Raw genomic sequence first — 144179 nt, forward strand, 5'->3', positions numbered from 1 at the left:
AGGGCGGGATATAAATAAAATAATAAAATAAAATCTTCTCCCAGAATCCTTGAACCTCTTTGCAGTTCCACCACATGTGTTTGTATATTCTTACCTCTTTACACCCCCTCTTAAGGAGGGTACAGAGCACAGCCAGGCAGGGGTGCAGCCCAGGGAGAGTCCTAAGGGAAGGGTTGAATAAAGAGGCCTTGAGGGCCACATATGGCCCCTGGGCCTAACAGTCTCTACTCTTGGGCCACATTCTTACCAGACATTTAATCCACTATTATTCCACTTTAAAGAGTGATGGCTTCCCCCAAAGAATACTGGGAAATGTCACTTGTGAAGAGTCATGTGAGTTGTTAGGAGACTCCTATTCCCCTCACAGAGCTATAATTCCCAGAGTTCCCTGGGAAGAAGTACTGTTAAACTAATCTAGCAACTGTAGCTCTGTGAGGGAAATAGGGGTCTCCTAACAACTCTTAGCACCCTTCACAAACAACACTTCCCAGGATTCTTTGGGGGAAGCCATGACAGTTTAAAGTGGAATAATAGTGGAATAAATGTATGGTGTGAATGTGGCCTTGGTGAAGTCTGGCCTATGAATGTAACAGAATGAGGTAGAAATGAAGCGGTAGTGTTTTGAGGTAGCAGAATGAGATATGCAATTTATAGTTGTAAGTACCCTAGTTTAACATGCATTTCTGTAAAAAGAGAGAAAGAACACGCCCCTCTAGGTAGAAAGTTGGTGAAGTCGGTACTGGGCTTGACTAGAAGCTTCCTCCTGATATGCTAGTGTTTTTGTTTTAGCTGCAGTGAGCTTTTCTAGGACCATTCAAAACAGCCATTCCTTGCTACTGGCTGAAGTGGTATAATCCACTCTACTGCAGTGGGAATCCCATGACCTCATTCTGCTACAATGTATAAGCCAGGGAGACAGGCTTTGAAACAAAACTAGTGTCTTGTTAGAGACAATGTGGCAATGAAAATAGTGGCTAGTCAGTGTCTACAGCAGAAGCTGGCACCAGGCTGGAGATAGCAAGTGATGGGAGGAAGTTCTGACAAAAACCAGGAGGGAGACATGGAAGCCTGAAGGAATCAAAAAAAAGAGAGAATAGTTCTCAAAAATGCCAGCAGTTAACATTTATTCCAACTCAGCACAATTTGGAACAAAGGTTCCTACTTCAGAAGCAATCTGAAATGTTCAGATTCTGCAGATCAGGGTCCCCCATCCTGGAGTCCTCCAGATGTTTTGGACTATAGCCTCCACCAGCCCCAGCCAGCACAGGGATGGGAGTTGTACTCCAACACATCTGGAGGACTCCAGAACTGAGTAGGCTGCTACAGAAGCAGCTTGGACAAATGTTTTCCTGTCTGGCATCATGAGGAAAACTGATCATGCCAGATATGCAGACATTATTTTCCAAACTGCTCCAGAGATTTTATAGAATGCAGAAGTTTCAGATCACTCCCAAAGAAGGAACCTTTACTCCAAAATGCATTGAGCTGTTAATAGGTGTTAACTGTTGGCACTTTTAAAAGCTAGTGCCTCCTTTTTGCATCCTTTTAGGGAGGGAGCTCTGAGGTCTATTTTGTAGTTGATTTAGGGCCTTCTGCAGCCCTTTCAGAGGACATCTGACAGTAATAATGGAAAGGAGAAAGAAACCTAACATTGTCTTTTTGATGTCTGTTGGTTCTGTCTAACTGTAGAGTGATTTTATCATGACCATGCCCTAGGCCTGTTTCTGGCACTGAACACAATCTGGCACATTGGGCATCCAATATTAATTAAGCCTTTGGGGTAGATTATCATTTGAAGCCATTAACCTTTGCACAAGCTTTAAAATGCAAAGCTGAGCAAAATCAAAACCATGCAAAAGTAACCCAGTGCTCAGGAAATGTTTATGAGAGTCCTATTCCTCATGGGTGGCTCTGAATTGTTTAGTCTGACCATCCAAAAGGCAGTCTCTGCAAACGTACTGTGTTTATATGTCACAAACCTTGTATATTCCAGGAACTATATAACTGAAAGCTGTTAGCACAAAAGTGATGCAGCACATGGTGATCCCAGTCTCCAACATGAAAATGTGCCTGTCTCTGCCAGCTCTTAATTACTAGCTCATTAACACTCAGGTGTCAATTGCTGGTGGCAAAGGCAATACCCAAATGGTATGGTTACTGTCATGCACAATGTAATTAAATTGACCTCAGCAAAAGGAGCCCAGCGGTTTCCTGGTAGCATTTGGACACTGGTTTCAGGCACTATTCACAATAGTGTAATTTAGTGAATCACAAAGTGTAATGAGGGAATGCCTCTGGAGAGCAGAACATCACACTTGCATATGTAATAATGGCTTGAAGGACAATTAAAGGAATATAATCACTGCTGTGTTTTGTTCCAAACTAGTAAGTGCAGTAAGTAGTTGATTTTGTATTGTTGATTTAAAACTCTAGATACTGTTGGGGAGTGACTTTTTAAAAGTATTTTTAAGCCTTTAGGATTAACATTAAATGTTTTAATGCTAATTGAAAAATTCTTAGTTCCTATGGACCCTCACTTTGAGTGGATTTTCATGAAATAATTTTACTTGCCTATCACCTCCTAATTGATAGTTGATGTGTGTGTTTTTCCTGATCAGACTATGTTCACTGCACTTATTAATGATGATTTAAAAACAAATAGCATTATTACACAAACACACCCAGCCCTGAGAAACTTGTTTATGTTAAAACTCAGGGTCAGTTTATATCATTCTTCCTGGGCAGGCTGAGAATCGACTCTAATTACTTTCCAGGTTTCCCACATACACTGCTACAAATTCCCACCAGCCTTAACAAACCTTACTTGGGCGGGTGCACTGCACAGCAAAATGCTGCTGCACTCTAGGAAAAGGTAGGTGTTGAGCAGGGCTGGAGCCTCAGCAGCAGGCACTTTGCGACACAGTGTATCCACCTGACTAAATGTTTAAAAAAGAAGGGAATAGGGACAAAAAAGGACCCGCTCCCTTCCCGCACTCCACTACCAATGGTAAGCAGGGGGAGGAAAGTGGAGCAACAAGTGGTTGGGGTTGGGGGCAAACGTGGGGTAGCAGAAGCAGAGCAGCCTGGGTGGTTCATAGGGTTGCCAGGTTCCTGGCCTGAGACTGATCCTGTATCTTTAGGAGAAGAAGAAGTCAGCCAAGTGCAGGTGGTCTTACAACTCTGTAATGGGAAAAACCACAAGGTGGAATTCTCCCTTCCCCCTGAACAACTTTTAAAGATACAGAAGACCTCTTGGTTGCAAGGCCCATCCAAGGCCATGGACCTGGCAACCCTAGTGGTTCACAATGGGAAGGGGGAATATAGCCAGGATGCTGGGACTCTTTAAGGGCACCTTGCCCAGTTTTCCTCCAACCCAGCAGAGCCATTGACACTGAGGTAATTTCTTTGCCTGTATGGTGCAGGTTTGGGCAACAGACCACTGCTTGACTATGTCACATTCAGAACTGCATTTTCACTGGTAGTTATATTATAGGGTTAATGGGGCAAGTGCCACATCCAAAAAATGGGGTGGGGGAAGTGAAGTGCCCAAAGATGAAGGTAATACTTTGTTGTTGTTGTTACATGACTGTTCACAGCCACTTGGTCCTTTCTGTTAGCTGCTTTTTCAGGGGGACCTTTTCCTCTCACTGTGTGGCACTAGGGTTGCCAGGTTCCTGGCCTGAGACTGATCCTGTATCTTTAGGAGAAGAGAAGGTCAGCCAAGTACAGGTGTTCTTGCAACTCTGTAATGGGAAAAACCGCAAGGTGAAATTCTCCCTTCTCCCTGCACAACTTTTAAAGATACAGAAGACCTTTTGGTTGCCAGGCCCAGCCTCCAAGAGGTCTTCTGTATCTTTAAAAGTTGTGCAGGAGGAAGGCTGACTTGGCTGACTTTCTCTTCCCCTAAAGATACAGGATCAGTCTCAGGCCATGGACCTGGCAACCCTATGTGGCACTAAGTATTCAGGAATCACATACTAAATTTCTAGCCCTCTTGAGGTGTTATTAAAATGTAATCATGTTGCAGGCAGTGGTGATGCACACTGATCCCGCCCCTCCACCTCCAACCTTACTGTGTTTAGCAGCAAGGTCAGGAGTACACTTGTACATGTGTTCACTTGAACATGCTTACAAGGCTCTCCACAATCAGGAACTTCCTCCTCCACTGATGTCAGTGGAAAGTTTTTTTCCTACAGAAGCTTGCTTTGAAACCCCCCAAAGAGTATGGAGTATGAACTAGAAGAGATATTAGGGGTGCAAACACATTACATCAGACTAATGTACAATCTGTGTACCTCTGTACACAATAGCTGAGCTGTACAAATCATCAAGTGTACACTCTTTCAAAAACTTGTGCATGTGTAGAGACAGCTTGTACCTGTGTTCAGTGCCATGTGTGAACATGCCTAGTGTTAAGTATGAATAGATCCCATTGATTTCAGTTAGATGTATGTGTTATTATTATTTAAGAAATAAATATATAAATTTATATCCCACCCTACGTCCCAAAGGATCCCCGGTTGGCAAACACACAAATGAGAAAACAATTAAGTCAACTAAAAACAATTTTGACACAAATGCTGACTGAAAAGATATTTACTTGTTGGAAGAGGAAGTGTGTTCATAACTGTGGACATAATTGTAACTTTGAACTGTTCTAACCCCATATAGTAGGGGTGAGAAACCTTTGGCCCATGGGCCAAATGTGGCCCACCATGCATTTGAAATCAATCCGCAAGGCCTTTTTCTTCAAAGCATACCCACCTACATCATAGGTGGTGTCGGGTTTGGAGCAGGTAGGGACACAGTTGTCAATGCACAATCAGAAGCCTTAAAGTGAGCACCTGATTGTCCATTGGCAAGGGAGAACAGACTTTGGGTCTACCACCCATCAGCTGATGGACAGTAGAGACAATGTCTGCTAGAGTTCCTGGGGAGTTCCGGGAGTTCCTGGGGAGAACTCACTTGTGTAGCTGATGCCTGCAGAAAGCAAGCTTCCAGCTGGTGGTTAGTACTGCTGAAGCCTCCGGTGTTTTGAAGCACTCCATAGGCCCTGCATTTGCAGGTCCTGCAAGGTGCTTTAAAGTCCTAACTTTGGGACTTCAAAGTGCCCTATCACCTGACATCAATATGACATCAGATGTCAAATTTGGTCTTCAAGGCAATGATCTGATAAGGTTCTGACCTGCAGAGCCAAAAAGGTTCCTCACCCTTGCCATATTGTAATTCAAAATCTGGTTCTACATGTCAGACCGTATCTCTCTGTATGAGCCTGCCCGGGCCCTGAGATCTTCAGGAGAGGCCCTTCTCTCAGTCCCAACACCCTCGCAAGTGTGATTGGTGGGGACGCGAGATAGGACCTTCTCAGTGGCTGCTCCTAGGTTCTGGAACTCCCTTCCTAGGGAGGCACGAATGGCCCCCTCCTTGCCATCCTTCCGTCGGCAAGTAAAGACTTTTTTATTCCGACAGGCTTTTGGGATAGAAGGTGTTTAGGATTGGGCTTTACAAGGCTTGTTTTATTGTTTTATATTATTATTTGTATTATTTTAAATTGTTTTTAGATTTTTAAGTGCCTTTTAAGGTTTTAAGGTTGTGCATTGTTTAATTGTATTTTAAGTTGTATGTTTTTCTATGTTTTTAACTACATGTAGTTTTATTTGTAAGCCACCCTGAGTTCCAGTTTGGAAAAAGGGCGGGGTAAAAATAAAGTTTCATTCATTCATTCATTCTTACTTCTCTTAATTTATAATAGAATTTGTCACTGTCAGTTGCAGGATTGCCTCTAGTGCCATAGTGAATGGGAGACCAAATATCACATGACAAAAAGTGCAAGCCATCTCTCATTGTGTTCCCGAGATGGGAAAGGAACCAAAGAGGTTTTGTTTTCCTTGTGAATGATGTAAACAGTTTTGCTGACAAGTTTATGCAAGGGGAGAAATCATTTCTAGATGCATTACAAACATCTAATAACAGATGAAAGCATTTTGTTGATTATGTATTTATTAAAGATTGAGAATTCTGGGGGAAAGAATCTAAAAGAGGAAAAGCAGTTGACAAAAGGAAAAGCGCTCGCTTGAAGAATGACAAGCAATCTCACAGATATGGTTTCCACTGAAGTATTAACAGCTCCTGCAGGTGGGAATGAGCAAGCTGAAAGGTACCCAGCCTGAAAACAGGAGAAAATCAACACCTTTTCTGCTTCTCTCTGGAAAAATTGCTGTGGTTGACGTGAATAAACAGTGCTAAGTGAGAGGAGCAGAGATGAGAAGACGGGACGAAATGAGCAAAAATACCAAGCTATGATATTATGAAGATGAGAGGCTTGTGTGTGTGTTGTATTTCTACAAGAATCTTCAAGGGAGCACTTTCTCTACAGATCTTTTGATTTTCCCCCTCCATCTCTGTCACATGTGCACATGTACACACACACAGAAATACTGAAGGGTAGAACAGTGAAAAAGTAGAGAACTGAGGGTAGAGGGACTGCCTTTTTTGTAGTATGTGTGGGGTTTGCCCCAGCAGGGTATTTGATGGGGAGATGTGTTTTTCTTCTCTCCCCCCCTTTCTGTTTTACAACCAGTTTCCCTCCCAGAGAATACAGTAGGGGGGCATAAACTATGCCAGCTCCAGGGCTGGCATAGTTTGCCCCCCATTCCAAGAGCACCTGGATCCTATGGGCGCACAGTATCTTCCGGCATACCTGCAGAACATCTCCTTTTTGCCCTTTCTGATGTCACAGCTTTACAGAGGAGGCATACAAATTTGGGTCTCAGTCTCAGAGGGTGGATCTCTCTCTCCACCCTCAGAGAGGGAGATCTGAAGAATCCTGTGGCTCCTGGGATACCATATCAGAGACCACAGGACTGCAGCCTAACACACGTTTTTGCAACAGATGCATGTTGAGAGGACGGAGAAAAATTACATAGCAACTGTTTGTGTGTTGTGCATGTATGCGTGCATGTGCATGTGATTTTGCTGTCATCTTTTCAGGTATATTATTTGTTTATTTACTTACCTGCTTGCTTGGTTATTTAATTATAGTTTTGTGTCCTGATTTTTGGGTAGATTCCCGGAAACGGCTTGCAACAGTCATGAAACACAATTCTACTGAAATGTTACAATTTAAAAACTAAAATAAATTGACCCATTTTGGAAGTGTTCTGTTTCTGAAGGACACAATAAAGAAAACCACTGCATAAGAATTTCCTTCCAGATTGTGCTGGTTTTATTGGATATATTTAAAAAAATGCAAGGAGTATAGATAACTTGTGATTGATTCATAACGGCAAGGACCGAGATGGCTCCTAAATGAAAAATGGAAGGAATTCAGTATTAACAATTGATTGGGAACATCGTGGGATTCAGTGTTGATGGTTAACCATGAATTAAGGCTTCTATGCACAGTTGGACTGATTTCTAAACACATGTGCACATTAGAGGGAAGAAAAGTTAGGATTTGATTGGCAGATAATAGTTTAGTTTTGAATTTTTGGAATAAAAGATTTGGTCAAAATGGGCTCTGTGATATAATATTTTATTATTTTAATAATATATTATTGCATTGAGGTTGTGGCTGCATACACACCATGCATGAAAAGCATATTTAAAGCACATGACTTCCCTTAACAAATTTTGGTAACTGTAGTTTACCCCTCAGAGAGCTACAATTCCCAGCACCCTTATCAAACTACAGGTTCCTGTACAAACTACAATTCCCAGCACCCTTAACAAACTTCCAGGATTTTGGGGGTATAAGTCATGTGCTTTAAATGTATGGTGTGTATGCAGCTTATATATTCTACACAGGAAATGTGGAACTAATGTAACCACTTTTTTTAAAAAAAATGAAACGTTTTTTAAAATGGACTGATCAATAGAAACTTGGAGGGGGGACAACAGGTAGAAAAACAGAATTCAAATACTGAAACAAAAGCAAACAACAACAACAAAATGTCTTCTAGGCCCACTCTTTTAAAACTATATACCACAGTCTAAAGTTCCAAGAATCCTCTTTATGGTCATTGCTATTTTGTCCTACAGTGGAATATTTTATTGCTTTGCTTTCATTGACTCGGTATGTGTTTATACTGTACTCCAAGGTGAAAGTAACTGGAGGCTCATCTGCAGTATGGTCTGTAATTATTATTATTCTCCATGGAAGAACAATTTCCAATAAGTGGGTCATAAAACAATAACATTTAAATATTTTAAAATAAATTATCTCTGTTCCTCAGGTTGTATTGGAATTTTGGTCAATGTTGGATTCAGATCAAGGCTTGTTGCTCCGATGTCAGTAGAGCAGTGAATCTGTTTCAGGGTTTAGTATGAACGTTCAAGGTGCTGTCGAAGATGCTTGAAAGTGCATACTAAAACCCAGAGCAGATTCACTGTCCCACTGACATCGGAGCCACCAGCCCTATTCCAACCCTCCCCTGTACACCCCATACACACTTATTTTATTTTATTTATTATTTGATTTATATCCCGCCCTTCCTCCCAGCAGGACTCCACTTACCTGTGAGCATACTCCACTATAGGGCTTACTCAGTGCTTTTTTTTTGCAGGGGGGAGAATAAAAATGAGGTGCCATTACTCTGCCCTTGATAAAAGTACTGTGGATGCCAGTACAAAATGGGTGCCATGGGCAGCAAAAAAAAGAAGTGACGGTACTCCATACTGGTGAGTACAGTAACACAAAACAAAATTAAAAAGCACTGGGCTTACTTCTGAGAAAGGCATGCATTGGATTGAACTGTTACTAGTATTTTCTAACTAGTTCCATTTGCAATTGTCTTTAGAATGACCAGTCTTAATTGATAGGGGAATTTTGGCTTATATTCTCTGTTTTCCACAACTGCTTCAGTTTTAACAAACGTATTATTTGTGTTGCTAGCTTTCTTTGCCATGTTTGTTTGTTTTTCTGACAAGTAAATGCTTATTTGTGTGAGAACTAACAGTAAACTAATAGTACCCAGGGAAGCCAAGAAAATCAAAACAAATGGTTAACTTCATTCGTTGCCATACAGTTTGGCACTACATGGCACCATATGGTTTTTGTGACACAAACACACACACACATACATACACAGTATAATTTCAAAAGATATTGAGAGCCAATGTATCATTAAGCCAATAGAATTCATAGTTTTAAGATTATATTCGAATACATTTCAGTCACAAATCATTGGCATTAATAGAACAGCAGTAGTGAACCTGTGGCCTTCCAGATGTTGTTGGACTACAGCTCCCATCATCCCTAACCATTGGCCTTGCTGAATAAGGTAATGGGTATTGAACTCCAAGAACAACTGGAAGGCACTCCAGCCCAGAGCTAGAGTATTTTTCTTTGGGAGAATACTGGCACTTTGCTTCCCTGATTCCACAAGCTTTAGTTAGCAGGAGAAAAAAAATATGGGCATCATCAAAGCTGGTTATATGTGAAACCCAAATCTGAGCTGTTTGAATTCCTGGGCTAAGACACTGATCTTTACACAACAAACAGGAGAGATGGATTTGTCATAGTGTATGTACTACCTGAACCAGCTTTACTCAACTGGTTGTCTAAACACTGTTTGTGGCAAGAAAACTTTACGAAATTACCCAACTCAGATGAATCTTCAATTTCTAACTTATTGGTAGAATCATAGAATTGTAGAGTTAAAAAGGGCCTATAAGGTCATCGAGTCCAACCCTACTCAATGCAGGAATCCAAATCGAGGTCTTTGCCTCATTCCCACACCTTGTCAAACGTGTATATTTCAGACTTGCCAGTTTTCCTGTCTGGATTGGCTTTGGGCAGATGTCTGGCCCAGAACTTCATTGAGGCAATCCAAACACATTTCTTGTTGATGCCTCGAATCTGCCAAGGCACTGGATTGACAACATGGATGTGATCTGCAACCTGAATCCATACTTTGGTTTGGCCTTCATGGCTGGAATTCTGACAATATCATCATATTAATTTCTATTAGCCATTAGCAATTGACAGAACAAAACTGGCCACAAGGCTTTTCTCAAACTTGTTCTTGTCTCTTGCACTTTCCATGTGGAAAAGCATAGATGATGTATGTCTGAGGAAGAATGATATTCTTCCATTTGCAAAAACTGGACATATCTATACACACACACACACACTATTTTAGTCATTTCAGGGAAGGAAAATGAATCTGAATAAAATGTGATCATGGGAATTCCACACTGAACTTGTGTGGTTTCGAGTTTACATATTTTAATAGCACACAGTGCACACACAGTATGTTAAATATGCTCTAAGCACAGTGAAGAATTAGTTAGCAAGTCCTTTCCCCCTTAAAATAACTTCAACATTGCTAGGAAGAAGCTTGGGAGCTCCATAAGGTGAACACCTGCAGAGAAAAAGACACTCAATTCTTCCCTTATGCATATCAGCAGACACTTGCCCATTAACATTCGCAGTAAGAACAATCCAATCTTAATAAAAAGTTAAAATGTGCAGTCAATCATGCCAAGAAATAAAGCTAAAGATGAGATGGCCACAATACTTTCAGTTACATGCTCATTTAAGAACATAAGAAGAGCCTGCTGGATCAGGCCAGTGGCCCATCTAGTCCAGCATCCTGTTCTCACAGTGGCCAACCAGGTGCCTGGGGGAAGCCCGCAAGCAGGACCCGAGTGCAAGAACACTCTCCCCTCCTGAGGCTTCCGGCAACTGGTTTTCAGAAGCATGCTGCCTCTGACTAGGGTGGCACAGCACAGCCATCATGGCTAGTAGCCATTGATAGCCCTGTCCTCCATGAATTTGTCTAATCTTCTTTTAAAGCCATCCAAACTGGTGGCCATTACTGCATCTTGTGGGAGCAAATTCCATAGTTTAACTATGCGCTGAGTAAAGAAGTATTTCCTTTTGTCTGCCCTGAATCTTCCAACATTCAGCTTCTTTGAATGTCCACGAGTTCTAGTATTATGAGAGAGGGAGAAGAACTTTTCTCTATCCACTTTCTCAATGCCATGCATAATTTTATACACTTCTGTCATGTCTCCTCTGACCCGCCTTTTCTCTAAACTAAAAAGCCCCAAATGCTGCAACCTTTCCTCATAAGGGAGTCGCTCCATCCCCTTGATCATTCTGGTTGCCCTCTTCTGAACCTTTTCCAACTCTATAATATCCTTTTTGAGATGAGGCGACCAGAACTGTACACAGTATTCCAAATGCGGCTGCACCATAGATTTGTACAACGGCATTATGATATCGGCTGTTTTATTTTCAATACCTTTCCTAATTATCGCTAGCATGGAATTTGCCTTTTTCACAGCTGCCACACACTGGGTCGACATTTTCATTGTGCTGTCCACTACAACCCCGAGGTCTCTCTCCTGGTCGGTCACCGCCAGTTCAGACCCCATGAGCGTATATGTGAAATTCAGATTTTTTGCTCCAATATGCATAATTTTACACTTGTTTATATTGAATTGCATTTGCCATTTTTCCACCCATTCACTCAGTTTGGAGAGGTCTTTTTGGAGCTCTTCGCAATCCCTTTTTGTTTTAACAACCCTGAACAATTTAGTATCGTCAGCAAACTTGGCCACTTCACTACTCACTCCTAATTCTAGGTCATTAACGAAGAAGTTGAAAAGTACAGGTCCCAATACCGATCCTTGAGAGACTCCACTTTCTACAGCCCTCCATTGGGAGAACTGTCCATTTATTCCTACTCTCTGCTTTCTGCTTCTTAACCAATTCCTTATCCACAAGAGGACCTCTCCATGACTGCTAAGCTTCCTCAGAAGCCTTTGGTGAGGTACCTTGTCAAACGCTTTTTGAAAGTCTAAGTACACTATGTCCACTGGATCAACTCTATCTATATGCTTGTTAACACTCTCAAAGAATTCTAATGGGTTACTGAGACAGGACTTTCCCTTGCAGAAGCCATGCTGGCTCTGCTTCAGCAAGGCTTGTTCTTCTATGTGCTTAGTTAATCTAGCTTTAATAATACTTTCTACCAGTTTTCCAGGGACAGAAGTTAAGCTAACTGGCCTGTAATTTCCGGGATCTCCCCTGGATCCCTTTTTGAAGATTGGCGTTACATTTGCCACTTTCCAGTCCTCAGGCACGGAGGAGGACCCGAGGGACAAGTTACATATTTTAGTTAGCAGATCAGCAATTTCACATTTGAGTTCTTTGAGAACTCTCGGGTGGATACCATCCGGGCCCAGTGATTTGTCAGTTTTTATATTAAGCCTAGAACTTCCTCTCTCGTTGCCACTATTTGCCTCAGTTCCTCAGAATCCCTTCCTGCAAATGTTAGTTCAGGTTCAGGGATCTGCCCTATACCTTCCACTGTGAAGATAGATGCAAAAAATTCATTTAGCTTCTCTGCAATCTCCTTATCGTTGTTTAGTACACCTTTGACTCCCTTATCATCCAAGGGTCCAATCGCCTCCCTAGATGGTCTCCTGCTTTGAATGTATTTATAGAATTTTTTGTTGTTGGTTTTTATGTTCTTAGCAATGTGCTCCTCAAATTCTTTTTTAGCATCCCTTATTGCCTTGTTGCATTTCTTTTGCCAGAGTTTGTGTTCCTTTTTATTTTCTTCATTCAGACAAGACTTCCATTTTCTGAAGGAAGACTTTTTGCCTCTAAGAGCTTCCTTGACTTTGCTCGTTTACCATGCTGGCATCTTCTTGACCCTGGTGGTACCTTTTCTGATCTGTGGTATGCATTCCAGTTGAGCTTCTAATATAGTGTTTTTAAACAACTTCCAAGCATTTTCAAGTGATGTGACCCTCTGGACTTTGTTTTTCAGCTTTCTTTTTACCAATCCCCTCATTTTTGTGAAGTTTCCTCTTTTGAAGTCAAATGTGACCATGTTGGATTTTCTTGGCAATTGGCCATTTACATGTATGTTTAATTTAATAGCACTATGGTCACTGCTTCCAATCGGTTCGACAACACTTACATCTCGCACCAGGTCCCGGTCCCCACTGAGGATTAAGTCCAGGGTTGCTGTCCCTCTGGTCAGTTTCATGACCAACTGGTCTAGGGCATAGTCATTTAGAATATCTAGAAATTTTGCTTCTTTGTCGTGACTGGAACACATACGCAGCCAGTCTATGTCCGGGTAGTTGAAGTCACCCATTACTACCACATTTCCTAGTTTGGATGCTTCCTCAATTTCATATCTCATCTCAGGGTCTCCCTGAGCATTTTGAACAGGGGGACGATAGATTGTTCCCCGTATTAAATCCCTCCTGGGGCATGGTATCTCCACCCACAACGATTTTGTGGAGGAGTCCGCCTCTTTTGGGGTTTCGAGATTGCTGGATTCAATGACTTCTTTCACATATAGAGCGCCACCGCCACCAATATGTCCTTCCCTGTCCTTCTGATATAGTTTATATCCAGGGATAACCGTATCCCACTAGTTTTCTACATTCCACCAGGTCTCCGTTATGCTCACTATATCAATGCTCTCCTCCAAGACCAAGCACTCCAGTTCTCCCATCTTGGTTCGGAGGCTCCTAGCATTAGCATACAGGCACTTGTAAGCAGTGTCTCTCTTCAAGTGTCTTTGGCACTTGTGGTTTGGCCTGTGGTAATTTTGCCCTTCTGAATTGATATCCTGTGCCCCTGCTCTCACAATGCCTACTTCTAGGCCTAGCCCTTTTAAATTTTCATCATTTCTTTGGTCTTTATCCCAGGGGGTGTTGGCGTGTGTGCGTTGTTGCGTGAAAGAGCATACATTACGTTGGAGTTAAGTTGAGCAAGAAACTTCTTCAGAGCATTAGAGCATGTTAAGAATCTTTTATTAAGACATTATGGCTTAAGGCTTAAGAGTAAATACATGTAGAGTTTCTTCAGTCACCACTCCCCCCTCTGGGGGTAAACACAGAAGAGAACCTCTCAGTTCAGAGGCAATACACAGAAGAACAGCCTCACAGATCAGAGGCATAAATCAGAAGACACAACTTACAGACTCTGTTAGAACTTTCCCAGTCTATCAGATGGTTACCATAGCAACGGCCTTGGCAGTCTGTTCCCAGACTGGGCTAAGACAAAACTCCCCCTAGTTACAGTTTTGCAGACTTGATGGAAAACTACTAGGCCTCATGCCAACAGGGGGGAGGTTTATTCCGAACCAGACCTTCCTCAACTCCTGTCGGGTTTTCCCCCTCAGTCAGTTCAAAAGCTGCTCTGTCACCTTTTTAATTTTAATTTAGAAGGCTATGACCTACTTTAGGCTGCAATCCTATACCATTTACCCCGGAGCAAGTCCCTTTGAACCCAGTGGGACTTACTTCTGAATAGAAATGCATAGAACTGTGCTCTAAGGAAACCAACTAATAGTACCGTCAATAGTACCCTCCCACTTCAGAAACGAACACCCCACACTCCAATGAAATGCCACCCCCTCTCATCCTCAAACCACCCCTCCCCTGTGTCCCAGGGTAGTCCCAGGGCCTCGACCAGGGCCCGTCCCCACTGCTGCTTCCGGGTGGCCTCCTGTTTCCTTGATGTTAGGCCGCGCCGCTCCTTCTGTGCAATAGCTTTCCAGTCCACCCGGACCCGAGCACAGAGTGCTGCTGCCTTCGCTTCCCTCTTCCTTCTCCTCTCTTCCTGGCCTGTCCCTTGCTGCTTTTGCAGCCGCTGCTCTCGCTGCTCCGTTGTCCTCCTCGGTGATGCCTTTGCTTACCCACAGATGCCACAGCAGCATCAGGTTCAATAGCCTGGTGATGCCTTTGCTTACCCACAGATGCCACAGCAGCATCAGGTTCAATAGCCTCATGGTGCTCCCTGAGGGCCCCCCTCCTGTCATGACATCTCCATTACCATCGTCCTCGAGGCTGAACCTCCACACCATCGCTGATTGCTGGACCAAACAAGGCACCTGCAATTCCCAGGCCACCCATGCCTGGACCTCCTAGTTGAAACTGCAGGTGTGCAGGAAATGCAGCAGGGTCTCCGCTCTGCCTTGGCAGTCATCCACATACTAGACCCTTGGGCACTGCATGTCCGTATAACCCACTTTCCTCAAGTTGACGTGCTGTACCTCGTGGCACAGCTACCACTGGAAATCCAGCAGCCGCCTGGACACTCTCGGGTCCTTGAAAGTGGCTCTTACCCTCTCCCGTTGTTCTGCCTCCTCCTCGGCCTGCTCCCTGCTCTGTTCCTCCTGGACCCTCCTCCAGAGTTCCTGCCTGTGTTCCCGAGTGAGGTGATTGCTCACGATGCCCGCGTAGAGCCACTGCCGCACCTGCTTCGGCCTGAGGATCGAAACGCTGCGGAAGACCCTGGCTGAGATGTCCCATGCCATCATCCACCTCCACGCTTGTTTCAGATGCCAGGGAAAGGGCCCCGCATGACTCCTGCTTGCTTCTTTAATGTCTTCCTCCCCTTCCACCACTTCGCCCCCAAGAACGAGTGCTTCTTCCAGGAGGCAGCCATCAAGGCAGGCCATACCCTCTCTCCCCTGCTACTTGAGCCCCTCTGTTCCTGCGGCTTTGGCTGCTCTTCCTCCTCTGCTGCCCTGCCAAGATTGTAGGCCAGAAAGGCTGCGGCCATGTGGGCCTCCAAGGCCACCATGCCCAGGCCCCCCTCCTTCCTGTCCGGATATGTGGATGCCCTCTTAATGGGGCAGCATTGGGCCCTGAACACAAAGCCGAAAGTGGCTTGAGCCGGCCCATGACTCCCTTGAGTGGGGGGTAGACTGTGGCCAGGAATGTGAGTGTGCCCAGCCAGTAGGTCGTTAGCAGCTGCACCTTCTAAGCGTAGGACAGGGCCCACTCCCGCCACTGCTCTGTCTTCTGCTCCAACTCTGCCAGCTTTGCTTCCCAGTTCCTCATGACAGCCGCCTCTATGTCCTGGCTAAACCAGACCCCCAAGATCTTGACCATAGATTCCGCTTCCTGCTGCCCCTCTGGCTGTGCATTCATCTCTTCCCTTGGAGGTGAGAGCATGTGGATGCCTGGCCAAATGCCACCCACCTGCTGCTGCTGCTGGTGGTGGTCCTCTTCCTCCATCCTGACGACCATGGCTCTGCTCTTTGAGATGTTAATGCTGGCCTCTGAGGCAGCCTCATACTGCTGGAACACCTCCCTGATGGCCTTCCCCTCCTCCCTGCTCTGAATGATGATGGTGAGGTCATCTGCATGAGTGGTGGCTTTGATGTGCCTCCCCTCTTGCGCCCTCTCCTCGCCAGTCCTTTGCCTTCTCCAGCACCTCCCTGATGGCGCACAGGGAATCCATCATGGTCCTCCCCCAGAGCCTACTGGTCTGGTCCCAGTATAATATATCGCCCACCTCTTTCATCAACCTCTTCATCAGAATCTTGGCCAAGATCTTATAATCTGTGTTGCAAAGGCAAATTGGCCTCCAGTTCCTGACATCCTTGAGGTCCCTTTTCTTGGCCAACAGGGTGAGAATGGCCTTCCGCATGGAGCTTGGCAACTCACCCCTCTGCAGGGCCTCGTTGTATACATCGGTCAGGATGGGGATGACAGCATCCTGGAAATGGTGGTAGAACTCCCAGGGAATCCCATCTGGCCCAGGGGCCTTCCCCTGCCTTCCCTCCTGGATGGATTCCCACACCTCCTCTTTGGTGACTGCTCTCCATGCCTCTTCTCCCTGGGATTGCCCTGTCCCACTGTCATAGGCTCTCTGGACCCAAACGCTGACCTCCTTATCATCCCACTGGGCATGCTGGCCTCAGCCCCCAAAGAGTTCCTGACTCTCAACATACCTTGGGGGTCCTGCTCAATGACCTGGCTCGGCACATCCCCCTCCTCGGTACAAACCCTGGATAGTGGCCTCCTTCTTCCTCTCTCTCCAAGCCCTGAAGTGCTCAAGAGAGATGCTTGGCCTCATAGCTCCTGCCATGACAGCTTGCACCCTAAGCACCTCTACTCACTCCTTCCTTGATTGGTGCAGCCACTGCTGGATGGCGTTCAGCTTCTGCCTCTCCACCCTTTCCATTGCTGGAGCCTCATATGGAGCACCTGCAGCTGTGATTCCAGCACCACTTGCTGTCCCTTCCGCACCATCCTCTTGGCTCATTCTACCTGTTGGAAGAGCTGCCACAGGCTGGCCTTGAGGTGCTCCCACCAGCCCCCCACCGTGCTGTAGAATGGCCTCATGTTCTTGGCCTCCTTCCACCTGTTCACCACTACTTCCATGATCTCCTCATCTTGGAAGAGCTTGGTGTCCAGCCGCCAAAATCCTCTCCCCCTTTGCAACTTGGCATTTTCCCTTGGAGCCACTCCAACATACACCATCTTATGATCCGAGATGGCTGTCATCCGGACCTTCAGCCTGCCAGAGGTGTTCAAGCCTTCTGACACATAAATCGGGTCTATGCAGCTTCCATAGCTGTCCCTGAAAAATGTGCACTGAGCTCTTCCCTGCGGATGCAAGTCCTCTCCTCCAACGCTGCATCTCTCAGACCAGCCACATCGCACAGCCTGCCAAAATAGATGACATTGGCAGCCCTGATATGCAGCCGGCTCTCCCCACTGCCTTCTTGGATCTTCCCAGAGCCCACCCTGTCTTCCCACCGGCTGACAGTATTGAAATTGCCCCCCCCAGATGACATGCCTACTGCTTACCAGGTAGCGTGCCAGCAGCTCCTTGGGAAGCATAGGTGTTGATGATTCTGTACCAGCTTGCCTGCTGCTGCCCCCCTTCCTTCACCATCAGGTCTATAACCATGGCCCTCCCAGGCTGGACCACCTGCACACTCTGCACCTGGAGTTCCTTAGGCCTCCCTGCCACCACAAAACCCACCCCCTGTACCAATCTGGCCCTACAGTCCAGTAAGAGGGCCCCCAGAACCATTGCCTCCAAAAGGCTCTCACCTCCTTCTGGGTCTGGAAATGGGTTTCCTGCACTGCCAGGATGTCCCACTACAGCCTGGTTTCCTCCATGACTGCCTGCACCAACCGTTGCCATTTCTATCCAGCCATGCCCGCCACGTTCCAGGTGGTCACCTTGAGCTGTTCTTCCATAAGGCCAAGTGACACTGTTTCTGAGACCTGTACGCTTACCTGGTGCAGCTGCTTTTGCTGCTGCCTGACCCCTGCCTGCCCTGATGCCCTGGGCTGCAGCTCTACTGGTGACTAGAGAGGGAGCTGGTGGATCTTCTGGGGGTCCTCCCTCTGGGGGCTGTTCTCCATCCATCTCCCCCTCTGCCCTCTTCCTCTGTGGGTGCCGCTGTTGCTGGTCTGGTCTCTGAGGTAATGCCCCCCCTGGCTCCTGCACAGGTTCCCCCACTTCCATCTCAACCACCCCCAGCACTGCAAAAAAAAAAATCCCCACCGTAAGGGCCTGGGCCCTTGGCCATTTCTCCAGCTCCTCTTCTTCCCCTGATGTCCCCGTGCTCAAGTCCCCGGCCCTCTCCTGGTCCTCCCTGCCCCACCCTTTCTTGGTCAGCACTGCCTTCCCTTTCCCCTTTTTCTTCCTTTTACCTTGGACAACCTGGAAGCCATCCTCCCTGTTCTTCTCCTCTCAGACTGCCATTCCTCTCCACTCCATACCTGTTTCTACCTCTTCCTCCAAAGAGACAGAGCTCCCCCAACTTGTGCCAGCCCTCTGCCTCAGTGATCCCACTCCAGCTCGCTGCTCCCGGGCATCCTTTGTGCTATTCTTACCTCCTGCTCCTCCTTTGGCACTGCTGCCACTTCCTTCCCCTCCATCCCCCTTCTCCTTTCCCTTCTTCTGCAGCCCTTCAAAATACCTTTGGAGTTCCTGAGCTTCATTGACCAACTGAGACTTGGGGCAGGTACGATAGGTATGGGCCTGGCCCCCACACAGATTGCATGCAGTGCCGCCCCAGCACTGGTTAATGACGTGGTCCTGCCCTCCATATCAGACACACCTCCTGGCTTTGCATCCCACGCTCATGTGATCGTGGGAGCCACACTGAAAGCACATGCGTGGCTGCCCTGCATACTTGATATGGCCCCTTTCATTTCCTAGGTAAAAAACCTGAGGCAAGTGTTTTATCTTACCCCACTCGTCCTGTGCCAGCACCACCTGGATCCAGAACACTCCATTCCAACTCCCAAAATGGTCTTTGACCTCATAGGGTGCCATGAGGATGTCCCTCATATGACGCCACAGCCAGACTGCCACATCCTCTGCCGGGATTGAGTCAACATGGAACCATACAGTGACGATCTTTATCTGGGTCGTGAAGAGCGGCACTGCCTCGAAATCGGCCCACTCCTTTTAATTCTCCTGCTTCACTGCTTCATATCTCTCCCAGAACTTCCTCATGATCCCCTTGGTCTGGAAGTTGACGTCATACTCCCTGCTATCCACAAAGCGGATCACAGACTTCAGCTCTGAGGGCTGCAGCTGCAAGGAGCCCAGCAGGAGATGGCCCACCACCTATTCCTTTGGAGGACATGCTGTCAAGGGCTTCCTGCACTGCAGCTGGACAATGTAACGAGATCGCTGGACCATGTCTAGAAATACCCCCAACTCGCCCTGGTTCTCATGGCTTCCTACCTGGAAGAATGGCCTACCCTCTGTGAACCTGCCCTCCCCGTATTTTCTGCTCCTTTTGTTGCTGCTGCTGCCTCCCCGGCTCCTCTCCAGACTCCTGCTGCTCTTCTGTACTGAAAGGGCGCTCTCCTCCTCCCCCCAGAGTGCCCACCATTTGGGCACAGGAGCGTCCCTTTAACCAAGGATATTCAAAGCCGACAACTTTTGCTGTGGCTTTTTTTTTGGAGCATCTGGCTGCTCTTTCTGCAGCTCCACCTCCAGCTGCTTCCTCTCTCCTGACTTCCCTGGGCGGGTCCACAGCTGCCACCATCGCTCCATCCTCCTCCCTTTGTCCTGGCACCAGGTCTTCTCCTCCTCCTGCTTCATCTGGCCTCTCCTACAGAGAGGCAAAAAGCTCTACCCCAGTATCAGGCAGATCACCCATGCGATTGTTTCCAGTTCTCCCTTCCAGAGGCCTATCCCCCCACTCCTCTCTTCCTTCTGAGCCTGTGCCTTCTCCTCCTCTTCTGCTCGTCCCATTGCTCTGTTCTCTGCCCCTGGTGCTACCACAGCCATGCCTCCTTAACTGTGCTGGCCTGGCAGAACTTCCACCTGCCTTCCTGCTCTTCACGCCTACTGTCTGCCTGCCCCTGCTGTGGCCGTGGCTGTGCTCATGCTGTGGGACTGACCCAATCAAGGACTGAGCCTTTGCCTTCCTGGGCTGCCTCCAAATCTTCTCCCCATCTTCCTTCCCTGCTGTCTTGAGAGAGACCCACACTACCCCCGGGTGTTTGCCCTCCCCCTGGGTCCTCAGCACCCCGCCTTGCTGGCCTCTTTTCTTCTCCTTCTCCTCCTGAGATGTGTGGCCTGCCACCTTGCAAAGTAGGCTGTCCTGCTTCTTCCCTTCCCTTATCCTCCTGCGTCCCCTCCCTCCTACCTGTACCCTGGGGGAGACCTGCACCCCCGACTCCTCTAGTGCTCCTCTCTGGCCTGGCAACCAAATGGTCTTCTGTATCTTTAAAAGTTGTGCAAGGGGAAGGGAGAATTCCGCCTTGTGGTTTTTCCCATTCCAGGGTTGCAAGAACACCTGCACTTCGCTGACTTTCTCTTCTCCTAAAGATACAGGATCAGGATCAGGCCCTGAGTCTGGCAACGCTACTCCCTGTGCACTTCTAGTGGAGACCTTCTAGAGCAGCATCTGGCATAGCATCAGGAGCTGCAGTTAGAAGCAAAAACCAGCATTGTCTTGAAAGCATTCAGGAGAACATTAGCCACATGCACAGGGGTCTTCAGATTCCACACCTGGCTCGTACAAAACAAGCTTATATAGTCCTTATATACTGGCTCATACTTCTCTAAGAAATAACACACTACAGTGGATCTGGATATAGAAGATTATGATTAAAATGTCTACTCAGCCATGCAGCTCATTTCGGCGCCAGGTCAAGACTTTCCTCTTCTCCCAGGCATTTTAGCATGTGTTTTAAATTGTTTTTATATTGTTTTAAATTTTAAAATTGTGTTTTAAATTGTTTTGAAAATATGTGTTTTAAATTGTATATTTGTTTTAATGTTTTTGGTTGCTGTAAACCACCCAGAGAGCTTCTGCTATGGGGCGGTATACAAGTGCAATAAAATAAATAAATTACCTCAAGCAAACTCTTCTCTCACACACAGCCTGGAAGAAGTCTACACATGGGAATGTGTTATACAATTAAACACAAATAATCTGAATGAAGGATGTGATACAGTTTCTTACAATGCAATCCTATGCATGATCACTCAGGGTTCAGTGGGTCTGTACTTAGTAAGTATATGTAGGGTTGCATCCTTAGTTGTTTTTATCAAGGTACAGAATAAGAGATACAAAACTGCAGGTGACCATGTGCCCTCCATGTTGTCCTCCATATGGCTTCAGAATGATGCAGATCTACAGTATATGCAGCTTGATATTCTCCTGGCCCATGCTTTTATGTATCTTGAGCCTGATTCTTCCCCCTTGAAGGATGCAAAAAATTCTAATTTCAGATAATAAAGTAAATCTAAATATCCCACCTCCACCTCCCCCAAGTACAGCCACTTCATCTGTTGTGACATACTGACAGTGAGCCTATGGCAGGGATCTGATTGTTCTGCATCTTCCATAAGCAGAACACACCTGGTAACACCATTAGCCATTTCTAATATATATAAGAATGCTGAGACAACTTCACTGACATTATCTGAAATTCCTTGGCATTTATTCATTGGTATTCAGAATGCTTAGGACAGAGATGGGGAACCTATAGCCCTCCAGTTGTTGTTGGACTACACCTCCCATCACCCTGACCAAAGCTTGGAAAAGTTACTTTTTTGAACTACAACTCCCATCAGCCCCAGCCAGCATGGCCACTAGATTGGGCTGATGTGAGTTGTAGTTCAAAAAAAGTAAACTTTTCCAAGCTCTATCCCTGACTGTCGGCCATGCTGTCTGTGAGTGATGGGATCCCAAAAGCATTTCAACAATCACAGGCTCCCCACTCTTGGTTTAGGATAAAAATCTGGCTAAACTGAAATTATGGGGTCTCTGTCAGATGGAATAGGATTTCTTATGATCAATATTTAGTTTAGAGAAAAGGCGGGTCAGAGGAGACATGATAGAAGTGTATAAAATGATGCATGGCATTGAGAAAGTGGATAGAGAAAAGTTCTTCTCCCTCTCTCATAATACAAGAACTCGGGGACATTCAAAGAAGCTGAATGTTGGAAGATTCAGGACAGACAAAAGGAAGTACTTCTTTACTCAGCGCATAGTTAAACTATGGAATTTGCTCCCACAAGATGCAGTAATGGCCACCAGCTTGGATGGCTTTAAAAGAAGATTAGACAAATTCATGGAGGACAGGGCTATCAATGGCTACTAGCCGTGATGGCTGTGCTGTGCCACCCTAGTCAGAGGCAGCATGCTTCTGAAAACCAGTTGCCGGAAGCCTCAGGAGGGGAGAGTGTTCTTGCACTCGGGTCCTGCTTGCGGGCTTCCTCCAGGCACCTGGTTGGCCACTGTGAGAACAGGATGCTGGACTAGATGGGCCACTGGCCTGATCCAGCAGGCTCTTCTTATGTTCTTATGTTCTTCATATTTTACCAAGACCTTGGTTTTATTTCATCTCAGTAATCTGCAAACTGAAAAACAAACATCTTCTAAATAAAGAATACCAGTGTGGATGGTATTACACAAGATTAACCACTAGTTTTCTGTAAACCATTGTGATCTGGTAAACTAGAAATGGCTATACATCTTGTCTACAGTCAAATGCCTTGTTCTCCTCCACCACAGCTCACACTTACTACTTTCAGAAATGTATATCCTTTGTGGCTAATGTATGGTCTTTGAAGAGAACTGTACCCACAGAGCTTTGATGTATATTCTACCCTTGCCTCTGCCCAGTGAACACACAGTCTTATGAACCTTATTATCAAATTCAAATTCTAAAACAATTTCAAACTTAGAAACCTGTCAAAATTTGCTCTTGTATGTGACACAGAACAGTATCTACAAAGACATAGATACTCAGCAATGAATTTGTATGTGTAAGGAAGACAAGTATATATGTGCATGCTTTCATTTTGTACCAAGGCTTATTAGCAGATTAGTGAGAAAAAAAATAAGATGGAAGAGTGCGATGTTCCTATATATTAGTGTATATATGGTAAGTGCTGGTTGTTTAGAGTATACATGGTAAGTAGTGAAAGAGGAGGGGGAGTGAATGGGCAATAGAATGCTTGATGATTGGCTGAATGTTTAAAATGGCTGACAGTATAAATGAAAGGATGACAGGTAAATCTGGGTGAATGTGAGGTGGTGAATTGTGGAATCTGGGGGGGGAGAAGAGAACTGAGTGGATTGCTTGGTGGGGTTTGAGAGAGTTGTTTGCCAGGAGAGAGTGAAGAAGGAGGGAGGTGGAGTTCGGATTAGTATTGAGTAAAACCATATGCTTATGTGCCTTAAGAAGAAATCTTGTTAATCTTGTTAGCTTTGTTATCTTTAATAAATACTTAATTTGGTTTACCAAAGGCCTGATCCTTGGCTGGGGTTTCACAGACCAGAAGGGAGGGTAAGGTAATGACCAAGGCTGAAGGGGAACTGTAACAAATGGTGGCAGCGGTGAAGAGAATAACAATACCAGTATTCAGAGTCTCTGGGAATACTAATATTAGGACGTGACTGGTGGTTGCCTAGCAGGGGGATCTGTTGAGATCTGTGCTAGAGCGGATAGGTAAACCATAAGAGAGTGCGGTCCGGACTGGTGGAGTCCCTGGTGGTGCCTAGTGACAGGCAGTAGCCACGCGCAGGTAGGAACCTGACAGGGAGAGCCAGGGAAGGACGCATCACAAAGAGCTCTTGAAGAAGCTTTCTAGCCCTGGTTGTATGAAGTCTTCATTGTGGTGATATCATAATCACGTCTTACTGGAATACTAATATTGGGCAAACAGATTAACAACTTTTCTTTTTCATTTAATCAGCAGCTACTAGTTCTTTTGGTCCGACTGCAGTGACTAAACGTTTCCCCCCTCCAAAGTTCATTATTAATTCCAGGCTTGTGAGAACAATAAACTAGAAGCTGAGCAAGGAACATTGAAATTAATGACAATCATGGTAGAAGATAGCTGTGCTGGGATGTGACTCTCATTCATTTCAGTGAAGCTCACACATAAAACCTGCAACCCAAACCAGACTGATGTGGTTGTTTTGATGTACCCAGGGTGACATATGGCCATCTTAAAGTGGAATAATAGTGGAATAAATGTATGGTGTGAATGTGGCCATAGTATACAAATATCATCCCCCAAAGAATCCTGGGAAGTGTAGTTTGTGAAGGGTGCTGAGAGTTGTTAGGAGAAGCCTATTCCCCTCATAGAGCTACCATTCTCAGAATTCTCTGGGAAGAAGGACTGACTGTTAAACCACTCTCACAATTGTAGCTCTATGAGGGGAATAGCCATCTCCTAACAACTCTCAGAATCCTTCACAAACGACACTTTCCAGGACTCTTCTGGGGAAGCCATGACTGTTTAAAGTGTAATAACAGTGGGATAAATGTATGAGGTGAATGTGACCTGTGTCAAGACAGGTTTAATTGTTTACTTTAATGATGCCAGCTGTGTGTCCATATCCCTTTGCGTCCAGGAAAGGATTGCAGATAGAGAAATCTGTGCGTGCAACTAGTCACTTGGAGACAAACTGCTGGATCGAGGCACTGAGCAAATACTGATCTACAGAAAAAAATGACACATTTCTATTAAGTGTATAGGAGACAACATGCCATGATGGCGGTATTCTGCCTTCACTGTCGAGAGGCAATATGCCTCTAAATACTAGCATGCTGCGGACCACCACATACAGGGAGAGCGCAGTTGCACTCAGGTCCTGCTTTCAGTTTTTCTATAGGCATCTGGTTGGCCATTGTGAGAACAGAATGCTGAACTAGATGGGCTTTTGACCTGATTCATCTGGGCTCCTCTTGTGTTCATGGAATAATGGCAAGGGTACGCTAATGTGCTCTGTGGAACATAGGAATATGCCAGGTCAGATCATTGGTCCTCCTAGTCCAGTATTGTCTACAGTGATTGAGCAGAAGCTTTCTAGGGTTTCAGTCAGGTGTATTTCCTATTGTTACCTGGAGATGGCAGAGTATGAAGCTGGAACCTTTTGCATGCAAAACCTGTGCTCTGCCACTGGGCTGAGGTTCCTCCCTATATAGGGAGCATATATAAAAATATTTTTAAAAGGAGGTAGCCCCAAAAAGCTTTCAGGTTTAAAGAAGAAAAGGAATGTGGTTTATCACATCTACTAGCAGATGGGCAGCAGCAGGCCACAATATGTGTATGTAAACTTTGTAGCACAATCCTCACAGCGTTACTGAGAAGCATGGCCAAATGCATTCAATGGGATTTAGGCCGCAATCCTAATTCCCCCCACCCCCTGACCGTGTGTCTTTGCAGAGTGGCAGAGCCATGGCCAACTTTGCAGCCTGGCCACTCACAGCAGCCACAGCAGAAGGTGGGGGGTGCGGGAGATCAATTGGGTCCAGATCCAGCAGATCTTAGACTGGCTCATCTCCACCCCCACCCCTCCCCTCCCTCGGTATGCCCCATTTTGGGGCTTTTCACTGGGCTCCACTGGTGGGGATACTGCCAGAGGGCTGCCCATCCACCAGCACATTCAGCAGCCAGTGGGAGGCTGGCTCAGCCTGGAGCGCCCAGCAGAGGGAGGTCTCTGCTCAGTCCAAATCCTGCACAGCATGCTGTAAAGGGGGTTTGGATCACTCTGCTCTCTATTAACCAAATTTACAACTGCATCTTAAGAGACATGATAGAAAAGGACTAAATATTGCTTTGCAACAGCTTTCATTAAAGAGCTATTAGCTGGACCTTCAAACCATGTTCCTAAGTGAATTTGTATGTTAATTTCAGAAAGTCTATTTTGGGGAATACTGTATTGTTATGAAAACTGAAAAAAAATATTTTAACACATTAAAATATGAATGGCCATATCTCAGTGTTAAAGTGCACATGCTTTGGATGCAGAAGGTCCCAAGCTCAACCCCTGGCATCTCAAGTAGGGCTGGGAAAGATTCCTGTATGAAAACCTAGAGAACTGCTGCCATTCAGAGTAGACAACACTGAGCTAGACGGACTAATGAGCTGACTCAGTATAAGGTGTCTTCCTGTATTCCTGTCAGGTACTTTAGATTTACAATCTCTATTTGTGATATAACAAAAAGCAATTATAATTTAATTATGTAGGCCAAGAGACCTTACTTAAGCTTTGTGCTTGAGCCATCTGTTTTTCATAGCTGAAATCTCTGCCAAGATGCAGAAGAAACTTGGGATAGAGACAAACTTACTGTTGTTGGTTCCAGTACGTCTCCACTTCTTTTCTGAAAATGGGAGCACATGACGGTAGTCAAAGCCCACCCCTTTTTATTGTAAAATCTGGTGGGATCAGCTCAAGCGCATTTAAAAAAATTTTTTAGCTTCAAACTGATTTTGCAACAGATTGGCAGATCAACCTGTTGCACCTCCAGGTGTGGCCAATGGAAAACGCTTTGTTGTAGACGACGAGTGTGCTCACAGCCCTGATAGACAAAGCAGAGCAGAGCAGGAGGCTGCTGTTGAAAGGAGAAAGCAGAAAAGCGGTGCCATGTGCAGGACTCCCGAGGCAGCCTTGTGAATTGGGGCTGTAATATATACTTCTGCAATATTGGGAAACTTAAACATGGTTCAGGAAAACAAGAAATTATTTGAATTATTTTTCATTCAGGGAAAGTTCTTCAGAGTAAAGACTATGCTGGCTTTTAAAACAACCCTTCTATTATGGGATTTTTGGCATATATATATGATTATGACGGAAGATCAAAGACACACACACCTTGATATGCTATCTAGTAAGTGGATGCAAATTATTCTGAAAGTAACTGCAGGTTATCATTTCCAATGTTACCTGAGGCTGCAGTGCTACAAATCTTCCATGCCTGGGGAATTTATACCGTTGTTCCTTTAAAGAGTCCACAATAGACTTTCATATTGTACTCAGATTGCCTCCTATCCAGCCAGCTTACAAGTCTTAAACATACTTAGCTTCAGCAGTAGAATTGCATTCATGAATCTTCAGATGTTCTATATCAGTGTAGACAGACACGTGGCATTCAGAAAGTGAGAAAGATACATTATCTTTAAGTAGATTATGTTGGTCTTAGTTATGTTGGACAGCTTCTTTAGGATTGTACCATGGAACTTCTACATCTTGCACAGCAACTTCTCACACTGAATTGAAAACTGCTGTGGAAATTCCCCCAAGAGCCATGAGCTGAGTGGCAATACAGAGAAACAAAATCATATTCCTCCTTAGATGGTTCACACAGGAAATCAGAAAAGAGTTCCAACTGCCTTTATACCTACCTCAATAGCCCATCAATCCTACAAACTTAACATTCAAGCTACGTGAATATGATAAACATTTGGGCTCATTTTTGCCTGTGAAATAGCTAAAGCAGGGGTAACCAATACGGTGCCCTCCAGATGTTATTGGACTATCAATTCCCTTCAAACACAGCATGCATGGTCAATGGTCAGGGATGATGGGAACTGTAATCCTCTCTGGAGGGCACCAAAATTGCTACCCCTGAACCAGATGAATATGCTGGATTTCTCCAACAGTTGAAAGGTGGCCCAATTTACATGTTATATTTTCAACACAGTTACTGTATCATGAAGTGATTTTTACATCAGTTTTGTGTGATGAATTATTTCATCTGAATCATGTGCTTCTAGTTTGTATTTTTGAACTTATTTAAAGGCTTTAGTTTTTGGCAGGCTTCAGCTATCAGAAATCACCATGCAAGGCACACATTCAAATGAAATATTTATCATTTGATACTGGCATCTGAAGACATCTGTGGTGAATTTACTGCAGCAAAAGATAATGGTTAACTTTTTTTTCTACTGGAAGCAGAGGAGCAGGCTACACCAACCTGGATTCTCCAAATGTTGTTGGACTACAACTCCCCTCTTCCCTGACCATTGGTCACGCTGACTTGGGCTGATGGGAGTCACAGGCCAAAATATCTGCAGGGCACCAGGTTGGGGAAGGCTGTAGTACAGCATTAAAGGAAGTTGCCTATGAACTGTTTTCCCTTCTAATAATTAAGATGCCACCTCATGCTCCATCACCTAAAAGCCCAGATTGAACATGTTTCCATATATAGGTCTCCCATTGACCTCAGCTGCACTGTATATATAGGTCGTTGGACGAATAAAGAAAGGCCATGTCTACTACACATAGCCCATTATAGAGAGAGAGATGGAATCAATGCACTAGAGTAGACAGATTAAATCATAGTATCATGAATACTTTCCCCCCAAAAAAGTTGCGGGCAAAATGTGAGGGAGATTTTCAGTAAATAAAAACACTTTTAATAGTCTATAAAAAAAAGAAAATGTGTTTTTTTTCTCCACAGGACTGGAAACAACCCTAATTTATAGTATACACTTCTGTATAGAGAGGCTATAAAAATAATGCAAAACCAATTCCAGGAGGGGCATTCAATTTCTTGCCTTAAAAGCACCAAAAAGATGACAGACTTCTTCACATGAAATATTCTTCACACATTTCATTATTAATAGACCATCCCCACCCCGCCATAAAACTAACAAGGCATAGAGGTGACTAGAACTCCCATTACCTACAGCTGAAAAGAATTTACGGCTGTGTTTGCTCAAATTAATAGTTATTTTATGTGCTTTTTTCTGTGATTCATATATAATATACATTGTTAAAAGGATCCCAAGAAATTCCTGTCAATATATAAATAATTTAGAAATACACATTAAATTTTTTAGCAGGAATATTTTTGTTAACGAGTTTGGAAACTATCATCACTTATAAGTCAACAACTTTTGTACACACATTTCCCATTCAGACAATGGGAATATGGTAGAAAATGATTGATGGAATAAAATCCAGTGGCTAGTCCAGGTATTAGTCTGACATGGAATGATTTGCAGCCATTTGGCCTCCGAAGCACACACATCTGGAAGTACAAAGATATGCTTGCAAAGAGCTACTCCCACCACTGAGGTGATTGGGGAAGTTTGCATGCACAGAAGCTTCATGTGTGCTATGCTGTACATATAAATCAAGAAATATTTGTGTAACATTATTTTTGTATTTTGCACCTCCACCCTTACTTATACCAAGTCATATGCTACCCTGTGAACAGTATTCAGTGTAAGCAAGGAGGCAAATTTATGGTCCTTGAGTTTGATCCATAACCTTCCAAAATAAAATGGAAGGATGCTTTGCACTCATTCAAAGGGGCATTGCATCCATTTCCTCCAACTGAAACAACAAACATGGTTTATGTATTTTTCCCCTGAACACTTGACAGGTAGTCATTAGAAAAAACAAAAAACAGCAGAGTATGAAAGACAGAATGAAAGACCTTACTATATTTGATATTTTTCAATGGTACTTGAAATCAGAGGCCATGAAAGTAAAGGAAACCTTTACTTTGCAACATTTTGAATTTTTGACAATTTATTATTTTTCTAATAAAAATATCAGTTCTGAGATGCTTGAAAGTACTATAAAAATAACATAGGCAGGACTAACCTTGTTACTACTGAAGTAGGTAGTACTGACTATTCCTAACTTCAAATTACTTTTGGGCAAAGAGAAACAAATCAAATGAATGGCTTGGCAACATGTATGACTTTGTGATTGGTCTTTCTTTAAAAAATCACCACAAGCAGCAAAACAGTATGTATTGGCACAAATCAAGGTCAAAGGATGATATATGTTGTCAGCTATGAATCTGGTGTGTATGTGTGGAAGATTTCCTTAAAATAGTTATCTTCACTTAACATCATATCTTACATTGCAAAATGTACAGACACTCAGTGTACTTTTTAACAACATATACATGTGAGTTTATAGAGCTTTTATAAAAGTTTTTTTGATTCCAAATTAAAAGCCATAGAAATAGAATCAAAATAATGGAGGTTGAGATATATATACTTTGATAGTACATAGTCAGTGCTCATTTTCATAATTATTGACAGCTGTATCTTTGGCATTGAAAATTCAATACAACTTTCAGAAAAAGGTTGTTGCTTACAGCTTTTTTTTAAAAAACAAGGACAAACAGGATTGACCAAAGTACAAAAATTGGGGAAATATTATTAAAGATTTATTTTTATTTTTAGGCAAGGATAATTTAAGGACCCTGAATTACCTTCTCACTTTAGCGTATGGTGCGGATTGTATGAATTCATTTAAAAATCAACTAAATGGTACCACGTTTCCCGGAAAATTATATGTAATATAATATATATATTTTATATTTATTTAGAAGCTTTGAAATAGTACAGTAAACACTTTGCAACACGGTGTATAAACTACAGAATGTCTTTGATATTTTGTGGGCCTGCAGATTAACAACATTTTCATGACCCACGGGTGAAAAGAACATGATTCACAATTTCTTTTGTAAAGTTGGAATAGTCTGGGGGACACTTGATCACACACACAAAAAATAAAAAAGTCAAGTTTAAAACAGTGATATTGCATTTATAATGCACGTTTCCTTTTTTTAAAATCTGTACGATTGGCTTCTTGTGGCGAATATAAACATCTAAAGGGCTCAGTGACATTTGGAGAGAGAAAGAGAAAGAGAGCGATATAGTGCTGTAAACAGGCACACAATGATCAGAGAGGCCAAGTCAGTTGCCTCTTGAAGTTTCTACAGTTCCATACATTTCAACTCATTTCTCAGGCCTGCTGAGAGCAATTAGGTCCTATTATTGGCCAAGATGTCTCCAACAGCACAGTAAATCTTCAGTTCAACACAGAATTGGATGGCCAAGATAATGAAGTTGAAAAGTTGATGCTTTTGTTGGTCGACTTTTGTGCAAATCATGCTGCTTCAGGTAAGTCCCGTAGAACTGACTAGCATATCCTTTTCCGTGCTGTAGGGAAAAAGAAAGAAACTTCTGAGAAACAAAGAATAATTCTTCGGCACGCAACCCATCATTGGTGCTCTATATTAAACAGTAGAAGCAGCAGTAATCAGAGTTCAGTACTCTTTCGGTAGCAGTAATAATTGGGGTTCACTGTTTCATTTTAGTAGCTAATAATTGGCAAATAGTCCAACTAGACATTTTAGCAACAAAACAGCATTTTAAAGTCCCATTCATTAAACTGGGGACATTTAAGCATGTGCTTAATTCTTCCCTACTAAAATCAATAGGACATGTATAATACTATGCAAATGTTCTTAGCAGTCATTCTGTCTGATTTCTATTGGGGTTTATTCCCAGCTATGTTTAAGGATTACATCTTTACATCTCTTAATTTGGATAGGATTGTGTTGAGTTGCAGAGAGAGAAGTATTGCTGTGATTTTCCATTATTGAAACCCAACTCCATGTTATCATCTCTCTAGTGCTCCTGGTTATATCTACCTGTGTAGGATTATCACCTGATCTGATCAATCTGGGCAATCCACACAATGTATTATTCCAGTGACAATCCACTTCTTCATGAAGGTTCTGCTAGCCTGGCCATTTCCAGTGCAGCTTGCCATATCAATCCTTCATTGTTAAGAGTTGGGACTGCCAAATTGCAAACCAGAGAAACAAAGAGAGAGTGGCCTGTTTCACTCCAATGGTAAATCATGGTTTCTCTAACAAAATATGAGTTAACCATGAGTTGTTCCACAGATAAACAAACTATGGCTTATTTCTCGTTTTCTTTTCAGCTGCTCTTATTTCGTGCTTTTATAACTTGGTTATGTGTCTGTGGTGGGTTGGCCAAACAAACCATGGTTAAAGAAGGTTGTTGGGTTTGCACATAATACTAAGCGATAGTTAAAAGAGAGAGTATACACCAACAACAAACCATGGCATCATATTATGGCTTGGTGGCAGTAAACAAAGCATAGTTAAGCTGCTGGGCGGTGTTCAGACAATCAAGCAAACCATGCTGTTTTTTGTTTTAAAAAAACATAGATCAGTGTTACGTGCAAGCCAGGCTAGGGAAAGCTTTTGTATCATCCACATTCACCTTAAAGACACTGTTTTTTCACTGAAGACATTTGACACATTTAGCTGTGAGCCATCAAGTGATGTATGGTGACAATATGGGACACTAAACTAAGCCTGGGACTAGCTGGCTGGTTAGCAGCAGCTCTTTAGGATTACAAGTGGACTCTTCCACGAACTCCTACCTCAGTTACTTGGAGACACATGGGATTGATGGTGGAATACTATAACTTCAGAGCCAGTGAGCTACTGTCTGTCCTAGGAAATGACTGCTGGAACTCTCGTGAAATAGCCAATGGGATCACATTGAAATGCAAATGGAGCCTCGGGACTTGAGCAAACTTCACTTGTGGGTTCTGTGAGATTCTATTTTTCAATAAATAATTTAGTAGCTTAAGACAAGAATTCAGTAGTGCTTTTTGTACAATTTGGATGAGGAAGAAGTGCACTTGCAGTTCAATATTTTTGCATATAAGTAGCATTTCCAAACCAATTTGCTTTCTCCTTTCTCCTGCTATTTGAAGCTAAAGGTAAAGATCCTACAAAAAATCTAATCCTATACTTTCCTTTCCTTTCTAACCGAACCATTACCCTGAACCATTATATATATATATATATATTCCAAGCAAATCCAGGCATTTACTGTCATGCTGAAAATTGACCTTTTTTGTAGGTGAAAAAGGCCAGTGCATTAGCAAACAGGTATCCAAATCTGCCAGCTGTGTTAGCTGTGCATTGTTAGCTCCAGACATCAGCTATTGTGACTGTAATTGGGAGCAAAGGTAACAAACAATTTCTACTGGCATTCATAAAAGACACCAAATCAAATGCTCATCTGTGTCACATGGCTGAAGCTGAGATAAGAAGTCAGCCTGCTCTCTTGAAGTGTTCTGTTTGAAAATATTACAGTTGTGTTAATGCATGGTTCACCATCAAACTAGCAAAGGTCATATGGAAGAATAATCATTTACATGCTTCATGGGCTGAAATTTAACCTCCAAGGTTTCAGTGTCTTCAGATGATGAAGGCTGTTTGTTTATTTGAGATCTATTATAAGGGAAAGAAATAACAGAGGGAAAGAAACAGTCTCTTCATTATTTACTGGAATACAAAGTATGAAGTGAATTTAGAGATTGTTTCTTCTTTATTATGATTGTACTTTACATATTAAAAATGAAAAAAAGGGGGGAAAGGCCTATTTTCTTGCAATGTTATGTTTTGCATTATTCCATTGTAAGTGTTGACATCAAAGTGGCCAAAGCCATGTGAAGACTCTCTTGCTTAGGTGGTTTGTGGGACTGAAAAGGATCAAAGTAAAATAAGTTTTTCTAACACACCAATGAGTCTATATGTGTAAATCAGTGTAGAGCTGTCAAAAATTAAGGTGTTGGTTGTTGTAGTATCTGTATCTCATGCCACTGGATCAAAGCCTTTTTCTGTCAAGATTGTGTGTTGATTGTCGTGCGCTGATCTCCGCACATAAAACAAATTCACGCACAGGCGTCTTCCAAGCAAATCCATCTGGAAACCTATGTCCTCACTGTGGGAGGATGTGTGGATCCAGAATTGGCCTCCACAGTCACTTACGGACCCACTGTTACAAGATCTTATCTTGGAAGACAATCGTACTTGGCCACGAGTGATCGCCAATGAATGAGTGTCCCTCTGTCCCTCCACTAGTGGAAGGCCCTTTGATCCTGGGAGACTTCTGCAAGCAGAAAAGGGGGGGGTGTTTTTCCAATTTCCTCTTTTCTCCTACATCCTACTGTGCTACCTCCCACACTGTACCAGTGGATTCCCCCTATGGAAAAGACTGTTTTGGTGGTGGTGGGGCACAGGTGATTGAAAAGGGGAATCATAAAAAACCCCTGCCTTTCCCCTTTTCTGCTCATGGAAGCCTCCACTGGATCAAAGAGCCAAAGAATGTCACAACCCATTATCTCAGGGTCAGAGAGGAGATCATCTCCTGTAGTTTTCCCCCCATTAACCATTAAAAACACCCACAGGGAGAAAGAGAAGCAGGACATTGGGAGCAGGGATGTGAAACCATTCCTCCAGATTGTTTACTGAAGCTCAAATTGTGCCCTCTGGGGTGAAACAACAGGTTCCATACAGGCATCTATATATTTCCCCCAATGGGTTAAATGGCAGCTTGATTAGAGTGGGAAAACAGCACAGATTGAAAAAACTGCTGCAGTCCTGAACAACAAAGACTCTTGTGCCACCTCAAAGACTGACAATAATTATGGTATAAGCATTTATGGGCTAGAGTTCACCTCATCTGATGAATCAGGCTCTAGTTCATGAAAGCTTATGCCGTAATTAACTTGACAGTCTTTAAAGAATCACTCTTTGTTGTTTCTACTGCAACAGACTAAAACGGCTATCCTTCTGGAAATTGCATCCCTGAACTGATTTACCACCAAGCTGCTTTTAAACTTAAAACAAACAAACAAACAAACCAAGAGACTTTCACAAATAAATAATATGAAGACTTTGTCCCGGTTCACATGCAACTTTGCTCGCAGGCACTTTGCTCCCCCACTGCTTCTGCTGCTGCTGTGATCTAAACCACAGTTTGGCTTAGCATTAAGTCTCGCTCCAGACAAATCATGAGCTGTAGCCCAAGTTTGTTCTACGCCTTACCTCTCAGGGAGATAAAGCCACAAGTCTGGGTTTGGAAGCCATGGTAAACCAAGTCATGGCTTTTGTTTATAGCAGAGGCAGCAGGACTGGAAGAGGGGCAAAGTAGTTATGATGTTCTCTCTGGGAGCCTGCACATTTCCTTGCTCAGTGCATAATAACAACAACAAACTAAGCCATGGTTTTGCTTTGCGTTATGTGCAAACTGGGCCACTGCTTACTATTAGGAGCAACATCTATAAAACTACCTTTAAAGTGCTGCCCAAATCAAGTAAAATATATACATAGCTTCATTACAGCAATGTCACGACAGCGTTGAACATCCCTTTCCAGAGGCCTCTATCAATTAAAAACAAATCTAAACAATCCTTAGAGTGTGCAATTATTAAACTAACAGACAAGGCCTACACCATCAGATCCCGAAATAACAGTTCCTGAACTCACTTAATTCTCTGGCATTTAAACAAGGTTAAGGTATAATCCAGGGTGGGGAACCTGTGACTCTCCTGATATTGCTGGACCACAACTGCAATCATTCCTGGGCACTGCATGCTGGCTGAGGATGATGAAAGCTACAGGTTCTCCACCCCTGGTATAAATCAAAGTTTGAAGAGAGCTGAAAGAGAGACAATAATTCCAGCACGAGCACTCCCTTGACAAGATGGCATGAAAATGAGGTTAAAGTGATCATGAGCAGGGTTATCATCACTTGAGGGTGGGTGGGGATGGAGTTTACATGTTCTGTAGAGAAATGCACTGAACTGTGAATCATACAGGATAAAGTTTGTACCCTCAGAAATCTTTGCTTGTTTTGACAGGGACAAAGGTATCTATCGGAAATTATCCAATCCATGTAGGAACTGCTTATCCTGCATGGTCAAGAGAATGATAAATAAGTATCTTGAAACCAGCCTGATCATGTGGATAAGGCCTGATTTGCATGGGTCTTTCGAATGGAATAAGCACCATGCTAGGAGAGAAGGGATGTCGACTGCATGAGGAAGTTCCATGTAATTGGACCTTGCCCACATGGTTATGACACTTAAACATTCTGCCAAGTTTACAAGAGCTGCTCACAAATAAAAAGAAAACTAGGAGAATTTCTAAGGATTCACAAATCCTATGAATCCTGACAACATGAAACAAGATATGATTTATTGGATTACAGGAATCATCAGAAGCTCGTACAGAAATCTAACTGAAACAAGGACAGGCTATCTTAAGATATGCTACAAATGTTAGTTACAATTAGTGATGCTGCAGAAAGTTCAGAAATTGTGTGTGTGTGTGTGTGTTAGGAATCAACTCTTGCAGTCTAGGATCTCCAGCGCCCATAACAACCCAAGTCAACACACACCCCTCCTCTGAAATTCAGGCTTGGCTCATAATGGGCTTGGTTGTCACGATTCCAGTCTATTACCACTGCCCCTTCCTTTTTCCACCCAAGCTTACCAAATGATGAAGGGAAGGAATTGCATGTGGGCCTCCATTTGGCCTGTATCAGGCATTAATGGCTAATGCACCTACAGCCACGAGGAACCAGTGGAAATGTAATTCCCATTGCCCCTGCATTCTTAATGAGACCTAATGAAGGCATCCGGCCATGCGTGCAAGCCACTATGCATGCTTGGTCTGGAAAGACAACAGACAGGAGAGGACAGGACAGAACAGAAGGGTTTCTGGGCAGCAGTTAGTGGCAGAGAGCTTCCTGAGTCCTAATCTTAATCAAGACCAAATTAAGGTGTTTAAATGAAGCCCATCTGAACTAAATCCAGGGAAGCTTGCACATCACTAATTACAAGTAAGTGAAATGTAATAGTTACTGTATTCAGTATTCATATTGCTATGCTTTTGGTCAGTTAAATAATGATGATATGTGTAAGCATTCACACAAAAAAACCATGAAAAAGGAATATTATAAATATAAAATTGAGAACATCAAATCACAATAAAACAATGAGCAAATATTCTATCTTTTCGGCGCCAGGTTAAGACCTGGCTATGCTCCCAGGCATTTTAATGCGTTTAATGTTACAATTTTAAATCTCTTTGTTTCAGTTTATTTATTGTGATATTTTGTATTTCTGTACTTTTAATCTTTTGTACACCGCCCAGAGAGCTATTCGCTATGGGCAGTTTAAAAATGAAATAAAATAAATAAATAAATAAAATAAATACTTTCTCATAATTGTAAAAAAATTGTGCCAATGGTATGAACTGTGAACATCAAATAGATATTATCACTGTCTCATCGCCTGCCGGATTCCAGGAAACAAATCATGTTTTCTATTCATTTTGTTGCTACTTAACATACACAGGCAAGAATTGACATAATTGTATCAATACATTGGCACAACTGCTAAGTATTGGAGTGTTTTGGCAGCCAGATCCACAAACCAACAAAAGCAATTTGGTCCCACTAAATTAACGGAGTATGAGCAGAGGGATACACACACACATTAAGCTGAGATGAAGTTCATAGATTTAAGTTAGTTTAGTCCAAAGGGAATAAAGTGGCTTAAATCTAAGGATGAAGCTTAACTGGATTTTTTTTCACAGCATACTTTACCTTTATCATCATAACTATCATAACAAACACCACCACCAGTGCAGATCTTGGGGATTCATGGAGAAGAGATTCTTAGACTTAAGCTGTTGTGAAAATACTCCCTTCTGAATCTAATCAATATTTTTTTTGTTTTCCTCTGAGTAATACAACGCCACCAATTATGCCGCCCAACAAGATCGGCCACACAATGCCTTCTCTCAGTCCCGCCAACCAAATCAGCTAAGTTGGTGGGAACTAGAGAGAGGGCCTTTTCAGTGGCAGCCCCCACCCTCTGGAACTCCCTCCCACAAGATCTTCAGCACGTCTCTTCCCTGAATATGTTCCGCAAGGCCATAAAGACCTGGCTTTTTCAACAGGCTTTTGGGACTTCTGGGGAGGCTTAATGTTCTTATGTTTCAAATGCTTCCTACTCTGTATTCTGCTGTTATTATAATTTATAATTTATATTGTTATAGTGTATTTTAGTGTATTGTATTTCGCTGTATTTACTATATGTACGTCGCCTAGAGTGGCCATTGGCCAGATAGGCGACACACAAATTAAATTTTATTATTATTATTTTATTATTATTATTATTATAGCATGCTTCTGCTGAGATTTTATTTTCCTTTTTTCCATTTTTGCTCAGACTTGGAGGGCTCACTGTTTGCCTCTGGTTTTCATATAGGTAAAAATGCTCTATGGAATCTTAATTAACTGCCTAAATGTATCCATATTAAAATGTAGTGCATATTTAACTATTGAAACACTTTTATTGCTTCATTAGTTTGGCCATCAGTTGGATAATTTTGAATAAGTTATTTGCAAAACCTGTATCTAAAGTTGTCTTGTATTGGGAATTCAGCAATTCTGGGTACAATGGTGCATTTTTCTGACAATTTCTACAGTCACCCTATAAAAACATAATTATGTCATTTTAAAAACTCGAATTCACTATAGGATGAAAGTTAGCCAATATGATGTTGAATTAATTCCTTTCTACAAAAGTTAAGCTCTTTTTCACTCCAAACTTCAACAGAGAAAATATGACCAGCCTCAAAAGTGGGGTCAGCCCTAACCTTAGTTTTCAGCAGGCACAAAAATGTGTCTGAACCTGTATTATTATCCTTGCTTTACAGTTGGGGAAATAGAGTCAGAGAGGTTATGTGGAAAGAAGTATTGTCATGTGGTTAAAACGGGATATTAAGATGATATATCTGAGCTATTTCTGGGTCTATCTTGAGGGTGGGGTGGGGGAGGTAATAATCTCTAAACCTCTCTGTCCATGATTCCCCCATCTGTAAAATGAGAATAATAATGCTTACCTATCTCACAGAGGATCTGCAGGCCTTAAATCACTATTCTTTTACAATCCACTTTGAGATCCACAAATGGCAAGGCCTAGAAAGGTGGAAAGCATCACAGTCATTACAAGAGTTCACATAAAGAATTCTATGTCTTCTTGAGCTCTTACTATATTAAAGAGTTTTACAGTACCCTCATTACGGTTTGCTGAAATCGAGTCAGGAGGAGAGCTTTATGCTCATCCCTTGAGCCTGATGCCTTTTTGCTTCATTTGTTTTTTATTAATCGCTAGCAAGGTTAAGTAAAATTGCTACTGTATTTGCACAACAAATTTGGTCCTCTAATAAGCATTTAGGGGAAAAGGGGATTAACAATCAACACATAGAAGAAGAAAAAGTTGTTTAAAATATATACAGGAGTTTTCCATCTTAGCACATTTATTCAAAGAAGAACAGTTTTTTTAAAGGCATGAAACATGTTACAATATCAAAAGCAATATCTATCCAAATGGCTATTCTAAAGAAGATGGCTTTTAAGAATTACACACAGAGAAAGCAATAACAATCAAAAATAGTAAATATGTGTGTGCCTGTTTGTGTAGACAAACACACACACACACATATCTGTATACATGTGAAAGTCAAGTAAGTGTCAGTGTAGCTATATACCTCAAACAGTGATATGGATAGATGAAAACTTATGAAAATCATTTTAAAGAGACAGGGAGATGAGGAACCCTATATTTTTATATAAATGATTGTACACAGTGATTTGCCTGATTCACTCAAACCTTCGCTCCTATGAACACTTACTGGATGTAAGCTTCACTGAACACAGCAATGTTTTGATGTTCACCACTGTTTATGAACCATGAACAAGTGTCATGGCCACATACTCATCTCTCTCTTTGATGAAGAGATGCTGGCTTGCATTAGGCCAGAGTTCCACATTACACCTGTACTCTGGCTTAATGTTATTTAACAAATCAGGAGAATAAGCCAGGATCTGATCTTCAATAGGCCTTGCATACAGCTTGTTCACAGCCTGTAGTCTAGAGCTGTGATGGTTGATAAATAAATAAAAAAACACATCTCTGAAAAAATTAGCCATAGGGCTAACTTGATGGAAACTGATAAAAGAAAAAATGCAACCCTACCAGTTTGTGGCTGATCTCATCAAATGGCCAGTTTGTGGCTGATTTCATCTGAGTAAGTTAGGCAAGGAAAAGATACAAGATTCTTCTTGCCTTTGCAGTTTTCAGACAGTCCATGTTCTAAGGTTAGAAACACACTCACTTTTCTGCTGGTTCCAGTGTATCTCCACCTCTCTCTTCTGAAAACAGGGGCACACAATGCTAGTCAAGCCCTGCTCCTTTTTACTGTAAAACCTGGTGAGAACCACTTGAGTGCATTTTTTAAAAATTCAGCTTCAAGGAGAGTTCACAACTGATTGGCAGATCAACCTGTTCTCCCCCCCCCCAGGTGTGGCTAATGCTTTGACTTGGCAACTAGTATGTTTACAGTGCGAGTAGGGTGTGCACCAAAATCAGGTACTGTAGCTCATGTTAGTCCATGCCCCATAATTAAGTACTTATTCCGATGCAGATCAGACACTGCAGTGATGGAGCATTTGGTTACTCCTTTGGTGGCTTCTGACTGATGCTAGCAGAAAGGAATACAGTAGGGCCCCGCTTCCCGGTGCTCCGCTTCCCAGCGTTCCGCTAATGCAGCGGCTTTCCTCCCCTCTTTTAAAGCTGATTTTGCCGCATTTTGTGGCATTCTTGCGTCATTTTTGTGCGATGCGCCCCATTAAAGTCAATGGGGTACCGCTTATGGCGATTTCCGCTTTACGGCAGGGGTCCAGAACGGAACCCGCCGTATAAGCGGGGCCCTACTGTATTGCAACCATCTCCCTAGACCCTGAAGCAGACAACTGTTACTTGTGCAGAGCCAGCAGTCAACAAGCAACACAGGCAGACTATTTCAAACCATCTTTAGGATTAAATTCACTAATAGGCAAAAAACCTTGCAGTTTAAGAATGTACATATTGCCCACAGCTATTTCTATCAAACTTTAAAAAGCAGCGAAATTGGAAAGCTTTAGTGAATGCACCAGGGAAGCAAGAGACCTGAACTCCTTTCTGAGATACTGTACTGCCCTACAAATTTGTATATGTTGGTCTTTCACAGTCCAATCCACTTGCTGTGTAGCTTGGAAGAATTTGGTAACATGTGCCTCTGAGCATATGGTGAGTGGTGGCAACATCTGCCATCTCCAAAGATGGAGAATTACATTTGTGTATGTTTGTGGTGTTCTTACTTTGCTTCTATCCTGTGTTACTAATGTTTCTACAGAGAATCTAAACTAGAAAATTTTATTTCTCTCATTTTTCATTCTAGAAATCTGTGTCAAATTTATTTTTATTAATTTCAAAGCCTTTTTATTGGTCAATGTCATATGATGGTGAAGACAGCCTTTTGTGTTTCAAATTGGAGGTTATGTTCCATTTCTATTTTGGGTGCATTAACAGTTGAATCTAAAACTGCAGTTTGATGTAAAATCAGACTGATTACAATATGTTGCTACTTAAGCAATGACTCTAGCTGTTGGAAAAAGAGGATGCATGTTTTCATCCTGCTATGTTTAAACTATTTTATTTAAGACAAGGTGGGCACGGTCAATTAAAAACATAGAGCACACCTAGAATTTTGCTAGAATATATTTCACCTCCCACTGCTTTTTCTTGAGCAAATTGAGACACTCCTGATGTCCACTGGAGACTATTCTGCAGAATAGTCAGTGCCATTATTTCACAAATATGTTTGGAGTTTTTTTAGTGTAAGTTTTGCAAAATGTTGCTGTACTTCACATATTCACAGAAATAGAAACAAAAGAAAATGATTTCCTATTGCAAACTTCACTAAAATTGCAAAGGAAATCAGACATATTTAAAGTGACCATCTGAACTATATCAACTGTCTTAATAATGTTGTTTCCTTGCTGCTAAAACAAGATCAGCACAGCACATTTCTTCTTTCTATTATTTGGGCTGATTGCAGGTGTTGACACCACTCACCATATGCTCAGAGGCACATGTTACCAAATTCTTCCAAGCTACACAGGAAGTGTCTTGGACTGTGAAAGACCAACCCAAATTGTGTTTGCATTTTGACAAATTTGTAGGGCAGTCCAATATCTCAGAGGGGAGGTCAGGTCTCCTGGTTCCCTGATGCATTCACTATAGCTGCCCAATTTCGCTGCTTTTTAAAGTTTGATAGAAATATCTGTGGGCTATAGGTACATTCTTAAACAGCAAAGTTTTTTGGATATTAGTGAATTTCTCTGCTTTTAATCCGGGAGGTAAGAAATGGGATCCTGTCCAAGTTTGCTGAGAATGGATTGATCATTTGCATGCTTATTGAGATCAGTGGGATTTACTCGACTTCCGGGAAGGGTGACTTAGCCTGTGCCTGCTTTTGAGACGGGCTCCTGCCTCAAAAGAAGCTTATTCAGATATATCAGTCAGATTTTTTTTTTTTTTGACTGATTAAACTTCTCCCGGGTAGGGAGAAACGAAGAGATTAACCTCAAAGCCTATTTTTGTTGGGACGACCAGATCTCATTAATTTATGGGACGAGGTCCAGCCGACGAAGGTGGGACGGATTTTCAACAACAAGCTCTATCTGATAAAGCGAACGTTCATCTTATCTTCTAAGAGAGAACGCACTAACAGGCAAGCACCCTTCTTTCTATATTTTTCTTTTACTTGACTTAAATTGTTGCTGTTTAAAAGAGATTTGCCAGATTGATCGGTTTTTGACATCTCACTGGGGAGCCATAACTTCTCTCTGCTACTCACTAATTAATAGCTTATCTCTGTTTTTGTTGCAAAAAGCTGTCCTGGATTTGCATTCTAAAGATATACACAGAAGAGGGATTTCTATTCCAGATTTTTATTTTGAAGAATATTATATTGTCTGAGACTACTCTCTTTTTGGTCTATTTTATTTTGACGAATCTGTTTCCTGACGACCGCCATTAATTGTTTCGATCCTGGGAACTGCATTTTGTTTACTTAAGCATGGAGAGATAAGGCTGTCTGCTCTGTTTATACTGTGATGTCACCAAGTTTGGAGTATTAACCCAATTGTTGCTGAAATAAGAAGTGGTTTTCCTATATTTTTCTTTTAAAATGGCAATTAAGAAAGTGGCTGAGAATCTGGAAATAACTATGTTTCAGAAAATAATGGATGAGATTGAGATAACGAAACAAAACCTGCGACAGGGTTGTAAGGAGCTGAAAATTGAATTGAGTAAAATGAAGCAGGAGATTAAAGATATAGGGGTCCCTGTGAGAGAGGTGACCCTGGAAGGGGTCCCTGTGAGAGAGGAGACCCCGGAGATTGGAACAAACGTGGAACAGGAAAAAGATTTGGAGTCTATGGACTTTAGAAACAAAATCTATTGTTTGGAGACACAGGAGATTAAAGACATAGGGGTCCTTGTGAGAGAGGAGACCCTGGAGACTGGAACAGGGGTCCCTGTGAGAGAGGAGACCCTGGAGACTGGAACAGGGGTCCCTGTGAGAGAGGAGATCCCGGAGATTGGAACAAACGTGGAACAGGAACAAGATTTGGAGTCTATGGACTTTAGAAATAAAATCAATTGTTTGGAACTCAATGTTATCTCTGAAGAAATTAATGAAGATTCTAGAGATAAAGTTATCAATGGCATGGATAATCTTCTGGACTGGAATGATGTGATGGAGCCCAATATAGAGAAAATCTATGGAATCAACTGCAGCCATGTGACAATGGAAAAACTTTCAAGAGATGACCCAGTGTATTTTGAAAAAAAGAACAGAGATATGATTTTACAGCAGTATTTCAGCAACCTATTCAGAATGGATGGCAAGAAAATATTTGGGATAGAGGTAATTCCCATCAGACTCTTACTATATGACTATGGCTTTGACAGCAAGATTATTATGGAATACTGATAATGGAAGATTGGATACTGAAATTACTGGACTTAACAAGACTACTGAAGATGGAAGATGGAAAATGGAACTAATAGGGATAATAGAACAATGGCTACTGAAATTACTGAACCTAACAGATTCTGATGTGATGGATTAATTGAAATGTTTATTTTGACTATGGTTATGACAATAAGATTATCATAATTAGTAATGAGATGGATTAATCGATATGCTTATCTGGAAAAAAAAAATTGATAGATATATTTCTTAAAGAATTGAAACCTCTCTTTGACTTTTTGTGGAAAGAATAAAGTAATGTTTATGAGATTTGATGATTAAGTAAGATAACTACTGGAGGAAAGTGATTTTATAATATGACTTAAGAGACAGGATTGTTATATATTATAGACTTATAACTGATTTGATCTTTGACAAATGGGAAGTCAATATTTTACTCTTTATTTTTTATTTTTGTTTTTTTTTTTTCCTTTTTTTCTTTTTGTTTAACTATTTTTGATTTTGTTTTTTGTCTTTGAATGTTTTATGATTTCGTCTTGTATGTTTTATGAAAATCTGAATAAAAATTATTGAAAAAAAAAAAAGAGATCAGTGGGATTTACTCCCCTGCAATCATGATTACGATATGTGAAATTGACCAGAGGGGATGGTGAGGGTGGGAGGAGGAGGAGGGAGGGGAGGAATGGCAGAGGGGAGGGGAGCAGGCAGGAGGGGGAGGGGAGGAGAAAGACAGGTTTCATCATTTGCATGTTTGTTGAGTTGAGTGGGATTTACTCCCATGCAATCATGCTTAGGATAAGAAAAACTGACTGGGGGAGGGGTGGGAGGGCTTGAGTGGGCAGGGGAGGAGGAAGAAGGAAGAGGGGAGGGGAGGAGGAAGGGAAAGGAGAGGGGAAGGAGGGGAAAGGCAGGTCTGATCATTTGCATGCTTATTGAGTTTAATGGGATTTACTCCTATGCAATGATGGTTAGGATAGGTAAAACTGACCATGGGGGAGAAGGAGGGGGAAGGAGCCGATAGGGGGAAAAAGGAAGGACAGGTTTGATCATTTGCATGCTTATAGAGTTCAATGGTATTTACTCCCATGCAATCATGCTTAACAAAGGTAAAACTGACCATGGGGATGGGTAGGGAGGAGCAAAGGAAGGGGGAGGGAAGGGGCAAGAGGGAGGGAATAGGAGGGAGAAGGGAGGGTGGGTTTGATTATTTGCATACTTTTGAGTTCAGTGGGATTTATTTCTGTGCAATCATGTTTGAAAATGGAAATGGACTGCCTTCAAGTCAATCCCGACTTATGGCAGCCCTTTAAATAGGTTTTCATGGTAAACGGTCAGGGGCAGCCAGGTGGGGCACTGGCCTGAAGGCCCCTGAGGCTACAGGAGCCCCTGGGGGGTCCCTCTGCTCCCTTCTGCGATTCGCAACAGGATCACTGCCACAGATCACAGGGTGAGAGGTTCAGAGCTCCGCCATTCCCTTCCTTAACTTACTTTGTTCTGTGGTTGCGCACGCAGTGGTGCCCTTAAGAAAGATGGTGGCTGAGGTTTTCCTAAGGGGCTGAAGCCTCTGCCGCCATCTTGGCTGATGGCACGCATGCATGCTGTGCACTTGCATCCCTGCCATGAACCAAGATGGCGGCAGAGGCTTCAGCTCCTTAGGAAAACCTCAGCCACCATCTTTCTTAAGGGCACTGCTGCGTGCGCAACCTCAGAACAAGGTAAGTTAAAGAAGGGAATGGCGGAGTCCTGAAGCTCTCGCCGTGTGCAAGTCGTGGAAGGGGAGCGCTGGGGCCTGGGGCAGGCTTTTGCCCAAGGGCCCTGGCATGTCTGCGGCCAGCCCTATAAACGGTATTCAGAGGTGGTTTTACCATTGCCTTCCTCTGAGGCTGAGAGGCAGTGACTGGCCCAAGGTCACCCAGTGAGCTTCATGGCTGTAGTCCAACACTGACCCGGGGGTGTGGCAGGGAGGGGAGAAGATTGGGTGGGTGGGCACTGGGCAGAGGGGAAGCCTCTTACCTTTCCAAAAGGAAAACACTGTGAACAGTATCATTGCTTTTCAGCATTTCCCCCACCTTTTTATTCTACACCAGGCACATGTAGCCTCCCACCCAAATTTAAACCAAAGCTGTCCCTGGCCACATCCACACCAGGCCTTTATTTCACTTTGAACAGTCATGGCTTCTCTGAAAGAATCCTGGGAAGTGTAGTTAGTGAAGGGTGCTGAGTTGATAGGAGAAGCCCTGTTCCCCTCACAGGCCTTCAATCACAGTGGCTGACCGTTAAACCACTCTGGCCACTGGAGCTCTGTCAGTGAAATAGGAGTCTTCTCTCAGCACCCTTCACAAACTACACTTCCCAGGATTCTTTCAAAGAAGCCATGACTGTCTCACATGAAATCAAAATCTGTTGTGGGTGTGGCCCCCTGATTAGCCAAGCCCAGCAGCTGTGAGTCTGGCTTTTAGAACACTGACAGTTGGTTCTTACCGAGTATGCCTGACACTATCATTGGGTTCAAGCCAAAGTTTCTTAAATTAATTAAAAATCAGTCAGGTTTTTTTTTAACCTTTAAACTGTAGAAGATGAAGGTCAGAGTATGGGGCAAGGTCAGTCATAGGATTACAGGTACTCTGTGAACATGGCTGATTTTTAATGAATTTCAACAGATTACAAGAACTCAGAGAAAAAAGTCCAAAAGGGGTCTGCGTTTTTTTCTCTTTTTTTTAGACTGAACTCTTTATTCTCTCTGACTGTTTTGTGTATTGCCATGAAAATTGAGAGGGTTGTTAAGCAAGCATTTCTGAGTTTAGAACTCTAAGTTTTGTAAAGTTTTGTTTTGAAATGAGCTTATGGGAAGCATCAGAATGGCATGGGGGTATTTTCAATTTAACACAGAGGAATGTGAAAAATCCACGTGTGGAAGGAATTTCGATTTTATTCCTTCAGGCCAAAAATATTTACTCTGTTTAATTTATTATGGCTAAAATATATTGTTTGCCGTGTTCAATATAATAGGGAAGTATTTTGTTTGGATGTTCTCCTAACCCTTTGTCAGAAGAGATTGTGGCTTGTGGTTAGCAAGTTTCCAGAGCCACAATCAAGGCAACTCAGTGTTAAAGAAAAAGAGGAACTGTTGTAAGAATGTTTCTTAGGAGAAACCACATATGCTGAAAATGTACTGAGTAAAGTTTAGAACTATAACTCTTCTTTAGATGTTTTTGGGTGTTTTGTTTTGTACCTTGTGAGATGTCAAAACATGGGCAAAGGGCCCTTCCTCTTTCTCTAAATGGACAGGGGAGGATACTTGGGTAGGGATTGGCCCAAAGGGGTCATAAGGTACAATGTATGTATGATGTAGCAATCACTATAAAAGCACTGTATTCCTATTGATTGGCAGAGTGTGAGGTTCGAAAGAACTCCCTCTCCCATTATGCATACTGGTATCTTTTGTTATTGATCAATAAACCTCTGTCTTTTGGAGCACAATCTTGGTCTGGAAAGTTTTTCCTTCAACACACGCTGACTAATGTATACAGCCACGACAGAAAAATAAGCACAAGGACTTTTGAGGTCATCTCAGTGTATGGAAAGCAAAAGGATTTTGCAACAAATGGCAAGAGCCCTCTTTCCCCAGCTCGATCTCCCACCCCCCTCTCTATGCTCTGGCATTTTCCTTATATGGCAAGCTTGGAATTTTTTTTCACTTTTTTTGCAGATACACTGTCTGCGGGTTTTTAAAAAAATGTACTTCCAAGCACCCAGCAGCACCTTGGAGGTCCCCACTTCAGTTCAAGGCACGTGGGAGAGATCTTGCTTCATTCCAGGCAACCCCACAATCTGTCTAAGTGGCAAACTTTGGTTCAGGAACTGTCAGAATCTTATGTGCACACCTAACAAATATCAGAACAGGAAGCTCAGACATGGGGAGAATTGACTTGGCAGACATAACCTCTACTCTTCCAAAGCACCACAAAAGAAAGTCCAGAAAAAGCAATCCAGTCATTTTAAAAGCATTATGTAGCAACAACAAAAAAACCAACCCTTTAAAAGAGCATGCAAAAAAAAAATGGGAATGTTTATAACATTTAATTTGTGCAGTTAAAGGAGCATAGTGAGCGATATGTTTGAAAGTAGGGTATTTTGCTATCATGTGTCAGGAACACCATAATCTGCTTTACACTGAGTCAGATCATTGGTCATTCTAGCCCAATACTGTCCACACTGACCAGCAGTGGCTCTCCAGGATTTCAGTCAGGAGTCTCTCACAGTCGTACCTGGAGACTGAAACTGAGACCTTTTGCATGTAAAGCCTGTGGTCTGCACCTGCGCTATGGCCCCACGTATATATGCAGATGTGAAAGAACTGACTACCACAGTGGACAGCCATTTTCTCTTACACTCCACTGACCTTCCAACTTACCTATTTGTGGGACAACTGTAAGTTAGAAAATAGATTCAGGATCTGAAGTCAATGTTGTTTTAGAAAAAGACCTACCCAGGATCTCCCTAGATCCGCATAGCCTGGGGGGTAAGCTAAACTGTGCATGTAGGAAATTTGATTCAGCTTGCCTTTAAAGCCAAATCTATCAAATTAGCACTTTCTGAAACAATATGAGAACTGAAACATAGCCATCCTTTGCAATTCACACTTATCCAGATTTTGTGATGCAGTTCTCCAACCAACGTTTATATAAATGCAATATATGAGGGGAAAGTGTGCATAAAATGAATATATTAACAAAGATAACATAAAATGCATTATATTAGGAAAACTGCTTGACAAAATGTGTTAATTAGTCAAAACTGCATACAAAATGTGTTTATTACGACAAATTTTCACTAAAATGCTTAAGAATTTTTCTGAGGATTTATTTTTTTAAAAAAATCACAAATTGGTGCAGAACAGAATTTGAGACTGGAAACGATAAGAAATATAAAGAAACGAAATTGCCAGTTCCTTCCATCCTTAGCTGTTTTGGATGTTTTATTCCCTGTGGAATTCCCTACCCTTAAATATTATACAGGCACTGTGTCTGTTATCTTTTCTGCGCCTATTGAAGATTTTCCTCTTTCAACAAGCCTTTTAAGTTGAGACCTTATCCCAGTCTGCATCTGTGTTTGAATTGCTTTTTAATATGTTTTAAAACCTTTTTTAAAAAACAGTGTTTTAAACCAGTTTTTTCTTTAAAGATGTCTTGAAAGCTTTTAAAAATGTTTTTAAAGATGTTTTAGTGTATTTTAAAGCCTGTTTTTATGATATTTTAAAGTGTTTTTAGTGTTTTTGTTTGCTACCCTGGGCTCCTGCTGCAAGGAAGGGCGGGATATAAATGAAATAATAAATGAATGAATGAATGAATGAATCAATAAAATGTTTTGCCATACAAACAAGCTACAAAGAGCAGCAGTTTTTGTTCACTGTGTATGTAATAACTTGGATAATCTCCTCAGCTGTGGAGGAACTGCCAGGATGTCTGCACAAAACAGGGGAGAAATTAAAGGTGTGTTTGGAGACCCTGGTCTACAAAATGAAATCCTGAGGACATTGTTTTAAGACCTGACACCAAACTGTATAGCATACAAACACCCTATCAAACCCCCATTTCCTTCCTCCACAAGGTAGAAATTAAATGAAAAAGGATAAAGGAACATAGCATAGTTAAGGAAATTGTAGTGTGCACCAAGTTCCTAGTCATCAGGAAAAAATGGGGAAAAACACCTGTGTTGATCTTTAAAAGCTTAATGAAGATGTAGTAAGTGAAAAAGAATATACTTCCACCAACATAAGATATCTTGGCCAAAAAATGCCAGAAGTCAAATTATATTTCAGCTTGCTTACCTCAAGTGATTTCTGGACTACATTAACTGCATTCCTTGGGAGATTCTGTTTGAAAGTTTGTCATTTGGAATAACAAGTACTCCTAAGATTTTTCTTTTTTTTATCATTAATTTTTATTCAAATTTTCAAAGACAAAAAACAAAACAAAACAAAAACAATTAAACAATAAAATAAAATGTTGACTTCCGATTTGCCGCAGATCAGTTATAGGTCTATAATATATAACAATCCTGTCTCTAAAATTATATTATAAAATCACTTTCCTCCAGTAATTATCTTAATTAATCATCAAATCTCATAAACATTACTTTATTCTTTCCACAAAAAGTCAAAGAGAGGTTTCAATTCCTTGAGAGATATATCTTTCAATTTTTCTCCAAATAAACATGTCGCTTAATCTTAATTTTTCAAAGAAAGGTGACAGAACTCCTTAGAGCAGCCTTTCTCAACCAGTGTGCCTCCAGATGTTGTTGGACCACAACTCCCATCAGCCTCAGCCAGCAATATCTGGAGGTACACTGGTTGAGAAAGCACAACAAAGGTGACAAAATTCTGGGTATCACCTGAACTGGATTCATGAATCCATACTCAAACCTAACAAGGAGAAACACTTTTTTTATCAAGATGAAATGAGAGCCTGAAGAGAAGCTGTGACTAACATCATGAGTGAGGTGTTTCCAGGTACCCCACCACCCCCTGCCTTTGGAAGCATTATAAGAAGCTGATGCAGGAGTGGGACTGTGAGTAACATTATGGCATGGGTGTTTCTAGACCCTAAGCTGAAGCTGTTGAATGCCCTTTTTATTTTTGCTATACTGCCAGAAAGTGTAATGCCTGCTACAAATGCAATATTGTTATATTTATAGTACTGAAAAGTTTTTAATTTGCTGTTGTGTTACTGTTTTATTATTTTTGTTATTATGTTTGTTATTATTTTGTAATTGCTGTTCACTTTGTTGTCAATTGCTTTGAGCACAGGTTTTTGTGGAAAGGTGGCATACAAATAAAATGATTATGATGATTAAAGTCCAGCAACGTGTCCTCTTGACCCTTGCGCTTCTTGGCTTATTAAAGTTTGCCGAGGGGGTTTGACAGAGTGGATCCAGAGTGTGGCCAACGCATCACTGTGGGAGGGAGTGGTTCCAGCCACCCTGAAAGAGGCAGTCATCCGACCACTCCTGAAAAACCCCATCCTGGACCCACGGGTTTGCAACAACTACTGACCAGTCGCAAATACCCCCTTCTTAGGGAAGGTGATTGAGAGGGTTGTAGTGCGGCAATTGCAAGTACTCTTGGATGAAACAGATTATCTTGACCCATTCCAGTTTGGGTTCAGGCCTGGTTATGGGACTGAATCGGCCTTGGTCTCACTGATGGATGACCTTTATCAGGAGAAGGACAGGGGGAGCACAACCCTGTTATTCTTACTTGATCTCTCAGTGGCTTTTGATACCATTGATCATGGTATTCTTCTGAGGCAACTTGGTGAGATGCGTACTGGAGGCACTGTTTTACAGTAGTTCCAGTCCTATCTCCAAGGTCATTTTCAGATAATAGCATTGGGTGATTGTCTTTCGATCCCCTGGCAGCTGTGCTGTGTGGTGCCATAGGGTACCATCTTGTCCCCCATGCTGTTTAACATCTATATGAAGCCCTTGGGAGTGGTCATCAGGAGATTTGGGGCGAGGTCTCAGCAGTATACTGACTATACCCAGCTCTATTTCTCTGTAACATCTGAATTGGGAGAGGCCGTGTAAGCCCTGGAAAGCTGCCTGGACTCATTGGTGGGCTGGATGAGGGGCAATAAACTGAGTCTGAGTCCAAGCAAGACAGAGATGCTGTGGGTTGGTGGTTCCTGAGTTCAGTTAGTTGGTCAGTTGCCTGCTTTGGATGGGGCTGTACTCCCTCTGAAAGAGCAAGTCCGTAGTCTGGGGGTGCTCCTGGATCCATCCTTCTTGCTAGAGGCCCAGGTGACCTCAGTGGCTAGGAGTGCCTTTTACCAGCTTCAACTGGTAAGACAGTTGTGACCATTTCTGGACTGGGATAGCCTGACCACTGTTGTCCATGCATGTCCAGGTGGATTACTGTAATGCGCTCTATTTGGGTTTGCCCTTGAGCTTGGTCCGGAAGCTGCAGCTAGTGCAAAATGCAGCTGCGAGACTGCTCACTGGGGCAGGGTATCGCCAACATGTCACCCCACTGCTGAAAGAATTGCACTGGGTGCCCATTTGCTACCGGGCCAAGTTCAAGGTTCTAGTTTTGGTGCACAAAGCCTATACAGCTTGGGACCAGGATAGCTGAAAGACTGTCTTACCCCCTGTATACCCAGTCGATCACTGCGCTCTGTAGGTGAGGGCCTCCTGAAGATACCATCCTATCAGGTGGTCTGTTTGGGACAACATAGGAAACGGACCTTTAATGTGGCGCACTTACCCTGTGGAATTCCCTACCCTTAAATATTAGACAGGCAGCCATCTCTGTTATTTTTTTAGGTGCCTACTGAAGACCTTCCTCTTTCAACAAGCCTTTTAAGTTGAGACCTTCTCCCAGTCTGCGTCTGTGTTGGAATTGCTTTTTAACATGTTTTTAAACCATTTTTTTTAATGTTGTTAACCTTTTTTTAAAAAGATGTTTTGAAAACTTTTAAAAAAAAGGTTTTTAAGATGTTTTGTTTTAATGTATTTTAAAGTCTGTTTTTATGATGTTTTAAAGTGTTTTTAGTGCCTTTGTTTGCTGCCCTGGGCTCCTGCTGGGAGGAAATGTGGGATATAAATCAAATAATAAATAAATAAAAATAAATAAATGATGATGATGATGATGATGTCTACAGGTACATTATGGGGTAAGCCAGTTGTACACTCTTCTATTCTTTCAAAATACTGCTGCCACCATCTCTCTTTAACTGTGGCCAGACAGGAAGTCTAGATCTCAGAGCCAATTGTCTGCTTAGAAGAGTCATTATCAGCTAGAACTCACCTGTCACCATAGGCCAGGTTTAGCTTTCTTTAGGCAAAAATATATGGCATAACTCCAAGAGGCTTAACTTGTTCGTATATGTGTGTGTGGGGGGGAGGGGAGATGTGGAATAATCTCTTAACTTGGCACAAACTCACTCCAAACCTCAATACAAATTAAAAGAAGGGCTTTATTTGGAAAAGGGCACATGGGAGAAAAGGGAAACAGAAAAGTATTTCAAAGGAACCAAAACATACGTTAAGTCGCTTTCTAACCTATACTTAAAACTCTGAGAATAGAATCCTTGTTCTCAAATATGCTACAATTATCTAGATAAATTCAGCATACAAACCCTTGGATGGTCAAATTATGACAAAGGAATAAGGTATAATATTTCATATTTGTGATGTTTAGTCTGAGTGGCCATAAATGACAAGCTGATAGGATCAATCAATCAGATGAGCACTACAGTCATGAAGGCACTCTTAGTACCTTTTGGGAAGCTAGTACATGATGTCAGAAAGAAGTTCATTAAAAGGAGATTACTCTGGCTACCTCTGGTATGTTGACATTATCAAAGGAACTCTCAGATTATTTATTTGAAAGTGTCAGGAGGTACATGTGTCGGCAACATACCCTGGAATAACAGGGACATACCAGAGTTCTTGAGACAAGTAATCACACAATATGGGGCAAAGCCATGCCCAGAAAAGGTAAATCCAGCAAGCTTTTGTCATGCTGGACAGAAGAGATTTTATAATTTGAACCCAGTTTAGGGCTTTTCCCCCTTGTATATTGTTGTTATATTATAAAATGTGGTCATTTGATCGTTGTAAACTGGTCTCAGCAAATTAAATGCGTTAGGAGAGGATATAAATCTTTGAATAAATAAAATCAGAGACCTAAAAGCACTAACCCACAGTACAGAATTGAGACACTTCTTTCTAGAAATGGTGAACTACCTAGGTCATTATTTCCAAGACATTTCAACAGAGACACAACCACTTACCTACTAATGAAATCCATACCATCTTAGTTTTGAAACCAGATCAGGGGATATAAAGGACATGATCTCAAAGTAAGTTCTTGGAAAAAGTTTGTCATAGCAGACACATTGAACACAATTTGGCAGGAAAGTGGGATGTATATTTAACAAAGAAATATTGTCATCAAGTCCCAAAATGCAATTAGACACTCCAAAAGTCATTCTGCACCATTCAAACACCAGTTCTTGCTTCCATCTATCCCTTAATGGTGCCGCTTGTATGGCATCATGATATCTACAACCAAGTTTGTTGTCTGCTACTACTTTGTGGTTTAGTAAACAGGTTGTTCTAGAGAGGCTCTCTCAGTTTGCCAATGCAATTTGGAGAGGAAAATACCCAAGGGCTGACTTTGGCTCCAGAGATAATCACTCTTAGCTACAACAACAAGGCCAGACTGTAAGCAAAAGCAAAACCTATGCTCCTGGCAGGGCCGGCCCAAGACATTTTGTTGCCTGAGGCAGACCAGCAAATGTAGTCCCTTTCAAAGTCAGTGTGCAAAGTACCCAAGGCAACCAAGTTATTTTGGCTCTTCAGGCAGAAAATCTCATAAGGTCCCAGGGTATGGTCTAAGGGAACATGAGGACAACAAATTGCCGAAGCTCAGCAGGTCTGGGTCTGGCCAGTGCCTGGATGGGTGACCACCTGGGAACTACATGTATTCACCTTGGGTTCCATCACGGAAGAAAGGTGGGATATAAAGTAAGAGAATAACATTAAAAGTCAATCATAAATACATAAAGACACCCAAAATCAGCTGCCTGAGGTGGCAGCCTCACTCTGGCCACATTCACACCATATATTTAAAGCATTCTTACAGAGCAATCCAAGTGCTAGGAAGCTGGTGGAGGAGAAGCTGTTGGAAAGCTCCACGGGATCCTCCACCTGCTTGGGAGCTGCCGGCCTGGTTGAATGCCGGCCCCATCAGGAGCCACGCACGTGAGCCAGCTAGAAAGTTCCGGCTCTGACAAACAGGTCCTTTGGGGAGTAAGTGCTCCCTGTTGGCTTCAATGGGAATGAAATGTTGTTTTTTTACTACGCCAGCCTTTTGGCTGGCGACATTTGAAGGGGGATCAGGATCCGGGGCAGGGTCTGAACATGAGGAGGATCTCATGTAAGTCCCACCCACTGCAGCTCCGCTCTAGCCATGCCTCTTGAACGACACATTTCCACCGTGGCAGAGGGCTGCTCGGCGGCATCCAATTCACCCCCAAAGAATCTGGGAACTGTAGTTTGTTAAGGGTCTCCTAACAAAACCTCCTAGTGGGTTGGCTCTGTCTGTTGTGACCCAGGGCTAGGTCTGTCTGCTGACACCATTTCCATCCAAATAAAAGCCCCAGTATTACTCTTTATGTGTTTTATAACTAAGAGCTTACCTACAGAGGATTTTACTATGTGTCTGGTGTTACTGGCATCCCCTTTAATTTGCATGGTTCACATGATGTTACTGGCAAACAGAAGCTATCACACAGTTTCCCTCCTGTAAAGCCACACTAACCCAATCCTCTGATAATCTGAAAAGGGAAGGAAAAAAGAACTTTGCTCCATATCTCTAGGGCTTGCAGACACTGTGCTCCAATGCTTTTAGGTGGGTGTGTCAATCATTCCCCTCCACGCCCACTCCCTCTTCTTCCTTTCGTTCATTGCATTTCCTGTGGGCTGAAGAGAAACTTCTGCTTCTCCCTCCCATTCTGCAAGCTTTTTTTAAGTTGATGCAAACAGTGCCTTTATTTTCTTCTTTCCCCTAACTTGTGCACAAAAGCATAATACTGCTCAAACAAAGATTTATATTTCATCTGTATTGTACCAGTGAAAATACAAATAATCATACTTCCAGGGTTTTTTTTAAAATGAAACTTACTAATAGAACAAACTGAGCATGCCCGGTTGCCAGGTAAACAGAGGGAGTGGAAATTTTAAATTAGAAGGTTTGGTCTTTAGGAAACTGCGTGATTAATGCTTTCCCTCAAGTGTGACTAGAAAACACAATGTTTGCAGCTGGCATCGATCCCTTACTGTAGATGATGCAAACAGAAAATGGAGGTAAAAACAGTGTCTTTAGCACGAAGTAATGCTCCCATGTGGATAAGCCCTAAAACTCCAAGCAATCAACTGCTTGGTCCATTACTGTTTCCTAGCATGATGTCTTCAGCTATCTGATACCCCTCCTCTAACAGCAACTCCCTTAGGAATGATTTTCAAGCCCAATTAGATGTTTAAACCAGCTAACTCCAACATCGTAGACAGACAAAGAAGGTGATTCCCACAAGCATTCCTGCTGGGAGGAGGGTGGGATATAATTTTTAAAAAATAAATAAATAGCATTACAAACTGGAAAAATAAAATTCACTATTTTCCTTCTTTCTTTCAAGAGTAAGACACACTATGACAAACAGCAAAATACGTATAAAAAGATGATCTACAGCTTCACTTGTAAGCGGAATCACAATTTTCTGGCCAAAATCCAAAGATCATCTCAGGCAGATGGGCTGTTTTCCTTTTGCATGTCACTTGTGTAAATGATTGTCTGAGGAAAAGCAAGTCACACCCAAACATTGTGCATACATGTTAGATGTATGATTTAACTAAGTGGTTGGTTTTTTTTAGGGCTTGCAAGGAACTACATACATAGCTGTATGAGTGACATTTGTTCTTCACCTTGTTTATACCTACTGATTGTGTGTGTGTGTGTGTGGAGAGGGGGATGGTATCACTGCAGACTATGGAAGACTGCTGGGTACTTGAAAGATTATGTATTCTCTTTAAGACTACTTAAGACTACTTCTCCATGCTGGCAATTGGTGATGTTGGGATAAATATGCAAGTATCTGAGCATTCGCTCCTTACAGCAACATTGCTTTAATGTTAGTAAAAAGAGCTTAAGGTCCCATATAGTGGGTCAGAGTCAGGAAAGATTTTTCTTGCTGTGTTCCCTACATACATTCCAATGATTCTGGCTATTTAACGTTACATTTCCTTGCCACAGTTCAAATGAAATTTCCACTTTTTGGCTCACAGTATGATGACAAGGATGATGTTCAAATGGGCATTTTTACAGAGTCGGCTTATATGTAGTGTGGGGCACCTTTAGGCACTCACAAAAAGGATGAGGATGGGAGCAGAAAGGCATGGACGATGGCTACATGATGGGAAACTCAACAAGGTCAGAACTGACTATATGTATATACCCTAATCATGTGATCCAGTGTGAAGCAGTGGTTAGAGTACTGGACTAAGACTGGAGGGACCCAGGTTCAAATCCTGGGTTCATTGGGTGACCTACAGACTAAACAAATACTATATAAAGTAGGCAAAGGAGAGCCTTCAGAAATACACAAAAGCTGGAAATTAGAAAGGCTCTCAGGCTGTGGTCCTGCATGAACTCAGGTATCAAGTACCCAATAAAACCCCTGTTTTCATCTGATATGGCATGGAAAAGAAGGCCTGAGACAGTTCAGCTTGAGCTCTGAACCTGCGTTTTAAGTTATACACCAAATCTAAACCTTTTTTCTCCTGTATTCAATTAGCAGATGTAATATATCTTGGTAAGGTTTTCATAAAAACTAATGCATATTGGACCTCCCCCCCAAGTCTATCCACATATACAGAGAGTGGAATATACTCTTCAACCACTGCTTAACTAGCTGGATTGAGGTAAACAATCTACATTAAGTGAGGCCCCCTCCACACATCTTTTTCTATTCTGCATTCATGATGATTTGTGCTCATGATGCTATTCGGGGTGGTCAGACGCAATTCCATTTTCAATAGTTTGCACCTAAAAATGTTCTGGAGTGGTCACGCTGTTTCATTTCCAGTCAGTGTATGTCCCGTAACTTTCTGCTGAAATCCTGTAACTTTCCATACCATAAATGTTCTATTTTATTTCTGTCTCACTTTTGTTGCATTATAGCCCCTTGGTACAGCAATAATGTGGAAGCATTGGGGAATACCGCAGAACAGCTAATAAAGCAGAATAAATCCATAACTAACATACTATTATTGAATCAAGAACATGTTGGAGAATACACCAGCAATAAAACACCAGTCTGGAGGGGCCCTGAAAGTGATGTTGAGTTTGCACTTTAAAAGATGAATAGGATAGTCCTGGAATTACTGTCCTCAATTTGATGGATCTTTGTGGCAATGGGACATAAAAGAGGTTGTAAGGTCTCTTTGTGTTGGGTGATGGACCACGAATTGTGATTGCATGACAGGCTCTGATGCTGGATTTTCTTCTTTCTTTTTTAGATCATTTCTAAAAGTGCATTGTTCCATAAAATTAATTAGTAACACAATGATCTATATGAAAAAAGGCAGGATATAAAGTTGTAATTTTTTCAGGTAACTATCCCTAGGAAACACAAACATGCACACATCATGTACAGCTCTTTGGGCATACTAAAATTAGTACTGTATGTTAACAGTTTTCAATGCCTTCTATTTTTTCCCTTAAAATAGAAGAGCTGAGGTGCCATGTCTTAAAATATACACAAGGAATGATATCCAGCGTTAGTCATACTCAGAGTAGATCCATTAAAATAAATAGACTTATTTATTTAATGAATGTATTCATTAATTTCAACGGGACTTAGCTGGATATCACCTAAGTATTCCAACAAAAAATAATTTTGGTTAGTTCTGCTGCTCTGGATTTTAACCTTAATATGTTTTTTTAAACCTGGATTGTTCTGATTTTTTTTCTCCTGCTCTTACGTCTGTTATATTGTTTTCCCTGTGGTTCTTATTATATTGACTTAATGTCATATTTTATATTGATTTTGTATTACCATTATATTGGTTGGTACCGTGTTCTGTGCTTTTAGCCTCACTGGGAATTTTGTATGGAAAGAAGTGGTACACATTTTTAAAATAAATACATTTATTTGAATATAATATTTTTTCAGCATTTTTAAGTGTGGCTTATTGAACTTAATTGAGTTTGACTACTTTGGGCTCTTGGAAAACTTTTGCTGTATTTCTACAACATACATAATTTTATTTATTTATTTTATTTATTTATTATATTTATTAGTTGCTTTTCCCCCCAAAATGGAGCTCAAAGTGACACACAAAAAAAAATTGTGCTCAAAGTGGCTTACAACAAAAGCAAACACTTACAAAAACAATTTCATAATAAAATAATACAACAGCAGTAATAAAACAACAAATGTCACAGTTAATTTTAATTAACTACATTCACATAATTAACTAAATAAAATAAAATAAATAAATTGGGAGTAAAGGCAAGGATGTATTAAAAGTGGGTTCTCCTGTTGCTGTTTCAGATCAGAGGTAGATTTTGTGTCTGAGCACAGTAGTCCTTGTGCTGCTGCAACATTCGGTCTGAGAAGGACTACAGGACTCACAGTGGCCAGTGACAATGTGCCCGCCTGGGATGGTCTTTTCCTTGGATATCCAGTAAATGTAATGGCAAAACTGGATGGCTTGCTCTAGTTCAATACTTTTCATGCACAAAGTCTTCACATACAACTGACCCAGTGGAGGGACGCCTGGGATCCAGTTGTTATTGCTCCTGCTGCTACTAAAGCTGATGCACATCGCTACTTCAAGCAGGAGAGACTCTGTATTGCCCATGGCATTTGAGCTCGGAGGTACATCTGAGCTTGGCTTGCAGTCAGAGTAGGAGAGGTGCTCCCTAACAGCATGGTCTGTCGGGGAAGACTGCTGCGACTAGTGTTGGAGGACTGTGAATGGCTTATTAGCTGTGCAGGTGTAGGAGAAGCAGAGAGATTAATCGAGGTCTCTGGCATGCTTGACTGCTGACTGACACTGCCATTGGGGGATGCGCACTGCCTCCCACCTGATAGGTTTGCCTGTGGGACGCTGGCCAGGCTCTGGAACTGAGCGCTACTCAAATGCTCCTGCTGCAAAGCGGCAGTTTGTAACATTAGATGCTGCTGTTGAGCTGCATAAATCTGCTGAAGGTACTGTGCTGCTGAGCTAGGGTAGGGGGGTGATGCAAGGCCTGCTGAATAACCTGCACAGCATGCTGATCTGCACCGCTGTAGACAGATATTTGAGGTGGCTGTGTACGGGACGGGGAAGATGTGGTGGTGATGGTTGTTGTGCATGTAGAACATGTTGTTGTGCTCGGTTCACTTTCCATTGCAGTGAAATGATTCTTCTACCCACTCGGCATACAAATCGTTCAGTCCGCTTCCGCCATGTTCTCGCCTCCCTCACAGAATTAACATTCTGTAACTCATGCTTTTTTAAGCAAAAGTCAGAGATTCATTTCCTGGCATCTGCAGGAGAACTGGGAAAGACTCTTGTCTGAGAGTCACTGCCTACCAGTGTAGATCACTGGTTTTCAACTGGTGGGTCGGACCCACTATAGGGTCACAGCAATGTAAGCCAGGTCACAACGGCAGGACTGCTACCATACAAATATATGGTAAAAGAAAGTTAAGAAATAGGTCCCAAAATGCATGCTTGGGTTAAAGGTGCATCTCAGGTCTGAAAAAGTTAAAGACGACTGATGTAGACAATACTGAGATAGATGGGCCAATGGTCTGATGGTACAAGGCAACTATGTTCCATAGACCACATCAGCCGTCCCTTGTCATTGCTCCATGTTGTCACCTAAACTGTTTTGAAGTGTACAAGGCTCCTGTCAGACATCATTATGGCCAAACTCAATGTTTTATAGCTGCACAGCATGCAGCTATATATCTTTCTTATTTAATTACAGGCCCATTGACTCCAATGGGAACATTTTTCTCAAGGCTACTAGCCATGTACAGGGGGCGGAGGTTCACCCTATGCTGGGGAGGTGAGATATAAGCCTCGCCTCTCTTAGGAGCTGCCTCCCCTAAGAGAAACAAGATCAGCACAGCACATGTCTTGTTTCTGTTATTTGGGCTAATTACAGGTGTTGCCACCACTCACCATATGCTCAGAGGCACGTTACCAAATTCTTCCAAGCTACACAGCAAGTGGGTTGGACTGTGAAAGATCAACTCAAATGTGTTTGCATTTTGACAAATTTTTAGGGCAGTTTAATATCTCAGAGAGGAGTTCAGGTCTCCTGCTCCCCTTGTGCATTCGCTGTAAATGCCCAATTTCATGGCTTTTTAAAGTTTGATAGAAATATCTGAGGGCTATAGGTACGTTCTTAAACTGCAAGGGTTTTTTTTGCCTATTAGTGAATTAGTCATGCAGTCAGTGAGACTTGCTACTGAGCAAATAGTCATTCGACTGTGCTGCTCATAGGCGTTCATTTCAATCACATAAATACCACTGACCTACCTAAGGTGAGATCTAGACAAATAAGCATGTATTTAATTTTTGGTATCTAATTTAGTATGTTACAATTTATCAAAAAATGATGAAGAGCATCCTGTTCATCTTCCAAAAGCAAAATAAAACCTTTGCCTTTCTTCAAGCATTTTTGGTGGTCAATAATGGGAAGAAGGGTACTTCAAGTTGTTTCTAAATATTCACCACCCTAAGCCTTTGGAGACATGTAGAAATACATCAACAAATATCCTGAATATACCTCAAATTCCATACAGCACAACCACAAAATCAATAGTTAGCTAGTAATTATTGTACGCTAATACATCATTGCACATAAGTATTTGAAATGTAGTCTCTGATATTGACTGCCTTGTGACAGCTATCCTATGCTTTCAAAGGTTTTAACTGTTTATTCTGTGCTTAATTTTCAATGATTGAGATTAAGATAAGTTTACTTATTTGAGCACATTTTAAAGATCTATCTAAAGGCAACATTAACTAATTGTCACCGTACATGCAACTGAACCGATCTTTGTTATGTGCCCAAGTTGATTACGACTTATGGCGACCCTATGTATCAGTGACCTCCAATAGCGTCTGTCATGAACCACCCTGTTCAGATTTTTAAGTTCAGGTCTGTGGCTTCCTTTATGGAATCAATCCATCTCTTCCTTGGTCTTCCTCTTTTTCTACTCCCTTCTGTTTTTCCCAGCTTTATGGTATTTTCTAGTGAATCATGTCTTCTCATTATGTGTCCAAAATATGATAACCTCAGTTTCATCATTTTAGCTTCTAGTGATAGGTCTGGTTTAATTTGTTCTAACACCCAATTATTTGTCCTTTTCGCAGTCCATGGTATGCACAAAGCTCTCCTCCAACACCACATTTCAAATGAGTTGCAGAGCCTGTTAAAAGTTGAGAAAATGTATTTGGAAAAAAAACCCTTTCTAGAAGTGAGATCAAATCAACAAAGAGGGTGTCTGTCTAATCTCAATTGGAAGGGAGCTCCACAGGCTTGGGCCCACTGCACTGAAAGCACAGCTTGTAGTTGTTACAAGTTGTGTATCTGAGCCATAGGGGACCACTAAGATTTCAGTGATCAAGCTGGGATGTGAGAGATCAGGTGGTCCTTAAGATATTCTGGACCCAAATGGTTAAGGAACTTGTAAATTAATACAAGAACCTTGAACCTGGCCTGGTAATATATGGGCAGCCAGTGCAAGCTTTTAAGCACTGGAGTTGTGTGCTGGCGGAAGTCTGTCTTCATCAACAGTCTAGCTGCAGTGTTTTGCACCACCTGGAACTTCTGGACCAGGCAAAACAGTAGCCCCACATAAAGTGCATTGTAATAATCAAGTCGTGAGGTTACCAATGCATGAATCATCGCAGCCAGGCTATCCATATCCAAGAATAGCCACAGTTGGCACATAGTTGGTAAAAGGCACTCCTAACCACTAAGGCTTCCTGAGCAGAGCTTGGAAGTAACTAGTTACAAGTAACGAATTACTTGTAATTCATTACTTTTTTGAGTAATGAGTGGGTAATTCCCTTACATTTTGATTGTAATAGAACAAGGAGTAATTTTACTACTTTTGTGGAGTAATTGTAACATTTCCAGAATTACTTTTGGGCATTACTTGGGCGGGGAGCAGGGGAAGTCTTCTGCTCCTCTGATTTGTGGGTGAAAATCATGTGCTTCAAACTGGGCTTCTGTGCAGTGTCGCTCTTTCCTCATGCTCTGTGGATGGGTAGGAGACGACGAGGGAGAAGGCGGAGAGTGAGATGGGGTGGAGTGGAGAAAACAATTATTTTAAAAAATGGATAGTGGTGGTGTAGAATGGAGTGGAGGGGAAAAGGATCCGGAGATCAAGAACATGGATAGAGGAGGAGAAGGAGGCAGCAGCAGAATGGAGATAAAAAACTGTGGAGGTGAAAGATGACAATGTGTGTGTGTGTTTGCACTTGGCACACAAAGTGGCCTCCACCACCCTCTCTGGCTACTGTGCTGCATTTGCAGTATTTTAACTTTTTTGCATCTCAGGGGAAAATGTTTGCTTGAGTGAGTGTCCCTTAGTTGGGGGCAGGGCAGGGTCTGGGAGGTGGTTAAGTGAGAGAGATTATGCTGGCTGGCTGATGGGGGGTTGCACTTGGTGTGATGTGCAAAGATCTGAGTAGTGGCCTCTGCCTCCCTCCTCATGTCCCTTACCAGTGGAGAGACCACCATTGCTATCTTATGAATAAAAAGAATTATTCTCCTACCTCTATATGTGTGTGTTTATTTTTAATGTTGTTTTAGGCTACTTAGATGTGCAGCAGCCAAGGCCAGCACCTTGTAGGCTTTTTTTTAAAGTAACTGAAATGTAATTGTAGTGATTACTTTGGAGGAAAGGCAAAGTAATCAGTTACTTTCAGAGCAATTGTAATTGTAACAGTAATTACTACTTTTTGGGCCATGTAACTGTAACTGTAATTTATTACTTTTAAAAGTAATCTTCCAAGCTCTGTTCCTGAGCCTCAAGATAGATCCAGGAGCACTCTGCAAACTATGCACCTATTCTTTCAGAAGGAGAGAGTACAGAACAGGCAAATGACCAATCTACTGGACAATGTAATCAGCTACCTACAGTGCCTCCATCTTCCTAGGGTTCAAGCTCAATTTATTAGCCCTCATTCCTTCCACAACTGCGTCCAGACAAAGTTGCAGATCATGCTCATCGTCTCCTGACTCAGAGGTTATGGGAAAAATTGAGCTGTATATCATCAGTGTACTGATGACACTTTGCCTCAAAACTCCGAATGACTGATCCCAATGGCTTCAAATAGCTGTTAAATAACATTAACAGCAGGATTGTGCCCTGCAACATATCATAGCGCAAAGACCATGGAGCTGAGACACAATCTCCCAATACTATTCTCTTGACATGGCCCTGCAGATAGGAAAAGAACCATTTTAAAACAGTGCCCCCAATACCCATCGCACAGATCTGGTCCAGGAGGATACCGTGGTCAATGGCATCAAAAGCCATAGAAAGATCAAGAAGGAGAAAAGATGCATTCCCTTGTCCCATTCTCAATACGGGTGACCATCTAGGTGACCAAGGCTGATTCAGTCCCAAAACCACACCTGAACCCAGACTGAAACAAATCCAGATAGTCCAGGATTGACGCCAAAATATATAACACAGCTTTTCTGAAACTCTCTTTCCTAAACATAAGTCTACCACACCATTCTTCCAATGTATATATGCAGTTGCATATTAACTGTAGATTATATATAACTGATTTCTACACCTCCTCACTGCATCCTTGCCATCTACCCAGCTCTCACAATCCTACCATGTACCATCTCAGCAGCCTGTCTAGCTTCTAAACCCACATGCATCCATGACACTGAGCCCTATATATCACTAATTTCATTCTACCATCTCTGGCTCAAGTTGGCAAGGCCTGTATTACTCGAGGACTTATTACTCCAGTTCTCCCCATTGGAATCATCAGTCCAACCCACACTTTGGGGAAAACATGAGCTCCCATATTTATAAGATTATTATCACATGTGCTTATTTGTTTATGCTGTTCCTGTATGTGACTCATGACCTCTCAATATGAGAATCCCTTGTACATTGATTTTATTTGCAGTTGCTACAGAATACTTCAGCTTTGGCTAATCTAATACGTCTAATGTAATAAATGTCATCATCTTTGCTTTATTTCTTTTTATGCCATTTGTTAAATATAGAGGAAACAAACAATAGCAACAACAACGCAAAAAAGTTTTGAGAAATCTATTAAATCAGTATTTATTTTCCATTTGGCAGCTGAAAATTAGTTATTCCATAGAGACTCAGTTTACTGAGGTGATGTAGCAAGGTACCACCAGGGCCAATAGGATGCCAGCATGGTTAATGAGCAGAGTTAAGGGAGCTAAAGTAGCCAGTGGGGTGTCCAGTGCAACATCTGCTGCAGCTTCTTTGGATCAGTTTCGGCTGATGCAGCCTGATGATGTGGACAAGGTACTTGCGACAATGTGGCCAGCAACATGTCTTCTCAATCCTTGCCCTTCTTGGCTCTTTAAAGCTTGCTGAGGGGGTATGACCAAGTGGATCCAGGATGTGGTCAATGCGTAATTTTGAGAGGGAGTGGTTCCAACTGCTCTGAAAGAGGCAGTGTTCTGACTGCTCCTGAAAAAGCCCACCCAACTACCGCCCAGCCGCAAATACACCCTTCTTAGGGAAGGTGATTGAGAGGGTTGTGGAACAACAATTGCAAATACTCTTGGATGAAACTGATTATCTAGACCCATCCCAGTCTGGGTTCAGGCCTGGTTATGGGACTGAATTGGCCTTGGTTGCCCTGATAGATTTCCTTCATTGGGAGAAGGACAGGGGGACTGCGACCCTGTTATTCCTATCTGATCTCTTAGGAGCTTTTGATACAATTGACTGTGGTATCCTTCTGAGCTTTCTTGGTGAGATGGGTTTTGGAGGCACTGTTCTTTTTTGTTTGCTTTAATAATATTTTTTTATTTTACTATATACAGGGCACTGTTCTACAGTGGTTCTGATATAATCTCCAGGGTCAGTTTCAGAGAATAGCATTGGGCGATTGCCTTTCAGCCCCCTGGCAGATGTGCTGTGGGGTGCTGCAGGTTACCATCTTGTCCCCACTGCTGTTTAACATCTATATGAAGCCCTTAGAAGTGGTCATAAGGAGATTTGGGGCAGGGCGTCAGCAGTACATTGATGATACCCACCTCTATTTTTTGGTAACATCTGAATTGGAAGAGGTCATGCAAGCCCTGGACCAGTGCCAGGATTTGTTGATGAGCTGGATGAGGGCCAATAAACAGACTCCAAATCCTAGCAAGATGAAAGCACTGTGAATAGGTGTTTCCTGAGTCTGGATAACTGATCAATTGCCTGCTTTGGATGAGGTCGTTTGTTGTTGTTATGTGCCTTCAAGTCAATTATGGTAACCCTATGAACCAGTGACCTCCAAGAGCATCTGCCGTGAACCGCCCTGTTCAGATCTTGATGAGGTCGTACTCCCTCTGAAAGAGCAGGTTTGTAGGGTGCTCCTGGATCCAACTTTGTTGCTAGAGGCCCAGGTGACCTCACTGGCTAGGCGTGCCTTTTACCATCTTTGCTGCCAGCTCTTCTAGGCTGCCCCACTGGGGATGAGCCCTGTCAGTCTCCAAATAAATGAGCCTTCACCCCGGAAATGAGCCTCAGTGGTGGCAGTTCTTGCTCTCCACGGGCAAGGATAGCTGGCCAAACCTTCTGGCTACTCAACAGGGTCCAGTTGTCCAGATGCACCAGAAAAGACCTATGGAGGGCGGAGGCTAAGGCTGATATCCACCTCTCATCCAGCAATAGTCCTGCTGCAGCCTATATTCTTAAAGTGAACCCTACTACATTTTACAATACAAATGTGATATTTTCTTTCCTTGAAGCAGCAAGATGCTTGCTACCCGATGAACAGTGCAAATGTCCAAAAGGGTTATATGAGTAATATATGTACATCAAAACACTGATCTAATTTTTGTCTATATAAGCAATGATAGAAATACTTATTTTTGCTACTATGTATTTACATGGATCCAACAGACTGCTTCCGCTCATGCCAGAGAGGACTCAGATTTCTGCTGAATCTTCTTCCAGAGCTGCAGCAATTCCCCCCTCCCACCACTGTCATATGCACACCAGGGTCACATCAAAATTCTGCTGTGGCAGGGTCCCCAGACATTCAGGTGCAGCTTTTAAGGGATACATAGACTACAATGGTATGAAAGCTCCATTTCAAACCATTAGATGCGTGGAGAACTCTTAACAAATCAATTCATAACATATTCCACTGTCAACTTTAAATGTAATTTCTGGAATGATCAAACATTAACATTTTTGGTGAAATGAATGAATGAAAAAGCTAATGGCAAATCTACATATTTAGGAAAAACATATTGTGCATTCCTTCTCTAAGAGAATTCTAACCACTTTAGATTGCCAGTAGTAGTAGTGGGGTCAGATATATGAATGTATTTTTAAAATCCCTGCTCATGGAAAGTTAGCATTCCAAGAAGAAGGTAGCCTTGTCTCTTGCATCTTAGTATTCTACATGCTGAAAGTTTTTTCTTTTTTTGTAATGCGAGGAAACATTAGCCGTGTTCGGGTATTATGTCTGAGCGAATACTAACCATGTGTGGGGACTAAATCTGCCAGCCTATCCTCAAATGCTCCTGCTTGACCTCATGATAGGCTTGAAAATCTGAAGGCTCACATTCCATACACCGGAAGGTCTCTGCCAGGGACCACAGACCTTGGGGGCAGGACTTGCATGCATGCTTTTCCTCAACGGCTCTTAGTTCTGTACTTTGTGGTTGAAAATCCACAGAATGTTGTCCACAAGACTACAATATCAAAACAATGTTTTCAGTCCATTCTGCTATTATTTATTACAGTGCAGATCCTCAGATACTATATTTTCATAATCGAGTCAGTGGTTCCTTAGATTTCCCCACATTTGATTTATTCTTTCTTATCTTTTTTTTTACACTTCTTTATCTGCTTTGGTCTTTTATTTTGTGTTCAAAAGCAAAGCAATTATATCGTGTTTTGAAGTGCTATCCTATCAAATTTCAGCCCATCCTTCTAATTTATCAAGATTATAGAGTACTTAATTGCATTCTGCAAAAGATTTGCAATCCTTTTCAAGCTTGTATTGTTTAAATATGTGATTAGCATACCCTTCACTCCAATGTCTAAGTCACTGATGAGTCACATTATGCCTGAAATAGGCCACTTGTTATCCTCTTCATCACTGACACCAAGCCATCATAACAACAATTAGTGTGCTTTGTTGCCGCGAGCTATATTTTTGAGCTCTTGTTTTATCTAAATACAAAAAGGTACTGCCACAATGACTTTGATTTGGACCTGGACAAACCTAATGTTGTGTATGTCTGTGTCTTGCACAGGTAGGCCTAAACAAAATATTAACTGCCATCTGGGTTTAAGATGGCAAAAAGGACCATGCAGTTCTGAATCTTTGGTAAAGGGCAGGCATAAACATAAATATAAGCTAATCAATTTTTTAATGGTTTATTATTTAAAGGCAGGTTACATAAATGAAATTAATTTATTTTTCTTCTTGTACAACCAAAATCTAGGATAGAAAGACTGCACTCAATACATTCTTTACACTTATTTTCTCAACTAAGCTTATTTGAGGGTGTGCATCAGGTCTGTGTGAAGGCAGAATAATCAGGTGAATCAGGGTGATTCTGGGTCTTTTCCTGAGTCGAAACACAGTATTTATTAAATTTATATCCCAAACTTTAAAGTCCAGGGCGGCGAGCTATCTAAAAGTCTCTGGCAGTTTTTTTGAAGACATTATTTTAAAAGCGTGAATTTCAGTAAGAATAAAACTTCCTTCCTCTAAGTGCAAATGGATTTGAATAAAGCTACCATGGTACAAATCTTTCTTTCTTCAACGTCTGGCCCTTGTAAGGAATTTATTCTCCCCCCCCCCAGCTACAAAACATCTTCAATACACCTGTGTAAGCTAAATTTAAACCTTTTCCTTTAAATTTATTTTGGATAATAACAAACCATTTTTTTCTATTTCACCCAATATAATTTTACTTGTATCCATTTAGTACGAAGCTCTTATAAGGCTGGAATTTTCATTTATCATTTATCACATTCCAATTTCTTCTATTTTTCAATAACATTAATTAAAAAAACTGTTTTGGGAATTTGTCTGTTACTTGGGAAGACAATTCTATCTGAAGTTGCTTTCACACTGCACTTTCTTCTGCTATTCTGACAATTTCTTACCTGGTAATTTGTGCATTATATTTGATCTTTCACATGATGAACAACCTAGCTCTGGAATTCTAGCGGAATACAGTGCATGTTTAGCGCTAATTTTTGTGGTAAATAATACCAGAAATAATCTGTTTGTAACCTTAGTAACCTGGAAAATTGTGGGAGTTTTTTGCAGGTTGCAGCTGCTCATGTGACAGGCATTCTAGCATGCAGTGTGTTCCCGCCCTTTAGGTGGTGTTTTTTCCTTTTGCCCGATGAAAAATGTACTGGTATTCTGGTGTAAGCATGTATAGCAGCAGCGGGTGAGGGACAATAAAAGACATTGTTCATGGCAGCTGTGTGAGACATTTGCACAAAATGCTGGTGTATCGGCTGAAAAAGCTATTCTTCCTTAACGCAACAGGTACAGCAGTGTGAAAGGAATTTTAGAAATTGGGAAGGAAGTGCTACAATTTTAATTGATTAAATTAATGCAATAAGACCCATGTCTGAAAGCATCCTGAGTCTGAAGGGGAAGTAAGTTAAGGCCTCTATTCTGAAGTTGGATTTCATATATTCCTAGACCAACACTAGATGTAACTGCTTGACATGTTAAAGGGCAGGACATTCTTTTTATGGTTTATTATTGAAAGGCAGCTTACATAAATGAAAGCCAGTCCTATACTATCCAGTCCCAGGTTAACAATAGTTTCCTTTACAAAGTTTACTCCCTAAGTCAAGCTGCAGTAATGATGACCATCACTGCCTCAAACATCTGGAATTATTTGTTTAAATAACTGTGATGCAACTACTCATGTCATTAATGTAACAGCCGTGGTTAATATTTTTTGGCCTGAGGGCTGCAATCACCTTTGGCCATCCTTCCACAGGTTGCATGTCAATGGTGGTAGTGGGGCCCCAACACACAGGCCCCACAAATAGGCACACAGCCTCCCCCTCATTCAGCGGATCCATGCAGATAGTTCCCTCCCCACTCATCAAACAGTCAATCTAATGAATTGGGAGGGGGTGATATGCATCCCCATCAGAACACCCTTTTGTAGAATTCGCTTAGATAAGGGAAATATCTACCCCTAAGGCCCTTAGTTACCTCAAGCATAGATTACAGCAATACATGCTATGCAGGGCTGCCAATTTAAGCTGGTTCAGAACATGGCAGCTAGAGTGCCAATTTAATAAACTCTTGGGAACATGAGACTCCCATGTAACAACAGCTAAACTGGCTTCTGGTTGAATTTTGGATAAGTTGAAGTTTAAAGCCCTAAGGAATTAAGATCTGCTGGAAAAGTTCTCCTTGATGACCCACCAATACTGGAAGCATGAGAGGTGGAGACTGCCTTCTCAGAAGCCATACTTAAGCTTTGGAAAGCTCTACCTAGGTGCGTGTTTCACCATCTGAAGTCCTTCCTTTTGCTGAGCTGAAAGTATTTAATTGATTACCTGGTGTGTGAAGTTATGCTGTTTTGTCTTTTTTTTTCAGCACACTCCTGGCTTTTAAGTAGTTTCTGCTTTAGTTCCCAATTTGTGTGTGTGTGTGTGTGTGTGTGTGTGTGTGTGTGTGTGTGTGTGTGTGTGTGAGAGAGAGAGAGAGAGAGAGAGAGAGAGAGAGAGAGAGAGAGAGAGAGAGAGAGAGAGAGAGAGAGGGAGAGAGAGGGTTGTAAAATCACAGAACTGGAGGGAGTCCTGTGGGTCATTGTGATGTTCCTATATTAATGTATATATGGTAAGTGTTGTTGTTTTAGAAGATACATGGTAAGTGGAGTGAAAGAGGAGGGGGAGTGAATGGGCAGTAGAATGCGAGATGATTGGCTGAGTGTTTAAAATGGCTGAATGTATAAAAGGACGAGTGAGAGTGGAATCGGGGGGGGGGAGAAGAGAAAGAGTGGATTGCTTGGTGGGGTTTGAGAGAGTTGTTTGCCAGGAGAGAGTGAAGAAGGAGGGAGGTGGAGTTCGGATTAGTATTGAGTAAAACCATATGCTTATGTGCCTTAAGAAGAAATCTTGTTAATCTTGTTAGCTTTGTTATCTGTAATAAATACTTAATTTGGTTTACCAAAGGCCTGATCCTTGGCTGGGGTTTCACAGACCAGAAGGGAGGGTAAGGTAATGACCAAGGCTGAAGGGGAACTGTAACAAATGGTGGCAGCGGTGAAGAAAATAACAATACCAGTATTCAGAGTCTCTGGGAATACTAGTATTGGGACGTTACAGGTGGTTGCCTAGCAGGGGGATCTGTTGAGATCTGTGCTAGAGCGGGGATAGGTAAACCATAAGAGAGAGCGGTCCGGACTGGTGGAGTCCCTGGTGGTGCCTAGAGACAGGCAGTAACCACAAGCAGGTAGGAACCTGACAGGGAGAGCCAGGGAGGGACGCCTCACACGTGGTGGCAGTAGCGGTGGGATACGAACAACAGAGAATCCAGATCCGAACAAAGGAGACTACGTCACAGGTGTTGGCTGTAGCAGTGAGATACGAATACTAGAGAATCCCTACCAGTGGTGTGGCAAACAGAAATAACAAAACAAGATTTCTTGTGAGAGTGACTGGCAAAGAGTGTGTGGCAAAGAGTGTGTGAACTCAAACACCATGGCTGAATACATAAAAATGAAAAGAGAGGAGCTGGTGGAGAAGTGCGTAACATTCAATTTACCTCACGAGGTTAAAGGGGTAGATGAATTGAGGGTAGCACTTATAGGATTTGCTACTGTCCAGCAAAAACAACCTGTCAGAGAAGAGACCCCAGAAGGATATTTAAGCAATCCCGCTTATATAGAGTACTTGAGAGAGAAGTTAAGATGGGAGGCTGAGGAAAAAGACAAGCAGAGGGAGTTGGAAGCTGAGAGATTGAGGATGGAAGCTGATGGGAAGGAAAAACAGAGGGAGTTGGAATTTGAGAGAATGAGAGTGGATGCGGAATTACAGGCAGAAAAGTTAAAATTTGAAAGAGAGAAGTTTCATTCTGATGAGACAAGGAAAGACAGAGATGGAGCAAAAATAAAAATTACTCCAAAGGACTTTGCTGTCTATGAGCCTGGTCAAGATCCTCAAATTTACCTCAGCACCTTTGAAAAAGCAGCTCAGTTGTGGGGGCTACCTGAAGATAAATACATGCAGTATTTATCAAACCTGATTAAAGGGGAATTGGCTGAGGTATACCAATATTTCCCCTCAGACAGGCCCGTCACCTATGCTGAATTCAAAGAAGCAGTGTTTAAAAGATTCAGACTGGGGCCTGATTATTTTAGAAAGCTTTTCAGAAACTGCCAGATACAGACAGGGAGGTCTTTCGTGGAGCTGGGGGCAAAACTGATGGACATATTTGGGAAATGGCTGACAAGTGCAAAAGCTCAGTCTGTGGAGGAGGTGAAAAACCTCATGAGATTGGATCAATTATACCATCAGTTACCACCAGAAATAAGGCTCCTGGTCAAAGACCGTTCCCCTACATCGGTGCAGGAGGCCACAGAGATGGCGGATCACTTCGCCTCCAACAGAACTGGGTGGGTGGGGAAAACATCAAGAGATTTTAAACCCAGACCATATAATGCTTGCAGAAGGGATGTGGTGCCACAGAGAGTGAGTCCTCCAGTAAAATCTGAAGGGCACAGGACACCCCAGAGTGGATCTGTGTACCCTAAAAGTGAGGAGAAATTATGCTACAAATGTGGTAGACTGGGGCACCTACGTTTTCAATGTGAGGTTGCCAACCCCATTAGTAATCCTGCTCAGACAAGGGCAGTGAAAACAGAGCCCAAGGCTTTAGAAACAGCGAAAAAGGTTCAGTTCTGCCAGATAAACTGGACAGAAGTAACAGACCTTGATTCAAGTCTGAGAGAGGAAGTGAGTGTACAAGGGGCAAATTATTGGGCATTGCTTGATATTGGTGCCGCTCAGACATTACTGAGGCCAGATTTAATAAAATCTGAGGTAATATTACCTCAGGAAACTGTGACTATCCAAGGAGTGAGAGGTCAACCAGAAAGTTTGCCTGTGGCCCTGGTGGATATGACTTGGAGAGGCCGAGAGGGCCGATATAAAGTAGGCATTAATGCCCAGCAACAAGAACCAGTAATACTGGGAAGGGATGTAATGGGCGCCCAAGGAAAGATCTATGTAGTGACCAGACAGCAAATTGGCAGAGAAAAGGAAGCCATATTAAGGGGGGCTGAAACAAACAGGGTGGAATCTGTTAGCCAGCCTCAGGTCACCATAGCAACCACTAGCAGGCCTGCTGAAGGAGACAGACTGTATTAAGTGGTCTCTGGGGAAGAAGCAGAGCAATTCAGGGAAGAGCTGCATAAAGATACAAGTTTGAAGCAGATAAAGGAACAAGCTCTGACCCAACAGATTCCTTTCACTGACAAACTGAGGAATCAAGTTGTGTGTGAGAATGGGATTTTATATAGACTGTGGATGCCTGCTGAGAGGAAGGATGAATGTGAACCAGTGAAGCAATTGATAGTACCTAGCAAGTACAGAACCAGATTTAATGGAGTTTTGAAGGGCATGATGGGATGCTTCTTGTTTGCATACAGAGAAGTCCCTCAGGAGTCAACAGGCTTTTCACCCTTTGAACTCATGTTTACTAGAAAAGTGAGGGGACCTTTGGAACTATTAAAAAATTCATGGGAAGGAACCCTGGGAGAGTACAAAACATCTGTAGTAGATTTTGTATTGGAATTCCGCAATAAATTAACATCAATGATGGAGGTGGTGGAAAAGAATTTGAGTCAAGCACAGGAGAAGCAACATTACTGGTATGACAGAACAGCCAGAGAACGTGTGTATGATGTGGGAGATATGGTTATGGCGTTCATACCCAGGAAACATGACAAATTACGGGCTAACTGGGAAGGACCATATACCATCAGAGAAAGGCTTGACACAGTGACATATGTAATCACCACAGACCAATTAAACAAAAGCAAAGTGGTTCATGTAAATATGTTGAAGCCTTACCATACCAGGGATGCAAAGGTGTTGCAAGTTACCTTATTCCCTGAGGGAAGTGGGCCTGAACTTCCAGATTTGGTACAGGAAAGCAAAGACAAAGGAGGGGTAGATCAAGTGGAATGGTCAGAGGAGGTGAAGGAGGAAGTAAAAGAGGAGATTCTGAGAGTTTTGAAAACCTATGGGAATCTCTTTAGCAACAAACCTGGCCGAACCAGTATAGTTATACATTCCATTGATACTGGAGATCATGCCCCAATCAGATCTGTTCCATACCGTGTGAATGGGAAAGTTTTTGAATGAGATCAAAAAGGAGGTGGAAGAGATGCTGGAATTAGGAGTGATCAGGGAATCCATCAGTCCCTGGGCCTCAAGTATTGTCCTGGTTCCGAAAAAAGATGGAACGACAAGGTTTTGCATTGATTATCGGCTAATCAATAAAATTACTGTCCCAGATGCGTATCCTATGCCTAGGGTAGACGCTATGTTAGAGTTATTGGGGGCAGCAACCATTATCTCTACACTAGATCTCTGTAAAGGATTTTGGCAAATGGAACTAGACGAGCAATCCAGAGCCAAAACTGCCTTCAGTACATCAGATGGGTTATATGAGTTTGTGACCTTACCCATGGGACTAAGGAACTCACCAAGTTCATTTCAGAGGCTAATCAATACTGTGTTGCGAGGCATGTCAGATTTTGCAGTGGCCTATATCGATGACGTGGCCATTTTTAGCAAGTCGGTGCCTGAGCATGTCCAACACCTGACAACAGTATTGGAGGCCTTAAGAAAAGCAGGCCTCACAATAAAAGCTAAGAAATGCCAGTTTGGACTAAAGGAAGTAATCTATTTAGGACATAAGGTGGGGAGTGGGAAAATCACCCCCTTATGGAGCAAGGTGGAGGCAATACAAGCGTGGCCGATCCCCTTAACCAAAAAACAAGTAAGGGCATTTCTGGGTGTGGCTGGATTTTATAGGAAGTTTGTGAGAAATTTTGGGGAAATAGCAACCCCCTTGCATGAATTAACAAAGAAGAAGTGTTCTGAGCGTGTGGTATGGACGGATGAATGTCAGAAGGCTTTTGATCTACTGAAGCAAGCCTTGTGCCAAGGACCCATATTAATAGCACCAGACTATGAGAAACCATTCATCGTGGCTACAGATGCATCGGACCTGGCGCTGGGAGTCATCTTGCTACAGGAGAGAGAAGGCACCAGACATCCACTGGCGTACCTGAGTCGCAAGCTGACGCCGAGGGAGAAAAACTATTCGAAGGAGTGCCTAGCGGTCGTGTGGGGACTGAACAAGTTGCACCCATACGTGTGGGGACGAAGATTCACAGTGACTACGGATCATTGGGCCTTGTTATGGTTGCAGACTATGAAAAACCATAACACTATGCTGCAGAGGTGGTCCTGGGCCCTACAGGACTATCAAGTGGACTTCCAGTTCATAAAAGGCAAGGACAATGTACTGGCCGATGGACTTTCCAGGCAAGTGGCTGGGACTGCAGTGACGTGACCAGACAGAGGAACAAAGAAAGACATTTTCCCCATAGAGACTTTTATTTGTTAACGCGACGTATAAATCCTGGAACAGGAATAATACTCTGCTGTTGTTTAAGGGGGGGGGAATGTGATGTTCCTATATTAATGTATATATGGTAAGTGTTGTTGTTTTAGAAGATACATGGTAAGTGGAGTGAAAGTGGAGGGGGAGTGAATGGGCAGTAGAATGCGAGATGATTGGCTGAGTGTTTAAAATGGCTGAATGTATAAAAGGACGAGTGAGTGGAATCGGGGGGGGGGAGAAGAGAAAGAGTGGATTGCTTGGTGGGGTTTGAGAGAGTTGTTTGCCAGGAGAGAGTGAAGAAGGAGGGAGGTGGAGTTCGGATTAGTATTGAGTAAAACCATATGCTTATGTGCCTTAAGAAGAAATCTTGTTAATCTTGTTAGCTTTGTTATCTGTAATAAATACTTAATTTGGTTTACCAAAGGCCTGATCCTTGGCTGGGGTTTCACAGACCAGAAGGGAGGGTAAGGTAATGACCAAGGCTGAAGGGGAACTGTAACAAATGGTGGCAGCGGTGAAGAGAATAACAATACCAGTATTCAGAGTCTCTGGGAATACTAGTATTGGGACATTACTGGTGGTTGCCTAGCAGGGGGATCTGTTGAGATCTGTGCTAGAGCGGATAGGTAAACCATAAGAGAGAGCGGTCCGGACTGGTGGAGTCCCTGGTGGTGCCTAGAGACAGGCAGTAACCACGAGCAGGTAGGAACCTGACAGGGAGAGCCAGGGAAGGACGCACCACAGTCATCAATTCCAAGCTCCTGCTCAAGGCACAAAATCCAGAGCTAGAGAGCATTTCCAGGAAATGGTTTTTCAGACACACTCTGAATCTTTCTAGCAACTGAGAGCCCAATGTGGATAATTTGGTTGCATTGTTGAAGTGCTCTTACCATTAAGACATTTCTCCTTATAGCCAACAGAAATCTATCCATTAAATCTAGTCCTGCCTTCTGGGGCAGCAAGAAACAACCTCTCTGACCTCTTCTAGGTTTCACAGCCCTTCAGGTATTTAAACAGTGTTGTCATGTTCCTTGTAGTGGCCAGTGGGGAGCAGCAAGGCCACGCACAAGACCTCCTAGCACCAGCATCACTACAGCTTGCCAGGAAGGAAAAAGGCACAGGTTAGGTGGCAGGGACATTGGTGCTCTATGGGCACATTGGGGGGGGAGTGCTGGACTGGCTCACGTAGTGTGCTCACACAGCGCAGACATCCCCGCTGCCTCCTCTCCCCTCGCTGAACGTGTAGAGCAGCTACTGCTGGAAGATCAGGTGTGCAATCTCTTCCCACCAGACACTCCTGCATCCCCCCTCATCTCCTCTTCTCCAGGATAAACCTACCCAGTTCCTTATATTCTTCTTTTTGTTTTGGGCATTTTCATTTGCAATGGAAACTCCAGTTCAAGCATATAAATACGTTTATCCAGAAATTTATAGTGTGTGTGGATTTTAATTTCCAGTTACGGGAATTGCTTGCATGTGGCACAAGCCAGCTGAATGGATTAGGGCAGTATACAACATATCTCTGGATCGTGAGAATGCCCCTGAAGGTACCCAAAATGCCTGCATTTTGGGGAATGTGGTAGGAAAATCTGGAACTATTTCAGTTGGGCACAATCTTCAGCACAACCCACTCGTTATAACAACCCACATGTTAGCCAAGCGGATGAGGCTTTAATATGGATCCAAATCAAGTCAGAGGAGAAACTGCATTGAAGATGAATGCCAAATGTAATGCATGTGAAATATAACAACCTTGTTATTATGAAGACTTTTGTCCTGACTTATTCATGTTCTTCATTACATAATGCAGCACTTAACTATTTTGGTTCTTACTAAAATTGCTTTCACAGTTACTATTCAGACCAATAAACCTCATTTACTCCTTTTCAGTATCGACACTACATACATCCTTTTCCATTTTTTGTCTACAAGTACATAAATATACAGCTATGGTAAAATGTTATTTTCATTTCTGCTTTTAACCCCACTGAAAAATCTTTTGCTTTACATTCATTCATACTCTCTGATAATGTCTCTAATTTATTTTGCCTCAAGTATTCTTATGCACCCCCACCCAATGAGCAATAGCATAGCACTACATGATTTAGTGCATAACAGTATTAGCCAAAATTGACATTAGTATTTTTCTATGGTAATTACATAGGAAGCAGTCTTTTACAGGATCAGACTATTTGTCCACTTGGCTAAGTATTGGCTATTCCAGCCTTTGCCCAGTGGTACCATCCAGATGTTGGACTGGGGCTGATGGAGGTTGTAGTCCATAGCATCTGGAGGACACCAGCTTGGCAAAGGTTGGTCTAATCTGACAGGCACCTGTTTTTCAAGGTCTCAGCCCAAGGTCTTTCACATTACCCACTACCAGATCCTTTTTTAACTGGAAATGCCAGGGACTGAACCTGGATCCTTCTACATGCAAACCACATGGTCTGCCACTAAGCTAACACCCCTCACCAATAAAGTTTGTGTAGTTACTTTTGTTGGTATTTATCCAAAGGAAACCTATACCTTAAAAGAACTGAAATTAAGGGAGGAGAGTTTTTTATTCAGATTTAGGGCAAGTGAATCATTGTGAGGGCTACAAATCTCTTTGAAGACACATCAGAAACCATTCACAGTAATGTTTATCAATTGGTTTGCCCAATGCAAGCTTATATTTCTATGCATGCTTAGTAGCTGATGTGCAAGGAGACTGGGGCTTCTTCAAGACCTAGTTTATTTTTCTGCTCTTCATATGGCTCCTTCTTCTGCAGGACGAAGGTAGTTGAAAGGAAGTCTTCTTAAATGAAGGTGGATGTTTTGGAACCAGGGACCTTAAGATGTTAGTGGCAGAGCAGAAGCAAAAAAAATATAAGCAAATTAAATGTAGAATACGAAGAAAATATTTTTGAGAGACAGATTAACAAGTAACATCTGGATTTCCTCCTTAATATACAGATCCAGAAACGGGGAAAAAATTACAACAGGTATGGACCCGCTCAAAATGCAACAGATTCCACACTCGGTGCAAAGTATTCCCAGGAGAAAGGGCAAAATAAGATTAGAGGGTTGTTCAAGGGGCTAGGGAATCAATTGCTAATTCTTAAAAAATTCTAGCTCTGTCCCCTGTTAACTGATGGTCTCCCAAATGACTAAGAACAACTCCATATCCTATTTGTTTAATATCTCTGCAGCTTCAGTTTTAGTAAATGGAATTCATCTGATACCCTCATTTTTGTAATATCCCCAAACTGTGCTGCAGTGCCATTTTTCAGTAAGAGGTAAACCCTAACATTCCTAAAAACAGAACCATGATATTCCATAACATGCTATAATAATTCTTGTAAATTTACGGAGATGATGGCAAGCTCTTAAATTTTTACAAAAAGGTAGCTGTGATGGTTCACAAGAAAAATTAACACACCTATTAGGGCAATACCTTTATTAGGCCAACCAAAGTATCACAATAACGTGCAAGTTTCATCGGCCTAGAATCAGATGGTGAACCCTTCGCTTGCCATTTAGCATGATGAAAATTTTTGGAGAACTGGGAAGCTTGCAAGCTATTTTGACAGGGTTGATGCCAGGCATGACAGGGCCCTTGGGCACCAGCCTGCCCTGGGCTCATAGTGCCATAGCCCAACACCCTCCGACATAGGCGGCATGGGGTAATAAGAGCCTGCCCATGTGCCACAACTACCTCTCATGTCTTGTGAATGATGTATATTGTGGCAGGGGCGTTAGCCCATTAGGAAAGCCCTCACTGCTATCATAGGTAATGGCAGACATGCACACACAGCATTCACACTGATGGGAGAGGTAGGTGGGATGTGCGTGTGGGCTTATTAAAGCGCATGCTGTCTATATTGGAGGGGTGCCTGGGAGCTCCTCTTCCATGATCTGCAGCAGGTCGGGTTGCAGGACCCAGCACTGAAGCAGATCAAGGAACACCCTCCCACCCTAAGGAGGGGCCTTCAGTGGCCCCTCTGGGCCACAAGGACCCTCGGCCAAGGCCCAACCTGGCCAGCCTCTGGTGCTGGCCCTATATTTTGAGATAATTTTGGTTGGCCTAATAAAAGTATTGCTGTTATATGGTTGCTGATTTTCAGCTTTTCTGTGCAACTAAATGGTTCCCTTGACTATTAGCATGTGGAACATTTCTCTGCGGAAGTGACTACTTTTTTGGTGATGAGCTAACGTTATCTATTCTTGGTTTTGTAAAGAAACTTATAGTCATTGTACTATTCAAATATAAATATATGGCACTGAATCATGTGTCCCTATTATAATTATTGAGGCATATTGTCAAGTTCTCTTCAGTGTCCTTGCCACACAAAAGAAACTCCAGCAATAACTGCATGTAATAGCTTTTTTATCAATCACATGATATTTCTACAAGATCATATTACCGCCAATAAAAATGAAGAACATTTATAACTAGTCTGGCATTGGATATTATTTTTTCAGGTTTTTTTTTTTAGAAAAAACAGACTCATTTTAAAGTGGTTATTTTTAAAATGATATTACAGGGCAATCTTATGCATATCCCTTCAGAAGTAAATCCTACTGAATTCAATGGGATTTAGTCCCAAGTAAGAGTGTATAGGATTGCACCATCACTGGAGGGCAACCCTATGCACGTTTATTGATTGTCCTAGTGCGGTCAATGGGGCTTGCTCCTGGGTGAGTACGCAATGGATTGCAGTTTTAGGGAACAATCCAAACCTAAGATCCACTGGGATGAATGAGTTAGGATCTGGCAGATCTCCAGCTCAGCCAGGGCTATGCTGGCTCAGCCAGAGATACACCTATAAGTCCCTCATCCTGGCTCAGCTGAGGCTGGCACAAGTCCCTAAAAAAGTCCTGAATCAGGACCAAACCTATGCTGGACCCTAACTCTGTTCAGCTGTCACATGACCTGGCAACCCAGCAGAGCATACACTGGCAAAAATGGTGGTGTAAATCAAACTCTATTTTAAAGACGTTTTCCCTCTGCCAGACTTGGGCCAGCTCAGCTGGCAGTAGCCTTGATCCTGAACGGGCTTTGGATCTAGCATTTTTATACCACCTTCTCATAATTAGGATTGCTCCCTTAATGTCTCAAAATGCACATGAACTAAATGTGGAAAATTCTGCACATAATATGTCTGGCACAAGCATTAGGGGACACAAAAGAACCCTTTTATGCCTTGATATGGGCCAGATGCTTAAATGAAGCATTATTTTGAAGCCTTATCTTTTCAAACAAGTTTCATATTCTGTTTTCTGAATGTGCAATAGCCAAGTTATAGTCTGCGGTTATAACATTTGAATAATGTGGTTCAGTGTGAGTAGCATAATATTCCCATTGAAGACAGGAGGGTTTGTTCCAAACATACCGGATCTTTAAAAGCCCTGCATGGATTCTTATTGTGCTATCACAAATTCTATAAGACTTTCCTCATCCGCAATTTAAATTTGGGCTACACTGGATGCTAATCCAGAGGGTTACCTGCCTTCAGAGGTGTTTTTCCACAAAAAAATGCAAGGCTGCTGTGAGAAGAGAGGTCTGAAAAAACTGAGTGTACCCAGGCTTATGTAATCAGGCTTTATGTACCCAGGCTTCCCCAACTTCATGCTCTCCAATATTTTGGACTAGAACACCCATCATACCTGACCACTGGCCATGCTAGCAAGGACTAATGGGAGTTGTGATTCAACAATATCTGGAGGACATCAGACTGGAGAAAGCTGATTTCACCTTTCCTACCTCTTCAGCTGGAGAGAGAGAAAAATGACTTTTCAATGTATGGTTAAACTCTACTTGACTTGAATGGACCAGAGCCAAGGTCATACCAAAAGCATCAGCTCCTCATCTCAGATTTTACAGGCAGATGCTAACTTGTGTCTAATACAATGCCATTCAGACATAACTTGTGTCTAATACAATGCCATCTTTCCCAAAAGCCAGACCAGCAACCTTAAGAAATGAAATATCATTCTTTTCTCCCCCTGCTTTTCTTAGCCAGCAATCAACCAGCACATCTAATCTCAAGACTTTGCAATGATTAATGATCTCGTCTAGTGACTTTGCTAATGTAGGAAGTCCATTCAATAGGACTTACCTCTGAGTAAACATCCATAGGACTTGAATTTTAGTCTCGGTCCAAAACCCACCCATTTTTAGAATCATATTACTTGGTTTTGACTCTTTGTTAATGCTACTGAATATCTCCAAAAGAATGAAAATCACATTTGTTCTTTTTTTAAAAAAGCCAGTCTGCTTTACATGATCACATAAATCTGTCTTATGTAGAGTTAGTCTATTAATCTATTTATCTTAGTATTGTCTGTATAGGTGCCATCAGCTCTCCAGCATTTCAGACAAGGAATCTTTCATGATCATACCTGGAGATGTTGTGAATTGAGCTTGGAATCTATTGCACCCAAATCATGTGCTCTACCACTGAGTTACAGCTTTTCAGTGTACTTGTACTATCCAGATCTCTTCAATCTGGGGTTAAAACTATATTTGACACTCAGTCACAAGATTCTTCCTGTCCATATGGGAGAAGGGGACTACCTTCCTGCCATTTATACACTCATTATTTGTGTCCTGCCCCATTCCATCCCTTATTTGTCTTTCCATTTACAGGAAAGATATGCTCCTTAACCCTTTCTGATATAAGTCCTCTCTGCTGAGACAGACTTCATCATCCCTACCAGTGTAAAAATTGTGCTTTGAAGCTTTCCTACATAGAACTTCTCTACTCACTTTTTGTCTTTCCAAAGTTACCAGACAGGGCAATGTCTACTCTTGTCTCAGACATTTCAAGATTCCCTTGTGACTTCTCCTGAGTTTTTAATAGCACCTTTCTAAATGCATTAGATTTTATAACCATGGCAATGATAAAGTATTGCAAAGTGCAAGATTTTCTAAATTTAATTTATCTAGACATTGTACAGTTAAGACCATTTTTGTTGGGACATTGTACAGTTAGACTATTTTTGTTGGAAATCAAGTCAACTTTCCCCCTGAAAATCCTCTGCAACTGTTGGGTGAATACCATCTGGTATAAGCAACTTATTTTTATTTAATGTGTTAAGTTTGTTCCAGTACTTCATCACTTGACTTCTCGTTCTCAAATATGGCCTCTTAATTAGTACCTGACAGGAACTGATAAAATATACGCATCTATCATACCAGCTACTTTGAAATTTGCTTAATCTCACGAGTTGATTGTTGGTAAACCAGATAATTTTATGGTGTTTCCCCAACCTTTTAAACCCAATGCTTGGGAATTCACTAGTTACATGAAATATATTTGTTACCTATTCAGTAAGGCTCTATTTGGCATCTTGAAGTTTTGCTATGCAGAATGTACATGCCACTTTTACATTTCAGGTTGTGCTTACATTCTAGAACCCAGGGGCCAAATGTGGCTCTCCAAGCCTCTACCTGGCCCTCAGGACTCTCCCCATGCCATACCACCTCCCCAGCCACACAACCTCTCCCCAGGTCATGCCTCACTAGCCCTGCTTCACACCCTCCTTCAATGTGCCCTGGCTAGAAATGTCCTTGAACTCTGATCATGTGTCTTGCTTGCCTGGAGGATGGTTGTGTGTGTGTAAGTGTATACAGAAATGAGCCTACTGTACAAAGATAAAACATACATTTCTTCCTTCATACACTTTTGCCTCTGACCCCACCCATTATAAACATGCGGCCCCCAAAGAGAATGCAGTCCTCAGACTGAAAAAGGTTTCCATCCCCCGAGCTATCAGGATGGGATTAAGTCTGCAGCTACTGCCTATGGCACTACCCCCATTATCATCCCCCCCCCAATGTTTGCTTCTCATATCAAAGGATGCTTAGGCAAATACTTTCAAGTGCACCCACCGGCTTATGCACATGCAGTGTGGGTTTTGGAGTAACTCCCTTGGGCTGCATTGGAAGCTACTATGGAGCGCTCTCTCTCTCTCTCTTGACCCTAGGAGCTGGCTTCTTGCAAAACAAATCAATTCAAGAGCCCCAGTGCAAATATAAACCTTTCCATGCTTGAGATTGAGTGGATATTCTATACACTTTGATAAATCACTTGTTATACCAAATAAACAAATATATTTCTCATTTTCAAAGCAAAAAGATAAAAAAGTTTAAATTAAAGGCATTTTATTTCTGGAGACAAGTACAAGTGCCCGCACTCCCCCAGCTATGGACACAGGCAGCGTGAGGCTTAAAATTGACAGATTTTACTCTGTTAAGTTTTTCTCAATTAGCTTTTTGTTCAAATTCCCTGAGTTTCCTTGATAGGGTCTTTTTTTTTTTTGCACAATCTGCCCCAAGATAATATTAAACTTAATTATGCTGCAGTCACTATTGCTTAAGAGCTCTACTATATTTGCCTCTTGAATAAACTGCACTACTTCCCTCAGAATTGCAAGTGAGAATAGACTCTTGCTTGGTTGTGTTCAAAAAATAAATTATGCATTGTGAAATATTTTCTCAGCTCTAAAAAACGCTGTTCTCTTAAGTAGTGGGCTTCTCTCTTTTTTTTGCTTGTTATTTATTTCAAAACCTAATTTTATACTAAAGAGAACATTAAATGGAGGGAAATCTAAAAGACAGTCCTGCACTTTTAGATTTAATATAGGTTTAGCCTGGAGCAGTGGTTCCCAAACATTTTCCCCCCATGGACCACTTGAAAATTGTTTAGGGTCTTGGGAGACCACTTAATTATTTTTCTTCCTATAGTAGCAGTTGTAATGTGCTGGGCTGCATGATTTTTAGTCGTATTTTATTGCTTTTTTATTCCTTACATTTTATTTTTATTGTATTGCAATTCAAATTCTGTAGAATTCTAATTGTAGATGTTGTTCCCAGACATGCTGCAGGCCATCTGAATCAAGTTTGCAGACCACAGGAGGTCCACGGATCACGGGTTGGGAACCCCTAGTGCGGAGTACAAAAATTAGCCCTTCCCTTTCAAATGTGTTTCAGATAGCACAGACTTATTATACAGGACTTTCTTCCAAGAGAGGTTTAAAAGGCTCCAGATGCACATCACACCTTGTGCAAAAACAAACTAGAGTGGCAGCTGCCTTGCAGAGTGGCCCATGCTAAAAAGATAAAATCAACAGGAAATAAATACGTTGAATTCTTATTTAAAACTTCTTAGAGATTCAGACGTCAATTTGCCATTTAAAAGAGGCTATTCATATTCAGCTATTAAAAGAAAAATGCTCCCTAAACTGTACAAGCTCAGGTATCACTGGAAGGAGATTTGCAATGCTATGATACTGAAACATTTGAGCTAAAATTGTGAAAAGGATGCTAAGAATGTATGACTGAAAAGGTGGCTCTAGAGTGAAGGATGCACTTGGAATGGCTCGTGAGCTGAACAATGGAAAAAAACCTGTCATTCTCCTCTAGATCATTAAGTTCAAAGGTAACACAACAGGTCCAAGACATTACCAGATGGTGGTGGGGTTTTTTTGGCATAAGTGATGATGGGCTTTAACACCAGTTGCTGAAAACTAAAATATACAAAATCACAAAGCTGGCATCAGAACATCCACTATGCCAACATCTCAGTCTAAAAGCTAAAATAGACATAAAGACTGAATTCTCACTTTCAAATGGGTATCTCCAGGACAGAACAGTGGAGGGGGGACAAAAAGAGTAAAAGGAGGCACTGCTATGCAAATATGTATTTCTATGGTGACTTCACCACTTGTCACTCATATTTTCTTTTCTTTTTTGTATTTCAAAAAGATCTGCCCAACGTTTGCAGCCATCGCATTTACTAACTCAAGGCATTGTTTTTGATGATGCATTGCTCCTTTCCTCTGTTCCAGACACACAGACTCATCATATGCACTTCTAATCAAAGGAAGACTTTACGATCTCATCATAAAATATAATGGGCTGGTAAGCTTCGTGATGGAGAATCTTGGGCCAAAGAGTGACTTAAATGAATTCCACTTGGAACGGAAACTAATAACAATATCTCTTTTGCCTAACCCTATACACCATTTTCTGCATCACACACAAACACCACCATACTTATGACTGCCCCAAGAATACAGAAAGTATCAGAACATAATGTTATTCGTCCCTTGAAGGATGGTCAAGGGAACAAAAGGTGTAGTTGGAACAGCAGGGGAATATGAGTCAGAGAATGAACTCCAAGCTTTGCTCAGAACAAAGCAGCAGTGCTACAAAGCAAATTTGGTGCCATGAGTAGTGTCAATGAAGAGCCGTCACAGGCAACTACAAATGTAGAAAAATAGAAGTCTTGCTAATTATTTAATTAAAAATCATAATTAGAGCATCAGTTAAAAAAAAAAAAACCAGCGCAAGCATTTTTTCCCCAACAAATCCATCTTCAACAAAGTCCTAGAAATTACAAATTTAAAATGCCACAGGCATTTTAAAAAACAACATTGCTCTCTTCAGTGATTATTATTTCAAAGGGGATTCAGGGTTTCTCTTCCCCTATTGCCTCTGGTATGCTGTTCCTAGCAAGCCCACCAGGGAATGGAGTGTTATTCCCACAAAGAAAAGACTCTCTAGCAGCCTTTTGAACAGTACTTACTCAAATATGGTGGTTTGTAAGGCGCTCGTGTATTAGACAGCAGTCCATCCAGTTCCTTCCTCTCCAGAGTGCTGTGAAGAGCCTTCTCTTTGCCAAAGGTGGAGAAGGACCTCTCTGCCCCTGGCTGGGCTTCTGGTGTTTCAAACACTTCAGTGTCTGGAACAGAGTCCATACCGGGTACATGAAGATTGCTGCGGTAATCCGCAGCCTGGCGTCCATCAGAAGGGACAAAAGAGGGCATCCAGCACCGATCCGAGTGGCCCAATGCTTTACATTCCTCCGTGCAATTAGAGAAGAGATCCATGCCTACAAGTAGGAAAGAAAAAAAACTGTAGATAATATCTTCAGCATTGTGATCGGCTGCTGATAGATGGATGAGGGCATGGTAATCAAAAAGGGGTTTGGATGTTTTTCCCTCATCACCTTCATCCTCCCTATAAAGCTGATCATTTATTCTTCAAAAGAAAGCATCATCATTCAAAAAGAATGGAAGTGCTAGAACGCTCCACAAATGGGAAAGGAATCATAAGATGAAAAGTAAGATTGTTATTACTTTAAAAAAAGTCTTGTGAATTTACTTCATCAAGACAACTGGGAACAAGTTCCATTATACTGGATGCCGATGTCATCAGCTTGATGGCCAATAATAATCAATAGAGGGTTAGTATGGCACACAAGGGGTGACACAGTGGGGAAAAAGATAAGAAAGGGGTATAACTAAGTGGAATAAAATTCCACTTGTTCAGCTAGATTGCACTAGTTAAAGAACAATTAGAGAATGTCCCGGAAAAAGATAAATACAGAGATAGGCTAAAGATTAAGCATTTTGCTTTGGAGGAAGGAACATGACCTAACAAGTGAGCCCTTTGGCACTATTTCTTCCATGTTATTTTTTGCTGCCATCTCCCCAACAGTCCCCTAAGCCACATTAGGAGCTGTAGAAAATCCTATTGTGAAATTACTCTAATTAGTGGCACTAAGGGTAGCTGAAGTCGGATGTGACACAGATCCAGATGCTATTGACAAATGTGTTAATGCTTGCTCTATACCAGCAAACACTGGTCCCTGCCAACTTGCAACTGTTTGCTTACAAATCCTTTAAAGCTATTAGAATTCCAAATGACAAGAAAGTCTACCTTCTGATTGGCATTTCAATAGACTGACTGATTTCTTAAAATCATTGGGACAGGTTTCTTGAAGAAGCAGTGATGTCTGAAGCTTTTAGAGTGGAATGGAATGGCCAATGTTTGCTCAAGAGTGATATTAAGAAGCATGCAGTAAGAATTCAGTGGTCAAAAGTTGTTTCTTATGGCTTTGCTTCAAAAAAGAACTGAAAGGCTTTACACCAAGCTTGTGCTCATAACAGATGAAGAAAACCTCTTGTTGATTTTTCCTGACAACAGCAGCAATAAAATAACACACCAGCACCAAGGCTATTCGCCACCAAAGCACCATAACTCATTAACACTAAGATCCTGCTCAATACCAACAATACAATCCATTTGGCCTGACCACCATCAGTTATTCATCACTGTAAACCACAGATCATCAGCTCCCAAAACCATAGGCCAAAACTCACTGGCACTGCATCATGGCACGCTTGCAATTCAGTTGGCAGGCTGCAGACTGCAGAGAATAAGAATAATTTGCCACAAGACCTTTAAAAGTGTGCAGCTCTTCTGTGTTAGGATTTGAGAATGGCAGATGGTTCCTAGGGATTACATTTTTCTGGTGAGAAACATCTACTTGTTTTGATAAAAGTGTATGTAGCCACTTCCGTATAAAACAGTATTAGCTGTCCTCACCCCAATCTCCAAACAAAGACTAGTATTTCAAATTCTGCAGAAGCTTTGAATTTTAATATGATTTATATAAATAGAAGCAATATCTTAATAGATTTTCTGCAACTAAGAGAGCCCACCAAGTTACCAACAAGTGCTTAAGAACCAAAAAAACACAAGAGGATTCGTCTTGAGATTAATCTCACTTTATAATGACAAATTTATTTTAAATTAAGCTTTGTGCAATACGAAGTCTGGATTTGATTGTAACCTTCTACTCATAATTGGCATGCAGAAGTCTGGAAATAAATTACTAATTGGTGAGCTGTTAACGTGAACAGCGGCTGGGATTAAAGCTTTAGGGGAGGAATAGCATACAAGACATACAACTTGTTTGTTAAATAAATGGCTAGCTTATTTATTTGCTGACACAGTGGCAGAGAAAAGGGGTGGACAGAAAAGGTACTCAGAGACATTTTCAACATTTCTCCAGCAATATCTTTCTCTTTATATAATAAATGCTACTAGTAAACTTTCCAGCAGATATTATAATTGCAAAGCTGATTTTTAAATCATAGCTTAACATTTCTGTTTCTTAAAAGTGAAGCAGTTTTAAAGAAATAAGTCATAATATTATCTAGAAGGAATTCAAGTTTCATCACAGTCACAATCATACTTGTTAAAACATTTTCTGAAAATGAATGTCTGGAAACTGACACCAAGACAGGAAGAAACAAGTAAAATATATATTGTACTCCTCGTGTAGGTCCTTCCTTCCCCAGTTTAGTTTTCTATTAGAAACTACCTGTTTGCAGTTTTGAATCTGATATAAAATTGTAAATTTCTTTGTTTTCTGCTGCCAACTACAGTGAACCAAACATACAATAAGAAATATAATACAAAATATGAAACTGTTACATGTAACAACTATAAATAAAAGGTATGATCCAAGCCTAGTTAAACACTTTAAGTCCTCCTCATCTCATCAACATGTCCATAACTCTGAAAACAATGGGTGAAGTCTAACAAAGTCATACTCAAAGCAGATCCACTAAAAACAACTCAAGTTATTTAAGTCTAACCTCAGCATTACTAATGTTGGATAGCACCCACTGGAACTTTAGCAATGTAGTTCTGCTCAGAATTAATTCCCATGAGTTCAATGGGCCTTAGTTCCAGGAAAGTGGGTACCTTAAAGTGTTAAACTTTGACTGAGTCATACACGTGTACAGTAGGGCCCCACTTTTCGGCGTTCCGCTAATACGGCGGCTTTCAATTAGAGTAAGGCCCCACTCATACGGCGCTTGTTCCGCTTTTACGGTGTTTTTTGGGCATCTGGCACCATTTTATTATTTATTTATTATTTTATTTATTTAAAATATTTCTATCCCGCCCTTCTACCCTATAATAGGGCACTCAGGGCGGCTTACAGAAATAAAATCAAACATGTACATAATAAAATTGTAAACAGTAAAATCACAAAAACATTAAAATAAATTTAAAATACATAAAATACAATTAAAATAAAATATAACACACACACTCATATATATTACACACACACATATATATACTAAAGGGACTACAAAGGTAAAATTTAATGTAGAAGGCATAAAATCAGTGTCAGGCTCTACATTCAATCCCTTCCAAAGGCTCTCCGGAACAAGATCGTTTTCAGAAGTCTCCGGAAAACCAACAGGGAGGGAGCAGAGTAGACTTCTTGGGGTAGGGTATTCTAAAGCTTGTGGGCCACAGCTGAAAAAGCTATCTCCTGCATGCCTGTCAGTCTAACATCTTTCACTCCAGGCACGCAGAGGAGACCAGAGGTGGATGATCTTAAATTCCAGGCAGATACATATGGGCGTAAGCGGTCCCTCAGGTACATTGGTCCAAGGCTGTTTAGGGCTTTAAAGGTCAGAACCAGCACTTTGAATTGGGCCCGGAAACAAATTGGGAGCCAGTGGGGTTGATAAAGCACAGGAGTAATATGCTCCCTGCGCCGTGCTCCAGTTAACATTCTGGCTGCTGCATTTTGAACCAACTGCAATTTCCAAACCATTTTCAAAGGTAGCCCCGCATAATGTGTTACAGTAGTCAACCTCAATGTCACCAATGGATGTGTCACTGTGGCCAAGTCAACTGCCTCCAGGAATGGACGCAGCTGGTGGACCAGTTTGAGTTGGCCAAAAGCACTCCTGGCTACCGCAGCCACCTGATATTCAAGCAGCAGGGTAGGATCCAGGAGGACTCCCAAACTGTGAACCTGCTCCTTCAAGGGGAGTGCAACCCCATCCAGAACAGGTTGCAACCCTGTCCCTGATGCAGTTTCTCCCTTGACCAGCAGTACTTCCATCTTGTCTGGATTAAGTTTCAGTTTGTTAGCCCACATCTAGCCCTTCAGTCTCCAGGCACCTGTTTAGGATGAGCACTCCCTCCCTGCAATCAGGTGGTAGGGAGAGATAGACAAGAGTTCTGCTTTTTGGCAGGGGTCTGGAACCTAACCCAGCGTATGAGTGGGGCCCTACTGTATATGCTTATCTTATGCAAGCAGGGAGTTAACAGTTGTATCCAGTAGTGGCTTTGCATTATTAGAAGTGTTTCCACAAGATGGGGCATTTGATATTCGCAGTCCTTACTGCCAAATACATCCCGGTGCATACCAAACATTCCCCTGAGGTTTGAGAAATTCTCTGGAACAGTATGGGATATGGCATAGAGGGGTATAACTGAGGGGTGAACGGTGAAAACAAGGTGCCTTGCCTTGCACTAGCAAAAGTGCTTCCACTAGTATAAAGCCAACGTGCAACGCATGGAAACAACCCTAATTATTTTGTTTATATAGTAAATGTACTTTTTTTCTTAAAACAGGGTGACAAATAATGAAACGTGGGATTGCTAAAATATCTACATGGAATTAATTGGAATCAAAGTGGAGATGAATGTGACTGTGCTGGAAGCAGATGCCTGGGGAGGTGGAGAAAAAATGCCAGCTAAGAAGATGGTGGAACCGTTTCAAGAATCTGAGGAGTGATTCACCAGGTGGACCTGAGCAACTGCCTATCAGCTTAATGTTGTCCACCTATAAAATGGGAGTATCAATAGTTGGTTGCACATGGTTGGGAGAGGCTAACTGAGATTAAGAAAATGTTATTTCTCACCCGAATCCTTACAAGGAAAGCGAAAGTTATAAATCAGGGCTGGATAAATCTGGCTCTACTGGTAGCTTTTTGGACAAACTGCAGTAAAGGGAAGGAATTCTGACTCCTCCTGATTGTTTAACAACAACAAAAAATAAATGACTACCCCACCCAAAATTATTTGCCCGAAATGAAGAAAGGTTGGGGTAACCAGTACTGGATTTTGGTGCAGAAAGACAGAAATTTGTCCAGTTCTGGTACTCAAAACAAATTCCTGGGCTTAGAATTCTTCAGTTCTAAGTGTGTGATCTCAGCGTTCTAGTAAAAACAAAGTAGATCCCACAGTCTGCCACCCTAGTTCTAGAAAATCTTTTTAAAACAGTTTCCATTAAGTTAAAAGAAACTATTCCCCAATGCTTGCAGACTGTGGTTATCAGACCATTACATCTTACAAAACAATAAACTGAAATGAAGATACTGGTTTGGAAATTACGCTGGCACAAATGCAGACTTCAATTCCAGTTCTGTGTTCTCCACTTTTTAAATAGTCTATAATAAGGTGACATTTTGCCAAATGGTTTCTAACAGGTGTTTCTCCATGGCATCATAATGGCCTAGAATTGAAGCAACAGAAGCACAGCTGGCGATGCATAGATTCAGTAAACAGAGAGATTGTGAATGGATTGGTGTCTGGCTCTAATTTTTTTTCCCAGACCTGATTGCTATCTTACCATAAAAATAATCTTATAGTGCAATCTTATGCAAGTTTACTCTGAAGCCAGTCATACTGTGTTCAATGGGACTTATGTCTATTAAATAAGTGTGCTTGGGATCACACACTCAGTTACTCTTGTAACGTTTAACAACAGAAACCTCAATTTCAGAGGAAGAAATAAGGTTTTTTTTTTCCTGTTGTTACAGTAAAGGATTGTGTTTGCCATCAGGGAATAATATCTGCTCCTGTTAGGGAGCCTTTCTGCAGAGCTGGCAGAAGGAAGTTGGGGAGAGGGATTGCTAAATACTAATTCTATCAACTTTAGGGTGACTTTGGAATATTATAATTTGCCTGTTCGTAAGCTTTATGCTGGGGTGTGAACCTTTCACAGCCCAAGGACCACATTCCCTCATGGGCCACATACTACTGTTGGGTGTTGCCAGATACACACCACTCTCCATCTGCCACAAGGAATTTATCACAGTTCAAGGACACATTCCAGCCAGGAAAAAATCACTAGAGAGTGGAAAGCAGGTCCAGTGAGTGGAAGAGCCTGGGGAGGGGTTTGGCCTGGGTAGAGTCCTGAGGGCCAGACAGAGATGCCTGGAGAGCTACATTTGGCCCCTAGGCCAGAAATTCTCCACTTCTGCTTTATGCTCACTTAATTTTCTTTGATATATTTTAAATGATTTGTTCATTGCGGCATCGTTTGCATAGTGGTAAGACTGTAATGTACCCTGTCCATTACACAGTTTGGTTTTCTGTAACAGCTCTAAAACAGATGTAGAAGATGTAGTATGACTATGGTTATCTCTTTGCTTTTTCATTGAAAGCACTGGTTTTAAATGCAGTAGATTCAAATATGTGATTTCAAATCACTGAGCACAAGACCTGTTTCTTTAAAGTCTGCAGCACAATTTTCATTTATGCAAGAGCACCAAAAGCTTTTTATGGCCTGGTGTGCTAACAAGTATGCATTGAGAATGGAGGACAACTACCACTACGCTAGACTTGGTTTCAAATACTATTCATCTCTTTATATTTATAGCCTGCACCATTCCAAAAAGGTAAATAAGGACAACAACCCCCCCTTGCAAACACACACCTTGCAAGAAGGAACAGCAAAACAAAATAAGCATGTTTATGGTACATGACATTCTGGGCATCATAGCAATTATGCATGTCTTTAGTCTTGTGCAACAAAATATTTGGTAAGGAAAAACAAATTGTCAATGTCTGATATTATCACTAACACTCGTTAACTTGATTTACCACTCCAAGAGTCCTCTTACAGATTTATATTTAAAAGAAATGTTCAGTCACTCAAACACTTCCATCTCAACTCTGTCATAAATCTAACATGATGAGCAGTCTCTCTCAACTAACTTATCCATTATTACTGCCAAATTGATGGGGGGGGGATTAAAAATGTAATTGAATTTGAAAAACAGAAAAACCTTCATTACTTGTTAACTAGGATTTTAAAAGTGAATGAGAGTTATGGATTTTCAACAACTGTGCCAAAAGGGTTCTTCTAACAAGTAATACAAGGTATTGCTCAATAATATTCATGACTATATCTCATTTATTATACATAAAAAACACCAGCAAGCAAAGCATTTCTCTCTCACTCTCTATCTAGTTCCCTGAACAACTTCTAATGTCACCAGCCATATCATGTGCCATAAACTAGGGAATTAAAAAAGGCTATGGTTATAGAGGCAGTATGATAGTCACAGCAGCACTGACTGTAGTAATGAAGAAACAGCAAAGTAAAAACTCTCCCTTCCCCAGTCAACACTTTGCAATAGAAGTTAAACATGGAAGATGGCTTCAACCACGTGCGAGGTTAGAGTGCAATTTCACTGAATTCAATGGGATGAAAGTAGCCTAACTAGTCTCAATATTGCAACCTTTCTAAGGTATTCAAATTTACAAGAAATCACATATTTTAGCTCTCAAATTTTTGTGATTTGTTCCTTCTTGATTAAATTAAATTAAGTAGAGAAAGAGAAAACTATGCACACGAAGCCTCTAGAGATTTTGAATAATCTTCAAAGTATCCTCCTCTAATTATCCAATTAAAAATTGCAACTGTAATGAGTATGCCAGCCTTCCCCCCCCACAACTGCACCTACTTTCTTTAAAACCGTTACATGTTTTAATAATAAAAGGAGCTTCCCAGCTCTTTCCGTGGTAAAGGTTGTGTTCAAAGTTTGCTTTCAATTACATCCTTGCCTTTCCCTCTGATCTATTTGTCACAAGAGTTTCTAAACAATAACTTCATAGCAGAATCTAGACCAGTGAATTGTGAACAATATTAAAGATAGCAACTATAGAGAAACAGACAGACAGACTTGGCTACTTTTTTTTTTAAAAAAAAGTAAAACCTTTTGTACATGTTAATTTCCTCCAAGACAAGAAGAGCACCAAAAATAATATTCAAACTGTGTCGCTACATGGGATGAAAGAGGGAAATTGCCATCTACGCCCCTTTGGAATGGTTGTATTTTCATTTGTCATTCTCCACACAGAAGCTGTAGCACAATTCTCTCTCCAGTTGCTAGAGGTGAAACCCGCTGGTTCTAAGAGCAGCTAAGAATTGTTTCTCAAGTCCCCTGACAAGAGAAAACTGAAATTACACACATAAAAAACAAGCACACAAACATCTGGGGGAGGGGCTTGTTTTTTTAATAAATATTCCCTTAATAGATCCTCAGAGACAAGTAAAGATAAAAATAAATTACTCGCAACACATCCAGTCACATGCTGGCAAATGACGCATCCTTCACTCTGTCACTGTTCCATTCACATCTGTGCCCACAAGCAAAGCCATCAATTTTGTCTACAATCTAAGTCCATAATCTTTTTATCCTATACTGCAAGTATGTACAAGATTGAGAAGATCCCTCCTTCTCTTTCCTGCCCTGTGAGAAATTTAGTCTTCTTGAGTCAGCACAGTCTTTGTATGTTTATTTCGGGAACATCTAGACGCAATGAGGCGGTGGCTTAGGTCCAAGTCCTGGCAAACAGGTGTTCACATCGCACAGCATAAACGCAAACAAACACATAGAGTGGTACTTAGCACCTATGATGGAAGTCTCAGAAGAAAGCCAAGAGCTTAATTACCCATGGATTAAAACACACACACCTTAGATTGCTCTTCTAAAAGGATTTGTCTTCAGGAGATTACTGAACATGCAGAAAGGGTTTCTTTAATAGAAGCCATCCTGTACAAAGCTAAAGCAATTTCTATCACCAGGAGTCACGATCTAGCACCCTTCTTGAATGTCAAATTTAATTTCTACACTGAAATTACTGCATGATTCACTTACTGGATTTGCTTTGATCAATCCTAGACATCTCTCTCTTTCTTCTTGCTGGTTCTTCTACTTTTTTTATTTCACGCTCTTGAGATTTTTAATTCTCTAAAATCCTAACAAAAATGTTTTCTAAAAAAAATCCATTCAATATAAGAAAAATACTGAACAGCAAATTTATTGTCCAGTTTTAACTGAGTTGTAATTGATCTCAACTAAGTAATTGGTCCACAATATATCAGGAATTTATGGCAGGGAATAGGTCCCTTTAGTTTAGATTATATACAATGCCAGCTTTTCACAAATTAAATTAGACTATTTATTAATATGTCCAGGTGGTTTATAATCTGCAACTCAACACAAAGAGACCACAGAGGAAAGTAAGGGAAACAGAGGCAGAGTAAACAGAACACAGTAATATATACAGAAGCCCTGCTAGTTAAAACATTCTATTCTCATAGCAGCTAACCAGAGACTACAATATGAGAATCCCATACGCAGGACATACAATGGCACTCTCCCACACATGATCCCTAGCAACTGGTGTTCAAAGGTATACTGCCTCTGATTCTGGAAGTAGTACACAGCCATTGTGACTAGTACCCATTGATAGCCTTATCCTCCATGAATATAACTGGTACTACTGACAGCCTTATCTGCCCTTTCAAAGCTATCCAAATCTAGGTGGAAGCCATCACTACATCTTGCATTACATTAACTATGCACTGTGCAAAGAAGTACTTCCTTTGTCTTTCAGCATGTCTTCCAACATTCAGCTTCTTTGGATGGCTCTGGATTCTACTATCGTAAGAGAAGGATAAAAACATCTCTATATCCACTTTCCTCACCATAAATAACCTTACACACCTGTCTGATGTCCCCCTTACTTGCCCCCCCAAATTAAAAAGACCCAAACCTTGTAGCTTTTCTTCATAGGTGAGTTGCTCCAGCCCCTTCTCCTTTTCTACACGGCAAAAGACGATGGAATTCTTTCAATTCCATGTACTAAGGCTGCAATCATATACCCACTTATCTAGAAATTAGCTCCATTTAACTCAATGGGACTTACTTCCGACTATACAAATATAGGAATGCATGGAAATTAGGGGTTGTACCCAAGGCTTCGTAGAAAAGATGGGTTCTAGATATTTAGTATTTGGATAAAAGACATTCTTAAGGTGGCGTTCAATTGGTGTCCCTCTGCTGACAGAAAGCATCTATCAGTGGAGCGGAGAAAGAGGTAATTTTGGGGGCCCACTTCTCCCAAGATCTGCTCACCGGTAGGGAACTCTCCAGAGAAGATCTGAAGTCTGTAAGGCATCTGAATATACTAGAGGCTAAGAGGGCGTACTTGCCTAAGGCTACCTACTTAATTCATGACAAGAGGTGAGATTTATACCGTTGTTGCTATGCAGCCCTGCTAGCATTTTGTTCCGTTACAAACCATTTTCCCCAAGCCTGCCACAAACATCAACAGACACAGGGTTAAAAATATTTAGTTAAACATTCCAGCCTCTGTCTTTTATCAGTAACATAGACAGAATACTGATGAAGTTGGAAACTGAAGCATTTAACTAAACCTGCTTATTTACATATTACTACATGTGACTGGCTGCATCTTATAGAGCATTCTTCAGTGGGGTATCACTCTGTTGTTACCCAGATCCTATATAATGCCCTTGAACATCCTTCTAGATTGCTGTAAGCTTCTGAAATTCAAATAAGACTAGTTTCTGCTCCTTCACTGGATAAACCAGGCAGAATGTATCGGAGTGAGAATGCAGGTGAGATAACTGGTAAGGGAAACTTGACATAGGTGGGGAGGAAGGAAAAGCCTTATATTGATCAGAGAGCTTAAAATACAGATCCCAAAGTCACAGGAGTGAGATTAGATATTCTAGTACATGCCATGAATACACATTCATTCAGTGTCAGTATACTGCAAAAATCCTTTTGCAAAGCAATTACCATACATGCCTAGCAGTAATTTATCAAAACTGGTTATTTCAATTATTAATTTAAGTCAAAGTTTCAATTCAAAACGTTAATTCTAATTAGACCCAAAAGAAATTGTTAAATCTAATTTATTCTTCTCCATTTTATTTGCACAAGTCTGTAATTTAATCGTCAAGCCTATAAGTCAAGAATGCTGTGGACTGTGGATTTTAAGTAAATGAATCTGAATCAGCTTATATTCAAGTATTTCAGCTTGTTGGGTTTTGTGCTGAAACCACAAATAACCAAGTTAAAACAAAATAATGCCTTTAAAGTTTGGCCCCTGTGCTGTGAAATAAATAGCACCAATGAATTAGCCCAATGCAAGAATAGATACCAGGTCATCATGAAAACTCTCCTTTCTGATAAGCCATTTAAAAAACATGCATACACACCAATGGCAAAGATTAGTATAGTAACATCAGGAGATGCTTCTAAAATAAAATGGCTTTTTGCTTGATGTGCATTATGATGATTATATTCCCGCATTCTGCCTTTCCATTCCAGGCCCTTGTACAGATGTTTATTCTTTTCTTTCCTATTTAGTTATTATGGTTCATTATGTTGAGGGAACAAACTGATTGAAATGTTCATGGAGATGAGTACCGCAGTAAAATGATTTTATTTTTTTTAAGTAAAACGAGGGTGGCAAGGAACTAGACAGGGAAATAAGGGCAAAGGAGGATCTTACAATGCTTGGGTGCTACTGACTGCTGTCTCTGAAATGGTGCAAAGGAACTGGAGATAGCATAGGGGAGGGGAGAGGCTAAAATGCACTGGTTTGGAAGAAAGGAACAAATAAAATGCCAGAGAAAGAGAGAGGCTCTGTGTTCTGATGTAAACTTCTGGCAAGAGCTGGTTTGTTGTCAGGTTCCCAGACACAAAATAGATGCTCTGTTCACTAAGCATGAAGCCCTGCAAGGAGCAGGGAGCTCAGAGGCTCTTGGCTCTCCTCAAGTCTCATTAGGTCTGCATATTAATGACTTGCAGTAATATAAAGCAGCCCTTGAACAGGCTTTCCTCCCCCCCCCGCCCCGTCGTGCAATGTGCCCAGGCTTCTCATCGCAAAGGATACAACACACTCGGAAGAGTAAAGGCTAGAAAACCAACCAACCAACCACTCCCCGTCTCTCAGCACTCCTGGGAAACTGGAGATGGGGGGGATTCACCCTGATCGGTCTCCTCCAAGTTGTAGGGACTGCTGTGCTGGTTGGCGCTGATGGGAGCTGTAGTCCAAAACATCTGAAGGAAATCACATTGGGGAAGGCTGCTTTAGGGGATGCTCTAGGAAAGCGAGAAAGCCTCTGCTTCCTCAGAAGATCACCTCCCAAGGCATTGTTACAACAAACAAGAAGTCTCTCGAGCTTTTATCAGTTGAAAAAGTGGGGAGGTTATTAATGCCAATCCTGGATTCCAAGACCTCTGTTGATGACTATCTAGAAACACTTTGCCAAACGGTTGGGAGCATTATACCTATGGAAGCGCCAAAAGAATTGGCACTCCTGTCAAATTGGTGAAAACAGCAACACTACAAGAACCTTCTCTTTTCCTTCATAAGCAAAAAAAAAATGGTTAAATCAATATGCACCGCAATCATGAATCCAAGTAATACAACTAGATGCATCCCGCTTATTAGCTTAGAAAATTCCAAGTTTCCAAGAAGAAAGCAGGATCCTAAACAATGCAAAGTATCACATATTTGAGATACTCCATGAGAGACGCTACTGATCATCACACACACACACAAATCTTCACTGTCCAACTGTCATTCAATCATGAGACTCTCTCTTTCTCATTCATCCCCTAGGGGCACACCGTTTGTGCATCACTCTTCAAAGCCTGCTAAATAGCTGCTGCTGCAAGCTGCTTTGAGATCTTCTCAACAGTTTTTATTTTGTTATTTTTTCTTTGTTTGTTTTTGCCTGCCACCAAAAATGTGTCAGTATCTTTGTACCTCTAATATGCAAGGAAAGTCCCCATGCAGATTAACATACCGAAACTCAGCAGCTGTCAAAAACAAGTAGTTTTTGTTGTTGTATTTAAATATCCCTCTGTATGTTATGAATGAGACTACTTTAAACCCCCTCTATGTATATGCAGAAACAGACAACAAACACTCTGTATCACATTACTTTCTAACCTATTATTTATTTATCTATCTGTAATTGCCCTTGCAGTCTCTTATTAAAAGATCAAATATTTAGATTCCTCCCTTATCAGACTTACCAGAGGATTGACCTCGATTAGTGGCGTCATGATCGCTGTCTCCTTGTTCGCTGTCTCCATGACCACTGTCCTTAGAGCTTACTATGTCTGCTTCCTGGAATGCAGAACTAGAAACATAAAAAGGGCTTAATATTTGAACACCCAGGAAAAAAGAAAAGTCATAAAACATTATTCTGCCATCATATGGCCACATGTGGTGCTGCACTCAGCCAGACCTGCTCACAGCGTTGCTGCTGCTGTAGAGAAGCTCTTTCCATCACAAACTAAACTTGTACTTCTAGGCATTAATAATCCAACAAGACAGACAGTAGCCAGTACAACACTGCCTGTGCTATACAGAGTTGTTATGAATAATTTGGCTGACTTTGCTTAAACTAGGAAGCTAATTTTTGCACAGAGAAAACAATATTATATGCCAGTTCTTGAAGAGGGGCTCATAAGTATTTGAGGCACGTTTCAGACCAGCACAAAATAAGATTCCACTCTCTTTTCAGGCAACCTCTGCAAGCTCCACCAAAAGCCATAATTCAAAGGTGTTCATTCAGTGCCGATTTATTTTGCTTAATGGTGCTGACTGAACAAATTCATTTTTATAGTCTCTAGCTATTATTTGACATCTGCAGTAAACACATTTCCATGTCCTCCTTCATACTTTCTGAAATGCATCCCAGGTTGTGCAAAATTAGGGCCATAATTTAGGAAATCAGGAATGAGGAGGTCCTACCTGTTTACCCGCCGTGGTCTATCAACTAGATAACTGAGCTCTGCACGCTGGTGTTTAGTCTAGAAAAATAATCAGAAAAATAATTGAACTCCCAGTGTGTTTTTTTACAGGCAAAACCAGTTTATGTATCTACAATTATTATAATGGATTTATAAGTGCAATTATCTTTGAGCCATTAAATACCCAAGAAACAAGTATTGGTAGTGTCACTCAGCAACTTATCTCCCTAACTCATATAAGCAAGGTCTAAATGATTGGCTCTAAGGTCAGTAAACAGGGATCCGCCAACTAAGACTGGACTTGAATTCCACATCTATACTGAATAGCAGTTTAAATCCATGGATGAAAAATGTCCACACCTATATTGAATAGCAGTTTGAATCCACGGATGAAAAATGTCAATTGAAGTACTATTTTTTCTGAATGATGAACCTCCAATTTGGAGACCAATGTGTATTTCAATGCAGCATATGAAAAGAGGAAATACTTTTTTTTAAGTGAACAAGGAGACATATTTCTTCTTAGAGTTCTAAAAGGACAATATTTAAAATATGTTTTAAATATATTAACAACCAGAAAGTCTTGACTGGTTTTACAAGGCTCAAAGCAGTGTTTTCTCCCAGTAATAGACACACAGAATGTACACCCAATTTAATACCCAGCACACTACATTTTAATGGAAGAATGTTAAGTCCAAATTATGATATCTGCAAAAATTATTTACCCACCAAGGTAACACAAAACATGCACAGTGGGCATAGTGTTAAGTTTGATAGAAGCTTTCAATTGCATTCTTCTGAGATGGCTCCTTTGCAAAGGGGGAAAAATGCTTCATATGGAACCACTCTGCTGGAGTCATGAAAAGTTAGTTAATAAATCCTTAATTCTTGAATTAATTAGAACTGCTGCCTTGTAGTTAGTTATTCATAACCCCACAAGAGATTTTTTTCACAGCCTTAATCACAAATACAGGCACTCCTAGATGTAAATGATGGCTTTTCCTTTTTTTAAACACTGCATTGAACAGAGAGATCATTACAGAAACCCTTTCAGATTTGATGCTCCTGAAAGGAGCAATAAAATAACTAGAGGAACAAACAAACAAAAAAGCCCTCACAGGCACCAACTGGTCTGCACAGAATGAAAATAAATACTGGCACCTGACCTAGGACTATGTACTGTTTTATGTAGAAATGGAAGAAGCTAGGCTAGCTTCATTCAAATGCACACAGTGTGGGCGTTTGGCTGCAACTATTTCTAAAATGCTCTCCAGTGCACAACTGGTTCTGCCTCTGAAAAGAAGCTACTAACTGGCTGAAATCAAAGGTGCCTCAGAACACAGAGAGCTGTCCAAGTAGCCTGTCCTGCATCATGATTAAATGGAGCAAGACCGCTATTTCGGAGAAGCTATTTGTGTGTGCGCCCGCCATAAGGCGGGCAGTACAATCCAATGCATGTTTACCCAGAAGTAAGCCCCCTAATGTTCAATGGAGCTTTTCTCCAGGCAAGTGTATAGGATTACAGCCTAACAGAAAACTAAAGGAAGCAGAGAGAGTGCAGGAGAAGGAAAGCTGCACTGCAGTTTGATGGTGGCACAGTGTGGGAGGGATCTTGCTAGAATGAGCATGTGTTGCTGGAGAGAGGGCATAAATCAGCCGACTACTCATCTGCTACTACTTGTTGCAGGTGTAGTAGTAATCTACAGTCCACGGAAGGGGAGGGAGGTGAACAGTGGACTGATTGTGTTAATTAATAAATGACAGCCTAGAGACCTGTAAGCATTTGTGGAGGAAGACTGCAAGGCAACTCAACTCTTGTAACTCTAATACTGGTAGTAATGGTACAACTACTAGTAGTAATAATTAGAGATTAAAATGATCATAGTTCAGTGTCCACCTGCTCAGGAAGAAGCCCCCCTAAAAAGCAATGGGGCATACATATAAGTACATACTTGTAGGATTGGACAGTTAAGCTGCAATCTTATTATCCCTTAGCGACAGCGGAGCTTTCATCTCAGTGAACTTCATTACGCATAATACTGATAATTATCTGACAACTGTTACATTTTGTGGTGTAGTAGTTAGTGTCAATGGCATAGTGGTTAGAGTGTCATACCAGCAGCAAGGCAGACCTAGGTTCAAATTCCCAATCAGCCACAAAGCTCATCAGATGACCTTGGGCCAGTCACTATCACTCAGCCTAACTTACCTCACAGGGTTGTTGTGAGGAAAAAATGGGCAAGGGGGAGAATTAGAGCTCCTTGGAGGAAAGGCAAGTAATAAATACAGTAAAATATAGTAACTGTCAATGAGGGACACACAGAAGGGGGCAAGACATTGCCCTTAGACTAAGTGAGTGCCCCTGAGGTTATGAGAAGCTCAGAGGTCGTAAGAATGCCGTACCTCGCTGGACAATATACTGCCATTGGAGATGATGTCGGGCTGCTGGTCGGTGTATCCCGTGACAATGGCCCCGCAAGGGTTGTGCTCGGCGTCCGTGCTGCGGGAAGGACTACAGGGCTTGAGGAACATCAGGTCGGTCTTGGCCGACTCGGGAGTGAGGCAGACCTGGTAGCAGTAGTTCTGGTTGTGGTGGTGGGAGCCGAAGCTGGCCGACTCCTCGACGGGCACCTGGGCCGGGTTGCTGGGCACGTTGGAGCTCTGGACGAGCATGATGTCCGATTTGCTGAGCTTCTTCTTCCGGGCCCGCGCCTGGCGGCTGCAGCAAGGACAGCAGCAGCAGCAGCTCAAGCAACAGTCGCTGGCGAGGCACGTGTAGATGTTGAGCTTCTTCTCCTTCTGGCAGCGCACGGCCAGCACGATCATAGCCAGCAGGAAGATGAAGGAGACCGAGCCCAGGGCGATGATGAGGATCAGCGTCAGGTCCAGCGAGGTCTCTCCGCCACTGCCGGCTCCTCCCGAGCGGCTGGGCCGGTGCTCTCCTCCGGGGCCTCCTGCACCCCCGGGGCCTAGCCCCCCGCCGCCCCCTGCTCCGCCGCCGCCAGCGCCCGCCCCCTGCCGCTCCACCGCGCTGTCCACCAAGACCACGTGGAGGGCGGCGGTGGAAGAGAGAGGCGGCTGGCCGTGGTCGCGCACCTCGATGACCAGCTCGTAGGGCCGCTGCACGTCGCGCTTGGCGGGCACCTTGCGCGCCGTGCGCAACTCGCCGGTGCGCCAGTCCATGCGGAAGAGGCTGGCCTCGTTGCCCCGGGCGATGCTGTAGGTGAGGCGCGCGTTCTCGCCGTCGTCCGCGTCCACGGCCGCCACGCGGGTCACCAAGTAGCCCGGCTCGGCCCCGCGGGGCAGGACCTCCCGCGCCGGCGTGCCGTTGCGGCCGGGCAGCGGGCTGACGATGGCGGGGGCGTTGTCGTTCTGGTCCACCACCACGATGTTGACGGTGGCGTTGCCGGCCAGGGCCTCCTCGCCGTTGGGCTCGTCGCCCCCGGCGCCGGCCGCGTCGCGGGCTTCCACTTGGAAGCTGAACTCCTTGAGCTGCTCGTAGTCGAAAGAGCGCAAGGCGTAGAGGAAGCCGTTCTCGGAGTTGATGGAGACGTAGGTGAAGACCGACATGCCCTGGATCTGGCTCTCCAGGATGGAGTAGGCCAGCTGCGCGTTAGCGCCCTGGTCGCGGTCCGTGGCGCTGACGGCGTAAATGTAAGCGCCCGGCACGTTGTTTTCGCTCACGTAGACCTGGTAGACGGGCTGCGAGAAGCGGGGCGCGTTGTCGTTCACGTCGCTGACCCGCACCTGGATGGACTTGCTGGTGCTCAGCGCCGGCTCGCCCATGTCCCGCGCCACCACCGTCAGCGTGTAGGCGTCGCCGCCGGGCTGCTCGCGGTCCAGGGGCCCTTCCGTGACGATGGTGTAGTAGTTCTTGAAAGAGCTCTTGAGGCGGAAAGGCGCGTCGCCCTGCAGCAGCTCGCACTGCACTTGCCCGTTCTCCTCAGAGTCCCGGTCGGAGACGCTGAAGAGAGCCACCACGGTGCCCGGCGCCGCCGCTTCGCTCACGGCCTCCTTGACGGTGGAGAAGCTGATCTCGGGCGCGTTGTCGTTGGAGTCGAGCACCCGCACCAGCACCTTGCAGTGGGCAGGCACGGCGTTGGGCCCCAGGTCCTTGGCTTGCACGTACACCTGGTAGACGCTGCTCTCCTCGTAGTCCAGCTCGCCATTGACCTCCAGTCGGCCCGTCCGAGGCGAGATGCCAAAGAGCTCGCGCGCCCGGGCGGAGATGTGGCTGCTGAACGAGTAGATGATCTCGCCATTTTGGCCCTCGTCCGGGTCGCTGGCGTTGAGCTGCAGCACCAACGTGCCGGGCGGGGAGTTTTCGGGCAGGGCGACGGTGTAGACCGGCTGCTCGAAGGCGGGCACATTGTCGTTGGAATCCAAGACGCGGATGGTGAGCAGGGCTGTGCCGGTGCGCTGCTGGGGCTGCCCACCGTCTACGGCCGTCAGCACGTAACGGTGCACCGCCTGCTGCTCGCGGTCCAAGGGCTTGGAGAGCACCAGCTCGGCGAAGCGGTTGCCGTCTGGTTGCGTCTGCATGTCCAGCGAGAAGTAGCCGTTGGGGGTGATCTCATAGGTGCGCAGCGAGTTGGTGCCGACGTCCGGGTCGAAGGCGCTCTCCAAGGGGAAGCGGGTGCCTGGCGTGGCACTCTCCGAGATCTCCACCGTCAGGTCGGGCTCCGGGAAGGCGGGCGGGTTGTCATTGATGTCCAGCACTTCGATCTCGACGCGGAAGAGCTCCAGCGGGTTCTCCAGAAAGACCTCCAGGTGCAGCTGGCACGACGGGCTCTGCTTGCAGATCTGCTCGCGGTCGATCTTCTCGTTCACGTACAGCACCCCGGTCTCCAGGTTGAGGTCCAGGTAAGGGCTCCGCGAATTGGGCACCGTTTGGAAGCGGCGAGCGGAAAGTTTTGTAATGTCCAAGCCCAGATCTTCGGCGATATTCCCCACGAAAGTGCCATGCTCTTGCTCCTCCTGCACGGTGTAGTGAAGCTGCGAAAGGGCTCCCTCCACCATCCAGATTAAGGCAAAGAGGAATAGCACGACCATCTCCAAAAGGGGAAAAGAGATTTCCCCCTCCTCGACACCAACGCTTCCTCCTTCTCCAAAAATCCTCCTCCTCCGAGAAACACCGTCTCTGTGTAGGGAGGGAGGGGTAGGAGCGCCAGAGATTGATGGGAGCTTTAAAAAGGATTTGTGGTTATTCCTTTTCCTTCATTGTCTCTTTCCTCCCCCATCGCCTTCCTTTAAAACAAATCTTTCAAAAAAAAATATCGAGGTGGGGGGAAGGGGAGGAGGGGAAGAAATATCACCCAAGATGGGTGCGGGAGGGAGCCGAGGAGAGCTCCCACCTCATCGGTGATCTTCGCAAGAAATGACCCACTCGAGGCAAAAGGTAGCTGGCTATATAGACACAGGCGCCCCTTTTAATTTATTCCCAGAGTCCTGGCACTGCACCGCAGCAGCCGGAGAGGCAGTGGAGGCAGCAGCAACAGCAAATCCCGGGGAACTGGCAGCTTTCAAGATTGCCCTCGGGTTGGCTTCCCGATCGGAGCAGGAGGGGGGAAAGCTGCGGGAAGAACCGATGGGCATGCCCCCTTCAGATGAAGAAAAACACAGTAAAGACTGAAAAGATTTTTTTTAGCACAATTTGGTTTTAAAAAAAAATAGCCACAAAAATATTACACCCAGCGAAAGGATGGACTCGGAGGGTGGGGGAAGAAAGGCAGAGAGCCGCTCGGCAGCCCCAAACTTTAAATTCCCTGAATTTCTCCGGGGCTTAGCCGAGATTCTCTTCAATCTGCCTCACCATTCCTTCCTTCCATGCCTTTGCCCTCAGCACCCTCGCTAATGACAGTTTTCTCCCTGCCTCTCCTGCGCTGCTTTGCCTCTTATCTGCGGCTTTCAAGCACATTCACTAATAGTAGTAGAAGCCGTGCTGCTGCTCTGGCTCTTTCCTCCCGTCCCAGCTCCTATGATCTCTGCTGGCAGTTTCTGAGCTCGGAGCGTTCGGCTTTCCTGTTTTTGCGCAGCGACCTGCTCCTGCCAACCAATCGCCTCGCAGTCACGTCCCCAGGGCGGCAGCTCATTGGATATGCCGCACGTCCAGCAGGCTCCGTCATGAATGTGGGGGAGGAGGGAGCACGGGAGAACCCGTCGCTATAGTCTCAGTGTGAGTGCGTCTGTGTGTCTATGGCAGAGAGAATAACCCTGCCACTCCCGAAGCGCTTGCTGGGGAATCTCTGCCGCGGAAAGTTACTATTCCCCTGTTGCAGTTACGGAGTAAGGAGATCACCTCTCGTCATCAATGCAAACCATGATGCTTATAAACAAGCTGCTCCGTGGAGATGGAATTTCCACCTGCTCCTGACTTTCCCTTTCGTCTTCGCCTGTTTCTACGTCTCTTCTTGTTTTGAAAGCATCGCAAACAAGGAAAACTTGAGATAGAATTTTCCTTAGTGATTGTCCCCGCGGTTTGATTTTCCTTTGTGGAATCGTCTGTAATGCACAACGGAAAGCTGTGTGTCTGCTATGGCTTTTTTTTTTTTTTGCGGGGGTGTCTTTTCTGCTTATTTACCCCTTAATCCATTTCAACAAAACAAGAGAGAATTATATTTAATAACCCTATAATAATGACCCTATCTGCAGGTCACCTGTGCTACTATGAACATAGTCCCCATTATGGGGAAGGGCCATAACTCAGTGGTAGAGCATCTGCTGTGCATGCAGAAGATCTCCGGTTCAGTCCCCACCATCTCCGAGTGGGACTGGGAACCCCCCTGTCTGAAAACCTGGAGAGCTGCTGCCAGTGAATGTAGAGCCAGCCTTTCCCAACCTTTGGGCCCAGATGTTGTTGGCCTACAGTTCCCATCATTCCTGACTGTTGGCCACGCTGGCTGGAGCTGATGGGGGTTGGAGTTCAGCAGCATCTGGGGACCCAAAAGTTGGGAAAGGCTGGCACTGTAGACCATACCAAGCTAGATGGGCCAATAGTCTGACTTGTACCTTCCTATGTTTCTGGGATCAGCCAATAATCTGGTAGAACATATTTTGGCAAAAAGTTGTGGTGGACTAGAGTCCAGTTCATTAGAGGCAAAACCTTTTTTAAAATAAAAGAAAACAACTTAAGAGGAGCAGGGGTGTAATCATCTGGGGTCGCAGCCCTGTTACTTTTTTGGGAGCAGGGTCCCTCTGTAGGAGCCAATCAGCATGTAAAGGAAGCATGTTAGCCACTGAGAAGACAAGAGTCCTTGCCCTTTCATGCTGATTGGCGCCAATCAGAGTGAAAGGTGAGTCAGCCACTGAGAAGACTCTTCTCAGCAGCTAACACATAGGCTCCCCCTTTCATGCTGACTGGCTCGCACGTCTGTTGTAATGGAGTGTGGACTCGCAAGGTGACAAGGAGAGCAAGGAAGACCAGGGCCAGTGGATAAGGGGACGTGGCGGTGTGGCATGACTGTCATAAAAGGACCCTGCACTTCTGAATTAGCCACCACACTATTGAACAGGAGTAGCCAACATGGTGCCCTCCAGATGTTGTGGATTATAATCCCCATCAGCCTCAGCCAGTTTTGCCTACAGTCAGGGCTTATGGGAGTTGAAGTTCACAACATGGGGGGGGCAGCACCTTGGTTAGTCCAGGCCTGCTGTTCGACTGTGTGTAAATAGAGTTACCTAAGTAGTTAGTGGATGGCAGATTTGGTGACAACCAACATCCCTTGCTGGAATTGGAAGAGGGAGGTTTTGTAACAGCCTTCTCAGCTACTGCTTTTATTAGCTGGAGGGGGGCATGATTTAGCTAAAAGTGGGAGTGTGGGGAGTGAAACCTGTGGATTTCACTTGTGAACGGGCTGTCTACCTACTTTTTCTCCCGCTGTGGACAGCTCTAACCTAAAATGTGTTTATTCAGAAGTTCTACTCGGTTTAATGGGACTTCATTCGGATGTATTTTTGGAGATAATGGCGATGGGGAAGTTATGTTCGCCAGTGTGACAAAGCTACATAGGAAACTGTTTTATACTGAGTCAAACTATCAGGCTTAGTGTTGTCTACACTGACTGGCAGCATAAATGCTGGGGCTGAACCTGGGACCTTCTGCATGCAAGGCAGATGCTCGACTACTGAGCTATGGGCTTCCCCGAGCTTGTTGGTGAAAACCTCCCTCAGAGCCCAGGGGATGGACTGTGTTTACTACTATCGGTTCGCCTGCCTCGGCGTGGGTGACTAAAGGCTCCTTTGCGCAGAGGAATTGCACTATAGCAACTGAACGTAGGTGCTCTCTTGGTGAAACGCTGCCTTGCGACTGACTGCTCTATATTTGTCCTTGAACTTCTGGGAGCAGGCGAGGCTATCGCTCGCCTCGGGAAGAGACTTGGTGGTCCCAGATCGACGTGTCCAACAGCCCACCCGCTCACTGCTCCCGAACAGTGTCGGAGAAACGGAATCAAAGAGAACCGGTCCAAAGGGGCCAACGGTATAAAGTGGCCTTGAAGCGCAGAATGCAGATCAGAAACCAAATATCCCCACGTCGTTTTGCTGCGCGGGTCTTCCTATGACCCAGAAGCACGCCACGCGGAGGCCATTGGGGCTTACTGCTAGGTGGGTGTAGGTTTGAAACCCTGCGCTCACCTGGGGGTAAGCTCTATGGAACTCAATGGGGCGTACTGCCAAGTGGGCAGGCATAGGCTTGCGCTGCTAGTGGTTCAGCTGACTTCAGCGGGTCTCCTCTGAAGAAAGGGGCTGGAGGGTGGCAGGAAATGGTTTGACATCATCTGCTGGAATGGGGATACCCTGAAGTTACACGCACCCCTTCCTCTAAAATCAACGCTGTTTGGAACAGAAACGGTCACCAAAAGTGCGCTCCGCGCAGCATAGTCCTAGCTAAAACTGGGCGGCCGCCACACGATTACTCCGGATTAAGCGGCTTGTAAATGGCAGCCCCCAGTGACCATTCCCCGTAGTGCTTCCAGAAGGTGGGACATTCTAAGTGCAAGCAAAAAGACGGGACATGCCCGGGGGCGGGGGAATGTGGGATCCGTGTACACACTTTCAAACGTTAGGACATCTCTACCGAAGTCCAGTACAGTCGCCGTTTCGGTCCCCAAGTGAGCACAACGCCAACCGCCAACGCGGAGCACAGGCGCGCGCGCCCTCCTCGTGCTTCCTTATGCTTTATAATGTGGATGCATTTATTTACGGAAAATGTAAAAGGCACCCCTTCGGCAAACGTGTAGAGCAAATGATCGCATCCCTGGTGTCCTCTGGAGGATACGCTTTTGATCGACAGCCCCTTTTGCCTTGGCTCTACGCCCATTGAGCCATCCGGCCCGTGGGTCCATTTATTTGCCCACGAAGGTGGAAAAGCGTCATAAAGATTTCCGGAAAGGATGTGCATATAGCAATCACAAGATCACACTGGGGATGGGGGCTGTAAAAAGGGGCTTATCCCAAGACCAGTAAAAATATGACATTATCCCCTAGTATAACAGTATCTATCCACACATCCAGCCACCTGGGAAAAGAATTCGCATTCTTTGCGAAGCCTGCCGCAGCCACAGCAGCCGTCAGCCTCCCCTCTCTTCTCCCTATCACCGCCAGCCACCAATTTCTAAGCATCCTTCCCTGCCTATCGTTGCAGGCTGCTTCTCCGCTTCTTTTCCCGTGAAAGGGTCCTGTCTTTTGAGCAGTTAAAACCCTGGGCTGCCTCTGCCAGCACCAGAGAGAGAGAAAATGGCTAGTCCTTTCACAGCTGCAGTTAATTTACGAATTGCCAGACAGAGCCAAAGTGAGAGCCGCGGCAGCGTCGCACTCTGGTGGAAGGGAAGGACGACCGGGTGGACGTCTAAAAGGGACCTGTGGCTTACCCAGAGCGGGAGGGGGGAAAGACTGCTGCTTGATTCCTATTCTGAACCTTCCCATCGGATGACGGAGACCCCTGCGCTGTCACCCTCGTTGATTTACTTAAAGGGAAAGAAAGAACACAGCCGTCGATTTCAACACCCCCCTCCGGACTGGAAGGGACGCGCGCGCGCGGGTGATGACTTATCCGGTCTGGTCTTGGTTTTAAAACAGTGTGACTGGCAGCCTGATTGTCCTCTTGAGAATACCCGAGGCCGTTTGTTTTTTAAAAAGGAAACTTTTATCCAAGCATGTTGGAATGCTCACGCTCGAACGTTTAAGAGGAGAGGGAAGGAGGCCTGGCCTGAACAGGTTTCGGAGAGAGATGGACTGGACGCATCTGGCGGTAAATAATCCACTATATCTACCGCTGCGGCGTTCCAAGTTTTCTTCAGCTCTGGAGGAACTGTGCGCGCTTCGCAAATGTAAGCAGCAGGCTCCTCCTAGCGGCTAGAGCGAGTCACTGCTGGAGACGTGACGTTAGCTAGAAAGCGTTATATGTAGTAGCAGGAGTGTGTGTGTGTGTGTGTGCGCGCGCAGGTCCTCTCTCTCCCCGGCTGACAAGTGCATCTATATCGCTGGCTCACAGAAGCTCAAACAGCCTCCTCTCGTCTAAACACCGTCCTATAAGAGCCCGTTCGTGTTCACTGCATCGCCTCTTCAGCGGCTGGATACCGGCGTGGAGAAGCGAGCAGCAGTCTGCTGACTGCAGCAAAAAGCTCCTCCGCGCAGGCAGGCAGCTGCACTGGATGGAATTTAGCCATCTGAGTCATAAGCATGGACTGGCGTTCCAGCTCCCGGGATGAAGCCTTCGCTCTATTTCGTATCACAACGTCCTTGCCATCCCCCCAGCCACCATTTCCCCCCTTCCTTCCCCAATATCCTGGACGGTAATCTTCATCTACGCTCTGTCCCGACTCTGTGGAAATAATATGCCCCCCTCCTCTTTTCCCAGGCAGCGCCCGCCGTTTGACTATGGAGGGGTGTCGCATAAACCAGTGGCTTGGGTGGGGGGTAATGACGGCTGTAAAATGCCACAGTATATAAAAAGCGCGTTGCCTCGAAGGCCGCTGTAATTACAGCACAACGGAACCTCCTCCCCAACCCCGCGCCTTCCAACGCAGGCCGTTCGCATCACCTCCATCAGTCATTACATAAGGAGGGACGGCGAGCCTGCAGAAACAATGGCACTCTACCATCCATTAGCCTGGTGGCAAAGGTTTGAAGTGCTGCTCCCCACCCTTCTGATCAGGAGCACAGCGTTATTGCTGGATCATTTTTCCCTTTAAGGTGGTTAAGTTGGGTTGGTTTTTTTTTTTAAAAAAATTGTCTTTCATTTTCGTGTGTGTGTGTGTGTAATGCTGCCCCAAATACTCCTTTTCAGACTTTCCACAAAGTGAAGGTGAGGGTGGGGAAAGAGAATGGACTTTCTGTGGCATGTACCCTTCGGCGGAAATGGAGGGGAGCCGTTTGTTAACATCTGGATAATTGACTGCTTGTGGTGATTTAACGTGACTTGAAAGCAATCTGTTCCTAAATCCTCTTATTATTGTGGCATGGCTCAAAGCTTGGTGAGAGGCTTTTTCCCGTGTAATTGAGGAAAAAATAGGCAATCCAGATGGGGTAATAAAATCAGGCATCTTCCGAAGGAAAAAAGATGGCCCACCTAGGATAATTAACCAATAAACAAGGGGCAGGGGAAACAATAGCGTTTCTTTGGGGAAATTCATGGCGGCTGGAGAAAATGAGAAACAGGAGAGAAAAAGATAAGAAAAAGTCCTGGAAAATATACTGCCTATTGACCTAAAAGGAGTCCCATGTAACAGCATAGAGTCAGGGATGGGAAGCCTGTGACTCTCCAGGTGTTGCTGGACTACAGCTCCCATCGTCCTTGACTATTTGCCTTGCTGGTTGGTCCTGATGGGAGTTGGGAGTCCAACAGCAACAGGAGGGGCAGAGGCTCCCCATCCCTACCCTACAGACTTATGGGGGCTTCTTCACTATCATTGGCCCTTGGTATTCCCCTCTTAGGTTAAGGATGCAGTGTGCCAGATCTTCTGCTTCTCCCTGCACACTTATGCTAGAGATGACCCTGAGCTCAATGCTGGCAAAAAGAGTGAGCCACATGGCACATGCAAATAGCCTTCTATTGTGTACAAATCGCATCTCCTGCCCTGCTTTGTCCTCTGGCCTCTTGGTTGGAGAAGGGGCCATGCAAGACGTCAGCATGTGTCTTTTGTCTTCCTGGAAGTGAACGCACCTGACAAATATGTGGCCTTCCAAGCCTATCTGGTCCTCAGGACTCTCCACACATCCCTCCCCAACCACACACTCCCTCACCAAGCCATGCCCCTCACTACTGGTAGGGGTGGAAAAATCTGTCAATTTCAGCTCTCTTAGCTTCTCATTTTTACAGTCTTGAATTCAGTTCTCCACATTTATGCAGCAATTTGCAATTTTCCCTCCCAGAAAATCCTCATGAAAATTCTCCAGCATTTCTCCTAATATACAGATTTTATGTGTGATTTTGACTAATGTATACATTTTTGCAAGCAATTCTACATATAATGTAGTTTTGTGTGTTGCTTTCACTAATATATCCATTTTTACGCACATTTTCCCTTAACATACGGATTTTTGTAAACATTGGTTGGCAAGCTGCATTGCAAAATTTGAATAAGTGCAAATTTTGAAGGACAGCTGTGTTTCAGTTCTCATATTGTTCCGGAAAGTGCAAATTTGATAGATTTGGCTCAAAATGCAAATAGAATCAAATTTCTCACCCATCCCTGCTCACTGGCCCTGCTTCTCATCCTCCTTAAGTGTTTTTGTCTGCCTGGGAATGTGCCCTTTGAACTCTGATCATGCTTTTTGGCTTGCCTATATGGAAAGGTGTGCATATAGAAAGGTAAAATTTGCATTTCTTGCTCCATTCGCTTTGCCTCTCAATCCATCTGGGTCCCAGAAGGGAATGTGGCCTTTGAGATGGAAACATTTCCCCCACCCTTGTACTCAAAGATGCTGTAAGCCTTGTGTTCTCAGACCTCTCCTCAGACAGCATGTTTGACCATTAGTACTTAGACAGATGCTGTAGGGAAATAAGGCCAAGGTGATGAAATTGTCATTAAATAAAATGGTTGTTATAAGATAAGAAAATTCATCTTATCAAGTTCATCTTTCTCTGTACTTTTCAAGGTCTATATTAAGAATTATGTTCTCCAGATTGTTCTCACACCGTCTGCACCTTCATCAATTTTTGCTCATTCTCCTTAGAGTAGATCTCATTATGCCATAATTCAATTTTTTACTCATAATGTAGATGGGAGGAAAGTCTATGTTGTTGTTTTTTAATTACTGGATATGAAGTCCTCATATATAAGCATAGCATGTGAAGTAGGGCACTCTTGTGTACATCCCACTTAAAGAACCAAACTATGCTGTTGTGTAATACCCTATCATTTCCATCCAGATCCATGGGAGGATAAGAGCCCATTAAATTATGTCTAAGGCCCCATCTACACTATACATTTAAAACATTATTATACCACTTTATTCTTTCCCCACAGAATCCTAGGTACTGTAGTTATGTTAAGGGTGCTGAGAGTTGCTAGGAGACCTCTGTTACCCTCACAGAGCTACATTTACCAGAGTGGTTTAATGATCTATCTGGTAAACTCTGGAAATTGTAGCTCTGTCGAGGAAAAAGGGGTCTCTTAACAACTCTTAGCACCCTTAGCAAACTACAGTTCCCAGGATTCTTTGGGAGAATCCATGACTGTTTAAAGTGGTATGAAACTGCTTTAAATATATAGTGCAGATGGGGCTTAATATGCATAAAGAAGGCATCAAGGGACAAGAATCTTAAACTGCAAAGGGCATACTCCTTATCTCTTCTCTCTGTTTGTCCAAGCTCCACGGTTGGGTACTTCATTCTCATATAGTCTCAGTTGTCAGACAGGGCTGGACAGCATTTTGTTAAACTCTAAATAGTGAATTAAAAGCACTGATGATCTGAAGCAGCCCCCTAATGCAAAATGACAAATTGCACTTAGGCAATACATGAACAAGAAAATGATTTATGGATTTTCACAATGGTCTGAGCAAATGAAGGCAATATGAATTATACATCCTATGCTCACTATATCATTTTCTAATAATACTGTTGGAGCTGCGAGGCCGTACACGGCTCTCTTCAATAGGGGCTATTGATTAATAAGAAGTCCAGGCCTAGTTTTACAGCATATATGCCTTTTCTCCTCTCTCCCTCTCTCTTTAAATGCCAGCACCAAATGAGGTTTTCTGTTTTATTTTATTTATTTCTTCATTTCTGAGGCAAGTGACGAAAATCGACCCCACCGCCACAGTTCCTGTCAGCTCTTCCATATGTCATTGTTTTAGGCAGCAATTACTTCGACAAATGAAGACTAATCTTTTGCAAAACCACATTTTGCTCCATGCTGCCACTTAGAAATGCAAATAAATGGTTCCAGGCTGGTAAATCCACCTTTCAGATTGAAATGGAAAATTAGCAACAGATTTCTCCCTCCCCTGTAAAGTGCCTTGGTCTCCTTGATCATCATTTATCTCCTTTGCCTCCAGAAAAATGTTTTCTTTGCAATTATCTAAGACTTTGGAGTCAGGAAAAGATGATTTCAGCACATGGTGTTAATCAAATATGCTTTGTTTTTATGAAGCAACATGTATGGCAGCCAATAGGATCCCCTCCCCCCTTTTTTCTGGTCATCTCCATTGTATGAAAGATGTGAATATCCACCATTTGCTGATTATTCTCAATAACCTGCAGAACACCAAGTGGAAAATGTCACCATCTCTTTTGATCTTGGACTTTTCTTTCTCTGAACTTTAAACAAAAATATTTGACTGAAATATTGCTACATTTCTTTCCCCACTTCAACAGATGTGTTTATCCACAGAAAACAACATCCTTGAGGAATTAACGTATACCTATTATGAAAAAGTCCTGTTAATATATGTTCTTTAGTGGGCTACTCTGTACCTTACCATTTTCTTTTTTCGGGAGCCAGCTGTTACTCTGCCTTATGGTGCCTGGAACGGAGGTATTAAACAGATTTAAATGTGAATGAAAACTATTTTGTTCTACTATTTTCCAAGCACACAGTAACCCTTCAGCAGTCTTCTTCTGGTGGATATTAATGTGGAACCCATATTTGTGACTGAAGCAAAATAAGCCTAGGAATCCATACAAAGTACATGCCCCACAAACTACACAGATGTCACCTCACGGTGAGAAAATGGTTGTGTAAACTTGTTGCAGGGTGGTGGTACTGCTGTAGCTAAATAAAAGTCAAATAATCAACTTTTCACTTCCTTTCCATGGGAAAATCTAATTTGTATTAAATCAGTGATTCTGAGTTAAGACAATAGTAATTGGTAATTGTGACCAGTATTAGTGAAAGGATGTAAATCTCAATACTCCTAAGAGACAAACAAATTTAAGTTTAATCCAAATCTCTTCAAATAGATTTTGTTTAAATGGGATGGAAAACAGATAGTATTTTACTTCTGTGTATCTTTTGTTGTAAGATATCTATTCCCATGCAGATCCATTGTGTGAAGAAAAAGAAAGTAGAGAAAGCAAATTGCACCCAGATGGTTATTAGCTACCTAGACATGTTTGTTTTGTATTTTAAGTCGCTATCCTTTCTTCTGACAGGGTTTTTGAACAAGAATAAATTAACCAGGGAATGGAGATGGTGTGATGGAGAATGTTTCACATAAGGACATAAGAAGAGCCCTACTGGTTCAGACCAAAGGTCTATTTAGTCCAGCATCCTGTTTTCCACAGCCACCCACCGCATGCCTATGGAAAGCCAGGAAACAAAAGCCCTCTCCTGTTCTTTCGCAAGAACTGGTGTTCAGAAGCATGCTGCCTCTGATCTGTATATGGCCAGCATGTCTAGAAGCCATTCACTTGTATTTTTGCCTATCAAGCATCTGATAAAGATGGGGGTAAGTGACTTTACACTTGCATGAATGATGATTATACTAGAAAAACCAAGGTGTTTTAAATATCAAAGTAAGAGTACTTGCTCGAGATCTCTTAGCAGTTAACTGTGGAAAGTAACCCTTAGCATGTTCCTGTGCTGAGTGATTCTTAGGATGACTTTAATAACAGAATGAGCTTAAGAACAGAAGTGCCTGGTTGTATCAGAACAGCACGCTTAGAATTACAGCAACAGTAGTCACTTAAGGGGTCCACTGAAAATGAGCCAGTGTTCTGCTGGAGGGCCATGATGTACATTCTACTCAAGCCTGGTTAAAGACACCAGAGGCTGCCATGATAAAAAGGTGGCAGTCTTATATTAATTTTAGGTATAGGTGAATGGTATTGCTTATCTGCTAATAATTGCTCCTGGTTTAATAATAAATGGCCAATTTACATGTCTATTTCATGAGCTCATTTCTCATGGAAAATAGCAACTTCATGGGGCTGGTGATTTTCACTGGGACCATTGCTAAGGGAGGAAGTGTTAACTCCCTCCTGCATGCCATGGTTCTGGTTATGATTGGGACTCCCCAAGATAGTTATGTATAACATAAAACAAGATATGTCATATGCATGTGTTTTGAATTCTCTGCTATGTTTTTCAGATATTGTAAATTGAAATGTAACTTATAGAAGCCAACAGAATGCTTGGTTCCAAGGATAGGGAAGCAATATGCCCGAAAGGAAGGTCACACCTATCATGTAAGTCTGAACTTTACAGAAGCATATGCTGAAAACGCATTTGCTTCATTATGGGTTTTTAGAGGATTACTTTGATTCATTGTTGGCCATGCGTTCTCTGTTTTATGATTTCATAGTTTTATGATGTTTCAGTGGTTTTATTGTACACCACCTTCATATTTTTTGTAAGTTGGTGGCTTATAAATCTTCTTATAAAGAAAGAAAAATGCACAAGGGTTTGTAAAAAGAAAAGACATAGCTGATCATTTGAATTGGGAACGGAAAGTTTTTCTCCTCAGCAGGAAAGCAACCAGCCAATTTAAAAAGTCACCAAACAACCAATTGTTTGACGTGGGAACAACCAATTTTGTGGGTGGAATTGGAAAAAGTGTAAATCAAATCTCCTGCTATTCTTTTTTTTTAAAAAAACCTAACTTCTATGACTTGTGTTCTTGTATATAATACACTGCCTGGAGGATCATAAGCTAGCTAATGAAATTTGCACCAATCGTACTTGAGCTGATCCCTTGGGCAAATCCTGTTTTCCCACTACCTTCTCTTTAGTCAACTGCTACAATTCCCAAAGTAACCACGATGCACAAAAACATTACAATTCCGTTTGGAGCTCATGCAATAAATCAGGGATTGTTTGTTTTCAAGCTGTGGGAAATGTGTACATTGCTACTCCTTCAGGTCAGAACAGGTTCTGATGCATTTGAGCAAATAAGTAAATATTTATGAGTCTCTAATTCCTTTTGGCCTGGCCCTATTATAGTATAAATATATAGTACAGTATAAGGTGCCACATAAAGCAAGGATTTCAAGCTCCATTCTAACTGAATGATCTTTGATGCATATACACTCTCAGTTACACTGGGAAATTCTATGCCAGCTTTAGTTTCTCCATTAACATTGGATGTGGTCTTTCTAGCAGTTCAAACAGAAATCTCTTGGGTGTCATTACTCAGCTTAATTTTAATTATCTAGGCTTACAAAACAAACACACACACACCCTGGCCCTGTTTGGAGAGGATTAATAACTGCTCTTAGTGCAGGAAAGATTACCAAAATCAATGATGTGATTAGGATTGTAAATAAGAAGAACAAGCTGTTGCCATCTTTTAAGAAGTTCACTTCATGTCTAGCGGCTCAGCCTGTGTTTTGCTGATGGGGGCTGTAGGCCAGAAACCTTGGTCCAAACCTTGTGGGCTGACTTGAACAGGAAATTATCTGGAAGGCCTAATTTAAGGTTAATTGTATGAGATGGAGGAGGTTAACTACCCTTGTTACCAACTACTCTCCTAAAGTGTTCTTTCTTAATTGCCAGTGATGAGACAAGAAATTAAAGTAAGACTTGCATTCCACTGCCGTCTTACAAGGGAGTATGCCCCATTGCACTGTGTGGGGTTTACTTCTGTGTAAACATGCTGCATGGCTCAGTCTGCTCTAACAAACTCTCTGCTTTAGTGCAGGGTGGGCAGACACCAGGCTTGTCACCAGTTGAGGCTGGTCCGTGAGGGCAAATGGGGCACTGCCCCTTCAGCCTTGCCTACAATTAGCCAGCCCCCACCTGCCTGCTTTCTTACTTACAACCAGTCAAGGGGGTAGCACTTGCTGTCAGCTTTCTCCTCCCTAGTCTCAATGTTTCCATGATAGAACTCGGTAGGGAGGAGGATGGGGGCAAAACTAGAATTAGTTAGCTCTGCCTGTCATTGGCTCTGGTTTCACTTACTGTTGGCCTATGTATTCTCCACCCTACCAGTTTCAGTGGGCATCAGCCACCACTGCTTGTCACAGCTACTTAGTTTTTTTAAAAAAAAATTAGAACCCCAGGATCTACCATCCAGAGCCAGATGGGAGTGACATACAGTCAGAATTAAAGTGTAGGAATTTGTTTTCAGTACCAGAGCTGAACTGAGCTTGCAGTCCTTTCCCACAAAACTTCTCCCATGACTAGGTTCCTTCATATTAGCAGCCTAATTCAGGTGGAAAAAGTTTTTTTTATTGTTGCTACCATTATTTATTTATTTATTGTATTTGTATACCGCCCCATAGCCTAAGCTCTCTGGGCAGTTTACAGCAACTAAAAACATCAAAAACAAACATACAAATTTAAAACACATCTTTTAAAAACAATTTAAAACAATTAAGTTTTTTTAAAACAATTTAAAAAAGACATGCTAAAATGCCTGGGACAAGAGGAAAGTCTTGACCCGGCGCAGAAAAGATAACAGTGATGGCGCCAGGCGCACCTCGTCAAAAGATCATTCCATAATTTGGGGGCCACCACTGAGAAGGCCCTCTCCCTTGTTGCCACCTTCCGAGCTTCCCTCGGAGTAGGCACCTGGAGGAGGGCCTTAGATGTTGAATGTAGTGTACGGGTGGATTTGAATCGGGAGAGGCGTTCCATCAGGTATTGTGGTCCCAAGGTGTGTAAGGCTTTATAGGTTAAAACCAGCACCTTGAATCGAACTTGGAAACATACAGGCAGCCAATGCAAGCGGGCCAGAATTGGTTTTATATGTTCGGACCGTCTGGTCCCTGTTACCAGTCTGGCCGCTGCATTTTGCACAAGCTGCAGTTTCCGAACCATCTTCAAAGGCAGCCCCACATAGAGTGCATTAAACAATTGGGTGTCATAAAACTCTTGCCCATCTACTGCAAGCCCTATGAAGAAAGACTGAAAGAACTGGCCATGTTTAGTTTTGAGAAGAGAAGACTAAGGGGAGATATGATAGCACTGTTCAAGTACTTGAAAGATTGTCACACAGAAGAGAACCAGAATCTCTTCTCGATCGTCCTGGAGTGCAGAACACAAAATGATTGGTTCAAGTTGCAGGAAGACAGACCTCAACTGAACATCAGGAAAAACCTCCTAACTGTTAGAGTGGCTCTCCAACACTGGAGGCCTTCAAGAGGCAGCTGGACAGCCATCTGTCAGGATTCCTTCATTGAGCAGGGGGTTGGACTCAATCGTCTTATAGGCCCCTTCCAACTCTACGATTCTATGAGATCCCAATCTACTTTCTCCCCATCCCTGGTTTTAGCATATTCACTTGATAAGTAGCACCAATTCAACTGAAAAACTGCTGGTGGCAGGCAACAGAAGTGGGTGGACAGGAGGGTTTGTGCTGCTCCACTGCTCCTCTCCCCATCAGACACCTGAGCCAAAGGTCTCACCCTGCCTCATGACAGAGCTGCCCCTGACCCACAGTCACAAAGTTTAATGCAGATCTGAAGTATGTGTTTCAGTTTGGGGAAAAAACCAGCCTGTCATTCCTTAATGTCTAGCCCCAAACCCCATCACAGTTACAGAGAGTGGAATGAGAGATTTGGCTTGTAAGGGGTTTGTTCCTTGCCCTGCCTGCCATAGTTCAGTCAGGAAGACTGTTAAGTTCAAAGTGTTATGGTGGCTTCACAACCTCCCTCTCCCTCCTTAGGGGCAGGGCTGGCCCTACCTGGACCCAGGGCAAGGTGATGGAAGACATACCTAGGTGTGTCTCACGGCTTGTCCTGCACATTTTAAGCTAGACTTCTACCCTCAGGAGTGGTGGAGGATGCTGTTCCAGCACCAGCATTGAAATACGATTCAACTGCCAGTTCAATTGGCCTCCGTATATTGCATGGGAGAAAGGTTGCCCTCTAGCCCTTCATCTCATGTACTAAAATGTCTTGGTCTGGTCCTGCTGTATAGGCTTATGGCCTTCATCTGCACAGAGAAACCCTCACAATGGGAGCTGGGAGGGAAGAAAGTTAATTTCATGTTGCAGCCTGAGTGTTAATGAATAAAATGAGGTTAACAATGCTTATCTTTACCTGAACAGTAAGGCATGTGTGTCTGTGCATGCATGTGTGTGTGTGTATGAGAGAGAACGTTTTGGGATGTGTGCATCAGTATAAATAAGAGTGACAGAACTGGGTTATATCTTTAGTATTCCAAATAATATTTTGATGATGCCTGATGACAAGGTGACAAAAGTTTTTCAAAGTGATCCAGCTTTTCTTCTACCATGACACCCGAGGAAGCATACATGTGGTTCCCAGGCAGTGGAGACTACTCCACTAGAGCAAGTGCAGCAGCACTGTCCCACCAAGCTCAGTCTGTCCTTAGTCAGCCCGCACCTGCCTACCTCCTCACCAATGGGGTGGCCCTGGCCATCACCTTTTCTTCCTCCTCCTCAGTCTCAGTGTTGCTCTTATAGAATTCAGCAAGGAGGATGCTCACAAAACCAGAAATTTTCATCTCTGCCTATCATTGGTTCTAGCACCACCAGTCATTTGTTTTGGTGACACTTACCCTGACTTCCACCCTACCAGTCTCAATGGGCACCAGCTCCCACTGTTCCCAGGTGGTCTCTCATCCAGACACTGACTACATCTAGACCTTCAGCAAGGTGGTAGCATTATGTGCTTTGAGATTACACTCTAGGACATGCTCAGAACTTGATTATTTTATCGCCGTCATGGCTTCAGACCATGGCCCTTACTTCCTAATTGCTATATTTCAGTACAGTTTTACTATCCCCATTATTGGGGTGATGTATAGAAGAGGGAATCCCAGCCCATGCCTGAACCTATTCCCACTTTAATTGGAAACAGGCACCATAATTTACTAGTATTTGGTTCCACTTCCACTTAGAACTAGGAGAGGCTAAAACTCTACAGTGGCAGCTGCCCACTATCCAGTAGGCCTGATTGCCACAGACAGTGCTTGTAGAGAAATTGAAATGTCCTCTTCCTCCACTTGCCAGCAGCCAAACAGATGTCAGGACACTGGGACTTGTGATGCACTGTGAACAGGAATATTGTTCAGTCACTGCCTGCCCAACCCCACAGTACAGTTTCCAAGCAGCACTGCAAGAATAGGTGGGCGCCAAAACATTATAAGACAAATCAAAACCGTAAAAGAGGGAGGGGGGAAGCAGCCAGCCCCAGTCATTTTTAGGGGCTGCTCATAATTAGTGGTGGGTCACACAGTTGGTGGGTCACACATAGAGTGCCAAGATGCAAAAGAGGGCAGGGTCCCTTCACTTTTAACAGTTGTGTAGATTAGGGGATTTCAGCAGCTGTACCTTGCATGATAAGCGGCGCATCCACATATATCCTCTCTTCTACACAACTGCTCAAGATACAAGAGCCCTGACCGCTTTTGTATACGGCCACCCTAATCACATGCAGCTAGTGGAAAATCATAATGTTAAAAATACTTGTCACCCAAAACACTCCATTTCTGCCTATAGTTGTGGAGGGTTTTTTTGCATGCGTATTTTTTTCTCTGTCAAAGGCACTGGTGACTTTATAAGTGGAGGGGAAATGAGGGCACTGAAAAAACAAAAATAGGAACATTATCTTAATTTGTTCTCTTGTAGGAAAGTGATCCCTAACAGCAAGATGTTTCTTCTATGTCTGCTTTATTAATGCAAATAAGAAAGAAAGGAACATGACTTACCATGTAACACTGACTAATGAACTAGTTTCCCCTCCTGAACCTTGCCTGCCCTGCAGCTAAGTGGCCCATCTTGGTGAATATACCAACCTCATCCTCAGCAATTAAGACTTCAATATTTTCTTTTTAAACTTTAGAGTTAAGTATTTCCTGATTAAAAATAAATTAACTACAATACAAATGCATATTGTACGTGGATCTACTCAGACTTCGTACATGTCACAGCATGGCTTTTTTAAAACTTAATTTAGTTCGTGCTTCAGATCCAACATCCTTGTCCAAAGGACAATGCAATGAGGTCAAGGAGTCATCAGACAGTAAGAACAGATAACTTTGTAGCTCAGATTGGTGAGCTACCCTGACCCAGAAGATCTTATAAAGATCAGGGTGAACAACTTGACCTATGTGTTTCCTTGGCTGGTGAGGTTTGTTGCCTGCAATTAGGAATGTTTAAGGAATTTTTGAATTTTGCAAGCTGATTGATACCTCCCAGACTAATGTGCAGATTGTATCACAGCTATCCATTGGCTTTTTCACTCTTCTGAATGTTGCAATACAAGTCCTAAAAACACATGAAAAATGCAGTTAACAAATGTGCATTGTGAGAGAAAATACATTTTTAAATACCTATTTAATTGGGGGCTGAGTTCGGGGCTTTTTGGTATTTTTAATGCAGAAACATGGTGGAAGTGTATATAGGTAAGCATCCATTTATTTATGTCACTTTCTAGCATGCCCTTCATCAGTTCACAGCATAAAACATGAGCAATAAATTACACAAAGACAGTCAAATAAAAGTATAAAAATACATAAGCATCAGATAAAAATGTAACACAATTAGCAACAGAGCAGACAGACAAGCCAGATAATTAACAGCTAGCCTCATAAGAGAGTCTGGGAAAATGGTACAACTTTAGCCAGCACTGGAAAAAAAACAGCATCAGTGCCAGATGCTGTCGTGTCCAGGTTGAGACTCAGGAACCAGACCAGTTGATGAAAGCAAATCAGTTTTTATTAAGGTAATATCCAGACAAAGACTACGCCATCTCATGAACTTGAACTCATAAACATAACCTGAGACACAGTAGATAGTTGACAGAACAAGCACCGACTATTCCCCCAGTCCCTTAAGAAGGGGGCAATCGAGCGCGAATCCTCTCACTCCGCCTCAAAGTGCCTTCATCCACACCCCGCCTCTCCCCCTTCTTTTGCCGCCTCTTTTGCTGTCTCCTTGTACGTGGTGAAGGGGGTGCCACCGCCTCCTCCCCTTCTGAGAAATCGGACTCCGGTATGGGGGAAAGCGGGGGGGCAATACTTAAACCATCTGGCTGTTTCTCCTTACTCTTTCCTAGATCAGGAGGGGGTTGGATTCCCCCGTGCCCTCCCTCCTTCTCTAGCTCCCCCAAGCTCGGAGGGGGAGGAGGCGTGGGAAGCTCACGGGAAGAATCTGTGTCTGTTGGACATTCAAGGTCCTCGCTCCCAGACAGCTCTATCTCTGAGATTCCCTCCCCCCCTTCTGCTGCTTCTTCACACGGCTCTGGCCAAATGACCCCCTCCCTCTCCTCATCTTCTGAAACATCAGGGCCCCAATCCTGCATCCTGACACCATCCCCTCTCCCATGCTGTGCTCCCCCCCAACTTGTCGGCTTGGGACAGTGAGGGAACTGTTGATGAAAGTCTCTTATTAAGTCCGGAGCATGGACATCGCTCTCATTTTCCCACGACCTGTCAGCTGGTCCATAACCCTTCCAGTGAATCAAATACTGTAGTTTATTATGCTTTCTCCTTGAATCCAAAATCTGCCACTTCAAACTCAGTTTGCTCATCCACTATTAACGGCGCCCCTGGAGATTCTACTGGTCTTAACTCACTGGGAGGGGCTGCTTTCGTTAACAAGGAGCGATGAAACAGGATGTATTTTAAAAGTAACTGGCAACTCAATCCATTTCAATCGGGTTTTAGGCCTGGTTTTGGCACTGAGGCGGCCTTGGTCGCCCTGTATGATGACCTATGTCGGGAGAGGGACAGAGGGAGTGTAACTCTGTTGATTGTCCTTGATCTCTCATCGGCTTTTGATACCATCGACCATGGTATCATTCTGGGGAGGCTCGCGGAGTTGGGAGTTGGAGGTACTGCTTGGCTGTGGTTCCACTCCTACTTGGCGGGTCGTCTCCAGAAGGTAGTGCTTGGGGAACATTGCTCGACTCTGTGGGCTCTCGAATGTGGGGTTCCGCAGGGGTCGGTTCTGTCTCCCATGCTTTTTAACATCTACATGAAGCCGTTGGGTGCGGTCATTGGGAGTTTTGGAGTGCGTTGTCATCAGTATGCTGATGACACGCAGCTCTACTTCTCCTTTTCATCCTCCTCAGGTGAGGCTGTCGATGTGCTGAACCAGTGCCTGGCCACGACAATGGACTGGATGAGAGCTAACAAACTGAGGCTCAATCCTGACAAGACTGAGATGCTGCTGGTGGACGGTTTCTCTGATCGGATGGTGGATACATACCCTATCCTGGATGGGGTTACACTCCCCCTAAAGGACCGGGTTCGGAGCTTGGGAGTCGTTCTAGACTCTTCCCTTTCACTTGAGGCTCAAGTAGCCTCGGTGGCATGGAATGCGTTCTACCAACTTAGGTTGGTAGCCCAGATACGTCCCTATCTGAGTAAGGAGGACCTTACATTGGTGGTACATGCTCTGGTAACCTCGCGTTTGGACTACTGCAATGCGCTCTACGTTGGGCTGCCTTTGAAGACAGTTCGGAAGCTGCAGCTAGTACAAAATGCGGCTGCCAGATTGTTGACAAGGACCAAGCGGTCCGATCACATAACACCTGTTCTGGCACGCTTGCACTGGCTGCCAATATGCTTCCGGGCCAGATTCAAAGTGTTGGTATTAACCTATAAAGCCTTATACGGCATGGGACCACGATATCTGTTGGAACGCCTCTCCCGCTATGAACCCGCCTGCTCACTGCGTTCTGCTTCGAAGGCCCTCCTCCGGGTTCCGACTCATAGAGAGGCCCAGAGGGTGGTGACAAGATCTAGGGCCTTCTTTTTTTTTTTTTTTTTTATATAATTTTTATTCAAATTTTTCCAAAAACAAACAAAACAAAGTAAGAAAAAACATAACAATATTACAACAAAAAATGAAAATAAAATGGTTGACTTCCGATTTGTCACAGATCAGCTATAAGTATATAATATACATCAAACCTGTCCCTTAATATATATACATACAAAATCCCTTTTCTCCATAAGCTGTCTTAATTAATCATCAAATCCCAGTATCATCATTTTATTTTGATCTTTCGACAAAAAGTCTAAGAGAGGCTTCCAATCCTTAAGGAATGTATCTGTCGATTTTTCTCTAAGTAAACACGTCAATTTATCCATTTCTACTAAGTCCATTAATTTCAATAGCCATTCTTCCATTGTTGGTATTGAATCCATTTTCCACTTTTGTGCATATAATAATCTTGCTGCCGTAATCATATATAATATTATTCTTCCATATTTCTTTTCTATTTGTTTATCCATAAAGCCCAATAAAAAAAATTCTGGTTTTGACTGAATATTTATTTTTAAAATTTTTTGCATCTTCCTGCCTATCTGTGCCCAGAATAATTTTGCCTTTTTACATGACCACCACATATGATAAAAAGATCCTTCTTGTTGTTTACATTTCCAACAAACATTAGAGACATTACTATACATTTTTGACAGCTTTTCTGGAGTCATGTACCAACGGTACATCATTTTATAAAAGTTTTCTTTAAGATTATAACATAATGTAAATTTCAAACCTTTTTTCCACATATTTTCCCATTGATCCATTTGTATGTTATGACCAAAATTTTTTGCCCACTTTACCATGCACTCTTTTACTTGTTCTTCCTCCATATCCATTTTCAATAAAAGTTTATACATTTTTGCAATTATGTTTTCATCATTTGTACACAAACCTATTTCAAAATCAGATTTATTTATTTCAAACCCATACATTTTCTTGTCCATTTTATATCTTTCTAACAATTGTAAATAGGCAAACCAATGAAAACTATATCCTTCCTTTATCAATTGTTCTCTCTCTTTCATTATGTGTTCTCCATGTACATTTTCTAATAGTTCTTGATAAGTTAACCATTTCTCTTTTCCAGACATTTCTCTTCTATAAAACGCTTCTTGACTTGAGACACATAATGGTATTTTCGAATAAAACCTTGGTTTGTATCTATTCCATATTTTCAACAGAGGACGTCTTATAAAATGATTATTAAAGTCTACATTTACTTTTACTTTGTCATACCATAGATATCCATGCCATCCCCACTTCAAATTGTGGCCCTCCAAATCCAATAGTCTTTTATTCCTCAATAAGATCCATTCCTTTATCCAGACTAAACAGCAGGCAGCAAAATAAAGTCTCAAATTTGGTAATCCCAGTCCTCCTCTTTCTTTAGCGTCTTGAAGTAATTTAAATTTAACTCTTGGTTTTTTTCCTTGCCATACAAATTTAGAAATATCTTTTTGCCATTGTTTAAAAGGTAAATCAGAGGATATTACAGGTATTGTTTGAAACAAAAACATCATTCTCGGTAATACATTCATTTTTATCACAGATATTCTACCCATTAATGACAGTTGTAGTTTATCCCATCTTAGCAAATCTTTCTTAATCTCTGTCCATAATTTTTCGTAATTATTGTGAAACAACTTTGAGTTTTTATTTGTCATGATGATGCCTAGATATTTCAACTTTTTTTCTATTGTAAAATCTGTCTTGTCCATTAACTCTTTCTGTTCCCTTAAAGTTAAATTTTTCACCAACATCTTTGTTTTTTGATTGTTGATCTTAAATCCTGCTAAAGGTCCAAATTCTTTTAGTTTGTCCATCAGTATATGAATTCCTTCCAAAGGGTTTTCTAGTACAATTATCAAATCATCAGCAAATGCTCTCAATTTATATTCTTCTTTTTTTATTTTTAATCCCGAAATCCTTTTATCTTGCCTTATATCTCTAAGCAGCACTTCTAAAACCAGAATAAATAAAAGGGGAGATAATGGACATCCCTGTCTTGTACCCTTTTGTATTTCACATGAATCCGTTAAGTCTCCATTAACAATTATCTGGGCCTTCTGTGATGTATAAATCGATCTGATCCATTTTATAAAGTTGTCTCCAAAATCCATTTGCTCCAAAACCTGGAACATAAATTTCCAATTCAAATTATCAAATGCTTTTTCAGCATCTAAAAAAATCAGAGCTGCTTGTTTATCATTTCGTTGTTCTAAATATTCCAACACATTCAAAACATTCCTGACGTTGTCACGTAATTGTCTTTTAGGTAAAAACCCTGATTGATCTTCCTGAATAAATTGTTGCAATATTATTTTCAATCTTTCAGCCAAAATCATTGTAAAAATTTTATAGTCATTGTTCAGTAGAGATATTGGCCGATAATTTTTTGTTTTAGTTAAATCTTGGTCCTCTTTAGGTATTAATGTTATATTAGCATTTTTCCAACTATCCGGTATCTTTCCCTCTTGCAAAATAGAATTCATTGTAGACTGTAAAGGTAGCAGGAGTTCTTCCTCCAAACATTTATAATACATTGCAGATAGCCCATCTGGTCCTGGTGCCTTTCCTAATTTAATTTTATTTATAGCTTCAGATATCTCTCTTGACGTAATAGGGCCATTAATAACTTGTCTCTGAAAATCTGTAATTTTAGGCAAATTCTGTTTAAATAAATACTCTTCTATTTTTTCAGATGGAATTTCTTGACACTTATACAATGTTGAGTAATATTGATGAAAAATCTTTTTGATTTTTACATTGTCTGTCAGCGTCTCATCTCCTTCTTGTATCTTTAAAATAATATTTTTTTGACGTTCTTTTCTTAATTTATATGCTAACCATTTCCCAGGTTTATTTGCAAATTCAAAAGTCCTTTGTTTAGCAAAATTTAATTTCCTTTCAATTTCTCTAACTGTCAACATTGATACTTGCTTCTGTAACATTTTAATTTGATTTACAATAGAAACTTTAGCTGGATTCTTTTTCAATTCTTCCTCTTTTTGTTTTATTTCTTCCAAAATTAATTGCATTTTCTGTTGTTTCTTTTTTTTTAATTCAGAATTACATTTAATAAAGTATCCCCTCATAAATGCCTTACTTGTATCCCAAACAATATTTTCACTTGTTCCTTTATGTAAATTATATTCAAAGAACTCCTTTAATTTCTTCTTACATTCTTGTACTACTTTATCATTCTGTAATAAAGATTCATTTAGTCTCCATCTAAATCCAAGATTTTTTTTTTTTAAAGTTAATATCACAGGATTATGGTCCGAAAAAGTTTTTGGTAATATATCCATTTTAAAAATATCCTTCGCTAAAATTTTTGACATCCAAATCATATCAATCCTCGAAAATGTTTTATGTCTTTCTGAAAAATAAGTAAATTCCTTTGCATTATCATTTATATATCTCCAGGTATCCACCAATTCTAGATGTTCCATGAGTTCAAAACAAATCTTCGGTAATTTACCTTGTGTCTCTTTGATATTTTTTTCAGAAAGCCTATCAATTTTTGGTGAGATTACCCCATTCCAGTCACCCATGACACACCAATGCTCATATGAAAACTCTGACAATTTTTCCATAAGTCCTGTATAAAACCTTGTTTTATCTTCATTGGGGGCATAAATACCCACTATCAAAATGTTTGTACCTTGTAAAGTAATTTCAACCCCCACAAATCTACCACTATCGTCCAATAATACCAATTTAGGAAGCAATTGTGGGTTAATATAGAGAACAACTCCATTTTTTTTTTTTGGTCCAGCTGAAATAAATTCTTCACCCAAATTTTTACAAATCAAATATTTAGAATCTTTCTTCTGAATATGAGTTTCTTGTAGACAAATTATATCCAATTTTAATTTTTTCAAATAATGAAACACTTTCTTTCTCTTCTGCGCCGTGTTGGCTCCATTTATATTCCAAGTTAGGTATTTGTAATCCATCGTTAAGCGTGTATTTTAAAATTTGCCTGATGCTCCTTTTGATCCATCATCTTCCTTCCCCTCCTCTGCGTATCCTTGTTGACTTTGTTTCCCAGGAACTGTATCCATATCTTTGAGTTTATCTTCTTCCATATCTTTTGAAGCTTTTCTCAAGAAGTCCCTTGCTTTTTGAACCGTATTCAATCTATATTTCTGTTGTCTGAATGTAAAAATCACTCCTTCTGGAACGTCCCACCTAAATTGAATTTTGCATTGCTTAAGTTTTTCTGTAAGGAAAGCATATTCTTTTCTCTTACGTAAAAGTCTAATAGGAATTTCCTTCATCACCAGTATTTCCTTACCATCAATTTTAAAGGTATATTTAAAGTGTTGCTGTAAAACCATATCTCTGGTCGTTTTCTTTACGAAGTGAACAAGCACATCTCTTGGAATTTTTTTCATTGTTGCATATCTGGAGTTAATTCTATAAACTTTGTCTATTTCAAATTCCATCCTATCTTCATTCAAGTCCAGAAATTTTACTAAAGCATTAACAATTTTGTCTCTAATGTCTTCACCTGTTTCCTCTGGGATTGCACGGAATCTCAAACAATGCTCTTTATTTCTCATTTCAGTCATAGCTAAATAGTCCAAATTTTTTTCTAATTCCAGATTTAGTATATCTGTTCTATTCTCCAAGGTTTGTACCTTTTCTTTAGTATTTTTTGCATCCTCCTTTATTTGCCCAATTGTCCCTTTAATCTCATCCACTTGTGTTTTAATATAGTCTCTTATATCTGTCAATTCAGTTTTCATTTCATTCATTTCCTGTTTCATAGCATTGATCCCTTCCATTATTTTTTTAAACATTTCTGGGGGTATATCCTCTTCCTGTGTATCAATAGAACCTCTTCGCCCCTTGGTTGTTTTTTTAGTTGCCATTTTCAAAAAGAAGCCTTTAATTTCTAATATTAATCACTATTTCAGAACCTAGAGGCAATCTATTTCTTTTCTTTTTTCTCTCCACCGAAAAAAGAGTTAATATTCCAGGCCTATTATTGAAATCCAGCCAGCAGTTCTTATCTGCATCCAAGAATGCAAAACAATTCTGTTGCCAAGACTAAACAGTTATTAGCATATACGAGCAGCGGATTTATCCAAAAAGAAATAGTCCAAAGAGAAAATTAGTCCAAAATATAATAATTGCCTCTCATCCGTTTTTAAACTTTATAACTCCATATTCAAGCCAGCTTTTTGTCGTAAAAAAAGTATATAAGTTGTTTATATTTTCTTTCTTCCTTAATTATATTTAAAAGAGAAAAGGTATGACTCACCCAGGTTTCTCAGTTGCTGATTCATAAACAAATCCCTTTTATTGCAGTAATGTAAGCCGAATGATAAGATTTAGGTAGAAGTGGGCTCGCTGGTTAAGAACGTTTTAAAAAGAAAAAACGCTTCGCTTTATCCCAGTGCAGCTTGCGTGGAAGTCCAGACTCCGTCTTCAGCCGATCGGCTTGCCTTCTTATCTCAGGAATTTCCTGAAGATCTAGGGCCTTCTCAGTGGTGGCCCCTGAACTGTGGAACAGTCTCCCCGAGGAGGTATGCTTGGCGCCGACACTGCTATCCTTTCGGCGCCAAGTTAAAACCTTCCTCTTTCCCAATGCATTTTAACTTAAGCTATTGATTTTTCATTTGTTGTAATTGATTTTAGACTGTTTTATTGTTATATGTTTTTATTGTATTATCTTGTGTATTTTGGTATTTTTGTTGTTCACCGCCCAGAATGCTTCTGCTAGTCGGGCGGTATAAAAGTTTAATAAATAAATAATATAAATAAATAAATAAACTTCAGACGATAAGCCACTGGGTTGATTTGCGCCTCTATTTCAAAGGGTCCCACTCTTTTATCCTGCAACTTTCTGCATTTGCCTGGCATCTGGAAAAAGCGGGTAGACAACCATACCTTGTCTCCTATTTGAAGGGGGGTCCCCTCCCGTCAATGTTGATCAGCCACTCGTTTATACTCCATTTTGGCCTCATCTAATTGTTGTTTCAGTATCTGTTGCACCGCCTGAAGCTCCTGCAGAAATTCCCCTGCAGCCAGTACAGGCATGCTCCCTGTACTGCTGGGGAAAGCCTTGGGGTGGAATCCATAGTTAGCAAAGAAAGGTGTTTGTCCAGTACTGGTATGCAAGGAGTTGTTATAAGCAAATTCTGCAAAATGCAGATAGGAAACCCAATCAGTCTGTTGGTAAGACACATAACAGCGCAAGTACCTTTCTAAAACAGCATTAAGTCTCTCCATCTGCCTGTCTGTCTGGGGGTGATGAGCTGAAGAAAGTTTTAACTCCGTTTGCAACTGTTTCCAAACAGCTGTCCAAAATTTAGCTGTGAACTGGGTTCCCCTATCCGAGACTAGACTATTGGGCAATCCATGCAGTCGGTAGATTTCGTTTATAAACAATTTTGCTGTTTCTCTAGCTTCCAAGGCTCCCGAGCAAGGTAGGAAATGTGCCATCTTGGTCGATGAATCCACTATGACCAATATAGCTGTCATCTCTTGTGACTTTGGTAAATCAGTTATAAAATCCATGGAAAGGTCCTTCCAAGGTTCACTCGGCGTTGGTAAAGGTTCCAGTAACCCTGCAGGTTTTCCCGTGTCTTTTTTCACCTGCATACAGATAGAGCATGATTTTACATAGTTCTCAATGTCTCGGCGCATTTGAGGCCACCAAAAATCTTTAGCTACATTTTGAATGGTCTTAAAAATGCCAAAGTGCCCCGCCGTGATAGAGTCGTGACATTGACGCAAAATTCTGAGTCTTAGGTCCCCCTTTGGCACATATCTGGCAGCTTTAAACCAAAACAGTCCATCCTTCCAATGGAAACTTACTTCTGAATCCGGGTCCTGTTCCATTTCCTGGATATATTGTTGCATGCATGGATCCCCCTGCTGTGTCTTCTTGAGCTCCTCTTCCCACGAAGGCTGGCATAATCCCAACATCAGCCTTTCCGGTGGGACAATGTACTGGGGAGGGCTGCAAACTTCATCTCCTTTATATTGTGGTTGTCTGGATAGAGCATCTGCTCTCTGATTTTTTGCATGGGGATGGTAAGTAATCCTGAAGTTAAACCTGGCGAAAAACTGTGACCAACGTATCTGTCTCTGGTTCAGCTTCCGAGCTGTCTGCAGGCTTTCCAAGTTCTTATGATCAGAACGCACTTCTATCTGATTCTGGGCTCCCTCTAAATACTGTCTCCAATTCTCAAATGAGTCTTTGATGGCTAACAGTTCTTTTCCCCACACTGTATAATTTATTTCGGCATCCTTTAGTTTTCTGGAGAAGTATGCACAAGGATACAGTTTCCTCCTGTTCCCGTCTAGTTGCAAAAGAACCCCCCCCTATGGCTACGTCTGAAGCATCCACGACGAAAGGACGGGTAGGGTCAGCAAAACGCAAAATAGGCTCAGACGCGAACTTCCTTTTCAGTTCCCCGAAAGCTGTTGCTGCGTTCTCTGTCCATTGGAACTTTCCTTTCCCCCTTAACAGTCCATGAGGGGGGCTGTTAGCTTGGAAAAGCCTGGGATAAATTTTCTGTAGTAGTTGGCAAATCCCAGGAAACGTTGTACGTCCTTCGTTGTGGTTGGCTGGCCCCAATCCAATACACAACTCACTTTTCCTGGGTCCATCTCCACTCCTCTGGCCGAGATTCGGTATCCAAGGAAGTCCAAGGATGACAAGTCAAACCCACATTTCTCTAACTTGGCATACAAGTGGTTCTCTCTCAGTCTTTTCAACACAGTTTTCACGTGTCGATCATGTTCTTCTTGGCTCTTGGAAAATACCAGAATATCATCCAGATAACAAATCACGTACTGATCCAAGAGGTCTCTAAACACTTCGTTCATAAACTTCTGAAACACGCCAGGGGCCCCACATAGCGCAAAAGGCATCACCAGGTATTCGAATTGACCATAGGAGGTGTTGAACCCAGTCTTCCATTCATCCCCCTCTTTCACTCGAATCAGATTATACGCCCCTCTTAAATCCAGTTTCGTGAAGATGGTTGCAGAACACAGTCGGTCTAACAACTCCGGAATCAGAGGCAATGGATAGCTGTTAGGGATGGTAATTTGATTTAAGGCGCGGTAATCATTACAGGGTCTGAGTTCACCTCCTTTCTTCTTCACGAACAGCAGGGGAGACCCGGCGGGGGATTGTGAGGGACGGATAAATCCTCGCTTCAGGTTTTTTTCCAAAAACTCTCAGAGCTACTCTCTCTGGCTCTGTAAGGGAGTAAATTCTTCCCGCTGGAATGCTTGCTCCTGGCACTAAATCAATGGCGCAGTCATAAGGGCAATGAGGGGGCAATGACTCTGCTTCCTTTTCATTAAACACATCCTCAAAGTCCACATATTTCGAGGGAAGGGTCACTTCTTTGACCTCCTGTATAGCTCCTGCCAGGGCTTTTACGGTTATCTCTGGCTGACAGTTCTCGTGGCAGTACTGAGAAATGAACCATACAACCGCGTCCTTCCAAGCTATTTTTGGGTCATGCTTTGCTAGCCAGGGCATTCCCAGAATTACATCAAAGTTCGAGAGATCTGACACATACAAGCAAATGAGTTCTTCGTGCCCAGGAATTTCTAGCTTCAGTTCCTCTGTAGCTCGAGTCACCCCTCCTGACTTCAATGGTCTGCCATCAATAGTTTCAACTGACAAGGGGGGTTCCAATTTCCATTGGGAGATTCGGTAACGTTTTGCCAACTTTGCATCAATGAAATTGGTAGAGGCTCCACTGTCAATCAGTGCTGTAGAATTGAACATTACTCCTGTGGAAGTTGTAATCTGAATAGGTAGCACCAGTACCCCTTTCGAAGGGGGCTGCACTACCGGAGGCCCTTTGTACACAGCGGCCCCCAGCCCTCTGGCCTGCACAAGAGCTGGGTACTTTAGTTTCCCGATGGCCCTGTTTTATCTCCTTTATGTCCGCATTCCCTAGCGACGTGGCCCAGCTTTGAACAGTAAAAACAGAGACGTTCCCGATGACGCCTTTCTTTTTCCTCCTCTGATAGCTTCGGACAAGCCCCTCCCGATCCCTCTCCCGTGTTACCTGACACCCCGGGAATCAGAGGGATTTTACTGCAAGAGGCTGAAGCTGAGTATCTTTGTACATCCTGTTTCCTCTCCAGGCGCCTTCCTTCCAACCGGTGATCGATTTGCAGGCACAGCCGAATCAGCCCAGGCAGATCAGTTGGGGGTGTAGTTCTGGCCAGATCATCCAAGATCTCAGCATTCAGTCCACTTCAGTACATAAACATCAGGGCTAAGTCATTATAACCAGTTTCCTGGGCCAGAATTTTAAAGTCATTGGTATACTCTGAAACAGTTCCTTTCCTTTGTTTCAAAGCGCTCAATTGCCTCGCCACAGTCTCCGCTCTTTGGGGGTCCTGAAACATCTCGGTCATGGCTTGCATAAATCCTCTATATCTTCCTAGGATGGCATCCTTTCTGACCAGATAGGGAGTGACCCACTTGGCAGCTTCCCCTTCCAATAGACTGATCACAAAGGCCACTTTGGCCGCATCACTAGGAAATTCTGCATTCCTAATGTCCAGGTACATTTCACATTGAGCCATGAAGGTGGAGAGTTGGTCACTCTGTCCCGCATACTTAGGCGGCAATCCAATCGGAATCTTAACCACAGCGGCTGAAGGGGTTGTCTGCATTTGGGCTATCGTGGATTTCAAAGTTTGGTTGTCAGTTTTCAATGCCCTCACTGACGCCAACAAGGTTTGGACATCTGCCTGTAAATCTGCAACAGTAGTCCTCAGCTCTCACTTCCTCTGCCTCAGAAGTGAGCTTTGTTCCCCCTGCTGCTCCCTGTTCCATCTTGTCCCGTTCAAGTGGCAGAAGCGTCGAGGGTCGGGTAGGTGGTTCTGTCAAACTGTCATGTCCAGGTTGAGACTCAGGAACCAGACCAGTTGATGAAAGCAAATCAGTTTTTATTAAGGTAATATCCAGACAAAGACTACGCCGTCTCATGAACTTGAACTCATAAGCATAACCTGCGACATAGAAGATAGTTGACAGAACAAGCACCCACTATTCTCCCGGTCCCTTAAGAAGGGGGCAATCGAGCGCGAATCCTCTCACTCCGCCTCAAAGTGCCCTCATCCACACCCCGCCTCTCCCCCTTCTTTTGCCGCCTCTTTTGCTGTCTCCTTGTACGCGGTGAAGGGGGTGCCACCGCGTCCTTCCCTTCTGAGAAATCGGACTCCGGTATGGGGGAAAGCGGGGGCAATGCTTAAACCATCTGGCTATTTCTCCTTACTCTTTCCTAGATCAGGAGGGGGTTGGATTCCCCCTTGCCCTCCCTCCTTCTCTAGCTCCTCCAAGCTTGGAGGGGGAGGAGGCGTGGGAAGCTCACGGGAAGAATCTGTGTCTGTTGGACATTCAAGGTCCTCACTCCCAGACAGCTCTATCTCTGAGATTCCCTCCCCCCCTTCTGCTGCTTCTTCACACAGCTCTGGCCAAATGACCCCCTCCCTCTCCTCATCTTCTGAAACATCAGGGCCCCAATCCTGCATCCTGACAGATGCACTCCAAAGGGGAGAGCATTCCTTAACTATGGTGCCACCACAGATAATGCCCTGTCCTGTGTCACTGCACGATGTGATTCACCTAACAATGGGACAACAAGAAAACAAGAAGGGTCTCCCAAGAGGACACATGGACAAGAAATGGAGAGAGATGTGAATGTGACATAGGGCTTATCCACATGGGAGCATTACTTCATGCTAAAGACGCTGTTTTTACCTCCGCTTTCTGTTTGCACCAACCACGGTAAGGCTCAACGCTAGCTTGAAGCATGGGGTTTTCTAATCACACTTGATGGGAAGCATCAATCATGCAGTTTCCTAAAGATCATATCCTCTAATTACCTAGCAACCAAGCTTGTTCTGTTTGTTCTACCAGTAAGTTTCATTTAAAAAAACAACCCAGAAGTGAGATTATTTGTATTTTCACAGCTACAATACAGCTGAAATACAAATTTTAGTTTGAGCAGTGTTATGCTTTTGTGCACAAGTTGGGGGGGGGAGAGAAAAAACACTACCGTTTGCAACAACATAAAAAAAGCTTTGCAGAATGGGAGAGTGAAGCGGAAGTTTCTCTTCAGCCCACAGGAAATGAAATGAAAGAAGGGAGGAGGAGGGAGGAGGTATGGAGAGGGGAACAATTAATATACCCACTTAAAAGCATTGGAGCACAGTGATCTGCAAGCCCTAGAGATACGGTGTGAAGACTTTTTTTCCTTTTCAGTTTATCAGAAGATTGGATTAGTACAGATTTACAGGGGGGAAACTGTGTGATAGCTTCTGTTTGCTAGTAATGTCATGTCACCCATGCAAATTAAAAGGGGATGCAAGTAGCACCAGACACATAGTAAAACCCTGTGTAGATGAGCCCATAGACCCAAAAGAGAGTGATAGACCCATCCTTGTGGCAGTTCACTCCACATAGGTTGTACAGGTTCAGTTTCTCCAAGACACAGCTCATGTCACCATTACAAGTTCTGTTCTTGATTCCAGTAAAAAAAAAAAAGATTTCCTTCCCCCCCCTTCTCAATCATGCTTGAAGTTTGAACAAAGTTAAGGTTACTTCATTGAACTTAGGGAGTACAAATGAGGCTCAAAGTATTGAAGATTTCAATTGCTTGCTTTTCTTTTAGGGTTCAATAATTCTGTCAAAGATAATACAAATGAATTTGTAATACAACTGATGTTGAAATGTAATGTAATGTTGAAATGTAATGTAATGCTTGCTTAAGAAATGCTCAGGAAGGGGAATGTGGTGTATTATGGCCACACATGCCTACAAGCCCTGAATCCACCTCCTCCTATACTTGCTTCTCCACATGCATGCCATCTGTCTTCTCAAAGCTGAACACACTGGCCATCTATTCCAGGAGTAGGGAACCTCAGGCCCAGGGATCAAATGTGGTTCTCCAGACCTCTCTATATGACCCATGGGACTCTCCCTAGCCAACTCCCTCCCCAAGACACCCCCTTTCCTTCACATCATACCCCTCAGTGCCCCTGCTCCATACCTTCTTCAGCTGTTGCTTTCTGTTTGAAATGTGTCTTCCAGCTGCAATAATGCCACTTGCTTTACAGGACAGAGAATGGAGAGAAGTGTGTTGTGTGGATAGATGGGGGAGAAATTTGATTCAGTGCACATTTAAAAGTGAATCTATAAAATTCACACTGTCTGAAACAAGATGAGATCCAAAACACATCCATCCTTCAAAATTCACACATAACTGAATTTTGTGATGCATTTCTTCAAGCATTGTTTGCAAAAATGCATATATTAGGGGAAAGTGTGCATAAAAATGAATATATTTGTGAAAATAACATACAAAAATGCATTATACTAGAAGAAAATGCTTGCAAAATCTGTACATTAGTTAAAACTACATATAAAATGTGTTTATTAGGGGAAATTTGCATGAAGACGCTGTAGAATTTTCATGAGGGTTTTTTAAAAAATTGCAAACTGATGTTGAAATGTGCAGAACTGAACATAAGGTTAGAATGATGAGAAACAAGAGAGAACTGAAATTTACAGATCCTTCCATCCGTAGTCGTGAGCCGGTATAAAAACCTACCAATTTTTGCCTGACTGGAATGTAGTCCACTCTAAAGAAGTAAGAGTTGCATCTGTTGTTCTGTCTACGTTTGTATCTCCCCCACCCACCACCAGCAAGTGCCTCCTGTATGGTTCGTAATGAGAGAATGTGATCCTCTGGCTGAAAAAGAGCTCACAACCCTGATCTATTTAGTGGGTGCTTGTAGCTGTCTATTAAGCTCTTTGGATTGATGACAATGAACTTCCTAATATGATTCCTGAGAAGAGTTTTCATTGGATAAGACCTAAATGCAGGATGATAGTTGCAACGAACAGCAAACATGTCAGATATAGTGGTAGTGAAGAAAAAGGATGCTGATTGTTGGTTTCTTACTTAAAAGAAGATGCCCCCTTCCATGACCCCCTTTCCTTCTACAATCACATTTTTAACCATTTCACATATTACCACCCAATATCCTGCATGTTTCATTCCTAATGGTATTGCCTGAGAGTCAAGCGATCAGCAGGAATGAAATGGAAGGCAATATGGTAAAGAGGTAAATAGAAAAAATATGCTTGATTGGATCTTTTTCAAGTGTAATGTTTTAAACACCAGGGAAAACTGCTGAGCAAAATCCACAGCAGGAAAATTCCATTTTAAGTTCCTGCAAAATTTGAGGGTCAGGAGCAAAGAATCTATTGCCCCATCTCAGTTAATAGGTAGTTTCATGTTGATGCTGTGACATGCATTTTTGCTAGCACAGAAGCCCTCTCATGCATTATACATGTGAAGAGGGTTCCATGTGATTAAGGGGAAGTGGGGCCACTCTGCAGGCCCTGCCCTGAGGTCATGCACTTCCCTGACTCGTGACATCTGCAAGTTGGGCATTAATCTCTGAAGATAAGACCTCTAGGCACATAGGCTTCTGTGCAGTCTGGAACCCTGTGTTTTCAGGGTTCCAGATCATGTGGTAGCCTATACACATATACCTGAGGATAGCCTCTTCAGATATCCAAAATCAGTGTGTGGATGTTGGAGGGTAGGGACAGGGAGACACATCCTGGGGGATGGAGACAGCAGCCACAGTCCTACCACCCCTTAATTGTGTGAAGTCTTCTTCATGTCTATAAGCTGTGAATGTGGCTAGGAAACCATGGAATATGCAAGAGACAAGCAAGGACCTATTACTTTGGTTTGAGCAATGAAAATGAACTTGGGTAGTTCAATACACTACCTGTTGCTGTGGTGTGCTGGCTGAGAAGAGAGAAGCCAGATCTCTTGGCATAAGCAGAGAGTGTCACACGGCTGCAGCAGGGGTGCACTGAGAATTTCTTGCGTGTTGTCATTTCATCCAACTGTTTTTGAGTTGAGCCTGCTGACCAGGTGCTTCAATGCAAAACAGTTGTAGGGATTTGCCTTTCCAAATATGGAGGAAAAGCATAATCAATCCAACCACACCTGTAAATTTAGAGCAGCCTAGCGAGGGAGCCTGCTCCACAAGCTAGAGGGAGCCGCCAGCTTTGTCAGCATCCTAGCCCCACTTGACAAAGCGTCAAGGTGTATTAAGCAGCAGCGTGAGTTCGGCAGCACGGCAAAGAGGCCAGGGCACCACACTCTGCCTGTCTGCTCCTCGACCTAAACAAAACCCAAGCTTTCAACAAAGTAACTCAAGAAACTACAAAAACAATTATGCAGGTAGGAAGGCAGCAGGGGTGTGGGGGCTTTCCAGTGTTTTGCGCTATCTGCAACATGTACAACTATCTGCCTATTGGACAGAAGTCATGGGTGTGCGCTCGGCGCAATGAGCACCTGTCTGTTCAGGAACAAGTTTGTTTCCGAGGCCAAGGTGGCTCACCTGGAAAAGTTGAGAGAGGCCTCTGGGGTCATTATAGCTGTGCCCCAATGCCAGAATGATAGCTTTCCTGCTATCAGAGAGACTGAGGGAAGGAGAATGTCCATCTGAAGAGGGAAATGATCTCTGAGAAGGGACCCATTCCTTGGGGGATGAGCAGATCTTCTCTCATGCCGAGGATACTTCTCCAGGGGTGGAGGGATTGTAGTAGTGGGTGATTCAAACATTAAGAATATAAATAGTGGAGTATGAGATGGGTGTGCAGATGGCAGGTTGATTTGTCTGCCTGGTGCGAAGGTTGTAGATGACACCTGCCAACTAGATAACTTGATAGCACTGGGAGGAGTAAGTGGTCTTGGTGCATGTTGGCACTGATAATGTGGGAAATTCTGGAAGCAAAATTTAGGTTGTTAGGTAGAATGCTGAAAGCCAGGACCTCCAAGGTAGCTTTCTCTGAAATGTTACTGGTTCCTTGCACAGGGCCAGCTAGACAGGTACAGCTTTGTAGTCTCAATGCATGGATAAGGCTATGATGTCGGGAAGAGGAATGTGTATTTGTTTGGCACAGAGAACATTTTGGGACAAGCTGGGCCTGTATATAAGGGATGGGCTCCACGTGAACTGGGATGGAACCAGACTGCAGGCACTTTAAAAGGTAGCAGAGCAGTTTTAAACTGAATGGGGGAGGGTGGAAAGCTGCCAGGAGCTGAGGTGGGTCCTGTTTGGAACAATGGGATAAAGACATAAACATGATGACAATTTAAATGGGGTAGGCCTAGAACTAAGCATTGTGAATGCAGGGGCACAGGATAGCAATTCAGAGAGGCAAAAGTACCACAGGCCAAACCAAAGACACTTGAAGAGAGACACTGTATATAAGTGTTTGTATGCTAATGCTAGAAGCCTCCGAGCCCAGATGGGAGAGCTGGAGTGCTTGGTCTTGGAGGACAACATTGATATAGTAAGCATAATTAAAACCTGGTGGAATGGAGAAAACCAGTCACAAACAGTCATCCCTGGATGTAAACTATATCAGAAGGACAAGGACAACACCTCCAATATGGTGGTGTCACTCTGTATGTGAAAGAAGTCATTGAATCCAGCAAGCTAGAAACCCCCAAGGCAGACTTCTCCATAGAATCATTGTGGGTGATGGTACCGGGCCCCAAGAATAATTTAATTTTGAGGATGTTCTGTCATCTCCCTGATCAAAATGCTCAGGGAGATTTGAGATGAAAAATGAAATTGAGGACATATCTAAAATAGGAAATGTTGTGATAATGAGTGACTTCAACTACCCTGACATAGACTGGCTATGTATAAGTTCCAGTCATGACAAAGAGGTAAAAATTCTAAATACCCTAAATGACTATACCCTTGAACAGTTGGTCATGGAACCAACCAGAGGGGCAGCAACCCTGGACTTAATATTGTGGGCCCAGGACCTGGTGCGAGAGGTAAGAATTGTTGAACCAATTGGAAGTAGTGACCATAGTTTCCAATTGGAAGTAGTGACCACTATTAAATAAAACAAACATGTAAATGGTCAATTGCCAAGAAAATCCAAGATGGTCACTTATGACATTAAAAATGGAAACTTCTCAAACATGAGGTGATTCGTAAAAAGAAAGGTGAAAGGCAAAGTCCAGAGGGACGGATAACTCCACAATGCTTGGGAGCTGTTTAAAAACACAATATTAAAAGCTCAACTGGAGTGTATACTGAAGATCAGGAAAGGTACCACCAGGGCCAAGAGAATGTCAGTGTGATAACAAACAGAGTCAAATAAGATATTAGAGGCAAGAAGACTTCCTTCAAAAAATGGAAGTCTTGTCCGTATGAGAAGAATAAAAAGGAACACAAACTCTGGCAAAAGCAATGCAAGAAGGCGATAAGAGATGCTTAAAAAGAATTTGAGGAGCACATTCCTAAAAACAAAAACAAAAAACAAAAAACTAAAAATTATTTAAATACATTCAAAGCAGGAGACCGTCTGGGTAGGCGGTTGGACCTTTACATGACAAGGAAGTCAAAGGTGTGCTAAAGTAGAACAAGCAAATTGCAGAGAAGGTAAATGAATTCTTTGCATCAGTCTTCACAATGAAGGATATAGGGCAGATTCCTGTGCCTGAACTAACCTTGCAGGAAGGGAGTCTGAGGAACTGAGGCAAATAGTGGTGACAAGAGATGAAGTACTAGGTTTAATAGACAAAATAAAAACTGATAAATTGCTGGATCCAGATGGCATCCACTCAAGAGTTCTCAAAGAACTCAAATGTGAAATTGCTAATGATCTAACAAAAATATATAACTTGTCCCTCAGATCCACTTCCATACCTGAAGACTGGACACTAGCCAATGTAACACCAATCTTTAAAGAGGGATCCAGGAGGGATTCCAGAAATTACAGACTGGTTAGCTTAACATCTGTCCCGGGAAAACTGGTAAAAAGTATAGTTAAACATAAAATGAAGCATATAGAAGAACATGCTTTTTGGCTTTTGCAAGGGTAAGCCCTATCTCCCTATCCTATTAGTTATTTGAGAGTGTCAACAAACATATTGATAAAGGTGATCCAGTGGACACAGTGTACTTGGACTTTCAAACAGCTTTCAACAAGTTACCTCACCAAAGCCTCCTGAGTAAGCTCAGAAGTCATGGAATAAGAGGATAGGTCCTCTTGTTATCAGGAAGTGACTAGGAAACAGAAAGCAGACAGTAGGAACAAATGGGCAGTTCTTCCAATGGAGGGATGTAGAAAGTGGAGCCCTAAGGATCAGTATTGGGACCTGTGCTTCCTAATGATCTAGAGTTAGGGGTGAACATTGAGGCAGTCAAGTTTGCTGATGATACTAAATTATTCAGGGTTGTTAAAACACAAAGGGATTGCAAAGAGCTCCAAAAGAACCTCTTCAAGTGAATGGGCAGGAAATGGCAAAAACAGTTCAATGTAATCAAGTGTAAAGTCATGCATATTGGAACAAAACATCTTAATTTCACATATATTCTCATGGGGTATGAACTGGCAGTGACTGACCAGGAATGAGACCTTGGGAGCACAGTGGATAGCTCAGTGAAGATGTTGACCCAGAGTGCGACAGCTATGAAAAAGGCAAATTCCATGCTAGGGATCATTAGCAAAGGTACTGAAAATAAAACTGTCAAAATCATAATGCCGTTGTATAAATCTATGGTGCTGCCGCATTTGGAATGCTGTGTACAGTTTTGGTTGCTTCACCTCAAAAAGGATATTGTAGAGCTGAAAAAGGTTCAGAAAAGGGCAACCAAGATGATCAAGGGGATGGAGTGATGCCCCTATGAGGAAAGGTTGCAGCATTTGGGTCTTTTTAGTTTAGAGAAAAGGTGAGTAAGAGATGACATGATAAAAGTATATAAAATGATGCATGGCATTGAGAAAATGGATAGAGAACAGTTTTTCTCCCTCATAACACTAGAACTCATGGACACCCAATGAAGCTGAACGTTGGAAGATTCAGGACAGACAAAAGAAAGTACTTCTTTACACAGCACATAGTTAAACTATGGAATTCACTCCCACAAGAGGCAGCGATGGCCACCAACTTGAATGGTTTTCAAAGGAGATTGGAGAAATTCATGGAGGATAAGGCTGTCAATGGCTATGTTCAGCCTCCATAGTCTGTGGCTCTATGCTTTTGAATACCAGTTGCTGGAAACCGCAGGAGGGGAGAGTGCAACTGGGCAACTGGTTGGCCACTGTGAAAAGGATGCTGGTCTAGATGAGCCATTGGCCTCATCTAGCAGGTTCTTCTTATGTTCTTATCAATTCCCATATTGATATTCTTCTCATTTCCTGGTATATGAATCTGCTAGAAGATGTATTTTTTAAAAAAATCAACTTTTGAACAGTTTACCAAGGACCATGAAATATATAACATATGCTGACGTTGTTCATTCTACTCTTTTTCCCTCTGGGATGCACCTAGAATTGATTTTAAATAGCTCTAACGGAATTGCTTCCCTTCATGCACAGTTCAGTTAATGTGACTGTTGTGGAGTGGACCCAAATCAATAGAAAACTCCCATTCACATCAATGGGCTTTTGATCAGCATCTCATTCTTCTACAAACCGCTGAGTGCAACTATGCCATGGTATGCCTGGTGCTGACTATGCAGGGTGTTTGTTCTTCTGCTTAAATGGGGAGAAGGTGGAAATTTACTAACAAATTGTCTCTTTGGAAGTTGTGTTTTACTCTCCTTGCAGCTGTTTATATAAAGAGGATCTAAAAATAAGCACACTCATATTCCTTAAAAATAAAATGTGCTGTTGCATAGGGCTTATGCTGCAGTAAACACTGGTTTATCTCCTGTGAATGAGGCTGAGTGTAAGGTGAACAGTGGATCACAAGCTGGTAATAAACCAGGCTTTATCTTTTCTTCCATCTACAGATCATATGTTTAAAATGGAATCTGCATGTTAGTATCCAAGAATTTCTCTTCTTCATTTGACAAATCACTCTTCTCTGTTATCAAATTACTCTTCTCTGTTAATCTATTTTTTTAAAAAAATTGTTTGGTTTGGTTGTTTATCTAATTAGCATCCTGCCCTTCAGCTTATATTGAGGATAGCATACAATTAAAGAGATAAAAGAGACTGAATCATCAAATATAATAAAAACTAAAGGATAAAACTGAAGCAGTTTAAAAAAGGAAGACAGCAGTAATTTCCAGTAAAAGCAGATGAAATATTAAAAAATCTGGGTAAGGAAAGACCCCCCTTTAGGATGCATACTTTAACATGGTGAGGGGGTTTGGGAGTGTTGAAGAAACTGAGAGCAATGCTGTCAGGAGTCTAGACCAAGAGGCTAGACTCCTAGCAGGGGCACCCAAGGCAAAATGGTCAAAGCTGAGACACCAGACTAAGATGCATCCAAACTCAGAGGAAGGTAATGGTAAACCACTTCTGAATACCTCTTACCACAAAAACCCTATGAACAGAGTATCCAAAATGCAACACGAGATAGTCCTGGAAGATGAGACCCCAGGTCAGAAGGCACTCACCGAGCTACTGGGGAAGAACAAAGGACAAGTACAAGTAGGGCTGTGACTAATGACGTAGCAGGGTCAAAGCCAAAAGATAGCCCAGAGGCTGATGCACACAGTTGTGAAAGGAGAGTCCGGAGTTGTACGACGCACACAACAGG

At 42.5% G+C, this 144179-nt stretch overlaps 1 protein-coding gene and 1 pseudogene across 3 annotated transcripts; both read right to left on the reverse strand.

Moving 5' to 3' along the window:
• Nucleotides 1-29941: 29941 nt before the first annotated feature.
• On the reverse strand, nt 29942-105429 carry PCDH10 (protocadherin 10). 3 transcript variants are annotated; one of them, XM_061585013.1, is made up of 6 exons: nt 101851-105429; nt 99449-99507; nt 98725-98831; nt 85551-85856; nt 38557-38632; nt 29942-30967 (listed from the first exon to the last, which is right to left on the reverse strand). In XM_061585013.1, the coding sequence occupies exons 1-5, from the start codon at nt 104497-104499 to the stop codon at nt 38598-38600; spliced, it is 3156 nt and encodes a 1051-aa protein (XP_061440997.1). In that variant the 5' UTR covers nt 104500-105429; the 3' UTR covers nt 29942-30967; nt 38557-38597. The 3 variants fall into 3 exon arrangements, with proteins under 3 accessions (XP_061440997.1, XP_061440998.1, XP_061440996.1); XM_061585014.1 differs by lacking the exon at nt 38557-38632 and having other exon boundaries at nt 29943-30967; XM_061585012.1 differs by lacking the exons at nt 29942-30967; nt 38557-38632 and adding an exon at nt 77601-77807.
• On the reverse strand, nt 58929-59494 carry LOC133364299 (polyhomeotic-like protein 3; annotated as a pseudogene).
• Nucleotides 105430-144179: the final 38750 nt, after the last annotated feature.

The sequence above is a fragment of the Rhineura floridana genome, chromosome 9 (genome assembly GCF_030035675.1).
Source record: "Rhineura floridana isolate rRhiFlo1 chromosome 9, rRhiFlo1.hap2, whole genome shotgun sequence".
In the NCBI taxonomy this organism is placed as follows: domain Eukaryota; kingdom Metazoa; phylum Chordata; class Lepidosauria; order Squamata; family Rhineuridae; genus Rhineura; species Rhineura floridana.

Excerpts from the sequence above, each read along its gene's own strand:
- PCDH10 (XM_061585012.1), bottom strand. The coding sequence starts at position 104,499 with ATGGTCGTGCTATTCCTCTTTGCCTTAATCTGGATGGTGGAGGGAGCC. Across the intron at positions 99,508-101,850 it reads GCAGTATATTGTCCAGCGAG|ACTAAACACCAGCGTGCAGA; the intron begins GTACGGCATTCT and ends TTATTTTTCTAG. Across the intron at positions 77,808-85,550 it reads TTACAAACCACCATATTTGA|GTCCCTGGTTCCAAAACATC; the intron begins GTAAGTACTGTT and ends TAACATCTTAAG.